The sequence below is a fragment of the Panthera onca genome, chromosome X (assembly GCF_046562875.1).
Source record: "Panthera onca isolate mPanOnc1 chromosome X, mPanOnc1 haplotype 2, whole genome shotgun sequence".
NCBI classification, from domain to species: domain Eukaryota; kingdom Metazoa; phylum Chordata; class Mammalia; order Carnivora; family Felidae; genus Panthera; species Panthera onca.
Genome location: NC_138357.1, coordinates 76,811,361 through 76,955,539, shown reverse-complemented (window position 1 = coordinate 76,955,539; position 144,179 = coordinate 76,811,361). Strand labels below are relative to the sequence as shown.

The following is a 144,179-nucleotide window of genomic DNA, read 5'->3' as shown; positions in this document are numbered from 1 at the left end:
ATAATATTGTCTTATAATTTTTTTGTATTTCTGTGGTGTTAGCTGTTATTCCTTCTTTATAATTTTTGATGTTATTTATTTGGTCCTTACTCTTTTCCTTTTGTTAAGTCTGGCTTGAAGGTTGTCAATTTTATTAATTTCTTCTAAGAACCATCTCCTGGCTTCATTGAATGTATTTTGTTTTAGTTTCTATATCATTTATTTCTGTTCTAGGCTTTATTATTTGCTTCCTTCTGCTGGCCTTAGGCTTTTGTTGTTGTTGTTATTTTTCTAGCTCCTTTGGTTGCTAGGTTGTTTACTTGAAGATTTTCTTGCTTCTTGATGAAGGTCTGTATTGCTGTATGCGCTATATGCTTCCCTCTTATTACACTTTTGATGCCTCCCAAAGGTTTTGGACCACTGTGTTCTTATTTTCATTTGTTTCCATGTATTTTTTTTTACTTCTTCTTTGATTTCCTGGTTGACTCATTTATTGTTTAGTAGCACGTTATAACCTCCATGTATTTGTGGTCTTTCCTGAGTTTTTCTTATTGCTGACTACTGGTTTCAGAGCATTGCAGTCATTAAAGGTGCCTGGTATGACTTCAATCATTTTCTATTTGTTTTGATCCATTTTGTGATGTAATATGTGATCTATTCTTGAGAATGTTCCATGTGCAGTTGAAAGGTATGTGCATTATACTGTTTTAGGATGGAATGTTCTGAATATATCTGTTACATCCATCTGGTGCAGGGTGTCATTCAAAGCTATTTATTTTTCTTGTTGATTTTGTTTAGAGGATCTGTCCACTGATGTTAGTGGGGTGTTAAAGTCCCCTACTATTATTGTATTGTTATCAATTTGTTCCTTTATCTTTATTATTAACTGTTTTATATATATGGGTGTCTCTATGTTGAGTGCATAAATATTTAAGTGTTAGATCTTCTTGGTGGATTATCCCTTTTATGATTATCTAATGCCTTTCTTTGTGTCTTGTTACAGTCTTTGTTTTAAAATCCAGTTTTTCTCATATAAGTATTACTACTCTCGCTTTCTTTTGACATTCATTTGTATGATAAGCTTTTTCTCCATCCCCTACTTTCCATTGGCAGGTGTCTACGTCTAAAATGAGTCTCTTTTTGGCAGTATATCAATGAGTTTCCTTTTTTATCCATTCTATCACCCTACATCTTTTGATTGAAATTTTTAGTTCATTTGCATTCAAGGTAATCATTGATAGATATGTATTTAGTTCCATTTTATTACTTGTTTTGCCCTTGTTTCTGGAGATGTTCTCTGACCCTTTCTTGTCTTTATCACTTTTGGTCTTTCCTTTGCACTCAAAGAATTTCCTTTAATATTTCTTTCAGGGCTGGCTTAATGTTCTCAAACTCCTTCAGTTTTTTTTCTTTGTTTGTTTGTTTGTTTGGTCTAGGAAACTCTTTATCTCTTCCATTATTCTGAATAATAGCCTTGCTGGATAGAATATTCTTGCCTGAAGATTTTCCGTTTTAAGACTTCAAATATATCATTCCCTTCCTTTCTTGGTTGCCAAATTTCTCATGAGAAATATCTGAAGCCTTTTGGGTTTTCCCTTGTAATTTAATGACTTCTTTGTCTTGCTTATTTTAGGACTTTTTCTTTATCAGTGTATTATTACAAATTTAATTACAATACGTTTTGATGTTGGCTTGCTTTCTTTGATTTTTTTATACTAATATTCAGGTATTCCAGCATTTTTTTAATTTTATTTTTTACTTTCCAAAAGTTACACCCAAATTAGTTAGCATATAGTGCAACAATGATTACAGGAGTAGATTCCTTAGTGCCCCTTACCCATTCAGCCCATCCCCCCTCCCACAACCCCTCCAGAAATCCTCAGTTTGTTCTCCATATTTATAAGTCTCTTCTGTTTTGTCCCCCTCCCTGTTTTTATATTATTTTTGTTTCCCTTCCCTTATGTTCATCTGTTTTGTCTCTTAAAGTCCTCATATGAGGGAAGTAATATGATTTTTGTCTGTCTCTGACTGACTTTGATTGTAGTTCTTTGTGTCTACTGGATCTGGATGTCCCTTGCCTTCCCCAGATTAGGGAAGTTTTCAGCTATTGTTTCTTCAAATAAATTTTCTGCTCCCTTTACCTTCTTCTTCTAATAATTCTATAATATGTATGTTATTATGGTTGATGGAATCACTTAGTTCTCTAAATCTGTTCTCATGTTTCATAATTCTTCCTACTCTCTTTTGTTCAGCTTCATTACTTTTCATTATTCTGACATCTAGGTCATTCATTTATTCCTCTGCTTTCTAGCCTGCTGCTCATTGCATCAAGCTTTTTTCCAATCTTGTTTATTGTAATTTTCATCTCTGAATCTTTTTTAACTCTTTTATCTGTGGTAATGATCTCACTATTGTCTATTTTTTTTTCTCAAGCCCAGTGACTATCTTTATGATTGTTGCTTTCAATTCTCCAACAGGAATGTGACCTAAATCTCTTTCATTTAGATCTATGGCCATGGTCTTATCTTATTCTTTCATTTTGGATAAATCCCTCCATCTTCACAGTTTAAGTCTCTGCCTTTGTCTCTGTGCTAGAAAAGCCAATTATGTCTACTGCTCCTGAAAGTAGTGGCCTTATAAAGAGGCCATGTAGTGCCCAGGGCCTGGTACTTCAAGGAGTGTCTCTGGTGTGTGCTACATGTGCTATGCTGTTGTGGTTTGGCTGTTCTATCTTTCATGCCAGTAATCTGTAGAAGCTTTCCTTGGCTGCTGTGGACGTTTGTCCCATGTCCTGAGTATGGAGATTTTTAAGTAGTTATGCTTTGGTCTGCTTGTGAAATGAGATCTGACACCACCTGCACGAGAATTAAGGACCTGCAGAACTCTGGTTGGGAGATGTAGTGTGAATAGGGGTTTGTGCTGGTCCTCTGGGGGAGTAGGGGGACCCACTGTACTGAGACTGAAGCAAGCTTGAGCAAGAAGGGCAGCCTTGCCAGAGTGCGGGGGGATGGAGCCTGGTTATGCAAGTTAGACAATCAGTGTCCATGCTGTGCTGCTTCCTAAAGGTGGCTCTGTGTTCATGTTGCTGTATAGGGGGAAGGAAATGGCACCAGCCAGCTTTTTTCCTAGATAAGCATCTCCTTTTACACTGCCTATCAGAGACGTGCTACAAGAATAAAGAATAATCTCCCCTTGTGTGGCTTAAGCATTATTCATGTCACTATGCCCATCCTGTCTGCCCCTGAGCTGTTTGCCTGTCTTCACTAAAGGAGCATTGAAGTGGCCTCCGGTCTCTCTCCTATCTAAGCCCACTGACCTTTAAAACTCCAGGCTTTAAATCCTGCTGTTTGCAAGAATTCACAAAATTCATTCCTTCTTGTTTTTCAAGCAAATGGCTTTGAAGAAACTTTCTTTTGGGTTCTCCTGTTTTCTCTCTCTTGCCCTTCACAACAATGGCTCCCTCCCCTTGCAGCACCCTGATCTGTTTCTCCCCTAAACCTAGTACCTGCATTTCCTACCTTCTCCAATGTGGCCTCTTTTTTCCCTTTAGTTGTGAGTTTATTTTTTGTCAGTCTTCAGACTTATTTCTGAGGTAATTAGGATGATTTGATAGTTATCTAGTTGTTACATGGGATAAGTTGAGACTAGGGTCCTCCTACCTAGTCACTCACCTTCTTCCTTAAATGGAATTTTCTTACTTTCATTTTGAGATTGTTCATTGAGAATATATTGAAATAAAATTAATTTTTGTATAGAGATCTTGTATCATACAATATTATTGAATTTGTTTATTACTTGTATTAATTAATTTATTAATTCTAATAAATTGTTAGTTCCTTTGATTTTTTTACATAAAACATATCATCTGCAAATGGAAATAGTTTTACTTCTTCCTATTCAGCTGGGTGCTTTTGTTTCTTTTCTTTGACTTCAATAACTTCAATAATGATGTTGAATGGAATTTTCAAGAGTATTCATACTTCCTTTTTTCCTGGTCTTGGGGGAAAGTTTTCAGTTTATTTTTTTTTAATCTGAAATTTATTGTCAAATTGGTTTCCATACAACACCCAGTGCTCATCCCAACAGGTGCCCTCCTCAGTGCCCATCACCCACCCTCCCCTCCCTCCTGCCTCCCATCAACCCTCAGTTTATTCTCAGTTTTTAAGAGTCTTTTATGTTTTGGCTATCTCCCTCTCTAATTTTTTTTTTCCGTTTATCACCCTTAAGTAGGATATTAGCATGATTTTTTCATAGTTCCCTTTTATGAAGTTGAAAAAGATTCCTTCTATTCTTAGTTTGTTGTTTGATTTTATTATGAAAAGATGTTTATTTTATCAGATGTTTTTTCTACATATATTAAGATTATCTTATGATTTTTGTCCTTTATTTTATCAAGATGGTGTATTACAGTATTGCTTTTCATAACTTAAACATTACATTCCTCAGGTGATTCACATTTGATCATAGTGTGTAATTATTTTTTGTGTGTTCTTGGACTCATTTTTCCAGTATTTTATTGATGATTTTTGCATCTGTATTCATAAGGGATATTGATTTGTAGTTTTCTTTTTGTGTGGTATCTTTTTCTGATTTGGTTTCATGCTAATACTGCTCTTTGAAGAGGTTTTAGACATTTGGTAGTGTTTACCAGTAAAACAATCTGAGTTAGGTTTTTTAATGGGATGCTTATTATTCTTATTGTTACTTATATTATTACTATTTTACTTGTTATATATATATTTCAGATTTTCTATTTCTTCATGAGTTAGTTTTAGTAGTTATATTTTTCTAGGAATTTATTAATTTTATCTGAGTTATTTTATTTTTGCCATACAATTATTTACAGCATTTCTTTTTTAAATTTAACTCAATTTTAATTCCAGTATAGTTAACAGTTTATATTAGTTTCAGGTGTACAATACAGTCATTCAACAATTCCATACATTACCTTGTGCTCATCACAACATATATACTCCTTAATCCCTATCACCTATTTCACTCATTCTTGCACCAACCTCCTATATGGTAACCATCAGTTTGTTCTCAATTGTTACCAGTTCATTTATTGGCTTATCTCATCTCTCCTTCTTTCATTTTTTTCTCTTATTCATGTTTTGTTTCTTAAATTCCACATATGAGTGAAATCATATAGTATTTGCCTTTCTCTGACTGGCTTATTTCACTTAGCATTATACTATTTACTTCTATCCATTTACTTCTATAATGGAATATATATATATATATATATATAACATCTTCTTTATTCATTCAATAAGTCAATGGACACCTGGGCTGTTTCCATAATTTGGTTATTATAGATAATGCTGCAATAAGCTTAAGGGTGCATGTATCCCTTTTGAATTTGTGGGGTCTTTTTTTTGTAATTTTTGGGTAAATACCCACTAGTGCAATTTCTCAATCATGGGGTAGTTCTATTTTGAACTTTTTGGGGAACCTCAATATTGTTTCTCTGAGTGGCTGCACCAGTGGCTGTTTTCCCATCAACAGTGCAAAGAGGGTTCCTTTTTCTCCACACCCTCACCAACACTTGGTGTTCCTTGTGTTTTTTATTTTAGCCATTCTGACAGTGTGAAGTGACATCTTATTGTAGTTTTAACTTGCATTTCACTGATGATGAGTGATGTTGAAGATCTTTTCATATGTCTTTTGTTTATCTGTATGTCTTCTTTGGAGAAATTTCACTTCATGTCTTCTGCCCATTTCATAATTTGATTATTTGTTTTTTTAGGTATTGAACTGTAAAAGGTCTTTATGTATTTTGGATACCAACACTTCATCAGATATGTAATTTGTACATTATCCTCTTGTATTCAGTAGGTTGCCTTTCAGATTTTTTGATTGTTTCTTTCACTGTGTTGAAGTTGTTTTTTTTTCCCCAAAAGTTTATTTTTGCTTTTATTTCCCTTGCCTCAGGAGACATATCTAGTAAAATGTTGCTATGGTTAATGTCAAAGACTTAGTGCCTGTGTTCTCTTCTAGGATTTTTTATGGCTTCAGGTCTGATATTTTGGTCTTTAATTCATTTTGAGTTTGTTTTTGTGTATGGTATAAGAAAGTGGTCCAGTTTCATTCTTTTGCACATAGCTGACCAGTTTTCCCAATACCATTACTTAAAGAGACTGTATTTTCCCCACAGTATTGTCTTTCCTCATTTGTCAAAGATTAATTGACCTTATAGCTGTGGGTTTATTTCTGGATTCCTATTCTGTTCCAATGATCTTTATGTCTATTTCTGTGCCAGTACCATAGTGTCTTGATTACTCCAGCTTTGTATTATAACTTGAAGTCTGGAATTATAACTCCTCCAGCTTTGCCTTTCTTCTTCAAGATTGCTTTGACTATTATGGGTTTTCTGTGGTTCCATACAAATTTTAGAATTTTTGTTCTAGTTCTGTGAAAAATGCTTTGGCATTAAATGTGTAGACTATCTTGGGTAGGATAGACATTTTAACAATGTGTTTTTTTTTTCCTGATCCATGATCATGGAATGTGTTTCTAAAACATTTTTTCAGTGTTTATTTATTTTTGAGAGAGAGACAGAGTGTGAGTGGGGGAGGAGCAGAGAGAGAGGGGAACACAGAATCTGAAGCAGGCTCTAGGCTCTGAGCTGTTAGCACAGAGCCTGACGCGGGGCTCAAACACACAATCATGACCTAAGCTGAAGTCAGACGCTTACCAACTGAGCCACCCAGGTGCCCCACATGGAATGTGTTTCTAATTCATGGTTTCATCTTCAATGTGTTTTGTTAGTGTTTTATAGCTCTCAGAGTACAGTTCAGGCACCTCTTTGGTCAGGTTTATTTGTATGTATCTTATTGTTTTGACTCCTTATAAATAGGACTGTATTCTTGATTTCTCTTTCTGTCACTTCATCATTAGTGTATAGAAATGCAACAGATTTCTGAACATTGATTTTTTTTATCCTGTGACTTTACTGACTTCATTTATCAGTTCTAGATTTTTTTTGGTGGATTCTTTAGGTTTTTCTATATATAGTATCATGTCATATGCAAAAACTGAAAGTTTTACCTCGTCCTTACCAATTTGGATGCCTTTTATTTCTTTTTGTTATCTAACTGATGTGGCTAGGACTTCCAGAAACTGTGATGAATAAAAGTGGTTAGAGTGGACCTTTGTCTTGTCCCTGACCTTAGAGGGAAGTTCTCAGTTTTTTCCTCATTGAGTATGATGTTTACTGTGGGTTTTTCATCTATGGCCTTTATTATGTTGAAGTATGTTCCCTTTAAACCTACTTTGTAAAGGGATTTTTATCATGAATGGATGTTGTACTTTGTCAACTGCTTTTTCTGCATCTATCAAAAGGATCATATTGTTTTTATACTTTGTGTTATTGATGTGATGTATCATGTTGATTGATTTGTAAATATTGAATCAGCCTGCATACTGGGAATAAATTCCACTTGATTGTGGTTAATGACTTTTTAAATGTGCTGCTGGATTCTGTTTTCTAGCATTTTGTTGCAGATTTTTGCATCTATGTTCATTAAAGGTATTAGTCTGTAGTTCTATTTTTAGTCGTGTCTTTTTCTAGTTTTGGTATCAGGGAAATGTTGGCCTCATAGAATGAATTTGTAAGTTTTTCTTACACTTCTGTTTTTTTGGTATAGTTTGAGAAGAGGCATTAACTTTTCTTTATTTTCCTTTTTTTTTAATTTAAATTTTAGGTAGTTAACATTTAGTGCAATATTGGCTTCAAGAGTAGAATTCAGTGATTCATCACTTATGTACAACACCTGGTGTTGGTCACAACAAATACCCTCCATAGTACCTATCACTCATCTAGCCCATCCCACACTCACCTCCCTCTATCAAGTTCATAATTTGTTATTTCTCATTAAAAATCTCTTATGGTTCGTTTTCCTCTCTTCTCTTTTTTCTCCTCTTTCCATGTGCTCATCTGTTTTGTTTCTTAAATTCTACATATGAATAAAAACGTATGGTGTTTTTCTCTAATTGATGTATTTCACTTAGCATAATACAGTCTAGCTCCATCCATGTCATTGCAAATGGCCAGATTTCATTCTTCTTAATGGCTGAATAGTAGTCCATTAGATAGAGAAATACAGAGATAGAAATAGAGATAGAGATAGAGATAGAGAAAGATATATAGATATCACATCTTCTTTATCAATTTATTTGTCAATGGACTTTGGGGCTATGCCCATAGATTAACGGTTGTTAATAATGCTGCTATAAACATTGGGGTGCATGTACCTCTTCAAATCTGTTTTTTGTATTCTTTGAGTAAATATCTAATAGTGTAATTGCTGGATTGTAGGGTAGTTTTATGTTTAGTTTTTTGAAGAACCTCCATACTGTTCTCCAGAGTGGCTGCATCAGTTTGCATTCCCACCAGCAGTGCAAGAGGGTTCCCTTTTCTCTACATCCTCACCAACACCTGTTGTTTCCTCAGTTGCTAATTCAGCCATTCTGATGGCTGATGATGAGTGATGTTGAGCATATTTTCATGTGTCTGTTAGGCATCTGGATATCTTCATTGAAAAAGTGTCTATTCATCTCCTCTGCACATTTCCTAACTGGGTTAGTTTTTTTGGGGTGTTGAGTTTGATACATTTTTTTATAGATATTGGATATTAATCCTTTATCTGATGTGTAATTTTCAAATATACTCTCCCATTACATAGGCTACTTTTCAGTTTTCTTGATAGTTTCCTTAGCTTTGCAGAAGCTTTTTATCTTGATTAAGTCCCAATAGTAAATGTTTGCTTTTGTTTCCCTTGCCTTTGGCAACGTGTTTAGTATGAAGGTGCTCTGGCCAAGGTCAAAGAGGTTGCTGCCTGCATTGTCCTGTAGGATTTTGATGTTTTCCTGTCTCACATTTAGGTCTTTTATCCATTTTGAATTTTTTTGTGTGTATGGTATAAGAAAGTGGCCCAGTTTCATTCTTCCGCATACTAGTGTTCAGTCTTCCCAGCACCATTTGCTAAAGAGACTGTCTTTTTTCCATTGGATACTTTTCCTCCTTTGTCAAGGATTAGATGCCATACATTTGTGGTTCCATTTATGGTTTTATATTCTGTTCCATTGATCTATGTGTCTGTTTTTGTGCCAGCACCATAGTATCTTGGTGACTACAGCTTTGTAATATAGCTTGAAATCCAGAATCATGATGCTTCTAGTTTTGTTTTTCCTTTTCAGGATTGCATTGACTATTTGAGGTCTTTTGTGGTTCCACACAAATTTAAGATCACTATCAAACACTTTTTCTGCATCTGTTGATATTATTATGTAATTTTCCCTTCCATTATGTTAATGTGGTACATCACACTTATTGATTTGCATATGTCAAACCATCCTGACATTTCAGGGATAAATCCCTCTTGAACATGTATATGATCCTTTTAATGTAATATTTATTTCAGTTTGCTAGTACTTTTTAAAGAATTTTTGCATCTATTTTCATCAGGGATATTGGCCTGTAATTTCCTTGTCTAGCTTTGGTATCTGAGTAATTCTGCATTATAAAATGTGTTTAGAATTGTTCCTTTGTCTCCCATTTTTGGGAAGAGTTTGAGAAGGATTGGCATTGATTGTTTTTTAAATGTTTGATAGAAGCCATCAGTGAAGCCATCTGGTCCTGGACTTTTCTTTGTTGGCAGAGTTATTATTATTATTATTATTACTATTTCAACCTTTTTACTCATTATTGGTCTGTTCAGGTTTTCTATTTCTTCATGATTAATTTTGGTGGTTGTAGGTTTCTAGAAATTTTTTCATTTTTCTAGGTTATCCAATTTTTGAGATGTTATTATTTTTTAATGTTTATTTATTTTTGAGAGAAAGAGAGAGAGAGAGACAGAGACAGAGTGTGAGAGGGGGAGGGGCAAAGAGAGGGAGACATAAAATCCAAAACAGGCTCCAGGCTCTGAGCTGCCAGCACAGAGCCTGACAAAGGGCTGGGACTCACAAGCCACAAGATCATTATCTGAGCTGAAGTTGGATGCTTAAATGACTGAGCCACCCAGGCACCCTGAGATGTTATTCTCATGATCATTGTATGTCTGTGGTATCAGTTGTAATGTCTCCTCTCTCATTGATGCTTTTCTTTATTTGAGGCTTTCTCTTTATTTGAGGCTTTCTCTTGGTTCTATGTAAGCATTTGTCAAAATGTTTAACTTTTCAGAATACCAACTATTATTTTCACTGATGTTTTCTATCATCTTTCTAGTCTCTATTTTATTTATTTCTGCTTTAATCTACATTATTTTCTCCCTTCTGCTAACATTGAGCTCAGTTTATTTTTCTCATTTGTTGATGTGTAAAGTTAGCTTGTTTATTTGAGATCTTTCTTTTTTCATTTAGCTATATAAATTTTCCTTTATCATTGATTTTGCTGCATCCTTTAAGTTTTGGTATGTTGTGTTTCCATATTTTTTTGTGTGTGTCCGATACTTTCTGATTTTTTCTTTTGATTTCTTTTTTGGCTCATTAGGTTTTAAAGAGTATACTGTTTAGTTTTCACATATTTGTGAATTTTCCAATTTGCTTCCTGTAATTCATTTCTCATTTCATACTATTGTGGTCATAAAAAATACTTAATATCATTTAAATCTTTTGAAACTTGTTGATATTTCTTTTGTGACCAACATGTGACCTATCTTTGAAAATGGTCCATGTGTGCTTGAGAAAAAAATTGTATTTTGGTTCTGTTAGATGGAATGTTATATATGTGTCCGTTAGGTCCATTTGGTCTACAGTATAATTAAAATCCAGTGTTTTCTTATTGATTTTCTATATGTATAATCTATTCAGTGTTGAAAGCACATTTTTGAAACCCCCTGTTGTAACAGTATTTTTGCTTATTTCTTCCTTCTATTCTGTTTATATTTATTTAAATACTTAAGTTCTTGAAAGTTGTGTCCACATATGTAGAAAATACTTAAATCCTGTTGATGAATTGACCCCTTTTTCACTATATAGTAATCTTTTGTGTTTCTTATGGCTGATTTTGACTATATATGTATATAATCTTGGTATAGCCACTTCTGCTCTCTGTTGGTTTCCATTTGCATAGAATATCTTTTTATTTCCCTTTACTTGCCACCTATATGTGTCTATAAGTGAATCTCTTACAAACAGCATGTTACATCTTGTGAAATCCATTCAGCCATTCTATGTCTTTAGATTGGCTAACTTAATCTATTTACATTTAAAGTAATTTTTGATAGGTAGGAATTTATTATTGACATTTTGATTATTATTTCCCATTTTGTAGTTCATGTTTTCCTTGCTTGGGGTCTTTAGAGCTTCATGTACCTGAATGTCCATATCCCTCTCAAGATTTAGAATCTTTTTAGCTAGGGACACTTGGGTGACTCATTTGGTTAAGCATTTGTGAGATTAAGCCCCATGTCAGTGTCTGAAGTGACAGCATGGAGCCTGCTTGTGATTCTCCCTCTCTCTCTCTCGGCCCCTCCCCAGCTTGCTCTCTCTCTCTTTCCCTCAAAAATAAGTAAATAAACTTTAAAGAAAAGAATCTTTTAAATTATTATTTCTTTAAAAATCTTTTTTAATATTTGTTTATTTTGGGGAGACAGAGACACAGAGTGCAATCAGGGGAGGGGCAGAGACAGAGGGAGACAGAGGATCTGAAGCAGGCTCCAGACTCTGAGCTGTCAGCACAGAGCCTGTTGTGGGGCTCAAACCCACAAAGAGATCATGACTTGGGCTGAAGTTGGACGCTTAAACAACTGAGCCACCCAGGATCCCCATACACTATTATTTCTTTAAATAAGGTGTCTGTTCCTTTCTTTCTTCTCCTGGAACTCTTAATATTTGAATGTTAATTCACTTGATGTTGTCCCATAATTTATGTAGGCTTTCTTCATTTTTTCTCATTCTTTTTGTTCCTCTAACTGGGTAATTTTAAGTGACCTGTCTTTGAGTTTTCAGATCCTTCTGCATGATTGAGTCTGTGGTTGAAGATTTCTATTAAAATTTTCAGTACCATTATTTTATTCCTCACCTCTAGGATTTCTGCTTAGCTCTTTGTTACAATTTATATTTCCTTATTAAGCTCCTTTTTGTTGATGCATTGTTTTCCTCATTTCATTTAGTTGTCTGTGTTGTCTGGCATTTCAATGAGTTTCTTTAAGATGATTATTTTTATTTCTTTGTCAGGCAATTCATAGATTCTATTTCTTCGGTGTCAATTACTGGAGACTTTTCTTCCTTACATGGTGTCATATTTGTCTGCCTCTTCATGATTCATGCATTTATGTGTGCATTTGGATAAATAGACATATCTTATGGTCTTAACAGACTGGATTTGGAAAGCTAAGGACATTTTCTTGTTGTTTTCCTGGGTTGATGTAATTACCTCCAGAATTGTAATCAAGTTGGGTTGGAGCTGGGTCATGTGGCTATTGCTGCATCTGCAGTGACGTCCCCATTTGGTGGGCTTGTTACCAGAGAGGCTTGGATGGCTGGGAATTGATTCTGTCTTGACCTTGGATAGATTAAGATGGCCTCCAGGATACTGTTCAGTAAGTCTGACCATGGATAAAAGTCCACTTTAAGATCCACAGCTTAGTCCATAATAGGCCTGTTACCAGGTGCATGGATGTGTTTGTCTCCTGCCAGATCAGATCCGTGACAGAATTCCTACGGTTCCTAGGTTACTGGGTGAATCTCTGGACAGACAGGACTAGACTGTGACTGATAGGGGCTTCAATTGAGTCCCAGGGCTACTTTTGTGTCCACAGCCAAGGCTGAGGTCTGCAGACCTGGCCCCAGGAACCAACGGGTGTGTCTCCCATTTTCCTGGGCAGGCAGAAGTGATCCCAGACTGTTCTTGGTAGGGACATTTACAGGATCTACAGTTGGAGTATAGTGTATGTGTTCTGGTGGGTTACTGAGAAGGCAGGACTGATCATGGACTATAGCTCAGAGGGGCTGAATCTGAATCATAAGGTTGTTTCAGGATCTGCTGTTGGACCCTGTTTGATTGGCCTCTCTCCATGGATACTAATAGGCATGTCTCCTAGTGGTTCCCTGGGCCAAAAGGACTGTTTACAAACTATGGCAGGGAGTGCCTGGAGCTGAGTCATAAGGTAGTTTCAGCATCTGCTATCAGACTGAAATTGGCTGGCCTGTCTCTAGGGTTACCAATGAGTACATCTTCCAGCAGAAGCCTTGCCAAGTAGGAGTACTCCTTGACCATAGCTGGGAGGAGTCAGGGCCAAGTTACAAGCTGTTTCATTATCTCTAGGGGTGCAGACAGACATATCTCCCACCAGGTCCATAGGCTGTCAGGATTGCTTCCAGATTTTAGCTGGGAGTGGCTGCAACCAAGTTTTATGGTAATTTGGAGGCACAGCTGCCTACAGACTGCTTCTGGGAGGGACTAGAACTCAGTTACAGAGTTGTTTCCGAATCTACAGTTGGACTGAGTTTTGGAGGCTTGCTTCCAAGGGCTTCCAGCTCATGGCTGAGATGGGCTAAGGTCAAGTCACAGGCCACTTCAGGATCCACAACCAGGACCAAGATCTGGGTCTATTACTTGAAACATGGACAGGTATGACTTCTCCTGGGTCCCTTGGCATATGGTACTGGTGACAGGACCAAGGTTAAACAAGGCTGTAGTTGAATCTAAAGGGATACAGAACTGTTGCTATCTTTGTAGCTGGGACCATGGTTGTAGATTCAACTACTTGGGTATGGACCTGCCATCTCAAAAAGGGCCTCATTGATATTAGACTACAACAAGTTTCCACAATCTCCCATCTGGATCTCAAAGCTCCCACAAAAAGACTTTTGTTCATAAATGGCTGTCAGATTATTGTTGCTGAGGTGGGAAACAAGCAGGGGACTTCCTTTTCCACCATCTTACTGACATCACCTGGGCCATCCATTCTTGCTTCTTTGTATTTCTCTTAATTTCTTGTTGAAAACTGAACAATTAAAAAAATGTAATGTAGCAAGTTTGGAAATCGGATTACCTCCTTTCTCATAGGGTTTGATGTAATTGTCATTTAGTGACTTCTGAAATAATTCTGTAAAGATTGTATTTTATGGTGTGTGTGTGTGTGTGTAACCACTAAGGTCTCTGCTTGGAATAGCTTAGTTTTCAGCTAATGGTTCCACAAAAATTTTCTTAAATGCCTTGAACCAATAAATTACTTTCCCTTTGCCAAGAGATTTTGTGTGCATGTTGGGATACACATTCAACACTCTAGAGTGCATTTCATAACTGCTTCAACCTTTATTTACTTTTGTGCAGAGCCTTAAAGTTAGCCAGAGATGAAAGATGTGGGCCTTTTGGGGTCTTTCTTGAACACATGTACAACCCTGCACATACACATAGCCTTGTAAATCCTCAGAAATGTGTGGAGCTTTTCAATATCCCCTATGGACACCTAGTTCTAAGCTTTTCCTTCTAAGTTTTTTGGTCAGCTTTTTTGTTTGCCCCAACTGTTATTATGACCTAAAAAAAAGCTGTAATGTTAAACAATCATTTCTAGGTTTTTTTGTTTTTTGATAAACATCTCTGTAGCAAAAATCTGTTCACCATGCCCAAGGTTTAAGTCAGGTCAAAAAAAAACAAATACTGTGAGTCAAGTGTTCCAAGAAACTGCCAGAAAGATCAGATAATGATAATTCTATGGGGATGGGACTTGGAGGAGCTATAAACTCATTCTGATCCTTCTATTTGCTTCTAGATTGCTGTTTCTCATGGCTACTGTGGTTGTGAAGTTGTTGGCTCATCAAGGCCACCATGAATATGGGGAGAGGAAGTGGCAATAGGGAAAATTTAAATGCCACAACGTTCTGTTATTACCAAGGTTCAGCCAGTTATTTGTTGTTTTGTGTTTTGTCTTTGTTTTTTGTTTTAGAATAAACACTCCTTGGATTATTTCAAGACTTTGTTTAATTTCCAGAATTCTGGAAAAGTTGATTTAACATTTTTTGTTAGTGTTCTTATTGCTTTTATTGGAAATCAGAATTTGGAGGACCTTTCTCTACCTTTCTTTTTGACATCACCCAAAACTACTACTTAATGTTATGTAACTTGCAAAAGATTTCATGCCATAAAAGTAATTACACGAACTTTTGGACATTTGTAAAGATTTTGTCATATACTGTTTTCACTATTTGTAATCTTGACTGTATAAAAAAGTGCTTTACAAATACATATATATATATATATATATATATACTCAATATTTATATAAAGTTAAATGATCTTTATAACTTTGATAAACTGAACATGACTGCAGGCATCTATGAGTGTGTCAAAGGCAAGAACAGTACAAAGATGAAGCATTTTAATAAAATATTTATTGAAAATATAGCACATATGTAGCAATATTCAAAGTGTTGGGATTAGGGAACCAGAAATACAATGACTGTGAATGATTCTTGACTTTTGTGGAACTCACAGTCTAGAGGCAGAATTGTAACAATGAGGGAGGAAGAGAAATTGGAAAGGTAGAGGGGAGAGAATCCTGAATGTGAAAAGCATTACTCATTGGTCTTGACCACTCTATGATGTATTTCATCTCTATGTCCATTCATATGCTATTCCATCAACCCAGTGAGTCTTCCACCATTTTTTTTTTTACCTTTTCCCTGATGAATACTCAATGCAAGCTCAAATTTTATTTCCCTTGCCTCAGATATCAGAACTACTTATTCTCTCCTTATCATTTGTAAACAACTTTATGAGAGCATATTATATTGTTCTATAACCATTTATTTACATGTTTGTCTTACCTACTAGAATGTAAGCACCTTATTGGGACAATGTAATATTTGTTTTATATCCCTCAGTAACCAGAGCAGTACTGGACACATAGTATGCAGATAAAAAGTAAAACAAAAAAATTATAACTTCCTAACTTCAAATATCTGAATTGGCAAGTTGACTTTATAATATGAAAAAACAGCTTTTGGTTATTTTTCTAATGGCAATGTCTGGATAAGATAGGAACACGAGCCCAAGAGAAATACTACTCTGACATTATATTTCAACAGTATAGTTGACAGTGAGGCAACATACCATATTTAAGGATATGAAAATAGGTGAGATGGATGACTAATATAGAACTTTACAGCTTATAAACAGCTTTCAAATCTGTTTTGCATTTAATCTTTACAAAACCTTATGAAATAGGTACCCTCATCTTTCTCATTTTACAAGTGAGTAAACTGGTTCAGAAACATAATATAATTTGCCCAAGATCACAACTGATCTTAGTACAGTTGGTACAATCACTTATTTTTTCCTGACTTTCATTCTACTCCTGTCATTGCTGTTTTTCATTAAGTGTTTTATACCTCTTTGCTATAACCAAGAGTAACAATATCTTACATTTATACAAATATAAATTTATGACATGCTTTAAACATCCATCTTCTTGTTTGATCCATACCATTCCTCTCAGCAGACAGATAAGAATGTCCACATTTTCCAGGTTAGAAAACATACTCATAGGTGAGATGACTATATAATGTCACACACACACACACACACACACACACACACACACACATTCAAGAAGGAGCTTGGTATGATGACAGAGTAGAAGGACATGGTTACAACTGGGTATCATCCACATCCAAGTAAATAAACCAGAGTGTGATGTGAAGACTGGCAGAACAAACTCCACAACTAAATATAGAAGAGAAGCTGCACCTTAAAGGTTAGAAAGGCCAGAAAGATGGAGAGAGGCTGTCTACAGGAAGGAGGGAGTTGCATGTGCAGAGAAAGCAGAGAAACAGGCTCTTGCACAGGGAGTGCACACAGGGAATACTAACCCCCATACAGATTGGCTTTGAAAAATCAGAAGTGCAGAATTCCATTAGTTTGTGTAACGAGTGGAACTTGGAACCTGGATCTTTAGAAGTCAGCTGACTTAGTGATAGCTAGGTAGCCACTCTTAAAGAGACAGCCTGCACAGAGATGCAACATAAAAACAGAAGCTTACACAACGCTAAGGGTAAATGGGAGATAATTTTTTTCATACTGATTTTGGAGCATTTGGAGGACTACTTTGAAACTGAGGGAGATAGCAGACATCATTTTACTCCCACAAAATAGACACAGAGCAACCTGTGGGAGGTGAGGCTACAGAGACAACTGTAGCCTTGATGTAGTGCTCAGGGCAAATCTTGTTAAAGCTGTGTGTGTGTGCTGCCCAATAACCAGATGCAGTTGTCACCCACACCTGCCAAACCACAGTGAAGCACCCAGCCATGCACCACCAGCCACTGTTGTATGCCACACTCAGAAACCTGGAGCACAGCTGTTGATGTGAACCATGTCCAGACATTGGGTACATACCTGCTGAGGCACTCCACACTCAGCTGCCATGCTGCACACAGCCATGTGGCACCAACAGCCCCACACATTGTGCCCAGCTGTGCCTTGCAGTTGTCAAGTGGTACACCCGGGCTCAATCCACAGACAACCCTGGCATGTAGCTCTTGGCTGCTGCAGCACTTCAGAGTGTCCAGAATAAGACTAGAATCCCAATGCAAATTTTGCTAGCTCCACTGCCCCACTCTCAATTTCCCCAGTAGGAATGCCACTTCAGAAATGGCCTGCTTGGGTCCCACTAATATTACAGAAACAAACACAGCCCACAATGAAGTCAGTGCAGACAACTACACTGAAATGAAAGCTTGACTCAGACACAAGACAAGGGCACACACAACACACACAGGATACTCTCCTAAAGTGCCAAGTTCTGGTGAACAGGGGACAGTGCAGTGCAGGGCACTTCAAGACCTCCTCTTCAAAAAGTCACTACTTTCAAGAGCATAAGACATAGGTGACTTTCTTAACACACAAAACAAACACAGAGAAACAGAAAAAATGAGGAGACAGAGAAATTTATCCCAAATAAAAGAGCAGGACAAAGTGATAGCCAAAGATCTAAGAGGAACAGATATAAGTAACATGCCTGATAGAGAATTTAAAACAATGCTCATAAGGATACTCACTGGATTTGAGAACAGAGTAGAAAACATGAGTGAGGTCCTTAACACAGATCTCATGTGAGAAACAAGCTTGATGGAAAGAAATCAGAAACAAGCTTGAAGGAAATAGTGGCAAGATAGAAGAAGCAGAGGAACAAATTAGTGACCTACAAGACAGGGTAATGGAAACTAAGTTGAGCAAAAGAGAAAAAAATAATTATGCAAAATGAGAGTAGACTTAGGGAACTCAATGATTCCATAAGATGTAATAACATTTGTATTATAGGCGTCCCAGAAGAAGAAGAAGAAAAAGGAGAGAGAAAAGGGGCAGAAAATTTATTTCAAGAAAGAATAGCTGAAACTTGCCTAAACTGGGGAAGAAAACAGATATCAGATCAAGTATGCACAGAGAACTCCCATCAAAATCAACAAAAGCAGACACACAATAAAACATACTGTCTTAGTGATATAGTGATAAAGAAAAATCCCAAAAGTATTGAGACAAATGAAGTCAGTAAATTACAAGGAAAAAGTCATAATGCCAACAGATTTTTCAACAGAAATTTGGCAAGCCACAAGGGGGGGAGGGGTGTAGCATGATATATTCAAAGTGATGAATGGGGAAAAAATCTGCATCTAGAAATACTCTATCCAGGAAGGAAACCATTCAAAATAGAAGGAGAGATCAAGAGTTTCCCAGATAAGCCAAAGCTGAGGCATTTGTGACCATTAAACCAGCCCTGCCAGAAATATTAAAGGGTACTATGAATGTAAAGGAGACACCAAAAATGACAGTATAAAGGTAAGAAATGCAGAAGTGGTAAAATAAATGTTTCTGTAAAAAATCAGTCAAGGAATTCACAAAATAAAATGATAAAAAAAGATATAATATATAATGACATATACCTAAAACATGGAGAGGAGAGAAGAAGAAAGGATTCAAACTTAAATGACCACCAACTTAATACAGACAACTATATTCAGAAAAGGATATATACAAATCTAATGGTAACCATATACCAAAAACCACTAATCAATGTGCAAAGATTAAGAGAAAGAATCTAAACATGTCACTAAAGAAAATCAGCAAAACAAGAAAGATAAGAAAGGATCAGAGAAAATATTTACAAAAACCACACAGAACAAGAAACAAAATGGCAATAAATACATATCTATCAATTACTTTAAAGGGCGCCTGGGTGGCCTTTGGTTGAGCATCCATCTCTTGACCTTGGCTCAGTTTATGGGTTCGAACCCCACGTTGGGCTCTGCGCTGATGGTGTGGATCCTGTTTAGAATTCTCTCTCTCTCCCCCCTCTCTCTCTGCCCCTTCCTTCTAGCTTGCTCTCTGAAAATAAATAAACTTAAAAAAATACTTTAAATGTAAATGGATTAAATGCTCCAATCAAAAGACATAGGGTGAGAGAATGGATAAAAACATGCCTATTTATGCCGCCTACAAGAGATTCAGTTTAGACCTAAAAGCACCTGCACATTGAGAATGAGGGGTTGAAAAATGTCTATCATGCAGATGGGTGTCAAAAGAAAGCCAGAGTAGTAAGACTCATATAAATCAAAATAGACTTGAAATAAAAAGTGTAACAAGAGACAAAGAAGTACACTATATAATAATATAGTGGACAATCCAACAAGAAGATATAACAATTTTAATTATATATGCACTCAACATAGGAGTGCCCAAATGCATAAAACAGTTAATAACAAACATAAAGAAACTAATGGATAATAATACAATAATAGTAGGAGATTTTAACACCCCATTTACATCAATGGATAGATTATGTTAACAGAAAATCAACAAAGAAACAATGGCTTTGAATGGCACACTGGCAACTGAATTTGACAGAAACATTCAGAACATTCCATCATAAAACAGAAGAATACACAATCTTTTCAAGTGCACACAGAACATTCTCCAGAATAGATCACATTTTTCCCCACGAAACAAATTTCAACAAATTTAAGAAGAGCAAAGTAATACCATGCATTTTTTCTGACCCCAAAACTATGAAACTAGAAATAAACAACAAAAATTCTGAAAAGAGCATAAATATATGGAGTTTAAATAACATACTACTAAATAATGAGTAAACCAGGAATTAAAAGAAGAAATTAAAAAAAATCCATGGAAGAAAAGACACAAAAAGATGCTCAATATCATCCATAATCAGGGAAATGCAAATCAAAACTATAATGGGTTCTCTATGCTGTTCCATTGATCTATGTGTCTGTTTTTGTGCCAGTACCGTACTATCTTGATGATTACAGCTTTGTAATATAGCTTAAAGTTCAAAATTGTGAGCCTTCAGCTTTTGTTTTCTTTTTCATCATTTATTTAGCTATTCAGGGTCTTTTCTGGTTGCATACAAATTTTGGGATTGTTTGTTCTACCTCTGTGAAGAATGCTGGTGATGATAGGGATTTTGATAGGGATTGCATTTAATGTGTGGATTGGCTTGGGTAGTATAGATATTTTAATGGTATTTCTTCTTTAAATCCATGAGCATGGAATGTTTTTCCATTTCTTTTTAACTTGTTCAATTTTTTTCATAAGCTTTCTACAGTTTTCAAAGTACAGATCTTTTCCCTCTTTCATTAGGTTTATTCCTAGGTATCTTATGGCTTTGGTCCGATGGTAAATGGGATTGACTCCTTGATTTCTCTTTCTGCCATTTCATCATTGCGGAAATGCAACCAATTTCTGTATGTTGATTTTATATCCCAAGACTGCTGAATTCATGCATCAGATCTTGCAGTTTTTTGGCAGAGTCCTCCAGGTTTTCCATGTAGAGTATCATGTAATCCATGAAGAGTGAAAGTTTGACTTCTTCCTTGCTGATTTTGATGCCTTTTTAAAAATCTTTTTGTTGTCTGAGTTTTTAGGCTAGGACTTCCAGTACTTTGTTGAATAATAGTGATGAGAATGTACATCCTTGTCATGCTCCCGACCTTAAGGGGAAATCTCTCAATTTTTCCCCATTGAAGATATTAGCTATGGGCCTTTCATATACGGCTTTTATGATGTTGAAGTATGTTCCTTCTATATCTACTTTTTTTTTTTTATCAAGAAAGGATGCTGTATTCTGTCAAATGCTTTTTCTGTACATATTGAAAGGATCATATTGTTCTCATCCTTTTTTTATTAATATGTTCTCTCACATTGATTTGTGAATATTGAATCAGACATGCAGCCAAGGAATAAATCCCACTTGATCATAATAAAAATTCTTTTAATGTACTGTTGAGTTCAATTTGCTAGTATCCTGTTGAGAATTTTTGCACCCAGGTTTATCAGGGATATTGGCCTATTATTCTCCTTTTTATTTGATTCTTTGTCTGGTTTTGAAATCAAGATAATGCTGGCTTAATAGAATGAGTTTGGAAGCTTTCCTTCCATTTCTATTTTTTGAAACAGTTTGAGAAGAATAGGTATTAACTCTTCTGGTAGAATTTCCCTGGGAAGCCACCTGGCCCAAGGGTTTTATTTGTTGGGAGATTTTTTGATAACTAATTCAATTTCTTTGCTGGTTATGGGCATATTCAAATTTCCTATTTCTTCCTATTTGAGTTTTGGTCGTGAGTGTCTAGGAATTTACCCATTTCTTCCAGAATGGCCAGTTTGTTTGCATATAATTTTTCATAGTATTGTATAATAATTATTTGTATTACTGTGGTGTTGGTTGTGATCTCTCCTCTTTCATTCATTATTTTACCTATTTGGATATTTTGATGGCCAGCTCTTAGTTTCTTTGACCTGTTCTACTGTTTCTTTTGTTCCTGTATTGTTTATTTCTTCACTAAGCTTTATTATTTTCCTTCTTCTGCTGGCTTTTGGCTTTACTTGCTGCCACTTTTCTAGCTCCCTTAGGCATAAGGCTAAGTTGTGTATTTGGAACCTTTCTTGCATCTTGAGATAGGCCTGAATAACAATTTACTTTCTTCTTAGCACTCTGTTTGTTGCATCCCAAAGTGTTTAGACTATCAAGTTTTCATTTTAATTGACTTGCATGTATTTTTTAAATTTCTTAATTTCCTGGTTAAAGAATTCCTTCTTTAGTAGGATGTTCTTTAACCTCCAATGTTTCGAGGGATTTCCATATTTTTATTATGGTTGATAACAAGTTTCATAGCATTGTGATCTGAAAATACACATGGTATGATTTCAATATATTTGTACCTGTCGAGGGTTGACTTGAAATCCATTATGTGATCTATTCTGGATAATGTTCCATGTGAACTTGAGAAGAATATGTATTCTGTTTCTTTAAGATGAAATGTTCTGAATATATCTGTTCAGTCTATCGGGTCCAGTGTATCATTCAGAGCCTTTTTTCCTTGATGATTTTCTTCGTAGATGATCTGTCCATTGTTGTAAGTGAAGTATTAAAGTCTCCTACTGTAATGGTATTATTATCAATGAGTTTCTTTGTGTTTGTTATTATTTGATTTATATTTTGAGTGTTCAAGTTGGGGGCATAAATATTTACAACTGTTAGATCTTCTTAAGGGTTAGACTGCTTAAATACATAATAATGCTTTTATCTATCTCTTATTACAGTCTGTGTTTTAAAATCTAGTTTGTCTGATATAAGTATAGCCACCCCAGCTTTCTTTTGACCTCCATTAGCATGAAAGATCCTTCTCCATCCCCTCATTTTCAATCTGCAAGTGTCCTTAGGTATAAAATGAGTCCAAGGTAGGCAGCATATAGATCAATATTGTTTTTTTATCCATTCTGATGCCCTGTGTCTTTGATTGGAGCATTTAGTCCATTTACATTCAGAGTGATTATTGAAAGATATGCATTTAGTGCCATTGTGTTATCTGTATTGGTGTTTTTGGTGATGTTCTCTGGTCCTTTATAGTCTTTGCTGTTTTGGTCTTCTTTTGTTCCCTCTCCGAGAGCCCCCCCCCCAAAAAAAAATTTCTTTAGTTTTTTGTTTGTTTGTTTGTATGGGAAAGTCCTTATCTCTCCTTCTACTCTGAATGACAGCCTTGTTTGGGTAATGGATTATTGGCTACATATTTTTCCTATTAAGCACATTGAATATTTCCTACCACTCTCTTCTGACCTGCACGTTTCAGTGGACAGGTCTGCTACTAACCCTATGCATATACCCTTGTAGGTTAAGGTAATTTTGTTCCTAGCTTCTTTAAGAATTCTCTCTTTATCTTTGTGTTTGGCAAGTTTCACTATGATATGTCATGGTGTTGACCTGTTTTTGTTTATTTTGAGAGGAGTTCTCTGTGCCTTTTGGACTTGGATGTTTGTTTCCTTCCCCAGATCAGGGAAGTTCTCAGCTGTTTGTTTTTTTTTTCAAATAAATTCCCTGCCCTCTTTTCTCCCTACTTTTCTTCTGAGACTTCTATGATATGTATATTGTTTAGTTTCATGGAATCACTTAGTTCTCTGATACTCCCCTTGTGATCAGCTAATTTCTTTTCCCTCTTTTTTCCAGCTTCATTATTTCCTATATATTATCTTTTATTTCATCTATTCTCTCTTCTGCTTCTTCAATCCTTGATGTCATTGTATCTATCTATTTTGCATTTCAGTTATAGCATTTTTATTTCAGCCTGAAGTTTTTAGGTCTTTGATTTCTGCAACAAGTGTTTCTATGGTGTCTTGTATGTTTTTTAAAGCCCAGATAGTAGTCATATGACTGCTGGTCTAAGTTATTGTTCAAATATCCTCTGTCATTTTGGCTATGTTTCTTTCTTTTATATGTTTGAAAAGCTTGCTGTGTTTCCTGAACCTGAGAGTACTGCTATATTAAAAAAAAGGCCATACACTCTCCAGGGCCTGGCACTCCAGGAAGTATTTCTGGTATATGCTTGGTTACTCTGTTATTGAATTTTGGCTGCTTTTTCCCACTGGTCAGTCCTCTGCACAACTCCTCCTTGCTTGCAATGGTGGAGTGTTTGGACCTTTGTCTAGGTGTGTTTTGATTTGTTTGTTGAAGAAACCTTGGAAAAAGAGATAGTGGGAAGCCTGATCCCAAAAAAGAGTAAAAGAAAGGGCACAAAATTAAACCAATCAAACAGAGAATAAAAAAAACTATAAGGATGAGAGGTGCCTGGGTGGCTCAGTTGGTTGAGCATTCGACTTTGGCCAGGTCATGATCTCATGGTTCATGAGTTCAAACCCTGCATCAGGCTCTGTGCTGACAGCTCAGATCCTGGACCCTGCTTCAGACTTCCTCTCTCTCTCTGCTCCTCCCCCACTCACGCTCAGTCTCTCTATATATAAAAAATAAATAAATATTTTAAAAATTAAAAAAAAAAACTATAAGGCTGATTCCAAAGAAAAAGGAAAAAAATAGAAAAAAAAGGAGAAAAACAGAAGGAATACAAAAATAATTTAAAAAGCCTGATCCCCCCAAAAAAACGAGAATAATAAATGAAAAAAATTAAGGAGCTATGAGCTTGATTCCAAAAGAAAAACAGAAAAAGAAGGAAAAAAGGAAAACAAAGTTGTCTGTGAGTTGTCTGTTGTTCTCTGGGGTCTGGTGGCTGTGCTAGTCTTGAGGAGAAGCTGGCTGCATTGGCTCAGATTCTGTCTTGTCCCTGTAAATAGGTAGTTGCCAGGCACAGAGGGGCAAGATTTAGCATAAGTGGGCCCTGCCTCCACTGAGGATCACTGTTTACTCTCTGAGGTCTCACCATGGTGGTCTTGAGAGGGAAAATGGTACCATTACAGTGTCTTATCCTCAGGCCAGGTATCTCAATCCCTGCTGTTCAGGCAGCCCTCAGAGAATAGCTGTGGAAGTCAGCTATCCCTGAACCAAAACTCTCCTGGGTTTTTTATTTGGCACACAGCTAGGATTCAAAACCCAAAGTTCTAAAGTTCCAGGCACAATGTGAATATGCTTCCCTCCTCCAGAATCGAGCCTCTCCACCCTGCTGATGGAAGGCTTTTGCTTCACCCCTCAGAGTTTTGTGTCCTTGGGTAGGCAATAAACCTTCTTCCAAATGTACTCCAAGAAGAGGACTATTCTCTCCTAAGTGCATCCTGAAGATCGCTACACCACGCTATGCAGTCTGGGGCTATCTCTCTCCTCCCCAGGAGTGTGTGTCACAGCTCTGCTCAGAGTTTGAACTACAAAATTTGTTTGCAAAAAAGAACTGTAATACGTAGTACTTCTCACTTCCAAGTCTGTGGTCCAGAGAGGTTTTCCTCTTGTGCTAACTCGATACCACATTGTCTCAACTCATCTCTCTTTTCCTCCCTTTTGTCTCTCCATGGAAAAGTTCCCTCTACTGTGTAGCACTACTGTTTTTATTTTCTTCTCCTCCAATTCACATCCATATACCTCGTACCTGCCAAGGTGTCTCCTTCCAACTGTGGAGATCCTTCTGCCACTCTGCAGACCTATTTCCTGGGTGTTCCAAGTAATCTGACCTCAATTCAGTTGAGTTTGAGGGATGAGGAAGTCACAGTCCCTCTACCTCTATGCCATATTAACTCCTGAAACAGCAAAAGCAGTTATAAATGGAAGGCCATAGGAAGATAGGCCTACCTCAAGATGCAAGAACAATTTCACACAACCTAACCTTGCACCTAAAGGGTCTAGAAAAATAAACAACGTAGGAAGCCTGAAACCAGCAGAAAGAGGGAAATAAAGATTAGATTATAAATAAATAATATAGAAACTAAGAAGATCAAATGAAGATCAATGAAACCAGGAGCTGGTTTTTACTGAAAAAATCAATAAAATGGATAAACCTCTACCCAGACTCATCAAGGAAAAAAAAAAAAAGAGAAAGGACTCAAATAAATACAATCACAAATGGGAGACGATAAATAACAACCAACATCACAGAAATACAAATGAGTGTGAGAAGATTATAAAAAAAAACCCTATATGCCAACAAATTGGAAAACCAAGAGGAAATGGATAAACTCCTAGAAACATATAAACCACCAAAGCTGAAACAGGGAGAATATCAAACTTGAACAGACTGATAACCAGAATAAAAATTTAATCAGTAATCACAGAATTCCAAAAACATAAAAGTGCAGGACCAAATGGCTTCGTGGGCAAATTCTTCCAAACATTTTAAGACTTAATATTTATTCTTCTCAAACTATTCCAAAAATTAGAAAAGGAACTAAAACTTCCAAATTCATTCTATGAAGCCAGCCAGTATCTTGGTACCAAACCAGAGAGAGAGACCTCTACTAAATAGAACTACAGGTCAATATATTTGATAAACATAAATGCAAAAATCATCTACAAAATACTAGCAAACCAAATACCCACATGAATTTCAACTGATCTTTCTTTAGACCTTCTTTATATAGAAAGAAGAAATAGTATGTAACCCAAAATTTCCTTTTCTTTCTCTAAGGTTGATCATTGGAAATGCTTTTTTATATGCACGATTAAATACAGTATTAATTAAGGTTCCAGTTCCTAGTGTGTTTTTAGTTCATTTGGACACTGGGTTGTGTAGAGCAGAATGCTATACATGTGCTGTGGCTGTCTTTCCTAATGAAGTGAGTGGAGGTACAAGATCGCAGAATAATGAGCCTTAGTTCAAAAGCTAAGAGTAATGGGTCTTGAAATCAAATTGTGTATCTATTATGTTTGAAATCCAGGAGGGATAAATGGATAATGAATGTCGGGAAACTGTTACTTTTCTATAAACATTTTGTCTAAAGCTCCAACATCTGATGTGGGGACAAGGGACAAGAATTGAAGCCACTGAAATATGCATAGCTTTGAAATGAAATTGAAAATTTTGAATAGCTCAGTTGTGCTTAGCTCTGGCCATGACAATTTTTGCTGTACCAAGCATCATATCCATTGAATATCAAAAAATTTGTAAAGAAAAAAACGATATTGTTTCAGAGGTGTCTAAGGACAGGCTGACAAATATGTTCTCATTGCTTGAGGAAAATCTCATTTTTACCAGCCACAGAAAATACATTTTTTTAAATTCTTATTTCTTTGCTGAGTATTACAACCTGTGATCCATCCAAGAGCACATAAACAAGTGGGTGTAACTGGAGGTTGAAGAAGCAGTACAACAAGTCTTTGTCTCCTTTATGATATAATTGCTGTATGAAATTGATTTAATATAAAGGAAAATGGGAAGATTTGTATTTTAAATTTTCTCACATTGCTTTCATGTGAACTTTTTTCATTTTGAGATTCAGTAAATGTTTCTAACTTCTTTCCCTCCCAAGCATTAAGATATATCACACTTCAGACATAATAGGAAGATGGCGGCGTAAGAGGACGCTGGGCACACTGCGCGTCATGCTGATCACTTAGATTCCACCTACACCTGCCTAAATAACCCAGAAAACTGCCAGAAGACTAGCAGAATGGAGTCTCCGGAGCCAAGCGCAGACGAGAGGCCCACGGAAGAGGGTAGGAAGGGCGGAAAGGCACCGTGCGCTACAGGACTGGCGGGAGGGAGCTGGGGAGGAGGGGTGGCCTGCCGGCCAAGCAGAGCCCCCGAGTCTGGCTTGCAAAAGCAGAGGGGACAGAGTGTGTTCTGACAACAAGCGGGACTTGACATCTGGAAGGTTATAAGCTAACATCTCTGCTCGGAGAATGGAAGGGCTGGAGGAAAATGGGAGGGAGAGTTGTTGAGCCCTGGATGACAGAGCTCAGCTTGGCGGGGAACAAAGGTGCTCGCCAGCGCCATCTCCCTCAACCATCCCCCAGACAAAATCACAAAAGGAACCAATTCCTGCCAGGGAACTTGCTTGCACCACGCAAACACCCCTCACTGTGCTTCTGAGAATCCATCCTTCCGGCGGGTCTGACTCCTCCCGGTGCTGCAGGGCCCCTCCCGAAGTGGATCTCTGAAGGAAAAGTGAGATAAGCCTACCCTTCCAGCCCCTGTGCACCTTGCCGATCCACCACAGCTAATACGCCAGATCCCTAGCACCACAAGTCTGGCAGTGTGCAAGTAGCCCAGGCGGGCCACGCCACCCCACAGTGAATCCCGCCCCTAGGAGAGGGGAAGAGAAGGCACACACCAGTCTGACTGTGGCCCCAGCGGTGGGCTGAGGGCAGACATCAGATCTGACTGCAGCCCCGTCCACCAATGCAAGTTATTCAAGACAGCACAGGGGAAGTGTCCCCCAGTCCCGCACCACTCCAGGGACTATCCAAAATGATGAAACGGAAGAATTCCCCTCAAAAAAACGTCCAGGAAATAACAACAGCTAACGAACTGATCAAAAAGGATTTAAACAATATAACAGAAAGTGAATTTAGAAAAATAGTCATAAAATTAATCGCTGGGCTTGAAAACAGTATAAAGGACAGCAGAGAATCTGTTGCTAAAGAGATCAAGGGAGTAAGGAATAGACAGGAGAAGCTAAAAAATGCTATCAATGAGATGCAACATAAAAGGGAGACAACCACGGCTCGGATTGAAGAGGCAGAGGAGAGAATAGGTGAACTAGAAGATAAAATTATGGAAAAAGAAGAAGCTAAGAAAAAAAGAGAGATAAAAAAAAATCCAGGAGTATGAGGGGAAAATTAGAGAACTAAGTGATGCACTAAAGAGAAATAATCGATGCATAATTGGTATTCCAGAGGAAGAAGAGAGAGGGAAAGGTGCTGAAGGGGTACTTGAAGAAATCATAGCTGAGAACGTCCCAGATCTGGGGAAGGCAAAAGGCATTGAAATCCAAGAGGCACAGAGAACTCCCTTCAGACATAACTTGAATCAATCTTCTGCAGACATATCATAGTGAAACTGGCAAAATACAAGGATAAAGAGAAAATTCTGAAAGCAGTTGGTGATAAGCGTGCTCTAACATATAAAGGGAGACTTATAAGACTCGTGACAGATCTCTCTACTGAAACTTGGCAGGCCAGAAAGGAATGGCAGGAGATCTTCAATGTGATGAACAGAAAAATATATGCAGCTGAAAATCCTTTATCCAGCAAGTCTGTCGTTCAGAATAGAAGGAGAGATAAAGGTCTTCCCAAACAAAAACAGAAGGAACTCATCACCACTAAACCAGCCTTTCAAGAGATCCTAAGGGGGATCCTGTGAGACAAAGTACCGGAGACATCGCTAGAAGCATGAAACCTATGGACATCACAATGACTCTAAACCCATATCTTTCAATAATAACACTGAATTTAAATGGACTAAATGTGCCAACCAAAAGACATAGGGTATCAGAATGGATTAAAAAACAAGACTCATCTATTTGCTGTCTACAAGAGACTCATTTTAGACCTGAGGACACCTTCAGATTGAGAGTGAGGGAATGGTGAACTATTTATCATGCCACTAGAATTCAAAAGAAAGCTGGAGTAGTCATACTTCTATCAGACAAACTAGACTTTAAATTAAAGGCTGTAACAAGAGATGAAGAAGGGCATTATATAATAATCACAGGGCCTATCCATCAGGAAGAGCTAACAATTATAAATGTCTATGCGCCAAAAAAAGGAGCCCCCAAATATATAAAACAATTACTCATAAACATAAGCAATATTATTGATAAGAATGTGGTAATTGCAGGGGACTTTAACACTCCACTTACAGAAATGGATAGATCATCTAGACACACGGTAAATAAAGAAACAAGGGCCCTGAATGAGACTTTGGATCAGATGGACTTGACAGTTCTATTTAGAACTCTGCATCCGAAAGCAACAGAATATACTTTCTTCTCGAGTGCACATGGAACATTCTCCAAGATAGATCATATACTGGGTCACAAAACAGCCCTTCATAAGTTTACAAGAATTGAAATTATACCATGCATACTTTCAGACCACAATGCTATGAAGCTTGAAATCAACCACAGGAAAAAGTCTGGAAAACCTCCAAAAGCATGGAGGTTAAAGAACACCCTACTAATGAATGAGTGGGTCAACCAGGCAATTAGAGAAGAAATTAAAAAATATATGGAAACAAACGAAAATGAAAATACAACAATCCAAACGCTTTGGGACACAGCGAAGGCAGTCCTGAGAGGAAAATACATGGCAATCCAGGCCTATCTCAAGAAACAAGAAAAATCCCAAATACAAAATCTAACAGCACACCTAAAGGAAATAGAAGCAGAACAGCAAAGGCAGCCTAAACCCAGCAGAAGAAGAGAAATAATAAAGATCAGAGCAGAAATAAACAATATAGAATCTAAAAAAATGGTAGAGCAGATCAATGAAACCAAGAGTTGGTTTTTTGAAAAAATAAACAAAATTGTCAAACCTCTAGCCAGGCTTCTCAAAAAGAAAAGGGAGATGACCCAAACAGATAAAATCATGAATGAAAATGGAATGATTACAACCAATCCCTCAGAGATACAAACAATTATCAGGGAATACTATGAAAAATTATATGCCAACAAACTGGACAACCTGGAAGCAATGGACAAATTCCTAAACACCCACACGCTCCCAAAACTCAATCAGGAGGAAATAGAAAGGTTGAACAGACCCATAACCAGCGAAGAAATTGAATCGGTTATCAAAAATCTCCCAACAAATAAGAGTCCAGGACCAGATGGCTTCCCAGGGGAATTCTACCAGACGTTTAAAGCAGAGATAATACCTATCCTTCACAAGGTATTCAAAAAATAGAAAGGGAAGGAAAACTTCCAGACTCATTCTATGAAGCCAGTATTACTTTGATTCCTAAACCAGACAGAGACCCAGTAAAAAAAGAGAACTACAGGCCAATATCCCTGATGAATGTGGATGCAAAAATTCTCAGTAAGATACTAGCAAATCGAATTCAACAGGACATAAAAAGAATTATTCACCATGATCAAGTGGGATTCATTCCTGGGATGCAGGGCTGGTTCAACATTTGCAAAATGATCAATGTGATACATCATACTGATAAAAGAAAAGATAAGAACCATATGATCCTGTCAATCGATGCAGAAAAGGCATTTGCCAAAATTCAGCAAACTTTCTTAATAAAAACCCTCGAGAAAGTTGGGATAGAAGGAACATACTTAAAGATCATAAAAGCCATTTATGAAAAGCCCACAGCTAACATCATCCTCAATGGGGAAAAACTGAGAGCTTTTTCCCTGAGATCAGGAACACAACAGGGATGTCCACTCTCACCACTGTTGTTTCACATAGTGTTGGAAGTTCTAGCATCAGCCATCAGACAACAAAAGGAAATCAAAGGCATCAAAATTGGCAAAGATGAAGTCAAGCTTTCACTTTTTGCAGATGACATGATATTATACATGGAAAATCCGATAGACTCCACCAAAAGTCTGCTAGAACTGATACATGAATTTAGCAAAGTTGCAGAATACAAAATCAATGTACAGAAATCAGTTGCATTCTTATACACTAACAATGAAGCAACAGAAAGACAAATAAAGAAACTGATCCCATTCACAATTGCACCAAGAAGCATAAAATACCTACGAATAAATCTAACTAAAGATGTAAAAGATCTGTATGCTGAAAACTATAGAAAGCTTATGAAGGAAATTGAAGAAGATATAAAGAAATGGAAAGACATTCCCTGCTCATGGATTGGAAGAATAAATATTGTCAAAATGTCAATACTACCCAAAGCTATCTACACATTCAATGCAATCCCAATCAAAATTACACCAGCATTCTTCTCAAAACTAGAACAAGCAATCCTAAAATTCATGTGGAACCACAAAAGGCCCCGAATAGCCAAAGTAATTTTGAAGAAGAAGACCAAAGCAGGAGGCATCACAATCCCAGACTTTAGCCTCTACTACAAAGCTGTCATCATCAAGACAGCATGGGATTGGCACAAAAACAGACACATAGACCAATGGAATAGAATAGAAGCCCCAGGACTAGACCCATAAACGTATGGCCAAGTAATCTTTGACAAAGCAGGAAAGAACATCCAATGGAAAAAAGACAGTCTCTTTAACAAATGCTGCTGGGAGAACTGGACAGCAACATGCAGAAGATTGAAACTAGACCACTTTCTCACACCATGCACAAAATAAACTCAAAATGGATAAAGGACCTGAATGTGAGACAGGAAACCGTTAAAACCCTAGAGGAGAAAGCAGGAAAAGACCTCTCTGACCTCAGCCGTAGCAATTTCTTACTTGACACATCCCTAAAGGCAATAGAATTGAAAGTAAAAATGAACTACTGGGACCTTATGAAGATAAAAAGTTTCTGCACAGCAAAGGAAACAACCAACAAAACCAAAAGGCAACCAACGGAATGGGAAAAGATATTTGCAAATGACACATTGGACAAAAGGCTAGTATCCAAAATCTATAAAGAGCTCACCAAACTCCACACCCGAAAAACAAATAACCCAGTGAAGAAATGGGCAGAAACATGAATAGACACTTCTCTAAAGAAGACATCCGGATGGCCAACAGGCACATGAAAAGATGCTCAACGTCGCTCCTCATCAGGGAAATACAAATCAAAACCACACTCAGATATCACCTCACGCCAGTCAGAGTGGCCAAAATGAACAAATCAGGAGACTACAGATGCTGGAGAGGATGTGGAGAAACGGGAACCCTCTTGCACTGTTGGTGGGAATGTAAATTGGTGCAGCCACTCTGGAAAGCAGTGTGGAGGTACCTCAGAAAATTAAAAATAAACCTACCCTATGACCCAGCAATAGCACTACCCAAGGGATACAGGAGTACTGATGCATAGGGGCACTTGTACCCCAATGTTTATAGCAGCACTTTCAACAATAGCCAAATTGTGGAAAGAGCCTAAATGTCCATCAACTGATGAATGGATAAAGAAATTGTGGTTTATATACCCAATGGAATACTACTTGGCAATGAGAAAGAATGAAATATGGCCCTTTGTAGCAACATGGATGGAACTGGAGAGTGTGATGCTAAGTGAAATAAGCCATACAGAGAAAGACAGAGACCATATGTTTTCACTCTTATGTGGATCCTGAGAAACTTAACAGAAACCCATGGGGGAGGGGAAGGAAAAAAAAAGAGGTTAGAGTGGGAGAGAGCCAAAGCATAAGAGACTGTTAAAAACTGAGAACAAACTGAGGGTTGATGGGGGTGGGAGGGAGGGGAGGGTGGGTGATGGGTATTGAGGAGGGAACCTTTTGGGATGAGCACTGGGTGTTGTATGGAAACCAATTTGACAATAAATTTCATATATTGAAAAAAATAAAAATAAAATAAAATGCAAAAAAAAAACCAAATAATAAAGGAGTTATTCCATTTAGCATAATACCCTCCAGTTTCATTCACATTGTTGCAAATGGCAGGATTTCATTCTTATTGCCAAGTAGTATTCCATTGTATATATAAGCCACATCTTCTTTATCTATTAATCAGTTGATGGACATTTGGGCTATTTCCATAATTCGGCTATTGTTGAAAGTGTTGCTATAAACATTGGGTTTACAAGTGCCCCTATGGATCAGCACTCCTGTATCCTTTGGATAAATTCCTAATAGTGCTATTGCTGGGTAATAAGGTATTTCTATTTTTGATTTTTTGAGGAAACTTCACACTGTTTTCCAGAGAGGCTGCGCCAGTTTGCATTCCCACCCACTCATATATGGAACTTGAGAAACTTAACAGAAGACCATGGGGGAATGAAAAGGGAAAAATAGTTTTAAACAGAAAGGGAGGAAAGCCATAAGAAACTCTTAAATACAGAGAACGAACTGAGGATTGATTGGGGGTGGGGGAGAGGGGAAAATGGGTGATAGGCATTGAGGAGGGCACTTGTTGGGATGAGCACTGGGTGTTGTACCTAAGTGATTAATCACGGGAATCTATCCCCAAAACCAAGAGCACACTGTACACTGTATATTAGCTAACTTGACAATAAATTATATTAAAAAAATAATAATAAAGTGGCTTATCCACATGCAGATCATTTAGAATTTAATATTTTCTTCTTGACTTGGCTATTGCTTGGACAGCTCTGTCCTACATGGCTATTGAGCCTTTTTGCACATTTCCAGTGGTTTTGGCTCTGTAGACATGGCAAGATGTTTCTGTCTCCATACATGGTGTTGTTTGGAAGATTTTTGAAAAGATGGAGTTTGTAGTACAACTTGAAGATTTATCTTGGGAAATTGCTTTACCTGAATGCAATAGAAATAAACTTTATTTCGTAATAAAAAGATGGGAAGGAGGAGATGAATGAAGAAAGTAGAGTAGCAGACTGAATGGGAAGAAGACTTTTTTTTTCTTCTTGGTAATTCCTTGAGGTCAATGTTGGCAATTTTTGTCTGCATATATTTGTCTACTCTTTTTAGATTCAAATGCAACTTTGCAGTCATTTGCTTAATCATATTTTTAAGTAAACTATAGGCAAACTCTGTACTTGTAACACGTTGTTATCTGGTGTCAAAGTTCTTGACTTCTTAAAACAAACTATATCCAGTCCTATAAGTTCATCTGACTAATAAGATTTTCAGAAGTACGTCATTCTTTAATAAATTCATTTGTAAATTTTTCAATTAATAACAATAAAAAATAATCTTTTCAACACCTTTAATAAGTAGCAGCTAGAACCTTATCTTTGAAACTTTTTCCCTACTTACTTTCATTTTGGGGCAAAAGTAACCATTTTCCTTTAGCCATCCTCAATGCTTTCATTTATAACTCCTCACCAGTAATATTAGGCATTAGGTGTTGACAAAGGTACAATGTCATATTAATGTTTATACATTTATAATTTTAAAAACTCTTTCCTGCCAAGAAAATTGTTACTCTTTCCTCTAAGTTTCAACTGATAACTCCTTATATTAACATTTATTCACTTATCACAGTTTGTAAGTATAAATTATGTAATTATTTTATTATTATCTATCTCCACTTCCCACCATCACCACTGTAAGAACATTGAGATCAGGATCCATGTCGTTTTTTTTTTTATATCCCCAGCTCCTGTTTCCTGGCACATAGTCAACACTAAGTGAATGTTTATTAATTATTAGTCAGAAAATTACTTCAAATATTATATACTTCTTGAATTTTTTCCTAATCACTATAACCATCACCCCTATCTCTGACCCCACTGACAGAATTTAACATTTCCTCCTTTGTATGTCAATGGAAATTTTCAAGTAACTTGAAAGATCAGCCATGTATTCTGGTTTCCCTTGGATATACCTAATTTATGCCTAATGTTCTGACATAATTATTAGTAATGTTCTTTTTATTCTCAAAAGTATCCCAGTGATCATATTCTATAGAATTGTTTTTAACACTTCCTAGAGCCATGTATAGCCAATCTTTATTAACTTACGAGTTCTTTGAGGACAGGATAAATTCTGTTTTTTTGTTTTGTTTTTTTCCTAGACCCAGGGCTTATTTCAGTGTCTGGCACTCAATGACTGTTCTTTTGAATGAAAAACATTATTTACATCTTTGCCTCAAGAAGTTTCTGTTGTTCAAGAAAACAAACAAACAAACAAAAAAAAAACACATGACACCACACATGCACAGGTTTAAGGACAATCAATATTTTCTTAAAAATCTTCTTGCTTAAGACTTTGAAAGGTAAATCAAATTTATGTTTGCTAAGTCATTTATTTCTCTTCTGCTTTATGTTATTTGAGTAGAAAATTTTCATAATAAAAACTAGTAATTGCAGTGAGGATTTTTTGTGCTGTGAGATTTTCCTTGAGCTTAAATTTGCTATTGTATATGTACATGAACTTGGTAAATGTGCTCACATCAATGTTAACTTGGACAAAGCAAAATATAAGATAATAGAAAAGGGGGGGGAAATTCTATAGTTCATTAGCTAGGAATAGTCAAACTGATCTATAGGTACCTCTCATTTGCCAATAAAATATACAGTTGGTCTTATAAACAGTTGTTTTTAAGTGACTTTTGAGATTTAAATAAATGCAAGGTGAAAATCTCAATGTCCTATGTGGTGAAAATCTCAATGTCTTATGTGCACTAGAAATTATTTTGAAGAGAATAAGATATAAATCAGATAATAAAGTGGAATTTTAAAGGAAATAGACTTCAAAGTTCAAATAACAGATTAATGGAGAAGTGAAAGTGAAATGGATGTCTATGTATTGGCTAATTCATTAAGGGAAATTTTTGAAGACACAAGAGGTAGTGTAATTATTATAGAAGTCACATGCTGCCTGAATGTCAGTTCTGAGATGGCAATTCTGTGTGCATATAAAATTTCCAAATGTGACTTTCCTAAAGCAAACATGCAGCTATCCGTATTATTCTTAGATAGAACTATTAGTGCCTTCTTCCTGTTTGTATAAACAGTACTAAAGTGTAACTAAAGTGTAATCCTAGTACTTTGGTTACATAAGTAGTCTTGTTTTAGATTAGTGAACTGCTGCTATCTGAAGAGCTTGTCAGTGCTCACACATCTACTACCTTGCCTTATTGACAGCCTCCCTTATAACAACAGCAACAACAAAAATCCTTTGATGGTGTCTGTTGCACCCTTTACATATATTGAGAACCTACTGTGTTCTGTTCACTTTTCTAAGCACTTTCCTTACTCATCTTACATAATCTTTACCCTGTGAGGTATCAGTATTCTCATTCTATATATGAGGAAACCAAAGCTCAGACTGAGAAAAAAACACCTTGCCTAAGTTAGAACTCAAACTTGTGGGGACAATTGAGGTAGGTGAGAGGAGGAATTCAGAAATAAAATTGTCCTTAATTCTCTTCGGTAACAGATATTATTTTAAAATGTTTTGGTTTATTGTGCAAACTGACTTTTTACAATACAATAAATACAATTACAATAAATTAAATAGGCTGCAGATACAATTCATAAGTGTACACAGACCCTTTAAAAAAATCTGGAATGCATCTACCTACTTATCACCTTTTACCTACTTCAATTTCTTGAAAGCAATTTTAATGGTTTTCTAGTCTCCCTAGTAGATAGAGTCTCTGATCTGTTGCAATGAATGGTGCTAGAGATGTTGTGCTTTTCAGGAATGGAACTGCACTTTAGCAAGAGGGATCTGGTGTGAAACCTGGAAAACTTATCTCTCAGAAAGGAGAAGAGAGAGTCCTTTTAAGGATGTATATATTCCTGCACCTTGTTGAAAGGCCATGTTTTCCTTTCACAAAGTTGTGATAATAAGTTAACTTTAGTGTGATTTATTTTGTGTGTGAATGGGGGGTGATTATAGCACAATTGCTACCATTGAAATTTTTATGCCTAGAATTGTTAAAGCATTAGAGTATATTTTTTTGTTATAAGGTGAGTCCAATCATTTGAAGTACAAAAACAAAATGTCATACAGTGTGTAGTTTCTTAAAAAGAAACCTGTGCATTCTTAAATGCCTTTCCAGAATGTTACTAAACATGATTGTGGTATGTGTGTTTATTTGTAGGGACTGGTAACATCTGAACATACCAAACCAAACAGGCAAAGTCTTTCACCATCACTACCACCACATTTTACTACAAAGGAATATAACTGTATGTGGATTCCAAACAGGCTAAAAGAAAAAGAGCTGATTAGACTTCAGACTGCCCACTGAATGGGGATGACGGCCACAGCTGCAGTGGAGACATCAAAAATGGAGAAGAGTTCCTCCAAGGAAGAGAAACAACAATCTAAGCAGGACAGGATGGAGCAGAGCAATGCTGATTCTGAAGAGTGGATGAACTCTGAGAGTGAACCTGAACAGATGAGCCTTAAGAACAGTAACAATGGCAATAGCTACGGATCTGGGGATGCTCAGTTGAAAAAAAAGGATATTCCTTCCAAGCCACACCGTCAGCTCTATAGATCACCCTGCTTAGATCATCCAAGCTTCTCCCAGAGCAGCATTCTACAGGATAGGAAGCTTGACTTGGAAAAAGAATACCAAGCCAAGATGGATTTTGCTCTAAAGCTGGGCTATGCAGAGGCACAGATTCAATCAGTATTGAACAAGCTGGGCCCAGAATCACTTATTAATGATGTATTGGCAGAGCTCGTCAGGCTTGGGAACAAAGGCGATTCAGAAGGGCAGGCCAGTTTGAGTTTGTTAGTACCTAGGGGTCCCAGCTCTAGAGAGATTGCAAGCCCTGAACTGTCTCTTGAAGATGAAATAGACAACAGTGAAAATTTGAGGCCAGTTGTCATAGATGGAAGTAATGTGGCAATGAGGTAAGCGTATTATATTTTCAATCTTTAAAAACAAAACAAAACAAAACAAAACATCCCTGAGCTCATAAAAATCATCTCCCTTTGCAAAGCACTATGGGAGGCTCTTGGCTGTTGTCTACAGCTTATGCTCCTGTAGGTGGAGAGAGGCTAAAATGATCTTGCCTTGGCCTTTTCTCTCTCCCTTGGAATTGTTGCCATTTGTGTTCAGGTACTCTGAAAGAAGCTGAGACATCAGTGATGCTTCAGTAGAGACATCATTCAGCCTTTGTTCCTCCTGGGGTACCTTCTCCCACCTCTGTATGCCTAGACCAATCATCCTGAGAATGCTGTTTTTATAATTTCACTTGGGAGCTTACAGCGACTCCCAATTGCGATTCTACCAAATTTGGATCCCTTTGCCTGGCTTTTTGATATGACATTTCTCTCCTCCCATTTGGTTGTAGCTCTCACACCTACTGTATTTACATCAGTCTTTTGAATAGTCTCCATGTAAATTATGATGACTTCTACACTGCTGCTTGTGTTCATGTCATTCCCAAACCTAGGAATAACCTCGTCCTTATCTTCATACCTATCAAGATGCACTGCCTTCACTGACACCATCATGGCTTTTTTAATCCCAATGATTATCTCTGAGCTATAATAACTATGATAGGTTGAGTAATATCCCCCTAAAGATGTCCACATCCTAATCCCTGGAATCTGTGAATAGGTTATTTTACATGGTAAAAGGAACTTTGCAGGTATGATTAAGTTAAGAATTTGAGATAGGTAAGATTATCCTGGGTTATCAAGGTGGACTCACTGTAATTACAAAGGTCGTTATAAAAGGAAGGGAGGCAACAGGATAAGAATGAATTGTAGGAGGGATGCCTGGGTGGTTCAGTCAGTTAATCGTCCAACTTTTGCTTAGGTTATCATCTCATGTTTAGTGGGTTCAAGCCCCGCATCAGGCTCTGTCCTGACATCTCAGAGCCTGGAGTCTGCTTTGGATTCTGTATCTCCCTCTCTTTCTGCCCCTCCCTGGCTCACTCTCACTCTCTCTCTCTCTCTCTTTCAAAAATAAGCATCAAAAAATTTAAATAAAGAAAATCTTTTTTTAATGGGTAGTAGGAGATGCAATGACATTAACAAGAGGATGGGTGATGTAAGAAAGAGGCCATGAGCCAAGGAATGTGGGAAGCCTCCAGAAACTGAAAACGGCAAGGAAAGAAATTCTCTCCTGAAGAAACAACATACCCTTGTCAACATTTTGATTTTAGAATTCTGACCTCTTGAACTAAACACAAATAAATTGGTGTTATTTTAAGACACTTAATATATGGTAATTTGTTATAGCAGCAATAGGAAAGTAATACATAACCAAGAGTACCTTCATACTTTATTCCATATTTTCTCACATAATTTTTTAACTCATGTCAGAGATCTTTAGGAATTCCTTCTTTTTTCTTTTTCAAAAGCATAAATGAACTATTTAGACTTCATCAAAATAAAAACCTTTTTCTGTTTCTAAAATGAATTGCCATTCAGCTCTGGCTTAAAAATTCCCGATAATCAGGAGCCTGTTTCCTATGAGTCTATCATTCCTTGATGAACTCAATGGAGTCTTAGACTGTACACAATCAGAACAAAAGTAAGAAGCCTTAGACTAGAAAGATTTTCATTTGATTATCCAAATCTCTTTGAGGACAGGGGCCTTATTTTATGCTTCCCTTGTTTTCCCCACAGTATGTAGCACACTATTGGATGCTCCTATAGAGATACAAAAGGAGCAGGAATAGGACAAGTCTTATCAACGATACCATTATTGTATGTAAGAGTTACTTAGCAGGCTATCTTGATGTATATTTTAGTATATAGTTCTATTTAATCCTCACAGCAACTTTATTTTACAGATAAGAAAACCAGAGCTCAGCAAGGTTAAATGGCTTTCTTGAGGTCATTTGATAAAGCTAGTAAGTAGCAAAGTGAGAATTTGAACTTAAGTCCTCTGGCTTCAAATAAATGAAATGAAACTAAATTTTAAAAATATATGTTTTTTTTAAAAAAAATATGTGTTTAAAAATGTGTTTTTTTCTTTTTTTCAAGTTTTTATTTAAATTCAAGTTAGTTAGCATAGAGTGTAGTACTAGTTTCAGATGTAGAGTTTAGTGATTCATCACTTACATACAACACCCAGTGTTCATCACTGCAAGTGCCAGGTAGTTTTGCATATGTAATTTAATCCACGCTAAAACGTCTACAAGAACAGACTAATTTGGTTATTTTTTGCACATGAGGAGACTCAGGTTCAGAGAGGTTGAGTAACTGCCTAAGGTTATACAAGTAATGAATGACAATGTTTGCATTAAAACCTGAATCTGACTTCAATGTTTTTTTGACAATAAAATGCAATAATATGTGACTATTAGTGTTATTAAGAATATTTGATATTTCTTCTGGTAGCAGGAAATACACTTACACATTTCCTTTTTCAAACTTTTAATCATGACAGCTTCATCACAAGGTGGGTAAAGCAAGCAAGACATCTCCCCTGTTTTACTGAAGGAAAACTAGAAGCATAGTCACAAGAAAGTTAAATGGCTTGTACACAATACTAAAGTAATCAGAATGATGCAAAAGGCCAGTGAAAAGCAGAGGGTGATTTCTATGTCCAAATGCCAATGGTCACTCTGATCTCCTAATAGGCATAAACTAGAGTAATTTTTGAAGGTAAGAGGCATGGGATCTGCCAAACTCAATATCTTACCAGACTAGACCACCCCAAACACCTTAGATTGGACTGGTTTTCCAAGGTCTACACTTCTTTAAGTATTTTGTGTTTTGGATGTGGAGATGATAAGAACCCAAGATTTCGTTGAAGACTTTGGCTTCATGGTGATATAAGACCTTCCTTATCTTTCGACTTGAAGGATTACTGATTATAAAAGACACTGTAGTATTGTTCTTGTGCTTTTTAAGGAATACTGACGAGATTAATTGTCAAGTTAATTCTTTTCAGCATATCTAGTCTATGCCAGTAGCAAACTAATACTGATAGGAAGATGAGATTTTGTCTTTTGTTGGAGTTGCTTTGCAAAGTTAAAGAAGTCTTACAATTTAAATAAAGAAAAAAGAGAAAAAGCAGCACTCAACCATATTTTTAGGAGTATATAAACATAGTGTATAGTAGACCCAATAATTTTCTAAAATTGTCAGCTGTGCCCTTGTTAGCATCTCTTTCCTTTTCTGACTAGGTTAGTTACTGATGAGTCCCATTTATTCTGCAGTCACATTTCACATAGTCAAAGTTCAGTGCCATAGTCTGCTTATGAATTTGTTAGTGCTATTAATTTAAATTTGGTTTAGTTCCCCATTGCTTAGCTGTAACTTTACCATGAGATTTATACTTCTTAAACTACATATTAACATCTATTGTTCTTCAGCATATTGTATGAGCCTGCATTGAAATCATGATGTTTTGCTTGTCATCTAACATTAACATTTACAGTAGTGGTGTACCTGTGATTCACACACTGGTGAATAGCATATATCAATATGCTAAGATCCTAAAATATATGTTCATTCTGAGAGCTGCCTCCTTTGGGAAGAAAAATCTATTTCAGAGGAATTAAGTAATGTCAAATGCAAATGCCACCATATTCTTTAAGTTTGAGAGAAACCCAAATACTTAAACCCTACAAAAAGAGCAGAAGGAGATGCCAGTGACGAATCTGCTAGGCAGAATTTGGCTTGGAATCTGGATCAAATACGTATCTAAACCAGTTTACAAAACAAAGTGAGATATACTGTCACCAAGACACTTGGTGACTTGCAGATCTATACTGTTAGATTACGTTTAGATAGGCTTTTAGGTCTTACTTTTTAAATTGCAAAATAATACTTTGTGGTTTTAGGCTATAACAGGTGATTTTACAAGAATCATTCTATGTTACACTATTTTTTTTCATTTATGCATTTCTCAAATATTTATTGAGCACTAAACTTTGTGTACTGGGCCCTTATGTAGGACATCACTGCCACCTTCATAAATGTTGAAATTGGATTCTGATTCCTACTGGACATTTGGTACACTTCCTGGAATGCTCCAATGGAGTATTTTCAACGGCATGCTGTAGAAATTTTACATTTTTTAACATGATAACTCTCAGTATGTTAAAAATTTATATCAGAATACAGATGTATCAAAATATTAATAATATTTGTCTCTGGAAGGTAGTAAAACAATAAAAATGTAAAGAAAAATTTATATTTTTTTGCATTTTCCACATTTTACATTATAAATATATATTACTCTTAAAATGAGGAAAGATATTTAATTGAATAATTGACATATTAATTGTATTACTTTCATATGTACAACATAATGATTTGATACTTACATTGAGAAGTGATCACCACAATAAGCCTAATTACCATCTGTCATCCTACAAAGTTGTTACAATATTATTCACTATATTCTTTATGCTATACATTATATTCTCATGTCTTATTTATTTTATAACTGGAATATGTAACTGTTAATCCCCTTCACTTCTTTTGTCCATCCCCTACCCGCCCACCCTTCTAGAAACTATCAGTTTGTTCTATCAGCCAGTTTCTATTTTTTTATTTGTTCATTTGTTATGTTTCTTTAGATTTTGCATATAAGTGAGACCATATGGTATTTATCTTTCTCTGTCTTACTTATTTCATTTATCATAATACTTTCTGGTTCATCCATGTTGTCACAAATAGCAAGATTTAACTCTTTTAAGGCTGGGTTATATTCCAGTCTCTCTCTCTCTCTCTCTCTCTCTCTCTCTCTGTCTCTCTCTGTCTCTATGTGTGTGTGTGTATCACATCTTTATGCATTCCTCTTTTGATGGACACTTAGGTTACTTCCATGTCTTGCTTGTTGTAAATAATGCTGCAATGAACATAGGGGTACACATGTCTTTTTGAATTAGTGTTTTCATTTTCTTTGGGTAAATACCCAGACATAGAATTACTGGATTGTACAGTATTTCTTTTTTTCTCTTTTCTTTTCTTTAAGTTTTTTATTTCTTTCTTTCTTTCTTTCTTTATTTATTTATTTGAGAGAGAAAGTGACAGCACGGATAGGGGAAGGGCAGAGAGAGAGGAAGAAAGAGAAAATCTCAAGCAGGCTCAATGTTATCAGCCAGGAGCCTGAGGCAGAGCTCCATCTTACCAACCACGAGATGATGAGCTGACCCATAATGCAGAGTCAGACACTAAACTTACTGAGCAAACCAGGCACTTTGGATTTTATGGTATTTCTAATTTTAATTTTTTGAGAAACTGCCCTATTGTTATCTATAGTAGTTGCCCCAATTTACATTTCTACAAATAGTGCACAAGTTTTTTTCTTCTCTACATCTTTATCAACACTTGATATTTCTTGTCATTTAGACACTAGCCACTCTAACTGGTGTGAAGTGATATTTCATTGTGGTTTTTATTTGCATATCCTTGATGACCAGTGATGTAGAGCATTTTTTTTTTTAGGCGTCTGTTGGCCATCTGGATATTGTTCAAAAAATGTCTATTCAGGTCATTTTGTAATCAAATTATTTGTTGTTTTTTTTTGGCATTGAGTTCTACGAGTTTTTTTTTTATATATATTTTGGACATTAACCACTTATTACATATATCATTTGCAAATATCTTCTTCCATTCAGTATGTTACACTTTTATTTTGTTGACAGTTTCCTTCACTGTGGAATAATTGGGGTTTTTTTTCAGTTTGATGCAGTCCCAATTATTTCTTTTTGCGTTATTTCTCTTACTTAATAAGACAGATCTATAAGTGTATAGCTAAAGCCTATCAAGATTTAACTGCCAATGTTTTCCTTCAGAAATTTAATGGATTCAGGTCTTTTATTTACATCATTAATCAATTATTTTATTTTATTTTATTTAGTTTTATTTTATATTATTTTATTATTTTACAATTTTATTTTTTTCACTGTTTATTATTTTGTTTTTTTATTTTTTATTTTTTTTTATTTAACATATGAAATTTATTGTCAAATTGGTTTCCATACAACACCCAGTACTTATCCCAAAAGGTGCCCTCCTCAATACCCATCACCCACCCTCCCCTCCCTCCCACCCCCCATCAACCCTCAGGTTGTTCTCAGTTTTTAACAGTCTCTTATGCTTTGGCTCTCTCCCACTCTAACCTCTTTTTTTTTTCCTTCCCCTCCCCCAAGGGTTTCTGTTAAGTTTCTCAGGATCCACATAAGAGTGAAACCATATGTTATCTGTCTTTCTCTGTATGGCTTATTTCACTTAGCATCACACTCTCCAGTTCCATCCACGTTGCTACAAAGGCCATATTTCATTTTTTCTCATTGCCACGTAGTACTCCACTGTGTATATAAACCACAATGTCTTTATTCATTCATCAGTGGATGGACATTTAGGCTCTTTCCATAATTTGGCTATTGTTGAGAGTGCTGCTATAAACATTGGGGTACAAGTGCCCCTATACATCAGTACTCCTGTATCCCTTGGGTAAATTCCTAGCAGTGCTATTGCTGGGTCATAGGGTAGGTCTATTTTTAATTTTCTGAGGAACCTCCACACTGCTTTCCAGAGCGGCTGCACCAATTTGCATTCCCACCAACAGTGCAAGAGGGTTCCCGTTTCTCCACATCCTCTCCAGCATCTATAGTCTCCTGATTTGTTCATTTTGGCCACTCTGACTGGCATGAGGTGATATCTGAGTGTGGTTTTGATTTGTATTTCCCTGATGAGGAGCGACGTTGAACATCTTTTCATGGGCCTGTTGACCATCCGGATGTCTTCTTTAGAGAAGTGTCTTTTCATGTTTTCTGCCCATTTCTTCACTGGGTTATTTGTTTTTCGGGTGTGGAGTTTGGTGAGCGCTTTATAGATTTTGGATACTAGCCCTTTGTCCGATATGTCATTTGCAAATATCTTTTCCCATTCCGTTGGTTGCCTTTTAGTTTTGTTAGTTGTTTCCTTTGCTGTGCAGAAGCTTTTTATCTTCATAAGGTCCCAGTAATTCACTTTTGCTTTTAATTCCCTTGCCTTTGGGGATGTGTCGAGTAAGACATTGCTACGGCTGAGGTCAGAGAGGTCTTTTCCTGCTTTCTCCTCTAGAGTTTGGATAGTTTCCTGTCTCACATTCAGGTCCTTTATCCATTTTGAGTTTATTTTTGTGAATGGTGTGAGAAAGTGGTCTAGTTTCAACCTTCTGCATGTTGCTGTCCAGTTCTCCCAGCACCATTTGTTAAAGGGACTTTTTTCCATGGGATGTTCTTTCCAGCTTTGTCAAAGATGAGTTGGCCATCCTTTTGTGGGTCTAGTTCTGGGGTTTCTATTCTATTCCATTGGTCTATGTGTCTGTTGTTGTGCCAATCCCATGCTGTCTTGATGATGACAGCTTTGTAGTAGAGGCTAAAGTCTGGGATTGTGATGCCTCCTGCTTTGGTCTTCTTCTTCAAAATTACTTTGGCTATTCGGGGCCTTTTGTGGTTCCATATGAATTTTAGGATTGCTTGTTCTAGTTTCGAGAAGAATGCTGGTGCAATTTTGATTGGGATTGCATTGAATGTGTAGATAGATTTGGGTAGTATTGACATTTTGACAATATTTATTCTTCCAATCCATGAGCAGGGAATGTCTTTCCATTTCTTTATATCTTCTTCAATTTCTTTCATAAGCTTTCTATAGTTTTCAGCATACAGATCTTTTACATCTTTGGTTAGATTTATTCCTAGGTATTTTATGCTTCTTGGTGCAATTGTGAATGGGATCAGTTTCTTTATTTGTCTTTCTGTTGCTTCATTGTTAGTGTCTAAGAATGCAACGGATTTCTGTACATTGATTTTGTATCCTGCAACTTTGCTGAATTCATGTATCAGTTCTAGCAGACTTTTGGTGGAGTCTATCGGATTTTCCATGTATAATATCATGTCATCTGCAAAAAGCGACAGCTTGACTTCATCTTTGCCAATTTGGATGCCTTTGATTTCCTTTTGTTGTCTGATTGCTGATGCTAGAACTTCCAGCACTATATTAAACAACAGCGGTGAGAGTGGGCATCCCTGTCATGTTCCTGATCTCAGGGAAAAAGCTCTCAGTTTTTCCCCGTTGAGGATGTTGTTAATTGTGGGCTTTTCATAAATGGCTTTTATGATCTTTAAGTATGTTCCTTCTATCCCGACTTTCTCAAGGGTTTTTATTAAGAAAGAGTGCTGGATTTTGTCAAAGGCCTTTTCTGCATTGATTGACAGGATCATATGGTTCTTCTCTTTTTTTTTTTTTTTTTGGTTAATGTGATGTATCACGTTGATTGATTTGCGAATGTTGAACCAGCCCTGCATCCCAGGAATGAATCCCACTTGATCATGGTGAATAATTCTTTTAATATGCCGTTCAATTTGATTTGCTAGTATCTTATTGAGAATTTTTGCATCCATATTCATCAGGGATATTGGCCTGTAGTTCTCTTTTTTTACTGGGTCTCTGTCTGGTTTAGGAATCAAAGTAATTCTGGCTTCATAGAAGGAGTCTGGAAGTTTTCCTTCCCTTTCTATTTATTGGAATAGCTTAAGAAGGATAGGTATTATCTCTACTTTAAACGTCTGGTAGGACTCCCCTGGGAAGCCATCTGGTCCTGGACTCTTATTTGTTGGGAGATTTTTGATAACCGATTCAATTTCTTCGCTGGTTATGGGTCTGTTCAAGCTTTCTATTTCCTCCTGATTGAGTTTTGGAAGAGTGTGGGTGTTTAGGAATTTGTCCATTTCTTCAAAGTTGTCCAATTTGTTGGCATATAATTTTTCATAGTATTCCCTGATAATTGTTTGTATCTCTGAGGGATTGGTTGTAATCATTCAATTTTCATTCATGATTTTATCTATTTGGGCCATCTCCCTATTCTTTTTGAGAAGCCTGGCTAGAGGTTTGTCAATTTTGTTTATTTTTTCAAAAAACCAACTCTTGGTTTCGTTGATCTGCTCTACCATTTTTTTAGACTCTATATTGTTTATTTCTGCTCTGATCTTTATTATTTCTCTTCTTCTGCTGGGTTTAGGCTGTCTTTGCTGTTCTGCTTCTATTTCCTTTAGGTGTGCTGTTAGATTTTGTATTTGGGATTTTTCTTGTTTCCTGAGATAGGCCTGGATTGCCATGTATTTTCCTCTCAGGACTGCCTTTGCTGCATCTCAAAGTGTTTGGATTGCTGTATTTTCATTTTCGTTTGTTTCCATATATTTTTTAATTTCTTCTCTAATTGCCTGGTTGACCCACTCATTCGTTAGTAGGGTGTTCTTTAACCTCCATGCTTTTGGAGGTTTTCCAGACTTTTTCCTGTGGTTGATTTCAAGCTTCATAGCATTGTGGTCTGAAAGCATGCATGGTATAATTTCAATTCTTGTAAACTTATGAAGGGCTGTTTTGTGACCCAGTATATGATCTATCTTGGAGAATGGTCCATGTGCACTTGAGAAGAAAGTATATTCTGTTGCTTTGGGATGCAGAGTTCTAAATATATCTGTCAAGTCCATCTGACCCAATGTATCATTCAGGGCCCTTGTTTCTTTATTGACCGTGTGTCTAGATGATCTATCCATTTCTGTAAGTGGGGTGTTAAAGTCCCCTGCAATGACCACATTCTTATCAATAAGGTTGCTTATGTTTATGAGTAATTGTTTTATATATTTGGGGGCTCCAGTATTCGGCGCATAGACATTTATAATTGTTAGCTCTTCCTGATGGATAGGACCTGTAATTATTATATAATGCCCTTCTTCTTCTCTTGTTACAGCCTTTAGTTTAAAGTCTAGTTTGTCTGATAAAAGTATGGCTACTCCAGCTTTCTTTTGGCTTCCAGTAGCATGATAAATAGTTCTCCATCCCCTCACTCTCAATCTAAAGGTGTCCTCAGATCTAAAATGAGTCTCTTGTAGACAGCAAATAGATGGGTCTTGTTTTTTTATCCATTCTGATACCCTATGTCTTTTGGTTGGCGCATTTAGTACATTTACATTCAGTGTTATTATAGAAAGATGCGGGTTTAGAGTCATTTTGATGTCTGTATGTTTTATGCTTGTAGTGATGTCTCTGGTACTTTGTCTCACAGGATCCCCCTTAGGATGTCTTGTAGGGCTGGTTTAGTAGTGACAAATTCCTTCAGTTTTTGTTTGTTTGGGAAGACCTTTATCTTTCCTTCTATTGTAAATGACAGAGTTGCTGGTTAAAGGATTCTCGGCTGCATATTTTTTTCTGTTCAACACTTTGAAGATGTTGTGCCAATCCTTTCTGGCCTGCCAAGTTTCAAAAGAGAGATCAGTCACGAGTCTTATAGGTCTCCCTTTTTATGTGAGGGCACGTTTATCCCTTGCTGCTTTCAGAATTTTCTCTTTATCCTTGTATTTTGCCAGTTTCACTATGATATGTCTGCAGAAGATCGATTCAAGTTACGTCTGAAGGGAGTTCTCTGTGCCTCTTGGATTTCAATGCCTTTTGCCTTCCCCAGTTCAGGGAAGTTCTCAGCTATTATGTCTTCAAGTACCCCTCCAGCACCTTTCCCTCTCTCTTCCTCCCCTGGGATACCAAGTATGCGTATATTATTTCTTTTTAGTGTATCACTTAGTTCTCTAATTTTCCCCTCATACTCCTGGGTTTTTTTATCTCTCTTTCTCTCAGCTTCCTCTTTTTCCATAACTTTATCTTCTAGTTCACCTATTCTGTCTTCTGCCTCTTCAATCTGAGCTGTCGTCGTTTCCATTTTGTTTTGCATTTCATTTAAAGCGCTTTTCAGCTCCTCGTGACTGTTCCTTAGTCCCTTGATCTCTGTAGCAAGAGATTCTCTGCTGTCCTCTATACTGTTTTCAAGCCCAGCAATTAATTTTATGGCTATTATTCTAAATTCACTTTCTGTATATTATTTAAATCCTTTTTGATCAGTTCATTAGCTGTTGTTATTTCCTGGAGATTCTTCTGAGGGGAATTCTTCCGTTTGGTCATTTTGGATAGTCCCTGGAGTGGTGAGGACCTGCAGGGCACTTTCCCTGTGCTGTGGTGTGTAACTGGAGTTGGTGGGCGGGGCCACAGTCCGACCTGATGTCTGCCCCCAGCCCACCGCTTTAGCCACAGACTGGTGTGTGCCTTCTCTTCCCCTCTCCTAGGGGTGGGATTCACTGTGGGGTGGCGTGGCCCGTCTGGGCTACTTGCATACTGCCAGGCTTGTGGTGCTGGGGATCTGGTGTATTAGCTGGGGTGGGTAGGCAAGGTGCACGGGGGCAGGAGGGGCAGGCTTAGCTCGCTTCTCCTTAGGTGATCCACTTCAGGAGGGGCCCTGTGGCAGTGGGAGGGAGTCTGATCCGCTGCCAGAGGTTAGGCTCAGCAGAAGCACAGAGTTGGGTGTTTGCGCAGAGCTAGCAAGTTCCCTGGCAGGAACTGGTTCCCTTTGGGATTTTGGTTGGGGGATGGGCGGGGGAGATGGCGCTGGTGAGCGCCTTTGTTCCCCACCAAACTGAGCTCTGTCGTCTGGGGATTCAGCAGCTCTCCCTCCCTTTTTCCTCCAGCCTTCCCGCTTTCTGAGCAGAGCTGTTAACTTATGACCTCCTAGAGGCTAAGTCGTGCTTGCTGTCGGAACACAGTCCCTCAGGCCCCTCCACTTTTGCCAGCCAGACTCGGGGGCTCTGCTTGGCCGGCAAGCCACCCCTCCACCCCGACTCCCTCCCGCCAGTCCGTGGAACGTGCACTGCCTCGCCACCCTTCCTACCCTCTTCCGTGGGCCTCTCATCTGCGCTTGGCTCCAGAGACTCTGTTCTGCTAATCCTCTGGCGGTTTTCTGGGTTATTTAGGCAGGTGTAGGTGGAATCTAAGTGATCAGCAGGATGCGCGTTGAGCCCAGCGTCCTCCTATGCCACCATCTTCCCTCTCTCCTCTTTTTTATTTTTTTTAATTCCCGTATAGTTAACACACAGTGTTATATTAATTTCAAGTGTACAATATAGTGATTCAACAATTGCATGCATCACCTATTGCTCATCAGGACAAGTGCATCTGATAATCCCCATCACCTATTTCACCACCCCCCCACCTTCCCTCTGGTAACCATCTGTTCTTTATAGTTAAGAGTTTGTTTCTTGGTTTGTATAACTTTCTTTTTATTCCATTGTTCTTTTTTTTGTTTCTTAACTTTCACATTTAAGTGAAATCATGGTATTTGTCTTTCTCTGACTTATTTCACTTAGCATTAAACTCTTTAGGACTGGGGAAGATGGCGGCATAGGAGGACACTGGGCTCACCGCATCTTGCTGATCACTTAGATTCCACCCACATCTGCCTAAATACCCCAGAAGGCTAGCAGGACGGACTCTCCAGAGCCAAGCCTAGACAAGAGGCTCACAGAAGAGTGTAGGAAGGGCATAGAGGTGGTGCATGCTACACGGACTGGAGGCAGGGAGCTGGGGCAGTGCAGGGGTAGCCCACCCGGCAAGGCAGAGCCCCTGAGTCTGGCTTACAAAATCAGAGGGGCCGGACTGCACGAGTTCTGATAGCCAGAGGGACTTAACATCTGGAATATTATAAGTCAATAGCTCTGCTCAAAAAGCGGGAGGGCTAGAGGACAACAGGAAGGAGAGTTGTTGAGCCCAGGAAGACAGAGCTCACCTTGGCGGGGAACAAAGGCACTGGGAAACACCATCTCCCTCGCCCATCCCCCAGCTAAAATCCCAAAGGGAACCAGTTCCCGTCACAGAAATTGCTTGCACCTCACAAACACCCAATGCTCTGCTTCTGTGGACCCATCCATCTGATGGCTCTGCCTCCCTCCCAGTGCCACAGGGCGCCTCCAGAAGCTGACCACCAAAGCCAAAGTGATCTAACCCTACCCATTCAGCCCCTGTGCACCTTGCAGATCCACCCCGGCCAATACGCCAGATTCCATCCAAGCAGAACCACAAGCTTGGCAGTGTGCAAGTAGCCCAGACAGGGACCACACCACTCCACAGTGAGTCCTGTCCCTGGGAGAGGGGAAGATAAGGTACACATCAGTCTGTGGCCCCAGCAGTGGGCTGGGGACAGATATCAGGTCTGACTGCGGCCCCACCCACCAATGCAAGTTACTCCAGACAGCACAGAGGAAGAGTCCTACAGTTCAGCACCACTCCAGGGACTATCCAAAATGACAAAATGGAAGAATTCTCCTCAAAAGAAACTCCAGAAAGTAACGAGAGCTAATGAACTGATCAAAAACGATTTAAGCAATGTAACAGAAAATTAATTTAAAATAATAGCCATAAAATTAATCACTGGGCTTGAAACAAGTATAGAGGACAGCCAAGAATCTATTGCTACAGAGATCAAGGGACTAAGAAACAGTCAGGAGGAGCTAAAAAATGTTATAAATGAGCTGCAAAATCAAAAGGAGACGACCACAGCTCGGATTCAAGAGGCAGAGGAGAGAATAGGTGAATTAGAAGATAAAATTATGGAAAAAGAGGAAGCTGAGAAAAAGAGAGATAAAAAATTCCAGGAATAAGAGTAGAGAATTAGAGAACTAAGTGATGCGATAAAACGTAATAATATATGCATAATTGGGATTCCAGAGGAGGAAGAGAGAGAGAAAGGGTCTGAAGGTGTACTTGAAGAAATCATAGCTGAGAACTTCCCAGATCTGGAGAAGGAAAAAGGCATTGAAATAAAAGAAGCACAAGAACTCCCTTCAGATGTAACTTGAATCGATCTGCACGACATATCATAGTGAAAGTGGCAAAATACAAGGATAAAGAGAAAATTCTGAAAGCAGCCAGGGCTAAACATGCTCTAACATATAAAGGTAAACCGATAAGACTAGTGACGGATCTATCTACTGAAACATGGCAGGCCAGAAAGGAATGGCAGGAAATCTTCAATGTGATGAACAGAATAAATATGCAGCCAAGAATCCTTTATCCAGCAAATCTGTCATTTAGAATAGAAGGAGAGATAAAGGTCTTCCCAAAAAACACAAACTGAAGGAATTGATCACCACGAAATCAGCCCTACAAGAGATCCTAAGGGGGATCCTGTGAGACAAAGTACAAGAGACATCAGTACAAGCATGAAACCTACAGATATCACAAGGACTCTAAACCCATGTCTTTCTATAATAACACTGAACGTAAATGGACTAAATGCTCCAACCAAAAGACATAGGGTATCAGAATGGATAAAAAAACAAGACCATCTGTTTTCTGTCTACATGAGACTCATTTTAGACCTGAGGACACCTTCAGATTGAGAGTGAGGGGATGGAGAACTATCTATCATGCCACTGGAAGTCAAAAGAAAGCTGGAGTAGCTATACTTATAACAGACAAACTGGACTTTAAATTAAAGGCTGTAACAAGAGATGAAGAACAGCATTATGTAATAATTACAGGGTCTATCCACTGGGAAGAACTAACAATTATAAATGTCTATGTGCCGAATACGGGAGCCCACAAATATATAAAACAATTAATCACAAATATAAGCAACCTTATTGATAAGAATGTGGTAATTTGAGGGGACTTTAATACTCCACTTACAACAATGGATAGATCATCTAGACACAGGAGCAATAAAGAAACAAGGGACCTGATTGATATACTGGATCAGATGGACTTGACAGATGTATTTATTTATTTATTTATTTATTTATTTATTTATTTTTAATATATGAAATTTATTGTCAAATTGGTTTCCATACAACACCCAGTGCTCACCCCAAAATGTACCCTCCTCAGTACCCATCACCCACACTCCCCTCCTTCCCACCCCCCATCAACCCTCAGTTTGTTCTCAGTTTTTAACAGTCTCTTATGCTTTGGATCTCTCCCACTCTAACCTCTTTTTTTTTTTTTCCTTCCCCTCCCCCATGGGTTTCTGTTAAGTTTCTCAGGATCCACATAAGAGTGAAACCATATGGTATCTGTCTTTCTCTGTATGGCTTATTTCACTTACCATCACACTCTCCAGTTCCATCCATGGTGCTACAAAGGGCCATATTTCATTCTTTCTCATTGCCACGTAGTATCCCATTGTGTATATAAACCACAATTTCTTTATCCATTCATCAGTTGATGGACATTTAGGCTCTTTCCATAATTTGGCTATTGTTGAGAGTGCTGCTATAAATATATATTTAGAACTCTGCATCCCAAAGGAACAGAATATACTTTCTTCTCGAGAGCACATGGAACATTCTCCAAGATAGATCACATACTGGGTCACAAAACAGCCCTTCATAAGTATACAAGAATTGAAATCATACCATGCACACTTTCAGACCACAATGCTATGAAGCTTGAAATCAACCACAGGAAAAAGTCTGGAAAACCTCCAAAAGCATGGAGGTTAAAGAACACCCTACTAAAGAATGAATGGGTCAACCAGGCAATTAGAGAAGAAATTTTAAAAAAAATGGAAACAAATGAAAATGAAAATACAACAATCTAAATGCTTTTGTATGCAGCGAAGGCAGTCCTGAGAGGAAAATACATTGCAATCCAGGCCTATCTCAAGAAACAAACAAAAAAAAAAAAAAATCAAAATACAAAATCTAACAGCACACCTAAAGGAAATAGAAGCAGAACAGCAAAGACAGCCTAAATCCAGCAGAAGAAGAGAAACAATAAAGATCAGAGCAGAAATAAACAATATAGAATCTAAAAAAACTGTAGAGCAGATCATCGAAACCAAGAGTTGTTTTTTTGAAAAAATAAACAAAATTGATAAACCTCTAACCAGGCTTCTCAAAAAGAAAAGGGAGATGACCCAAATAGACAAAATCATGAATGAAAATTGAATGATTACAACCAATCCCTCAAAAATACAACCAATTATCAGGGAATACTATGAAAAATTATATGCCAACAAACTGGACAGCCTGAATGAAATGGACAAATTCCTAAACACCCACACATTTCCAAAACTCAAACAGGAAGAAATAGAAAGGTTGAGCAGACCCATAACCAGTGAAGAAATTGAATCAGTTTTCAAAAACCTCCCAACAAATAAGAGTCCAGGACCAGATGGCTTCCCAGGGGAGTTCTACCAGACAGTTAAAGCAGAGATAATACCTATCCTTCTCAAGTTATTCCAAAAAATAGAAAGGGAAGGAAAACTTCCAGACTCATTCTGTGAAGCCAGCATTAATTTGATTCCTAAACCAGAGACCCATTAAAAAAGAGAACTACAGGCCAATATCCCTGATGAAAATGGATGCAAAAATTCTCAATAAGAGACTAGTAAATCGAATTGAACAGGACATAAAAAAAATTATTCACCATGATCAAGTGGGATTCATTCCTGGAATGCAGGGCTAGTTCAACATTCACAAATCAATCAATGTGATACATCACATTAATAAAAGAAAAGATACGAACCTGTCAATCAATGTAGAAAAAGGATTTGACAAAATTCAGCATGCTTTCTTAATAAAACCTTTGATAAAGCCAGTATAGAAGGAACATACTTAAAGATCATAAAAGCCATTTATGAAAATCCCACTGCTAATATCATCCTCAATGGGGAAAAATTGAGAGCTTTCCCCCTGAGATCAGGAACATGACAGGGATGTCCACTCTCACCACTGTTGTTTAACACAGAGTTGGAAGTGCTAGCATCAGCAATCAGACAACAGAAGGAAATCAAAGGCATCAAAATTGGCAAAGAGGAAGTCAAGGTCACTTTTTGCACATGACATGTTATTATACACGGAAAACCCTATAGAGGCCACCAGAAGTCTGCTAGGACTGATACATGAATTCAGCAAAGTCACAGGATACATAATTAATGAACCGGAATCAGTTGCATTCTTATACACTAATAATGAAGCAATAGAAAGACAAATAAAGAAACTGATTCCATTCAAAATTGCACCAAGAAGCATAAAATACCTAGGAATAAACCTAACCAAAGATGTAAAAGATCTGTATGCTGAAAACTATAGAAAGCTGATGAAGGAAATTGAAGAAGATATAAAGAAATGGAAAAACAGTCTGTGCTCTTGGATTTGAAGAATAAATATTGTTAAAATGTCAATACTACCCAAAGCAATCTACACATTCAATGTAATCCTAATCAAAATGGCACCAGCTTTCTTCTCAAAGCTAGAACAAGCAACCATAAAATTTTTATGGAACCACAAAAGACCCCGAATAGCCAAAGTAATTTTGAAGAAGAAGACCAAAGCAGGAGGCATCACAATCCCAGACTTTAGCCTCTACTACAAAGCTGTAACCACCAAGACAGCATGGTATTGGCACAAAAACAGACACATAGACCAATGGAATAGAATAGAAACCCCAGAACTAGACCCACAAAAGGATGGCCAACTAATATTTGACAAAGCATGAAAGAATAGCCAATGGAAAAAAGACAGTCTTGTTAACAAATGGTGCTGGGAGAACTGGACAGCAACATGCAGAAGAATGAAACTAGACAATTTTCTTACACCATTCACAAAAATAAACTCAAAATGGATAAAGGACCTGAATGTGAGACAGGAAATCATTAAAACCCTAGAGTAGAAAGCAGGAAAAAAACCTCTCTGACCTCAGCTGCAGCAAGTTTTTACTTGACACATCCCAAAGGCAAGGGAATTAAAAGCAAAAATGAACTACTGGGACCGAATGAAGATAAAAAGCTTCTACAGAGCAAAGGAAACAATCCACAAAACTAAAAGGCAACCAACGGAATGGGAAAAGATATTTGCAAATGACACATCAGACAAAGGGCTAGGATCCAAAATCTATAAAGAGCTCACCGATCTCCATACCTGAAAAACAAATAATCCAGTGAAGACATGGGCAGAAGAAGTGAATAGACACTTCTCTAAAGAAGACATCCAGATGGCCAACAGGCACATGAAAAGATGCTCAACGTCGCTCCTCATTAGGGAAATACAAATCAAAACCACGCTCAGATACCACCTCACGCCAGTCAGAGTGGCTAAAATGAACAAACCAGGAGACTATAGATGCTGGCGAGGATGTGGAGAAACGGGAACCCTCTTGCACTGTTGGTGGGAATGCAAACTGGTGCAGCCACTCTGGAAAACATTGTGGAAGTTCCTCAAAAAATTAAAAACAGACCTACCCTATGACCCAGCAATAGCACTGCTAGGAATTTACCCAAGGGATACAGGAGTACTGATGCATAAAGGTACTTGTACCTCAACGTTTTTAGCAGCACTTTCAACAATAGCCAAATTATGGAAAGAGCCTAAATGTCCATCAACTGATGAATGGATAAAGACATTGTGGTTTATATACCAATGGAATACTACATGGCAATGAGAAAGAATGAAATATGGCCCTTTGTAGCAACATGGATGGAACTGGAGTGTGTTATGCTAAGTGAAATAAGTCATACAGAGAAAGATACCATATGTTTTCACTCTTTTGTGGATCCTGAGAAACTTAACAGAAAACCATGGGGTAGGGGAAGGAAAAAAAGGCGTTAGAGAGGGAGGGAGCCAAACCATAAGAGACTCTTAAAAACTGAGAACAAACTGAGGGTTGATGGGGGGTGGGAGGGAGAGGAGGGTGGGTGATGGGTATTGAGGAGGACACCTTTTGGAATGAGCACTGGGTGTTGCATGGAAACCAATTTGACAATAAATTTCATATTAAATAAAAGCTCTCTAGCTCAGCCATCTCCTTGCAAATGGCAGGATTTTATTCTTTCTTATAAAGAATAATATTTCATTTTTTAAATATATTACTTCTAGTTTATTAATTCATTTCTTGGTAGACACTTGGGCTGCTTCCATAATTTGACTATTATAAATAATGTTACAATGAACATCGAGGTGTATGTATCCCTTTGTACTAGTGTTTTGTTTTGTTTTTTATTTGGATAAATACCCAGCAGTGTGATTACCACTTTGTAGGGTAGTTCTTTTTTGAACTTTTTGAGGAAACTCCATACTGTTTTAAGTGTGTATACTTGTGTGCATTCACATCAACAGTGCAAGAGAGTTCTTTTTTTCCACATCCTTGCCAACAATTGGTGTTCATGTTTTTAATTTTAGCCATTCTGAGGGATGAGAGGTGATCTGTCACTGTAGTTATGATTTGCATTTCCCTGATAATGAGTGATGTTGATTGTCTTTTCATATGTGTGTTGGCCATCTGTATGCCTTCTATGGAGAAATGTGTGCTCAATTCTTCTGCCAATTTTTAATTGGATTGTTCATTTTTTGAAGGGTGTTGTGTTTTATACATTCTTTCTATATTTTTGATATTAACCTTTTATTGGATCTATTGCATTTCAATACATTAAAATGAAGCAGGAGAAAGAGAAATTAAAGGGAAAAATCCCATTTACAATTGCACCAGAATTATAAGATACCTAGGAATAAACTTAACAAAAAAGGTGAAAGGCCTTTACTATGAAAAAAAGTAAAACATTCTTGAAAGAAATTGAAAATGACAAAAAGAAATGGAAAACCATTCCATGATCATGGATATATAGAAAAAATATATTGATATATGATATATAGATATGATATATAGAATGATATATAGATATGATATATAGATATATGATATATAGAAAAAATACTAACCAAAGCATTCTACACATTTAGTACAATCTGTATCAAAATAAAAACAGCGTTTTTCCAAGAGGGAAAACAAGCAATCCTAAAATTTGTATGGAACCACAAAAGACACCAAATAGCCAAAACAACCTTGAAAAAGGGAAGCAAAGCTGGAAGAATCACAATTCCAGACATTAAGTTATATTGGAAAACTAGTGATCAAGACAGTGTGGTACTGGCCAAAAATAGACACATATATCAAAGGAACAGAACAGAAAATCCAGAAATAAACCCACAATTATATGGTAAATTAATCTTTGACAAAGGAGGAAACAATATACAATAGGAAAAAGATAGTCTCTTCAACAAATGATGTTCAGAAAACTGGTCAGCTACATGCAAAAGAATGAAACTGGACCATTTTATTACACCATACACAAAAATAAATTCAAAATAGATTAAAGAACTAAATGTAAGACCTGAATCCATAAAAATCATACAAAAGAGCATAGGCAATAAAGTCTCTGACATCGACTGTTACAACATTTTTCTGGCTATGTCTCCTGAGGCAAGGGAAATAAAAGCAAAATAAAAGGGCACCTGGGTGGCTCATTCAGTTGGGCGTTCAACTTAGGCACAGGTCATGATCTCACAGTTCAAGGGTTTGAACCCCACATCAGGTTTTGTGCTGACAGCTTAGAACCTGGAGCCTGCTTTAGATTCTGTGTGTGTCTCTCTCTGTTCCTTCCCTGCTCATTGTTGTCTCTGCCTCCCTCGAAATAAATAAATAAATAAACAGACAGACATTTTTAAAGCAAAATTAAATATCAGGACTACATCAAAATAAAAAGCTTCTGCATTAATCCAGTTTTAATTTATTCTGGCGCAAGGTGTAACAAAGTCATCCAGTTTTATTATTTTGCATGTAGCTATTCAGTTTTCCCAGAATCACTTATTGAAGCAACTGTCTTCTGCATTGTATATTTATGCCTCCTTTGTCATAGATTAATTGAGCATATAGAGTGGGTTTATTTCTACTGTTTTTTTTTTTGTTTTTGTTTAGTTTCAAGTGCAGGATTTAGCGTTTCATAACTTATATACAACACCCAGTGCTCATCATAAGTGCCCTCCTTAATACCCTTCACCTGTTTAACCCATCCCACCATCCACCTCCCCTTCAGTAACCCTCAATTTGTTCTCTATAGTTAATAGTCTGTTTCCTGGTTTGAATCTTTTTTCCCTATGTTCATCTGTTTTGTCTCAAAAATTCCACTTGTAAGTGGTATCATATGGTATTTGTCTTTCTCTGACTGACTTATTTCATTAGCATAATACTCTCTAGTTCCATCTACGTCTTTGCAAATGGCAAGATTTCATTCTTTCTTATGCCTCAGTAATATTCCATTGTAAATTGTATTTTTGTATCTGCTGAGTAAATACCTACCAGTGCATGTGCTGTGTCATAGGGTTGTTCTGCTTTTAACTTTTGGAGAAACCTCCATACTGTTGTCCATAGTGTCTGCATCAGTTTGCATTCACACCAACAGTGTAAAAGAGTTCCCCTTTCCTTGCATCTTCGCCAACACCAGTTTTCTCCTGTGGTATTAATTTTAACCATTCCTACAGGTGGGGGGGGGGTGATATCTCATTGTAGTTTTGATTTGTATCTCCCTGCTGATGAGTGATGTTGAGCATTTTTTCATGTGTCTGTTAGCCATCTGTATATCTTCTTTGGAAAAATGTCTATTCATGTCGTCTGCCCATTTTTCAACTGGATTATTTGTTTTTATGGTGTTGAGTTTGATAAGTTCTTTGTATATTTTGGATACTCTTTTCCAGATATGTCATTTCCAAATATCTTTTCTGATTCCAAAGGCTGTCTCTTAGTTTTGTTGATTGTTTCCTTCGCTGTGCAGAAGATTTTTATCTTGATGAGGTCCCAATAGCTTATTTTCACTTTTGTTTCCCTTGCTTCCAGGGACATCTATTAAGAAGTTACCACAAACAATGTCAATGTGATTACTGCCTGTGTACACCTCTAGGATTGTGATGGTTTACTTTTTCACATTTAGGTCTTTCATCCATTTTGAAGTTGTTTTTGTGTATGGTTTCATTTGTTTTTCATGCTTCCATCCAGTTTCCCCAGCACCATTTGTTGAGGAGAGTTTTTTTCCCCCCATTGGATATTCTTTCTTGCTTTGTTGAAGATGAGTTGACCATAGAGTTGTAGGTACATTTCTGGGTTTTCTATTCTTTTGTATTCATCTATGCGTCCGTTTTTGTGCCAGTGCCATACTGTCTTGATCATTTTGTAATGTAACTTGAAGTCAGGAATTGTGGTGTGCCCAGCTTTTATTTTCTTTTTCAAGATTGCTTTGGCTCTTCAGGGTCTTTCGTGGTTCCATACAAATTTAAGGATTGTTTCTTCTAGCTCTGTGAAAAATTCTGGTGGTATTCTGATAGGGATTTTACTAGATTTGTAGATTACTTTGGGTATTATAGATATTTTAACAATACTTTATCTTCCAATCCATGAGAATGGAATGGTTTTCCATTTCTTTGTGTCATCTTTACATTTTTCATCAGTGTTTTATTGTTTTTAGAGTGAAGGTCTTTTACCTGTTTGGTTAGGTTTATTCCGAGGTATCTTATGGGTTTTGGTGCAATTGTAAATGGGACTGATTCCTTGATTTCTTTTTCTGCTGCTTAATTATTGGTTTATAGACATGCAACACATATCTGTACATTGATTTTGTATCCTGCAACTTTACTGAATTCATGTATCAGTTATAGAGATTTTTGTGGAGTCTTTTGGGTTTTCTTTATAGTGTCATATCATCTGCAAATAGTAAGAAAGCTTGACTTCTTCCTTACCAATTTGGATTTTATTTATTTATTTATTTATTTATTTATTTATCTGATGGATGAAGCTAAGACTTCCAGTACTATGTTAAATATTAATGGGTAGAGTGGACATCCTTGTCTTCTTCCTGACTGTAGAGGAAAAGCTCTCACTTTTTCCCCATTGAGGATGATATTAGCTATGGTCCTTTCACATATGGCCTTATGATGTTGTGGCATATTCCCTCTATCCCTACTTTGTTGAGGGTTTTTTTTTTTTATCATGCATGGATGTTGTACATTGTCAAATGCTTTTCCTGCATCTATTGAGAGGATCACATGTTTCTTATATTTTCTTTTATTAATGTGGTATGTCATGTTGGCTGATTTGTGAATATTGAACCACCATTGCAGTCTAGGAATAAATCCCACTTTATCATGGTGGATGACTAATTTAAAGTACCATTGGATTAAATTTTCTAGTATTTTGTTGAGAATTTTTGCATCCATGTTCATCAGGGATATTGGCCTGTAGTTCCCTTTTTTAGTGGAGTTTTTGGAATCAGAGTGATACCTCATAGAATGAATTTGGAAGTTTTCTATTCCTTTTTTGAATAGTTTCAGAAGAATAGGTATTATCTTTTCTTTAGATGTTTGGTAGACTTTCTCTAGGAAGCCATCTGGCCTTGCACATTTGGGTTTTGAAGGATATTTAAAAATGTTTATTAATTTTAAGAGTGAGGGAGCATGAGTGCAGGAGGGGCAGAGAGAGAGGGGGACAGAGGATCCAAAGTGGGCACTGCCCTAACAAGAGAGAGACCAATTCGGGGCTCAAACTCACAAACCGTGAGATCATGACCTGAGCTGAAGTTGGATGCTCAAATGACTGAGTCACCCAGGCGCCCCTGTTTGTAGGGAGATTTTTGATTGCTGATTCAATTTCTTTGCTTGTTATCAGTTTGTTCTAGTTTTCTATATCTTACTGTTTCCGTTTTGGTAATTTGTATGTTTGTAGGAATTTATCCATTTCTTCCAGATTGCCCAATTTGTTGGCATACAGTTTTTCTTTTCTTTTAAAAATGTATTTATTTTTGAGAGAGAGAGAGCAGGGGAGGGTCAGAGAGAGGGAGACAGAGGATCGAAGTGGGTTCTGTGAAGACAGCAGACAGCCTGATGAGGGGCCTGAACTCACAAACCATGAGATCATGACCTGAGCTGAAGTCGAATGCTTAACTGACTGAGTCACCCAGGCGGCCTATGTTGGCATATAGTTTTTAATAATATGTTTTTAATGTTTTATTGAATGTGGTTTGCTAATATTTGGGGGAGGTATATAGTCCTCCTACTATGCTGTCTTCTCAGCTCTCCTCCTATGTGGGTTTATTTCTGGGCTTTCTATTCCATTCTATGTGTCTAGTTTTGTGCCAATACCATATGATTTGATTGCTGTTATTTGAAGTAGAGTTTGAAATCTGGGATTGTTATACCTCCAGTCCTGTTCTTTTTCAAGATTACCTTGCCTATTCAGGGTCTTTTGTGTTTCATACAAATTTGATAACTTGTTCTAGTTCTGTGAAAAATGCTGTTGGTATTGCATTGCATTTGTAGATTGTTTGGGGCAGTATGGATATTTTAACAATATTAATTTTTCCAATCCATAAGAACAATAATCTTTCCATTAATTTGTGTCACCTTTAATTTCTTTCACCAGTGTTTGAAAGTTTCCAAAGTGCAAGTCTTTCATTTGGTTAGGTTTATTCTTACGTATTTTATTCTTTTTTGATAAAATTGTAAATGAGGTTGTTTCATACTTCCCGTAGTTTGTTATTGGTGTATAGACATACAAAAGATTTTTGTGTATTGATTTTGTATCCTGCAGCTTTTCTGCATTCATTTTATCAATTCTAATTGTTTTTGGTGGAATCTTTAGAGTTTTCTTAGTATCGTGTCATCTGCAAATAGTGACACTGTTACTTCTTCCTTACCAATCGAATGCCTCTTATTTCTTTTTCTTGCTTAATTTCTCCCTATAGGACACCAAAACTATGTTGAATAAAAGTGGTGAGAGTGGACATCCTTGTTTTCATTCTGATCTTAGAGGAAAATTCATTTTTTTAATATTGAGCATGATGTTAGCTGTGGACTTTTCATATATGGCCTTTATTATGTTGAGGTACATTCCCTCTATATCCACTTTTTAAAGGTTTTTTTTTTATCATAAATAGGTGATAAATTTAATCAAATGCTTTTTTGCATCTATTGAGATGATCATATAATTTTTATCCCTTATTAATATGGTGTGTCAGTTGATCAATTTGTGGTATTGAATCATCCTTGAATCCCTGGAATAAATCCCACAACACTATGATATATTATCCTTTTAATGTTTTGTCAAATTGGTTTCCTAATATTTTGTTGAATATTTTTGCATCTACTCTCATCAAGGATATTTATTTCTAATTATTTTGAAGTATATGCTGCTGAATTTGATTTGCTAATATCTTATGGAGAATTTTTGCATCCATATTCATCAGGGATATTGGCCTGTAGTTCTCTTTTTTTACTGGATCTCTGTCTGGTGTAGGAATCAAAGTATATTTGCCTGTTGTTCATACAATGGTAGGCTATCCTCACAGAATGAGTTTGAAACCATCTCCTCCTCTTCAATTTTTTTGGACTAGTTTGAGAAAAATGCATATTGACTTTTTAAATGTTTGATACAATTCACCTATGAATCCATCTTGTCCTAGACTTTGCTTGTTGGGAGTATTTTGATTATTGATTGAGTTTCATTACTAGTAATTGGTCTCCTCAGATTTTGTATTTCTTCCTCTTTCAGTCCTGGAAGATTTAATGTTTTTAGGAATGTTTTTCATTATGGTTTACACACAATATTAAATTAGTTTTAGATGCACAACATAGTTATATGACAATTTTATGCATTATGCTATGCTCACCATTAATGTAGCTACTATCTGATACCATACAAAGTTATTAAAATATCATTGACTATATTTCTTTTAAGTTTTTGTTTACATTCCAGTTAGTTCACATACAAGGTGATATTAGTTTCAGGTGTACAGTATAGTGATTCAACACTTCCATACAACACCCAGTGCTCATCACAACAAGTGCACTCCTTAATCGCCATCTCCTATTTAACCCATCCTCCAACCCACCTCCCCTCCAGTAACCATCACTTTGTTCTCTATAATTAATAGTATTTTTCTCAATTTGCATCTTTAACTTTTTTTCTACACTCATTTGTTTGTTTCCTAAATTATACATATAATGAAATCATAGGTATTTGCCTTTCTCTGACTTATTTCATTTAGCATAACACTCTCTAGCTCCATCCACATCATTGCAAATGGCAAAATTTCATTCTTTTTTATGGTTGAGTAATATTCCATTGTGTGTCTGTGTGTATCACATCTTTTTTTTCTTTTTTTCTTAAATATAATTTATTGTCAGATTGGTTTCCATACAACAACCAGTGCTCATCCCAACAGGTGCCCTCCTCAATGCCCATCACCCACTTTCCCCTCTCCCCCACCCCATTCAACCCTCAGTTTGTTCTCAGTATTTAAGAGTTTCTTATGGTTTGCCTCCCTCCCTCTCTGTAACTTTTTTTATCCATTTATTAGTCAATGGAAACTCAAATGTTTCCATAATCTGGCTATTGCAGAAAATGCTACTATAAACATAAGGATGCATACATCCCTTTGAATGACTATTTTTGTATCCTTTCAATAAATAGCTTGTAGTGCAATTACTGGATTGTAGGGTAGTTCAATTTTTAACTTTTTGAGGACTCTCCATACTGTGTTCCAGAGTAACTGATAATCCTCAATGGGGGAAAACTGATAGCTTTTCTTCTATGATCAGGAACAAGACAGGGATGTCCACTGTTACTAAATATACCACTGGAAGACCTAGCCACAGCAATCAGGCAACAAAAGGAAATAGAAAGCATCCAAATTGACAAGGAAGAAGTAAATTTTTCACTACTTGCACTAAATAGAAAATCTGAAAGACTCCACCAAAAAAAAAAAAAAACCAGCTAGAAGTGATAAACAAATTCAGTAAATTCGCAGGATACAAAATTGATGTACAGAAATCTGTTGCATTTCTGTATACCAATAATTAAGAAGCATAAAGAGAAATCAAGGAGTCAATCCAATTTACAATTCTACCCCAAACCATAAGATACCTAGGAGTAAACCTAACCAAAGAGGTGAAAGACCTATATTCTGAAAATTATTCTGAAGACGGTCCATGCTCATGTATTGGAATAATAAATATTGTGAAAACTGTCTGTACTAGACAAAGCAATCTACACATTTAATGCAATCCTGGTCAACATACCAATGGCACAGAACTAGAACAAAGTATCGTAAAATTTCTCTTGAACCACAAAAGACTCCAAATAACCAAAGCAAACTTGAAAAAGAAAAGCAAGCTGAAGGAATCACAATTTCAGACTTCAAGTTATATGCAATGCTGCAGTGATCAAAACAGTAGGGTTCTGGTACAAAAACAGACATATTAATCAATAGAACAGATCAGAAAACCCTAAAAGGAATCCACAACTATATGATCAGTTAATTTTGAGAAAGCAAGAAGGAATATCCAGTGGGGGGCGGGGAACACTCTTTTCAACAGTGTTTGGAAAACTGGATGACAACATGCAAAAGAATGAAACTACACTTTCTTACGCCAAACACAAAAATAAATTCGAACTGGATGAAAGATCTAAATGTGAGACTTGAAACCATTAAAATCCTAGAGAAGACAGGATTTTTTTTACATTTATTTATTTTGAGAGACAGCACACATAAGTGAGTGAGGGAGGGGTGAGAGAGAGGGAGAGAGAGAATCCCTTGCAGGTTCCATGCTGTCAGCACAAAGCCTGACGAAGGGCTAAATCCCATGAATCGTGAGATCCTGAACTGCACAAAAATCAACAGACACTTAACCCACTGAGCCACCCAAGTGCCCCAACAGTAAACTCTTTGACATAAGCCGTGGCAACTTCTTTCTAGATGTCTTCTGAACCAAGGGAAACAAAAGCAAAAATAAACTATTGGGACTTTATGAAAATAAAAGTTTCTGCATATCAAAGGAACAGTCAACAAAATTAAAAGGCAACCTAAGGAATGGGAGAAGATATTTGAAAATGACATATCTGATAAAGTGTTAGCATTCAAAATACATAAGAATTTATAAAACTCAACACCAAAAATACATAAGAATTTATAAAACTCAACACCAAAAAAATGAATAATCTAATTTAAAAATTAGCAGAAGAAATGAATAGACATTTTTCTAAGGAAGATATACAGGTGGCCACCAGACATATGAAAAGATGCTGAACATCACTCATCATCAGAGAAATACAAATGAAAACTACAATAAGATATCACTTCACACCTGTCAAAATGGCTAAATTTAAGAACACAACAAACAAATGTTGTCAAGATGTGGAGAAAGGGGAGCCCTCTTGCACTGCCAGTGGGAATGCAAACTAGTGAAGCCACTCTGGTCTGTATTTATTATAGTGTGCTTTTTATTCCCATGACTTATTCATTTCATAACTGGAAGCCTGTATCTCCTACTCTCCTACTCCCCCTAACCCATGTTGCCCAGCACCCCACCTTATCCCATCTGGAAATAGTCAGTTGGTTTTCTGTATTTAAAGGTCTAATTCTTCCTTTTCTTTGCTTATTCATTTAATTGGTTTTTAGATTCCACATATGAATAAAATCATGTGGTATTTCTCTTTCCTTGTTTGACTTATTTCACTTACCCATCTATGTTGTCACAGATGGCATGAACTTAACCTTTTTTTAATAGTTTTATAATATTATCCATCATATATATGTGTCTCTATATGTCATCCTTATCCAATCATCTATCAATGGACATGAGTAGCTTCCATATCTTGACTACTGTAAGTGGTGCTGCAACAAACAAACATAGGAGTGTGTATATATATATATATATATATATATATATATATATATATTCACAGTGGATATTTCAACTTACACTCCAACCAACAGTATACAAAGGTTCCTTTTTCTCCACATCCTTTCCAACGTTTGTTATATCTTGTCTTTTTTATTCTAGCCATTTTGACAGGCATATGGTGATATCTTTTTGTGGTTTTGATTTGCCTTTCCCTGATTACTAATGATGTTGAGCATCTTTTCATGTGTCTATTGGCCATCTGTATGTCTTTTTTGGAAAAAAATGTCTACTTTGGTCCACAGTTCATTTTTAAAACTCAGATTGTTGGTTTATTTGCTGTCTAGCTGTGTAAGTTCTTTATATAGCTTGGATATTAACCCCTTATTGAAAATATCATTTGCAAATATCATCTCCAATTCACTAGGTTCCCTTTTTGTTTTTTGATCATTTCCAGGCTGTGAAGAAGTCTTTTATTTTGAAGTAATCCCAATAGTTTATTTTTGCTTTCATTCCCCTTGCCTGAAGAGGTATATCTAGAAAAATGTTGACAGATGATGTCTGAATAATTATTACCTGTGTTTTCTTCTAACATTTTTAGGTTTTAGGTTTTTAATCCCTTTTGAGTTTATTTTGTGTGCAGTGTTAGAAACTGGTCCAATTTCATTCTTTTACATGTAGCTGTCCAGTTTTCCCAGTATCATTTATTGAAAAGACTATCTTTTCCCCATTGTATATTCTTACCTCTTTTTTTCATAGATTATTTGACCATATAAGTGTGGGTTTATTTATGGGCTCTTTATTCTCTTCATAGATTTATGTGTCTCGTTTTGTGCCAGTACTATACTGTTTTGATTACTACAGCTTTGTAATATATCTTGAAATCTAGAGTTGTGATACCTCCAGCGTGTTTTGTTCTCAAAATTACTCTGGCTATTGAGGGCCTTTTGTGTTTCCATAAAATTTTAATATTATTCTTCTAGTTTTCTGAAAAGTGTGGTTGGTATTTTGATAGGAATTGCATTGAATTCATAGGTTTCTTTGTGTATTGTGGATGTTTTAACAATATTCATTATTCCAATCCATAAACATGAAATGTCCTTCCATTTCCATGGAATGTCCTTCCATTACTTTATGTCATCTTCAATTTCTTTCATCAATGTTTTATAGTTTTCCAAGAATGGATCTTTGTCCATTCTTACTTAAGCTTACTCCTAGGTTAGGCTTACTCCTAGGTACTTTATTGGTGCTATTGTCAATGGAGTTATTTGTAAAGTTTCTCTTTCTTCTACTTTGTTATTAGTGTATACAAACACTACCAATTTCTGTGTATTAATTTTGTATCCTGTAACTTTACTAATTCATTTAGTACTTCTAGTAGTTTTTTGGTGGAGTCTTAAAAATTTTCTACGTATAGTACCATGTCAGCTGAAAATGGTGAAAGTTCAACATCTTTATCAATATTGAAGCCTTTTACTTCTGTTCATTGTCTGATTGATGTGGCTAGGACTTCTAATACTCTATTGAATAAAAGTGGCAAGAGTGGAAATCCTTGTCTTATTCCTGATCTTAGAGATAAAGCTCACAGTTGTTTTTTTTTTTTATCATTGAGTATATTAGCTGTGGGTTTCCTGTATATGGCATTTCTTATGTTGAGGTATGTTCTCTGTACACCACTTCGCTAAGAGTTTTTGTGATGAATGGATGTTGAATTTTGTCTAATGTTTCTTCTCCTCCCACTGATATGATTATATGATTTTTAACCTTAATTTTGTTTATGTGGTGTATCATGTTGACTGATTTGCATCTTCACAATGAATCCCACTTGATGGTTGTGAATGATGTTTTTAATGTTTCATTGAATGTGGTTTGCTAATATTTTGGGGAGGTATTTTGCATCTATGTTCATCAGGAATATTAACCTATAGTTTTCTTTTTTGTGATATCTTTGTCTTGTTTTGGTATCAGGGTAATGCTGGCCTCATAGAATCTACTTGGAAGCTTTCCTTTCTCTTCTATTTTTTGGAATAGTTTGAGAATAGATATTAACTGTTTTTCTTTTTTTTATGTTTGGTAGAATTCACCTGTAAATCGATCTGGTCCTGAACTTTTATATATATATACTTATATATATATATATATATATATATATATATATATATATATATTACTGGTTCAATTTTTTTACCAGCAATCGGTCTATTCAGATTTTTTCTTTCTTCCTTGTTGAGTTTTGGAAGATTGTATTTTTCCATAAATGTACCTTTTTTAGCCAGATTATACAATTTGTTGACACGTAATTTTTTGTAGCATTCTATTCTAATCCTTTTTTATATCTGTGATGTCAGTTGTTACTTCTCTCTCATTTCTGTTTTCATTTTGGGGGGTACTTTTTTTCTTGGTGAGTCTGGCGAAGGGTTAATCAATTTAGTTTGTTTTTTAAAAAAAGCTCTTGGATACACTGCGTTTATTTTTTATTTTATTTAATTTTTTAAATTACAAATATTAAATTTTATTTTTTAATTTATTTTAATATGAAATTTGTTAAATAAATGCCCATCACCCACCTTTCCCTCCCTCCCACCCCCCATCAAGCCTCAGATTTTTCTGTTTTTAAGAGTCTCTTATAGTTTGGCTCCCTCCCTCTCTAACTTTTTTTTCCTTCCCCTCCCCCATGGTCTTCTGTTAAGTTTCTCAATATCCATATAAGAGTGAAAACATATGGCATCTGTCTTTTTCTGTATGACTTATTTCACTGAGCATAACACTCTCCAGTTCCATCCACGTTGCTACAAAAGGCCATATTTCATTTTTCTCATTGTCAAGTAGTATTCCATTGTGTACATAGACCACATCTTCTTTATCCATTCATCAGTTGATGGACATTTAGGCTCTTTCCATAATTTGGCTATTGTTGAAAGTGCTGCTATAAACTTTGGGGTACAAGTGCCCCTATGCATCAGTACTCCTGTATCCCTTGGGTAAATTCCTAGCAGTGCTATTGCTGGGTCATAGGGTAGATCTATTTTTAATTTTTTGAGGAACCTCCACACTATTTTCCAGAGCGGTTGCACCAGTTTACATTCCCACCAACAGTGCAAGAGGGTTCCCGTTTCTCTACATCCTCGCCAGCATCTATAGTCTCCTGGTTTGTTCATTTTAGCCACTGTGTGAGGTGGTGTGAGGTGGTATCTGAGTGTGGTTTTGATTTGTATTTCCCAGATGAGGAACGACGTTGAACATCTTTTCATGTGCCTGTTGGCCATCCGGATGTCTTCTTTAGAGAAGTGTCTATTCATGTTTTCTGCCCATTTCTTCACTGGATTATTTGTTGTTCGGGTGTGGAGATTGGTGAGTTCTTTATAGATTTTGGATACTAGCCCTTTGTCCGATATGTCATTTGCAAATATCTTTTCCCATTCTGTTGGTTGTCTTTTCGTTTTGTTGATTGTTTCCTTAGCGGTGCAGAAGCTTTTTATCTTCATGAGGTCTCAATAGTTCATCTTTGCTTTTAATTCCCTTGCCTTTGGAGAATCATTTCCAGGCTGTGTCAAGTAAGAAATTGCTGCGGCTGAGGTCAGAGAGGTTTTTTCCTGCTTTCTCCTCTAGGGTTTTGATGGTTTCCTGTCTCATATTCAGGTCCTTTATCCATTTTGAGTTTATTTTTGTGAATGGTGTAAGAAAGTGGTCTAGTTTCATTCTTCTGCATGTTGCTGTCCGGTTCTCCCAGCACCATTTGTTAACAAGACTGTCTTTTTTCCATTGGCTATTCTTTCATGCTTTGTCAAAGATTAGTTGGTCATACATTTGTAGTTCCAATTCTGAGTTCTCTATTCTGTTCCTTAGATCTATGTGTCTGTTTCCGGGCCAGCACCATACTATCTCGATGACTAGAGCTTTGTAATGTAGCTTGAAGTCTGGAATCATGATGCTTCCAGCTTTGCTTTTTTTTTCCAAGATTGTTTTGACTATTTGGGGTCTTTTGTTATTTCATACAAAATTTAGGCTTGTTTATTTTACCTCTGTGAAAATACTGGTGGTATTTTGATAGGGATTGTGCTAAATTTGTACATTACATTACTTTGGGTAGTAAAACAATATTTGTTCTTCTAATTCATGAGCATGGAACTTTTTTTCCATTTCTTTGTGTCCTCTTCAATTTGTTTCATAAGTGTTCTATTGTTTTCAGTGTACAGATCTTTTATCTCTTTGGTTAGGTTTATTCCTAGGTTAGGTGCCTTATGATTTTTGTGCAATTATAAGTGGGATCTATTCCTTGATTTCTCCTTCTGCTGCTTTATTATTGACGTATCAAATGTAATCGATTTCTGTATGTTAATTTTATATCCAGTGTCTTTGCTAAATTCATGTATTTTAGGTTTTCTACATCGAAGATCATTTCATCTGCAAATAGTGAAATTTTCAATCCTTACTTGCTGATTTTGATGCCTTTTATTTCTTTTTGCTGTCCAATGGCTGAAGCTAAGACTTTCAGTTAAATGGTAATGAAAAGATTGGACATCCCTGTCTTGTTCCTGATCATAGAGGAAAAGATCTCAGTTTTTCCCCATCAAGAATGATATTAGCTGTGGGTGTTACCTATATGGCCTTTATGATGTTGTGGTATGTTCCACCTATCCTTACTTTGTTGACAGTTTTTATCAATAATGGATGCTGATGGGGCACCTGGGTGGCTCAGTCGGTTTAGCCTCCGACTTCAGCTCAGGTCATGATCTCATGGTCTGTGAGTTCAAGCCCTGTGTCGGGTGCTATGCTGACAGCTTGGAGCCTGGAGCCTACTTCAGATTCTGTGTCTCCCTCCCTCTTTGCCCCTCCCCAACTTGCACTCTGTCTCTCTCAAAAATAAAAATTAAAAAATTAAAACAAAAGAATTCGTGCTGTATTTTGTCAAATGCTTTTTCTGCATCTATTGAAGGATCACATAGTTCTTATATTTTCTTTTGTTGATGTGGTGTTCATGTTGATTGATTTACAAATACTGAACCACCCCTGAAGCCCAGGAATAAATCTCAATTGATCATGGTGAGTAAGTCTATTAATGTACTGTTGGATTTGATTTGCTAGTAATTTGTTGAGAATATTTGCATCCATGTTCATCAAGGATATTGGCCTGTATTTCAACTTTTTAGTAAAATCTTTGGGTTTGGAATGTAGGTTATGCTGGCCTCATAGAATGAGTTTGGAAGTTTTTCTTCCATTCCTATTGTTGGAATAGTTTGAGAAGAATAGACATTAACTCTTCTTTAAATGTCTGGTAGAATTTCTCTGGAAAGCTATATGGCCCCGGACTTTTGTTTGCTGGGAGATTTTTTTATTACTGAATCTATTTCTTTGCTGGTTATGGGTCTGTTCAAACTTTCTATTTCTTCCTTTTTCAGTTTTGGTTATTTGCATGTTTCCAGGAATGTATCAATTTCTTTCAGATTACCCAGTTTGTTGGCATATATTTTTTATAACATTCTCTTATGATTGTTTGTATTTCTATGGTATTGGTTGTGGTCTCTACTCTTTTATTCATAAATTTAGTTAATTGTGTTCTTTCTCTTTTCTTTTTGATAAATATAACTAGGGGTTATCAATTTTGTTAATTCTTTTAAAGAACAAGCTCTTACTTTCATTGGTATGTTCTACTGTTTGTTTTTTAGTTTCTATATCATTTTCTTTCTGCTGTCATCTTTACTATTTCCATTCTTTTGCTGGCTTTAGGCTTTTTTTCTGTTCCTTTTCTAGCTTCCTTGGTGTAGGGGTAGGTTGTTTATTTGAGACTTTTCTTGCTTCTTGAGATAGGCTTGTATTTTAATATGCTTCCCTCGTAGGACTGACTTTACTGTATTCCAAAGGTTTTGGATTGTTGTGTTCTCATTTTCACTTGATTCTATGTATTTTTTTAAATTTCTTTGTAATTTCCTGGTTAAACAATTCATTCTTTAGTAAGATGTACTTTAATCTCTACGTATTTGTGGTCTTTCTAAATATGTTCTAGTGGTTGACTTCAAGTTTTATACCGTTGTGTTTGAAAAAGATATTTTGTATGATCTCAATCTTTTTTATACTTGTTTAGGCCTGATATGTGACCCAGTATATTATTTATTATGGTGAATGTTCCATGTACTCTTGAAAAGAATATGTATTCTTTTTCAGGATGAAATGTTTTGAATATATCTGTTAAGTCTATCTGGTCCAGTGTGTCATTCAATGCCATTGTTTCCTGTTGATTTCCTGCTTAGATGATCTATCCATTGTTGAAAGTGGGGTATTAAAGTCCCCTACTATTATGATATTATTATCGATGAGTCTCTTTATGTTTGTTATTAATTGAGTCATATATATGAGTGTCCCAAGTTCGGAGCATAAATATTTACACTTGTTAGATCTTCCTGATGGATAGGTCTCTTAATTATGATATAATGCCCTTCTTCATCTTTTGTTACAGTACTTGGTTTAAAATATAGTTTGTGTGATATAAATTTGGCTACTCCATCTTTCTTTTGACTTTCATTAGCATGATAGGTGGTTCTCAATGCCCTCACTTTCAATCTGCAGGTGGCTTGAGTTCTAAAATGAGTCTCTTGTAGTCAGCATATAGATGGCTCTTTTTTTAATCCATTCTGATATCCTATATCTTTGGATTGGAGTATTTAGTCCATTTAATTTCAGAATGATTATTGATAGATACAAATTTAGTGCCATTGTGTTACCAGTTAGGTTAGTGTTTCTGGTGATCTTGGTTCCTTTCCAATCTTTGCTGCCTATGGTCTTTCTTTCCACTCAAGAGTCCCTTGTAATATTTCCTGCTGGGCTGGTTTATTGATGATGAACTCCTTTAGTTTTTGTTTGTCTAAGAATCTCTTTATATCACCTTGTATGCTGAATGACAGCTTTGCTGGATAAAGTATTCTTGGGTGCATATTTTTCCCAATTCAGCATGTTGAATATATCTTACCACTTCCTTTTGGCTTGCCACGTTTCTCTGGATGGATCTTCTGTGAACCTGATTTGTCTTCCCTTGTAGACTAAGGACTTCTTTTGCTTGTTTCAGAATTCTTTTTTTTTTTTTTTTTTTTTTTTTTGGTCTGTGTATTTTGTGAGTTTGACTCCAATATACCTTGGTGTGTGTTAGCTTTTATTTAACTTAATGGGAGTTCTCTTTGCCTCTTGGATTTTGATTTCTGTGTACTTCCCCAGATTAAGGAAGTTTACAGCTATAATTTGTTCAAATTAATCTTCTGCTTTTTTTTCCCTCTCTTCTTCTTCTGAGACTCCTGTGATATAAATGTTATTGCATTTTAAGGAGTTCCCGAGTTCTCTAAGTCTACATTTGTGAACCAATACCTTTCTTTTCCTCTTTTTTTCAGCTTCTTTATTTTTTATAATTTTAATGTCTATATCACTGATTCATTCCTCTGCTTCATTGATCCTTGTTGACATTGCAGTCAGTCAGTTTTACATCTCAGTTATAACATTTTTTTAAAATTTTTGCCTGGCTAGTTGTTAGTTCTTTTATCTCTGCAGTAAGGGGTAATGATTTTCTAATGTCTTCTATGCTTTTCTCAAGCTCAGGTAGTATCTTATGGTTGTTGTTTTAAATTCTGGTTCAGTTATCTTACTTATACCTGTTTTGATTAATTCCCTGGCAACTAATTTTTCCTGTTCTTTCTTTTGGGGTGAATTCCTCTGTCTTGTCATTTTGTCTAGGTCACTGTGTTTTGGGGTTATTGTTACGAAAGACTGTGATATTTCCACTCCTAAGTAATGTCCATATTATTAAGAGTTCCTATACTCTTTTGGGCCTGGTACTTCATGAGGTATTTTAGAGTGTACACTGCTGTTTTATTTTGACTGCTTCTTCTCTCTGGTCATTCCTCTGCAGTGTCTGCTTGTTTTCAGTTGGAGGTGTTTGGTAAGTTCACTTGTATTCTTTTTCAGGATGAAATGTTTTGAATATATCTGTTAAGTCTGTGTGGTAAGTTCTAACTAGGCTTTTTTGGTTGGTTTGTTAAAAGAAGAAAGACCTTATTTCCCCTAGAGCTGAAGTTTTGCAGCACTCTATGATCAGTAGACTTGGTACATGCAAGGGATTTGTGGCTTGTCTTCTGGGGAAGGGGCCTGCTGTGCTGATTCTCAGGAAGATTTGCTCTAGTGGAGATACAGCTACAAGACACAAGGCGGTGGAATTCAATGCAAGTAGCTCTAACTTCTACTGGGGAGTGCTGTGTTGATCACTGGTGTCTGTAAATGTTGATGGCCAGGAGGAGAAAATGACATCACTCCACTCTATCCTCCCTGGAGTGGAGATGGCATCAGTCACTCTTCAGGAAGCCCTCACAGAAGAGTAAACAACCTTCTTTCTTTTGTTCCTGGCTTCTGTCATATCCCTGTCCTTACCTTGTCTGTGTCTAAGCTGTCTGTCTGCCAGGCATTCTGTAATCCTGTGCTTTATGTCAGACATACAGTTGGGTTTCAAAACTCCAAATTTTAGGATCCCAGCACAGTGCAAACCTGTGCTGATCCTCTGGGGAAGGGTCTTGCCACACTGTGGCCAGTGCCAGTTTGTCCCAGACAAGCCATCACACAACTGCACAGTGATTTGGTGTTTATGATAAAGTATAGCAAAAAGCTGGAACCAATGTTTTCTGCCTTCAGCGGGTGTCTTTGTTCCTATGCTAGTGAGCAGGGCAGCACATTGGCATCCACTTGCAATTTTGTCCCCAGAGAGGCCATGCCACCACTTCCAAATGCACTCCAAGAAGGGGAACTCTTTGTCCCATGTGACCCTGGGGATCCTCAGACCATGCTGTCTATTCCCAGGCCTCTGCTCTCCTTCCCCACAGGAACACCACTAAGCCCACCAGGCATGATGTCAGCAATGGCACAGACTTCTAAAACTTCAGATTTTGAGCTCCACTGCTTATAAAAACTTGTGGTAGTCTACCCCTCTCCTTTTCCCATTCAATGGTTTTGTGGAAACGTTTTTCTTTTTAATACCCTGTGCACTTCTCTCTCTCTCTCTCTCTCTCTCTCTCTCTCTCTCTCTCTCTCTCTCTCCTTTCTGTGATCAGAGCTCCCTCCCATTTGCAGAACCTGCAATTCTTTTCTCCCCCAAATCAACTCTCTGCAGCTCCTACCTTCCACTATATGACTGTTTTTCTCCCCATAGATGTGCAGTTTGTTCTCTCAGTCCTCAGATTTATTTATTGTGTATTCAGAATGATTTGATATTTATCTAGCTGTGTTCAAGGGATGAGGCAAGCTTAGGGTCCTTGTACTCCTTAGTCATCTTGACTTCTAGCTTAATGTCTAATAGGTCATTCAAAGACACTGTTTTCTTATTGTTTTTATACCTGGGTGATCGATCCATTGATGTAAGTGGGATGCTGAAGTCCTTCACTGCTATTCTGTCTTAATTTCCATTAATCTTTGCTTTATGTATTTAGGCAATCCAGTGTATAGATACTTATAATCGTTATATCCTTTTGTTGGATTGATGCCTTTTTCATTATGTATTACCTCTTTTGTCCCTTATTACGTTGCTTGTTTTAAAGTCTATATCAGCGGATTTTTCAGCAGAATCTTTGTAGGCCAGAAGGAAGTAGCATGATACATTCTAAGTACTGAAAGGGAAAAACTCTGCAGCCAAGGATATCCTCTCCAGAAAGCCTATCATTTAAAATAGAAGAAGAGATAAAGAGTTTCTCAAACAAAAACTAAAGGAATTTGTGACCATTAAACCAGCCCTACAAGAAATGTTAGAGGGAACACTTTGAGTGGAAAGGAAAGACCATAAGTGAGCATATGAAAAGCAGGAATCACAAAAACAGTAAAAATAACTATTTGTGTAAAAATCAGTCAAGGGATTCACAAAATAAAAGTGTAAAATATGACACCATATACCAAAAAACATGGGGGTGTGAAGAATTAAAGTAAAATGAAGTAAAAATAGTCTATTTTCTCTGATTTAGGTGTTGCTACTCCAGTTTTTTTTTTCTTCTTTCATTTGCATCGTAAATGTTTTCCATCCCTTCACTTTCAGTCTGTATGTGTCTTTAGCTCTGAGATGAGTGTCCTGCAGGCAGAATATATACTGGTCTCAGCTTTAAATTTTTAAAACATATTTTTCCACCCTATTTTTTCTTTTTAAAATACAAAACCGTGGCTTTAATGACATTAAAAAGCAGAAGCATCTATAGACACATTGCATAGACACTAGCTCACATATACACACACCACCTCATACACTCAAAGAATGTACAGAAAATCTGTATTAACATACAACAGTTTTGTAATAGTTAGAGAAAAAGGAAACTTTTTTTCTCTTTGGCTAAAATAAACAGAGATATCACAAATACATGTAATGATTTCCAATATACTAAGCACTTAGTATATATTCTCTTATTCTCACAGGAAAAAAAAAAGCTTTAAAGAAAATATTGTTATCCCACTTTTAAGTGAGAAACTGAGACAAATAAATCTTTAATTACTTGTCCCAATCAAACCCATAGCTATTTTATTTAAGTCACAAGAATACAGTCTTTCATTTGATTATGGCCCGTTAACTCCTGATTTCTTTCCTTTTTAAAATAGATATAGCTGCAAGTCTTTTTATCCTATCCTTTCATGTTTTTCAACCAGTTCTTTCCAGATCCACCCTAATACCTCTGCAATATACCATTGAGTCTCAGTAAAATAATACATATTTATAAATACTTAAAATAGAAAAAAATAATTATTACTTATAAAGTCATGATGCTTTCTAAATAAAGTATAAATAGAAGAGGGAACTTTGCTAAACATTGGCTGCTGCCAAGACTACAAATAACGGGCTGTCAGCTAAAGGGTTGGAACTTTTTCCATTAATTCCTCAATATACATTTTGTTAAACTTCTTATATAAATTACAGTAAGTTAAGATACAGTGTAATATTAGTTTTAGGTGTGCAGTTTAGTAATTCAATACTTACATAAAACACCCAGTGCTCATCACAACAACTGGAATCCTTAATTCCCATCACCTATTTAACCCCCCACCCCCACCTCCCACCTGGTAACTATCAGATTATTCTCTATAGTTAAGAGTCTGTCTCTTGGTTTGCCTTTCTTTTTTTCCCCTCTGCTCATTTATTTTCTTTCTTAAATTCCACATATTTGTAAAATCATATGGTATCTACTTTTCTCTGACTTATGGATTTTGCTTACCCTAATACTCTCTAGTCCCATCCATGTCCTTGAAAATAACAAGATTTCCATTCTTTTTTTATGGCATTATATATATATATATATATATATATATATATATATATATATATCACATCTTCTTTACTCATTCATTAGTCAATGGACACTTGGGCCACTTACATTATTTGGCAATTATAGACAATGCTACTATAAACATCTAGGTGCATGTATCCCTTTGAATTAGTAATTTTGTATTTTTTTGGGTAAATACTTAGTGCAAATGCTGGATTGTAGGTTAGTTCTATTTATAACTTTTTGAGGAACCTCCATATGTTTTACAGAGTGGCTGCACCAGTTTGCACTCTGCAGTTGATTTTTGGTTGCACTATTCCTTCAGGCCAGTTGTCTGCAGAGGTTCTCCTTGCCCGCAGTGGACAGTATTTGGTCCTTGAGCAGAATATAGTGAGCTTCTACTAGGTGTGCTCTGGTCTGCTTCTTAAATGAGACCTAATATTACTTCCACCATAATTGAAGCCCTACAGACTCTATGGGCAGGGGTTTCTGATCGTCTTCTGGTGAAAGAACCTTCTGTGCTTGGAATAAGGCAAGCTTGACTGAGAAGAGTAGTCCCCTCAGAGTGCAGAGGTGTGGAACTTGGAGTAAGCAAGTTAGGAAGCTTATTTTGGCTCTTCACTGCTTCCCAAAGATGGCTCTGTGTTAAGCTGAGGGTTTGAGGGTGAGAAATGGCACCAGCCAGTTCTATTGTCCCTGGAGAGGTGTCTCTGTGAATGCTGCTTCACAGGGAAGCACTTTGAGAAGAGCGAATAATGTCCCTGCTGTGCGCCCAGTTTTTTTCAGATCACTTTTTCCATGTTGTCTGCCTTTTCAATAGGAGCAGCACAGTGCCCTCTAGGCTCTCAGCCAAAACTGATGACCTTTAAAACTCCAGGCTTTAGAAATGTGTCCTGGGCAGTGGTTTGTGCTAGTGTTATGTGGAGGAGCCTGCCAAGCTGGGACTGAGGGAAGCTTGACTGAGAAGGGCAGTCCTTCTAGAGCACAGGGGGTGAGGCTAGGTCTGAGCAAGTTAGGCAACCAGTGTTGGCACTGTGCTCTTTCCTCTACATGGCTGTGTTTATGCTGAGGAGTGGGGGAGGGAAATGGTGCTGGCTAGCTCCTTTGTTCCCAGAGAGGCCTCTCCTTGAATGCGCCTCTCAAGGATGTGCTCCAAGATGATCCACAAATCTCCCTGCTGTGTGCCCCATTCTTCAGATTGCTGTTTCCATGCTGCCTACCACTGGTTGTTTTCCTTGCCTTCTTTCAAGGAGCAGCATGATGTCCTCAGGGTTCTATCCCAACCAAGCCCACCTTTAAAACTCCAGTCTTTAAGCACCACTGGTTGCAAAAACTCACAAAAATCAGCCCCTCTTATTTTCCCAGTCAACGTCTTTGGGGAAATGTCCTCCTTGTGCATTTCCTTGTGTGCTCCACTCTCTCTCACCTTTCTCTGCAACTACTGCTCCTCCCCTCTGCAGTGCCTGTGATACCTTTCTCCCCTAAACCCCATCTGCACTTATCTTCTTTGATGTGGCCTTTTCTCTCCCTTTAGTTGTGGAGTTTGTTCTGTCAGTCTTCAGATTGATTACTGGAGTATTTATAAAGGATGAGGCTCTTCCTTGGGTGGAGATTTTAGTATTATCATAAGGTGAAGGAAATTTTAGGTCATTCCAGAGGTCACTCCATTGTCCATCTGCACAGGCATGAGTCTGGTTTAGTTCAAATAGTCTGAGTGGTCTGGGCCCATGGGAGGTCTTGTCAGGTCAGTGGACAGCATCTGGAGGTAGTTTTGGGATTCATTTGCCTGAGTCAGGAGAAAAGCCAGAAAGAAGAGCTTAGGGTAAAACGTAAAACAAAGGTTAGTGAGTACAAGTAGTTGGGCAGTAAGGACCAGATCTTGGGGGTCTAGCTGGTGATACCTCTTGCCTCACTATGTTTTTTGATTGGAGTATTTAAACCATTTACATCTAACATAATTATTGATAAGTATATACTTATTGCAATTTTATTTGTTTTCTGGCTGTTTTTGTAGTTCTTTGCTGTTCATTTCTTCTCCTGCTCTCTTTCTGTGTGGTAACTTTCTATAGTGTTATGTTTGGCTTCCTTTCTCTTTACTTTTTGTGTATCTATTATCGGTTTTGGATTTGTGCTTACCATGAAGTTCATATATAACATCTTAAGTATATAGTAGACTATATTAAGTTGATGGTCATTTCAGTTCAAACACATTCCAAAAAAAAAAAAAAAACACTTTCTTTCTTATCTTTTACTCCCTCCTCCATGTTTTATGCTTTTTAATGTATATACTTTATGTATATACATCTTTTTATTCATAATTTTCTTGTGTCTGATTATGGCCATTTATTCTCCATTTAAAGAAGTTCCTTTAATATTTCTTGTGAGGATTGGTTTAGTGATAATAAACTCCTTTATCTTATGTTTGTCTGGGAACTCTTTATCTCTCCTTGAAATATGAATGATAAGCCTGCTGGGTACAATATTCTTGGTGTTAAGTTTGTTTTTTTTTTCTTTTCAGCACTGTTTCCATTTCCCTCTTTCATGTCACTGATCCGTTCTTCTGCACCCACTAATTGGGTGCTTTCCATTTCCCTATCTTTCATGTCACTATTCAGTTCTTCTGCACCCACTAATATACTGTTGATTTTATCTATGTTTTTTTTTTTTAATTTCAGTCATTGTATTCTTCAACTCTGGTTCCTTTTAATATTTTTATGTCTTTTTTGAATGTCTCACTGATTCTTCCACTCTTCTCTCCAGCCTCAGTAAGCGTCTTTACAATCATTACTTTAAATTATTTATCAGGTATATTGTTTACCTCCATTTATTTTAGTTCTTTTTTTTTCTGAGGTTTTGTCTTATTCTTTCTTTTGAAGCTTCTTATTCTGTCTTCCCATTTTGCTCGACTTTTTTTGTTTATTTTTATGGATTAAGCAGAACAGCCACTTTTTTAGGAGAAGGAATCTTCTTGTGTATGGTTGTCCCCTATGTAGTATATGTGTGCTTAGGGAATTTTGCTGACTGGCTGAAGCCATGGCTGGCATGGGTTGGAGGTCCTGCAGTTCTCCACATTATGGGCACCTTGGAAGGACAGCTAAAGATGAAGCAAGTGTAGATCAGTGCAGTTCCCGGCCTTTTTAAGGACTAGGTGTCCTGCCAGTAGAGCTAAGGCTAAAGTGGGTGTAAACTGGAGTGTCCCAGAAATCTCCTCATAGAGGGTGCCTTGGAAAGCTCCTGGTGCTAAGATTAGGTGCAGACTGGGAGGTCCCATGGCTCGCCATGCAGCAAGTGTCCTGGCTGTACAGCTAAAGCTGAAGTGGGTGCAGGTCAGGAGATCCCAGGGCTTTCTGTGAAGGTCTCCTGGAAGGACAGGTCAAGCTTAAATGAGTGCAAGCTGGGGTGTCCTGGAATGGTCTGTACAGAAGATGTATTGGTGGGGTGGCTTGTGCAGAAGTGGTGTGAAGGCCAGGGGGTTCCTGAGCTCTATGCACAGGGGATGCTCTGACAGGATAGCTGAAGCTAAAATGGGTGCAAGCTGAGAGGACCTGGAGCTCTTTGCCCAGAAGCCATATTGGCAGAATAACTGAAGCTGAAGTGGATATAACCTGGGGTGTTGCAGGACCATCTGCATAGAGGGTGCCCTGAAAGGGTGGCTGGCTGGAGCCAAAGCAGGGTACAGGCTAAGACGTCCTAGGGCACTCCACACAAAGTTAACCCTGGCAGGACAGCTAAGGCTAAAGTGGATGCAGGCCAGTGTGGTCCCTGGACTCTTCCACACATGAGCCCTGACAGGAGAGTTGAAGCTGAACTGATTTCAAGCTGGATTATTCTAGAACTTTCCACACTGAGGGGAACCTGGTAAGACATCTAAAGCTGAATTGGGTGCAAACTGGGGTGTGCCAAGGTGCTCAGTGCAGTGGGCACCCTACCCAGGCAACTGGAGCAAAGACCAGTGTGGGAATGAGTACTTCAAGGTGTTCTGAGCAGCAGATATCCTAGTGGGCTGGGTAAAACTGATGCAAGCATGGGTGTTCTGGGTTTTTTTTTTCACTCAGAAGGCACACTGGCAGGGGAGCAGACATCACTCAGGAGGTTCCATAGCACTCTGTATCAAGCATGCCCTAGAAACCTATCTGAAGCCAAAGTGATGTGTGTCTGGAGTGTTCTGGAGTGCTTTGCACCTGTGGCCACCTTGGTGGGATGGTTAAGGCTGGTGTGGGGGCTCCTAGCTATGGTTTAGTGAGGCAGCAAGCCAGCTGTGGAGACCAGACCTTGCTTTTATCTGTTGTTTTAAGGTGGAGGGGGAGTATAAATCCTGTCATTCTCCCATTCTTCTGATTCAGAGAGCATATCCTCAGCTCCTTTGGCCTTTTAAACTGTACTTTTTTTTTTTTTCTGTGCCCCAGAGCTATCAGTACTGATGTAGGCTTGCAGACCTGGGGGCCACTGAGGCGACAAACTGCTGTGCACGTGGATTCTGCTCCAGTTTGCATTTTCAAGGTGGAGAGGGAACTAAACTATGTTGTTCTCCAGTTCTTTATACCTAGAGCCCACAGCTCTTCTGCCATCTGGCAGAGTTCTGGTGCTGTCTCTTATATGATAGTTGCTTTTTTAAATCACAGCTTTTATTCTGTATCCAAGGACAGAGGAACCTTTCTCTTTCCCTTAGTACTATCCCTTTTCTCTGCTGTTTGCATTGTCGGGGGTGGTAGTTCTTTTTGTTACCATGTCTTCATCTCCCTTTCTCTTCTCTTTCGACATTCTGTCTTTGGTTGCACAGAGGCTGTTCAGGAATTGTTCTATAAATAGGTGTACTTTGGTGTGTTCTATGGAGGGGATGAATTCGGGGTCTTCGGATATTGGACCAAAATCCTATTTCTAAGAATTTACCCATTTCTTCTAAGTTGTTTAATATGTTGATATATAATTTTTTCATAGTGAAAAATATTTTATTTATTTTTATTATTGTTGATATGCAATATTACATTGCTTTCAGGTGTACATCATAGTGACTGGACAATTCAATGCTCACCACAAGTATAGTTACCATCTGTCTCCATACAGTTCTATAACAATACCATTCACTGTATTCCCTATACTATACCTTTCATCCCCATGACTTATTTATTCTATAACTGGAAGCTTGTACATTCCATTCCCTTCACCCATTTTGCCCACTCCCCCTCTGGCAGTCACCAGTTTGTTCTCTGTATTTTTATGGGTCTATTTCTGCTTTCTGTATTTATTTGTTTTGCTTTTTAGATTCCACATGTAAGTAAAATTATATAACGTTTGTCTTTCTCTGTCTGACTTATTTAGTGAAAATATTTTTTACACAAAGAAATTGGCAGCATAAAACATAAAATTGTCATATTCAACATAAAATATTACTCTTGTACTTATTTCTGGTTTTAGACTGTGTTTGGAAAGACACACTTTATAGCACTGCCAACCTAGGTGAAATGAAATCTATACCCTTCCTCCAAATTCCCCCTCTAATGGCAATTCTGACGATTTTCCTGAGTTCATGTTATTCTTATATTTACCAGCACTATAGCAGTGGGAAAAATAATATCTGGAAATCTTCCCTATCTGCCTGTTTCATGCTGGATCCATCCAATATTAACCCTTTAAGATCCATAGGCTTGCCCAATTTATCCATTGTTCAACTTTTAGAAACAGTGTGGTAGCTATTTCTAAGGCTACCTTGGAGTGTATTGGCATTTAAATATATTTTCTTTCCTTTTTTTTTTTGTTTTTCTTAAGTGTTTTGACTTTTAGTAGTGTTTGCTTTATGGTACATACTAAAGAATAAAACATGATTAAAATGTGTTTGGAAATATTAATGAAAGAATTTAATATTTTTTATCATGTGCCTCAAGAGTGATTAAGACAGTGGGAAGTCCAGCCATGTATGTATTAGTGGGCCTCTGAGATTATGTATGAATTTACCCAAAGGGAATAGTATAATTGGACCTAATTTCTCTTGTAGTTCAGTGATCACCAGTGAGCAAGTAAGAAATATAAAGAGAGAAACCCCATTATATTGTCTTAATTAACCTTTTAGAAAAATGATAATTCATTGCTGATGAGTCTTAACAGGCAATATCCACTTTATTGTACTAGAATTGGTACATGTAATGTAATGTATGCCAATTTGTTTTGCCATCCAAGTTGTTTAATAACTATAATTTAGTGTGGTTTATATATATGTCAGAACATCAGACTCCATGCTAAGAAATTAGAATTTTCCACAGGCAAACAAGGCATAAATTTAGTACACTATGAATTTTTAATATAATGACAATAAATATATCTTTTCCCAATTTATATGTTAATTTTCCCTCTTCAAATTACCAATCAAATAAATTTATGTTTGACTTTTTTAAGTTTTTACAATGTTTACACCTACAAATAATTATAATAAAATATCTTCTGTTTTTAAATCATGTTCTATTATAAAAGCAATACTTAATTTTTTTGAAAAAAATTTGGATTAAGAAATAAAGCACTTATAATCCTCTCACACAGAATGACTCTTTTTATTAATAGTTTGATGTGTCTATTTCCTAGCATTTTTTCTAAACTTATATATAGACTTTCTTCTACAAAATTGGGATTACATTATATATACTCTGTATCTTTTTTCTTCCCTGTAGTATTATATTGTGAGAATTTCTCAAATCTTAACATTTTCAAGAGTGTGGGTTTTATTAACATATTATATTTAATTAAATGTGACAACTATTTTTGGTCAGCATTTATGTGTGTATCATTTTTGCTGTCAATGTTATTTTTAAGGTAATATATGTGCCTAAAACTCATCTCCAACTAATCTTACATATGACCTTTATCTAAACCTCTGGTTACACCTCTTCTTTCCTCTTCTGTTGTGAATATCTTAATCTTCTAAAATAAAGTGGTAGTAGAAACAGAAAGAGGAGAGAGAAAATTGAAATAGTGGTAGAAAGTAGCCACAAAGGTTGCTATAAATTGAGAGTCGTTATTAAACATTTGGGGCCTTGAAGAAAGGTGTAATAATAATGGAAATATTTTTAATAATTGAATAAAAAAGAACTTGATTTGATGTTTTTAAAAATACATCTTTGGCACCAACAAGAAATAAAATTTCTGTTGTTAATGTATTGTAAGCCTGTTTGGAGTATTTCCTTGCTACCTATTGTCAATCCTTTATCTTTTCATTCTCTATCTTCCTAAAGCCATGGGAATAAAGAAGAATTCTCCTGCAGAGGAATACAACTTGCTGTGGACTGGTTTCTAGACAAAGGCCATAAAGATATTACTGTATTTGTGCCTGCATGGAGAAAGGAACAATCCCGTCCTGATGCACCAATTACAGGTACTATTTCAAATAAGACATTTCTGCCCATCCAGAGGCAAAGATAGCAAGATATTTGGGGAAAAGATGATCCCAACTTAGGTAATTATTTTATAAGTTTATTAAGTATATTTAAAATATCTTATATTAAGTGTATTTTTATTTGAAATGTACATTTATTTTAATTTATATATTTAACTTCAAGTTAGTTAACAGAGTGTGGTAATGGTTTCAGGAGTAGAACCCAGTGATTCATGACTTATAAATAACACCCAGTGCTCTTGTCAAAAAGTGCTCTCCTAAATGCTCATCACCCATTTAGCCAATCCTCCCACCCTCCATCCCTCCAGCAATCCTCAGTTTGTTCTCTGTATTTAAGAGTGATATCTTTTATTGTTTGCCTCCCTGTTTTTACCTCATTTTTCCTTCCTTCCCCTATGTTCATTTGTTTTGTTTCTTAAAATCCACATAATGGTGAAATCATATGATATTTATCTTTCTCTTACTGACTTATATTTGGCTTAGCATAATAGACTCTAGTTCCATCCATGTTGTCGCAAATGGCAGGATTTCATTATTTTTAGTCACCAAATAATAAGCCTTTGTATAATATATATACCACATCCTTTTTATCCATTCATCAGTCGATGGACATTTGAGCTCTTTCCATAATTTGGCTATTGATGATAGTGCTGCCATAAACATTGGGGTGCATGTGCCACTTCGAATCAGGAGTTTTGATCATTTGGATAAATACCTACTATTGCAATTGATGGGTCGTAGGAGAGTTTTATTTTTATTTTTTTGAGCTACCTCCATATTATTTTCCAGAGTGACTGCACATGTTTGCATCCCCACCAACAGTGCAAAAGTGTTCCTTTTTCTCTGCATCCTCACCAACATCTATTGTTTCCTATGTTGTTAATTTTAACCAGTCTGACAGGTGTGAGGTGGTATCCCATTGTGGTTTTGATTTATATTTCCATTATGGTGAGTGATGTGGAGCATCTTTTTATGTGTCTGGTAGCCATCTGGATGTCTTCTTTGGAAATGTATCTGTTCATTTCTTCTGCTCACTTGTCACTGGATTATTTGTTTTTTGGGTGTTGAGTTTGATAAGTTCTTTATAGATTTTGGATAATAGTCCTTTATCAGAAAGGTCATTTGCAATTATCTTCTCCCATTCCAACAGTTGTCTTTAAGTTTTGTTGATTGTTTCCTTCACTGTGCAGATTTTTATCTTGATGAGGTCCCACTTGTTCATTTTTGCTTTTGTTTCCCTTGCCTTTGGTACATGTCTAGTAAGAAGTTGCTGTGGCTGAGGTCAAAGAGGTTGCTGGTTGTTTTCTTCTTTAGGATTTTGATGGTTTCCTGTCTCACATTTAGGTCTTTTATCTATTTTGAGTTTCTTTCTGTGCATGGTGTATGAAAGTGGTCCAGGTTCATTCTTATGCATGTTGCTGTCCAGTATTTCCAACACCATTTGCTGAAGAGACTGTCGTTTTATCCATTGGATATTCTTTCCTGCTTTGTCAAAGATTAGTTGGCCATACATTAATGGGTTCATTTCTGGGTTCTCTACTCTGTTCCATTGATCTGTCTTGTTTTGTGTCAGTACCGTACTGTCTTGATGATTACAGCTTTATGATACAGCTTGAAGACTGGAATTGTGATACCTCTAGCTTTGGTTTTTTCAAAATTACTTTGGCTATTTGGGGTATTTTCTGGTTCCATATAAATTTTAGAATTACTTGTTCTAGCTCTGTGAAGAATGCTCATTTTATTTTGATAGTGATTGTATTGAATGTGTGGATTAGTTTGGGTAGTTTAAACATTTTAACAATATTTGTTCTTCCAATTCGTGAGTATACAATGCTTTTTTTTTATTTATTTGTGTCTCTAATTTCTTTTATAAGATTTCTATAGTTTTCAGTGTACAGATACTTTACCTCTTTGGTTAAGTTTATTCCTAGGTATCTTATGGGTTTTGGTGCAGTTATAAATGAGATCACTGAAGAGTGAAATTTTGACTTCTTCCTTGCTGATTTGTATGCGTTTATTTCTTTTTGTAGTCTGATGGCTGAGGCTAAGACTGCCAGTACTATGTTGAACAGCGCTGAGAGTGGACATCTCTGTTGTGTTCCTGCCCTTAAAGGGAGAGCTCTCAGTTTTTCCCCATTGAGGATGGTATTAGCTGCGGGTCTTTTGTATATGGCCTTTATGATGTTGAGGTATGTTCCTTCTCTACCGACTTTCTTGAGGGCTTCTTCTTATCAGGAAAGGATGCCACATTTTGTCAAATGCTTTTTCTGCATCTGTTGAAGGATTATATGGTTCTTATCCTTTATTTTACTAATGTGGTGTATCATGTTGATTGATTTGTGAATATTGAACCAATCTTGCAGCCCAGGAATAAACCCCATTTGATCATGGTAAATATTTGTTTAATGTACTGTTGAATTCAATTTGCAGATATCTTGTTAGGATATTTGCATCCAGTTTTATTGGGGATATTGGCCTGTAATTCTCCTTATTAGTGCAGTTTTTGTCTGGTTTTGGAATCAACATAATGCTGACTTCATAGAACGAATTTGGAAGCTTTCTTTCCACTTTGTTTTTTTTTTTTGGAATTGTTTGAGAAGAATGGGTATTAACTCTGCTTTAAATGTCTGGTAGAATTCCCCCTGGGAAGCCATCTGGCCCAGGACTCTAGTTTGATGGGAGATTTTGATAACTAATTCAATTTCTTGGTGGTTATTGGCTTGCTCAAATTTTCTATTTCTTTCTCTTTCAGTTTTGGTAGTGTGTGAGTTTCTAGGAATTGTCCATTTCTTCCAGATTGCCCAATATGTTGTCATATAATTTTTCATAGAATTTGCTTATAATTGTTTGCATTTCTGCAGTGTTGGTGGTGATGTATCTTCTTAATTCATGATTTTATCTATTTTGGTCCTTTCCCTTTTCTTTTTGGAATTATGGCTAGTGATTTATCAATTTTGCTTATTCTTTCAAAGAAAGAGCCCTAATTTTCATTTGTATGTTCTGTTTGTTGTTGTTGTGTTGTTTCAATATCATTGATTTCTGCTCTAATCTTTATTATTTCCCTCCTTCTGCCTGTTTTAGGCTTTATTTGCTGCTCCTTTCAAGCTCCTTTAGGTGTAAGGTTAGATTTTTTTTTGAGAAAGATTATCTTTCTTGCTTCTCAAGAGAGTCCTGAATTGCTATATACTTTTCTCTTCAGCCTGGTTATGCTACATCCCAAAGGTTTTGTATTGTCATGTTTTCATTTTCATTTGCTTACATATATTTTTAAATTTCTTATTTAATTTCCTGGTTGATCCATTCATTCTTTAGTACAATGTCCTTTGACCTCCATGTATTCGAGAGCTTTCCAAATATTGTGTGTGTGTGTGTGTGTGTGTGGTTGACTTCAAGTTTCAAAGCATTGTGATTAGAAATTATGCATGTTTAGGGGCGCCTGGGTGGCTCAGTCAGTTAAGTGTCCAACTTTGGCTCCAGTCATAACCTCACAGTTTGTGAGTTCAAGCCACATGTCAGGCTCTGTGTTGTCAGCTCAGAGCCTGGAGCCTGCTTCAGATTCTGTGTCTCCTTCTCTCTCTGTCCCTCCCCCACTTGTGCTCTGTGTCTCTCAAAAATACATAAATGTAAACAGTTTTTTTTAAAAAAATTATGCATGTTTAGGACAGCAACATTCAGAAGAATGAAACTTGACCACTTTCTTACACCATACAAAAAAATAAACTCAAAATGGATGAAGGACCTGAATGTGAGACAGGAAACCATCAAAACCCTAGAGGAGAAAGCAGGAAAAAAACCTTTCTGACCTCAGCTGCAGCAATTTCTTACTCGACACATCCCCAAAGGCAAGGGAATTAAAAGCAAAAATGAACTACTGGGACCCCATCAAGATAAAAAGCTTCTGCACCACAAAGGAAACAACCAACAAAACTAAAAGGCAACCGACGGAATGGGAAAAGATATTTGCAAATGACATGTCGGATAAAGGGCTAGTATCCAAAACCTATAAAGAACTCACCAAATTCCACAACTGAAAAACAATCGAGTGAAGAAATAGGCAGAAGACATGAATAGACACTTTTCCAAAGAAGCTATCCAGATGGCCAACAGACACATGAAAAGATGCTCAACGTCACTCCTCATCAAGGAAATACAAATCAAAACTACAATGAGATATCACCTCACTCCTGTCAGAGTGGCTAAAATGAACAAATCAGCAGACTACAGATGCTGGCAAGGATATGGAGAAATGGGAACCCCGTTGCACTGCTGGTGGGAATGCAAACTGGTGCAGCTGCTCTGGAAAACAGTGTGGAGGTTCCTCAAAAAAATTAAAAATAGAACTACCCTATGACCCAGCAATAGCACCACTAGGAATCTACCCATCAGGAGTGCTGATGCATAGAGGCACATGTACCCCAATGTTTATAGCAGCACTTTCAACAATAGCCAGTTTATGGAAAGAGCCTAAATGTCCATCAACTGACGAATGAATAAAGAAGATGTGGTTTATATATACAATGGAATACTACTTAGGAACGAGAAAGGGTGAAATCTGGCCATTTGCAGCAACGTGGATGGAACTGGGGGGTATTATGCTAAGTGAAACAAGCCAGGCAGAGAAAGACAGATACCGTATATCTTCACTCATATGTTAAGACTATGGGGGAAGGGAAGGGAAAAAAAAAAGTTACAGAGAGGGAGGGAGGCAAACCATAAGAGACTCTTTTTTTTTTTTTTTTTTTTTTAATTTTTTTTTCAACGTTTTTTATTTATTTTTTTTGGGACAGAGAGAGACAGAGCATGAACGGGGGAGGGGCAGAGAGAGAGGGAGACACAGAATCGGAAACAGGCTCCAGGCTCCGAGCCATCAGCCCAGAGCCTGACGCGGGGCTCGAACTCACGGACCGTGAGATCGTGACCTGGCTGAAGTCGGACGCTTAACCGACTGCGCCACCCAGGCGCCCCAGAGACTCTTAAGGACTGAGAACAAACTAAGGGTAGATGGGGGTTGGGGGAGAGAGGAAAGTGGGTGATGGGCAGAGAGGAGGGCACTGGTTGGGATGAGCACGGGGTGTTGTATGGAAACCAATTCTACAATAAATTATATTAAAAAAAGAAAAAAGAAATTATGCATGTTTTGGTCCTGAACTTTTTGTACTTGTTGAAAGCTGATTTGTGACCCATTATGTAATCTATTCTGGAGAATGTTCCATGTGCAGTCAAGAAGAATGTGTATTAAGCTGCTTTAGGATGAATCATTCTGAATATACGTGTTAAGTCCATCTGGTCCAGGTCGTCATTCAAAGCCATCGTTTCCTTATTTTCCTTTTTTTTTTTTTTTTTTTTTTTTAATTTTCTGCTTAGATGATCTGTCCATTGTTCTAAGTGGGGTATTAAAGTCCCCTATCTTTATGGTATTATTATCAATGAGTTTTGTTATGTTTGTTATTATTTGATATATATTTTTGGGTCCTTCCATGTTGAGGGGCATAAATATTTACAATTTTTAGCTCTTCTTAAGGGATTAACCCCTTAATTATGCTATAATGCCCTCTTCATCTCTTGTTACAGTCTTTGTTTTAAAATCTAATTTTTCTGATATAAGTATGGCTACTATGGCTTTCTTTTGACCTCCATTAGCAAGACAGATGGTTTTCCATGCCCTCATATTCAATATGCAGTTGTGTTTAGGTCTACAATAAGTCTCTTGTAGTCAGCAAATAGATGGATCTTGTGTGTGTGTGTGTGTGTATGTGTGTGTGTGTGTGTGTTTTAATCCATTCTAATACTCTATGTCTTTTGATTGGAGTATTTAGTCCATTTACATTCAGAGTGATTATTAAAAGATACGAATTTAGTGCCATTATATTTTGTGTAAAGTTGGTGTTTCTGGTGATGTTCTCTGGTCCTTTGTAGTCTTTGTTGCTTTGTTCTTTTTCTCCACTCGGAGTCCCCCTTAAAATTTCTTGCAGGGCTGGTTTAGTGGTCACAAATTCCTTTAAACTCCTTTAGTTTTTGTTTGTCTGGGAAAATCTTTATCTTTCCTTGTATTCTGAATGACAGCCTTGCTGGATAAAAAATTCTTGGCTGCATATTTTTCCCATTCAGACCATTGAATATTTTCTTCCTCTATCATCTGACCTGCCAATTTTCAGTGGACATATCTGCTGCTAACCTTATGTGTTTACCCTTGTAAGCTAATGACCTTTAGTCTCTAGCTGCTTTCAGAATTCTCTCTTTATCTTTGTTCTTTGCACATGTCACTATGTTATCTCATGTTGTTGACCTGTTTTTGTTGATTTTGACCTCTTGGACTTGGATGCCTGTTTACTTCCCCACTTAGGTTAAGTTTTCAACTATAATTTGTTCAAATAAACCTTCTTCCCCTTTTTCCCATTCTTCTTCTTCTGGGACTCCTATGATACATATATTGTTTCATGTTATGGAATCACTATGTTCTCTAAGTCTCTTCTTGTGATCTAATATTTTCAACTGACTCTTCTTTTCAGCTTCATTTTTCCCATAATTTTATCTTCTATATTACCTATTCACTCCTCTGCTTCTTCAATCCTTGTTGTGACTGTATGCAGTTGGTTTTGCATCTTAGTTATATCATGTTGTATTTCAACCTGACTAGTTTTTAAGTCTTTGACCTCTGCAGCAAGGGTTTGTGTGGTGTCTTCTCTGTTTTTGTTTTTTTCAAGCCCAGCTAGTAGTCTTATGACTGTTGTTCTAAACTCTTGTTCAGATATTTTGCTTATATCAGTTTTGAGCAAGTCCCTGGCTGTAATTTCTTCTTGATGTTTCTTTTTGGGGAAAATTCCTGTCTTGTAATTTTTGCTAAGTTTCTGCCTTTGCATGTTTTAAAGTCTTGTTATGCTTACTGCACCTGTGAGTACTACTATATTAAAAAGGGCCACACACTGTCCAGGGCCTGGCATCTCAGGTAGTGTTTCTGATGTGTGCTATGTGCATTCTGCTATTGTGTTTTGGCTGCTCTTCTCACTGGTCAGTCCTCTGCAGACTCCTCCTTGGTTGCATTGGGTTGTGTTTGGACCTTTAAGTAGGTGTGCTTTGATTTTTTTATTAAAATAAGCCTGGGAAAAAAGGAAATAAGAGAAAACAAAACATGATCCCCAGAAAAGATAAAAGGAAAGGAAACAACAACAACAAAAAAAAAACCCATAGTATCCAAATCTATAGGGCTGATTCCAGCAAAAAGAATGAAAAATGAGAAAAAAATAAAAGAGAAACAAAGACAAGAAAAGCCTGATCCAAAACCAGAGAAAATGAAAACAAACAAACAAACAAACAAAAAAAAAACCTAGGAGCCTGATTCCAAAAGAAAAAAAGGGGAAAGAAGAAAACAAAACAAAACAAAACAACAACAACAATAATAATAACAACAAAACTAAGCCTGGTCTTATTCCCACCAGAACTTCAGGTGTTTTTTTGTTGTTGTTGTTTTTTTTTTTAAGTATTCGATTTTGAGTATATTTGGTGCATGTGCAGTGCTGTTTGTGCTGGTCTTCTGGAGAAGAGGCCTGATGCATTGGCTCAGAGTCAGTCTTGCCCCATAAATAGGCAGTTGTCAGGCATAAGGGGAGTGGGGTTTTGTGTAAATGGGTCTTGCCTCCAACTGGGCCTGCTTTGTTGCTCTCTGAAATCCCACTGTGTTGGTGTTGGGGAGAAAATTGTGCTACCCTAATCTTTTGTCATGGAACAGGGGACCTCACCCACCCCCCTCTTCAGGAAGTCCTCACAAAATAGCGAGGGCAGTCAGCTGGCCCTGCACCACAACTCTGCTGCGTTTTTTTCTTTGGCACACATCACTGGGATTCAAAACCTGAAGTCTTAAGGGACCAGGCACCATATGGATCTGCCACCCTCCTCCAGAGTACAGCCTCTCCACGCTGTGTCTGAAGTCCTTTGTCCATGAAAAACAGTCTCATGCCTGCACAGTGTGCACAGTCTATGGTGCAGAACCGACAAAAGCAGCAAAGGTTATATTACCTCTGGGTGTCCTTCTTTCTCTTGCTAATAAAAGGCCTTTTGCTGATGCTTACAGGGTCTTTTGTCCTTGGGGAGGCACTATACCCTCTTTCAAAAGTACTCAAGGAAGGGGAGTGTTCTCTCACAATGAGCCCTGGAGATCCCAACACCATGCTATGCCCACTGGGCCCAGCTCCCTCCTCTCCAGGAGTATGCACCACAGCTCAGCTCTGGAGAAATTTGTGCTCTTCCAAAACCTCAGAGTTTGAGCTCCAAATGCTGTTTGCAAAAAACAAAAACAAAAACAAAAACAAAACAAACAAAACCAATCTGGGACACTCAGTACTTCTCACTCCTCAGTGAATGGTCTGGAGAGGGTTTCCTCTTGTGCAAACTTGATGCCACACTTTCTCAACCCCTCTCTCTTTGTCTCCTTTTTGTCTCTACAGGGAAAAGGTTCCCTTCCCTCTGCAGCACCATTTTTCTATCCCCCAATTCAGTTCCACACACCTTGCATCTGCTATGCTATCTCCCTCCAACTGTGGAGCTCCATCTGCCATTCTGCAAAATTGATTTTCTGGGTGTTCCAATTGATCTGACCTCAATACAGCTGTTATTGAGGGATGGGGAAAGCCTCATATTAAGTATATTTTTAAACATATTTTTTCCTGATCCAAATAAAACTGTTATTGCTTTGTTGCATATGGCAGTTAAATTGAGACAACTTGAATTCAGTAAGGAATAAAGCATACAGTATTAAAAAAAAAGTGCTTTTTTACTTGACCATAGACTTCAGGCTAAAGAAGCGTGAATATGGTTATGTGTGAGTGACTGAATTTTCCAAAGAACTGAAGAAACCATAGTAGGGTATGGATCACATGCTGTACCAAAGAAGTGATTGTGAGATTTGCAAATTACAGGGTAAAATATATAGGGAGAATAGTTAGAGCCAAATTAGCCATGAGGCACAGAAGGCCCAGTGTTGAAGACCCATGATACTTTTAGTGTTTTAATTTGAAGCACAGGTAATATGGCAGAGTAGAAAGACCCTGAGCTCATGCCATCCCTCATTTGCAACTAGATATCACTCATAACTATGTCAATAAACGAGAGAGTGATACGAAGACTGGCAGAACAATGTCCACAACTAAATTTACAGGAGACACATTAGAGAGGTTAGGAAGGGCAGAAATGGTACCTTAGTTGGGAGCAGCCTGCAGGAAGGAGGGAACTGTGCTTGCAGAGAGGGGAAAGCACCAGGGAACCCACACAGGGAAGATAAATTACAATAACATCTAGCCTTAAATATCAGAGGGGCTGAATTCTGTAAGTTTGTATAACCAGCAGCACATGGAGCCTAATGTTTAAAGTCAGATGACTCAGCAATAGGCTAGCTGAGAGGGAAAGTGGTACCCTAGTCCCCACCCTAAAAGAGAAAACAGCCCATGAACAGGAAACATAGAAATAAGAGCTTACAAAACAGGAGGAAGATATGTTTATACTGATTTTGGAGCATGTTGGGGAACTTCTCTGGTAACAAGAGAGATGAGAGTCACCATTTTCCTCCCCGAACCCCCAGAATAAACACAGTGCTACTTGTGGGACATGGGGCTACACAGGCACCTGCATCTTTGACCCAGAGTTCAGGGTAAATTTTGTTAAAGCTGTATGTGTACCCTGCCCAACTACCAGGTGGACAGTTGCCACCATGCACCCTGCCAAGCCACAGTGAAGCACCAGCCATGCACGGCTAGCTATTGTCACATGCAACATCCAGACACTTGGGACACAGCTATTGATGTGTATCATATCCAGACACTGGGGGCATACCTGCTGAAGTATCCCACAATCAGTTGACTTGCTGCACCCAGCCATGTGATGCCAGCCACCATCACACACTGTCCCCAGTTGTGCCTAGCAGTTGTCATGTGGTACAGCCGGTATCACACCCCAGACAATCCCACATGCAGACTTCAGGTGCTGCGGTGCTCTGGAGTATCCAGCAAAAAACTAGAGTCCCACTGCAAAATTTGCTAACACTGCTCCACATTCTCAATTTCCCTAGTAGGGATGCCATCTCAGAAATGGCCTGCCTGGGTCCCATTAATATTACAGAGAGCAAACGCAGCCCACAACTGAGAGAATCAGTGCAGACAACTGCACTGAAAAGAAAAGTTGACTCAGACACAAGAGTAAGGCATACACAACACATACAGGTTACTCTCCTAAAGTGCCAAGCTCTGGTGAACAGGGGACACTGCACTGCAGGGCACTCCAGGACCTCCTCTTCAAAAAGTCACTACTTTCCTTTTTTTTTTTTTTAATTTTTTTAACGCTTATTTATTTTTGAGACAGAGAGAGAGCATGAACGGGGGAGGGTCAGAGAGAGAGAGGGATACACAGAATCTGAAACAGGCTCCAGGCTCTGAACTGTCAGCACAGAGCCCGACGCGGGGCTTGAACTCACGAACCACAAGATCATGACCTGAGCCGAAGTCAGAAGCTTAACCGACTGAGCCACCCAGGAGTCCCAAAAAGTCACTACTTTCAAGAGCACAAGACATTGATGACTTTCTTAACACACAAAAACAGACACAGAGAGGCAGACAAAATGAGGAGACAGAGAAATTTATCCCAAATGAAACAGCAGGACATGGCTACCGCCAGAAATCTAAAAGGAACAGACATATGTAACATACCTGATGGAGAATTTAAAATAATGCTCATAAGGATACTTACTGGATTTGAGAAAAGAGTGGAAAACATGAGTGAGATCCTTAACACAGAGATAAGGAATAACATAGCAGTGATAAAGGGCTCAATAAACAAAATGAGAAATCAGCTTGATGGAAAGAATGGCAAGATGAAAGAAGCAGAGGAATAAATTAGTGACCTACAAGAAAAAGTAATGGAAACTAATTAAGTTGAACAAAGGAGAAAAAAACAATTACGCAAAATGAGAATAGACTTAGGGAACTCAGTGATTCCACCAGATGTAGTAACATTTGTATTATAGGAGTCCCAGAAGAAGAAGAAGAAGGAGAGAGAAAAGGGGGCAGAAAATTTATTTCAAGAAAAAATAGCTGAAAACTTGCCTAAATTGGTGAAGGAAGCAGATATCTAGATCCAGGATGCACAGAGAACTCCCATCAAAATCAAAAAAGCAGACACACACTAAGACATATTGTTTGCAAAATATAATGATAAACAAAAAAAATCCTAAAATTGTCAAGACAAATGAAGTCAGTATATTACAAGGAAAAGCCATAAGGCCAGCAGGAGATTTTTTAACAGAAACTTGGCAAGACAGAAGGGGGTAGCATGATATATTCAAAGTGCTGATGGGAAAAAAATCTGCAGCCAAAAATACTCTATCAAGCAAGGCAATCATTCAAAATAGAAGGAGAGATCAAGAGTTTCCCAAATAAACCAAAACTAAGGAGTTTGTGACCATTAAACCAGTCCTTCAAGAAATATTAAAGGGTACTTTGAATGGGAAGGACACACACAAAATGACAGTATAAAAATAAAAAAAATGAAGAAGCAGTAAAAATAAACATTTATTTAAAAAATAGGTCAAGGAACTCACAAAATAAAATGATATATAAAATATAATGATACATACCTAAAACGTGGGAAGGAAAGGAGAAAGAATGAATTCAAACATAAATGCCCACCAACTTAATATAGACAGCTTTATGAAGACGAGGGTATATACAAACCCAATGGTAACCATATATCAAAAACACTAATAAATATGCAAAGAATTAAGAGAAAGAATCCAAATATATCACTAAAGAAAATCAGCAAAACATGAAAGATAAGAAAGGATCACAGAAAATATTCAGGGAAAAAACAAAACAAGTAACAAAATGGCAATAAATACATATCTATCAATAATTACTTTAAATGTAAATGGACTGAATGCTCCAATCAAAAAAATATATATAGGGTGACAGAATGGATAAAGAAAACAAGACCCATCTATATGCTGCCTACAAGAGATTCATTTTAGACTTAAAAAGCACCTGCAGAGGCGCGCCTGGGTGGCTCAGTTGGTTAAGCGTCCGACGTTGGCTCAGGTCGTGATCCCGCAGTCCATGAGTTCAAGCCCCACATCGGGCTCTGTGCTGACAGCTTAGAACCTGGAGACTGCTTCTGATTCTGTGTCTCCCTCTCTCTCTGACCCTCCCCCCGTTCATGTTCCGTCTCTCTCTGTCTCAAAAAGAAATAAACGTTAAAAAAAATTTTAAAAAAGCACCTGCAGATTGAAAATGAGGGGAAGGAGAAACATGTATCATGCAAATGGATGTAAAAAAAAAAAAAAAGCCTAATGCTTTTTAGCAAGCATTAGTAGCAAGACTAATGTAAGTCAAAATAGAGTTTAAAATAAAAAACTGTAGGGGCTCCTGGGTGGCTCAGTCAGTTAAGCGTCTGACTTTGGCTCAGGTCATAATCTCATGGTTTGTGGGTTTAAGCCCCACATCGGGATTTGTGCTGATAGGTCAGAACCTGGAGCCTGCTTTAGTTTCTGTGTCTCCCTCTCTCTCTCTGTCCCTCGCCTTCTCACTCTATGTCTCTCTCTTTCAAAAATAAACAAACATTTACAAAAAAGTTAAAATAAAAACTGTAACAAGAGACAAAGAAGGACAGTATATAATAATAAAGTGGGCAATCCCACAGGAAGATATAACAACTGACTGAAATATGCATATGTATATATACACACACACTCAACATAGGAGTCTCCAAGTACATAAAACAGTTAATAATAAACATAAATAAACTAATCTATAATAATGCAATAATAGTAGGGGACTTTAACACCCCATTTACATCAATGGATAGATCGTGTAAACAAAAAATCAACAAGGAAATGATGGCTTTGAATTACACACTGGCAACTGGATTTGACAGATACATTCATAACATTCCATCTGAAAGCAGCAGAATACACATTCATTTCAAGTGCACACAGATCATTCTCCAGAATAGATCACATTTTCACCTACAAAACAAATCTCAACAAGTTCAAGAAGAGCAAAGTAATACCATGCATCTTTTCTGACCACAAAGCTATGAAACTAGAAATCAATCACACACAAAAATCTGAAAAGAGTACAAATACATGGAGGTTAAAAAACACCCTACTAAGTAACGAATGAAACCAGGAATTAAAAGAAGTAAAAAAAAAAAAAAGTACATGGAACAAAAGACACGTAAAAAGATTCTCAACATCACTTATCATCAGGAAGTGCAAATCCAAACTACAATGGGATATCACCTCACACCTGTCAGAATGGCTAAAATCAACAACAGAAGAAAAAACAGGTGTTAGCAAGGATGTGGAGAAATCTTCTTACACTGTTGGTGGGAATGCAAACTGGTGCAGCCACTCTGGAAAACTGAATGGAGGTTCCTCAAAAAGTTAAAAAATAGAATCATCCTATGCATTGCACTACTAGGTATTTACCCAAAGAATACAAATATACTAATTCAAAAGGATACATGCATCCTGATGTTTATAGCAGCATTAACTAAAATAGCAAAATTATGGAAATAGTCCAAATGTCCATCAACTGATGAATGGATAAAGATGTGGTATATATATATATATATATATATATATATATATATATATGCAATGGAATATTATACAGCCATAAAAAACCATGAAATGTTGCTATTTGCAGTTACATGGATGGAGCTAGAGAGTACTATGCTAAGTGAAATAGGTCCGTGAGAATAAGACAAATACCATATGATTTCACTCATATGTGGTGTTTAAGAAACAAAACACATGATCAATGGAAAAAAAAAAGAGAGGGGCAAACCAAGAAACAGATTCTTAACTATAGAGAATAAACTTACGGCTACCAGAGTGGAAGTGGATGGGAAGATGTGTTAAATAGTTGCTTTGTATTAGGAGTGCACTTGTGATGAGCACTAGGTGATGTATGCAAGTGCTGAAGCACTAAATTGTACACCTGAAACTAATATCATACTGTTTGTAAACAAACCGAAATTTAAATAAAAAGTAAAAATAAAATAAAATAAAATATGAATTTATAGGATAAAAAAATAAAAATTATAACCACCAAAAACCAGTGGGATGCAGTAAAAGAGTTCAAAGAGGCAAGTCATAGCAATATAGGCCTACCTCAAGATGCAAGAACAATATCAAACAAATTAACCTTGTGCCTAAAGAGGCTAGAAAAAGAACAATAAAGGAAGCATGAAACCAGCAGAAAGAGGGAAATAAATAATATTTCTGATCATAACAGAAATAAATAATACAGAAACTAAGAAAATAGATCAATGAAACCAGAAGCTGTACTTTTGAAAAAGATCAATAAAGTGGACAAACCTCTGCCCAGACTCATCAGAGAGAGAGAGAGAGAGAGAGATGACTGAAATAAATACAATCACAAATTGGAGAGGAGAAATACCTACCAACACAACAGAAATACAAATGAGTATAAGAGAAGATTACAAAAAACCATATTCCAACAAATTGCACAACTTAGAAGAAATAGATAAATTCCTAGAAGCATATAAACTACCAAAGCTGAAACAGAAAAAAATAGAAAACTTGAACAGACTGATAACCAACAAAAAAAATTGAATCTGTAATCACAAAACTCCCAACAAACAAAAATGTCTTCACAGGTGAATTCCTCCAAGCATTTTAAGACTTAATTCTTATTCTTCTGAAACTATTACAAAAAATAGAAAAGTAACTAAAACTTCCAAATGCATTCTGTGATCAAAACCAGAAAAAGATACCACTAAAAATATAACTACAGGTCATATATTTGATGAACATAGATGCAAAAAATCCTGAACAAAATGCTAGCAAACCAAATTCAACAATATATTAAAATAATCATTCACCATGATCAAGTGGCATTTGTTCCTGGATTCAAGCATTGTGCATTACTTCCTTATCAATCAATGTAATACATCAATCAATAAAAGAAAGGATAAGAACCATATGATGTTTTCAGTAGACACAGAAAAAGCACTGGACAAAGTACAACATCCATTCATGATTTAAAAAAATACCCTCAACAAAGTAAGTTTAGAGTAAACATACCTCAACATAATAAAGGCCATCTATAATAAACCCATGGCTAGTAGCTTTTTCCATGGGTATGGATGGTCAGGAAACAAGACATGGATGTCCACACTCATCAACTTTATTCAACATAGTATTGGCTGTTCTAGCTTCACTAATAAAACAACAAAAAGATATAAAAGGCATCCAAACTGGCAAGGAAGAAGTAAAATTTTCACTATTTGCAGGGGACATGATAACCTATATAGAAAACCTGAAATACTACACCAAAAAAGTGTAGAACTGACAAAAAAATTAAGTAAAGTCGCAGGTTAGAAAATCAATGTATAGCAATCTGTTGCATTTCTATACACCAATAATGAAGCAGCACAAATAGAAATTAAGGAATCAATCCCATTTACAATTTTACCAAAAACGTAGGCAAATGACCTGTACCCTGAAAACTATAAAACATTGATGAAAGAAACTGAAGATGAAACAAAGTAATGGAAATATATTCCATGCACATGGATTAGAGGAACAAATATTGATAAAAAGCCTATATTACTCAAAGCAACCTATACATTTAATGTAATCCCTATCCAACATTTTTCACAGAACTACAAGAAGCAATCATAAAATTCATATGAAACCACAAAAAATCCTAAATAGCCAAAGCAATCTCAAAAAAAAAAGAAAAGCAAAGCTGGAGGCATCACAATTCCAGACTTCAAGTTATATTACAAAGCTGTAGTAATCAAAACAGTATGGCCCTGGCACAAAAATAGACACATAGATCAATAGAACAGAATAGAAAACCTAGAAATGAACCCTCAACTATATGGTCAAGTAATCTTTAACAAAGCACGAATGAATATCCAATGGAAAACACACAGTCTCTTCAACAAGTGGTGTTGGGAAAACTGGACAGCAACATGCAAAAGAATGAAACTGGACCACGTTCTTACACCAGACACAAAAGTAAATTGTAAGTGGATGAAAGACCTAAATATGAGACAGGAAATGATCAAAATCCTAGAGGAGAACACAAGCAGTAATCTCTTTGACATCAACCATAGCAACTTCTTACTAAATATGTTTCCTGAAGCAAGGGAAACAAAAGCAAAAATAAACTATTGGGATTCATCAAATATAAAGCTTATATACAGCAAAGGAAACAATCAAAAAAACTAAAAGAATTGAATGGGAGAAGATATTTGTAAATGACACATGTGATAATGGGTTACTATCCAAAATATATAAAGAACTTATAAAACTCAACACCCAAATAATGAATAATCCAGTTAACAAATGGACAGAAGACATGAATAGACATTTTTTTCCAAAGGATATATACAGATGGCTAACAGACACATGAGAAGATGCTCAGCATCTTTGATACAAATCAAAACTACAATGAGATATCACCTCACACCTGTCATAATGGCTAAAATCAACAACACAAAAAGAAATATGTGTTGGCAAGGATGTTTAGAAACGGGAAGTCTGTTGTACTGTTGGCAGAAATGCAAACTGGTGCAGCCACTCTGGAAAACAGTATGGAGGTTTCTCAAAAAGTTAAAAATAAAACTTCTCTACTATTCAGCAATTGCACTACTAGGTATTTACCAGAAGAATGCAAAAATACTAATTTAAATGGATATGTGCACTCTGCTGTTTATAGCAACATTACCTAGAATATCCAAATTATGGAAAGAGCCCAAATGTCCATTGATTGATGAATGGATAAAGAAGTGGTATAGGGTGTTGGGTGACTCAGTCAATTAAGTGTCAGACTCTTCATCTCAGCTCAGGTCTTGATCTCAAGGTCATGAGTTCAAACCCTATGTTAGCCTTGAAAAATAAAAGAGAAATTGGATGCATCACAATTCTGGTTTTCAAGTTACATTTCAAAGCTGTAGTATACAAAACAATATGGTACTGGCACAAAAATAGGCACATAGATCAATGGAACAGAATAGAAACCCCAGAAATAACCCCACAATTATGTGGTCAATTATTCTTTAGCAAAGTAGGAAAAAAATATTCAACTGGAAAAAGACAGTCTTTTAAACAAATGGTGTTGGGAATACTGCACAGCAAACTGCAAAAGAATGAAACTGCTCAAAATGGATTAAAGACCTAAATGAGAGACCTGACATCATAAAAATTCCAGCAGAGAACACAAGACAGTAAGATCTCTGGCATCAATAGTAACATTTTTCTAGATATGTTTCCTGAAGAAAGGGAAATAAAAGTGAAAATAAACTATTGGCACTTCATCAAGATAATAAGTTTCTGCACAGCAAAGGAAACAATAAACAAAACTAAAAGGCAATCTAAGGAATGGGAGAAAGTATTTGCAAATGACATATTTGATAAAGGACTAGTATCCAAAATATATAGAGTACTTACACAAATCAACACCCCAAGCCCAAACAGTCCAATTAAAATTGGGCATAAGAAATGAACAGAAATTTCTCCTCCAAAGAAGACATACAGATGACCAACAGACACATTAAAGATGCTCAATATCACTGATCATAAGGGAAATGCAAACCAAAACTGAAATGAAATATCACCTCACACCTATCAGAATGGCTAAAATCAACAACACAAGAAATAAATATTGGCAAGGTGTGGGGAAAAAGGAACCCTCTTGCGCTGTTGGTGGGAATGCAAACTCATGCAGCCACTGTGGAAAACAGTATTATGGAAGTTCCTCAAACAGTAAAAAATGGAACTACACTATGATCCAGTAATTGTGCTATTTATCAAAAAATACAAAAAAAAAATAATGCAAAGGGACACATGCACTCCTATGTTTATAGGAGCATTATTTATAGTAGCCAAGATATGGAAGCAGCCTTAGTGTCTATAGATTGATGAATGGATAAAGAAAATGTGGTGTATATATACAATGGAATATTATTCAGCCATAAGAAAGAATGAAATCTAGTACACCTGAAAGTGATATAACACTATATGTTAACTAACTGGAATTGAAATAAAAACTTAAATATAGGGGCATCTGGGAGTCTCTGTTGGTTAAGCTTCTGACTCTTGATTTCAGCTCAGGTCATTGTCTCATGGTTCCTGGGATTGATCAGACTCTGTGCTTACTGAGCAGAGCCTGCTTGGGATTTTCTCTCTGCTTGGGATTTCCCCCTCTCTCTGCCCCTCCTCTGCCTGTGTGGTCCCTCTCTCTGTCTCTCTCTCTCTCTCTCTGTCTCTCTCGCTCTCTCTCTCTCTCTCTCTCTATATATATATATACATACACATATATACGTATATATGTATACGTATATATACATATACGTATACATATATATATATACATATATATACATATATATATACACACACATATATATGTATATATATATGTGTGTATATATATATATGTATATATATGTATATATATACACATATATATATGTATATATGTATATATACATATACATATATGTATATATGTATATGTGTATATATATATGTATATATATACATATATATGTATATATATGTATATATATATGTGTATATATATATATATATAATCTTGCCATGTGTAATGGCATGGATGGAGCTAGACAGTATAATGCTAAGCGATTTAAGTCAATCAGAGAAAGACAAATACCATACAATTTCACTCATATGTGGAATTTAAGAAACAAAACAAATGAGCAAAGTTAAAAAAGAGAGATAGACAAACCAAAAAAATTTCCTATCTATAAAGAACACACTGATGGTTACCAAAGGGGAATTGTGTGGTGTGGATGGGTAAATAGGTGATGCGGATTAAGGAGTGCACTTGTCATGATGTGCATTGGGTGATGCATGGAATTATTGAATCACTATATTGTACACCTTAAATTAATATAACATTGTGTGTTGACTACACTGGAAAAAAAATTTAACAAAAATATGTTTTAATTTTATTTTCTTTTAATATTGAAGGAAACATTTAATATAACAACAATTAATTTATAATAATGTATCTAGATAATTTGTTTTTATACCAAAGCAGTTGTAAAGTGTAATTTTTAATATTTCTTTATGAAATAAGGACATTTCAAACTGAAAACTAAGGTCCACAAAAGTCAGGATGTGGTCCTAATGTTAGTTGGATTACTATACTCACCTACACTATATGAAGCTAACTCTTTATAGAATTTGAGAACATATAGACCCTAGTCCTCTATGTATCAGCTTTTGCATGATGTGCCAAATAAGAATGTCAGAATGGCTGTTAGAACTGTGTTGTGGAACTGTCTGCCAGCTTCTGAACAGGGTCACGACCTCTGCCTGAGAGTGGACCCTGCCATTGCTCAAGCCCAGCCTGTATGCTTTCTTTCCTCATCAATTAAGAGACCAAAAGGAAAGGGGGTCAGTACTCAACATGGTACAGCTTTGTTTCCACTTAGTTGTGGCTTTCCTTCAGGAAGAAGGGAAAAATGTAAGTCCCAAGGAGTGATGTTTTACCCTCCTCCTGGCAGACACATCCTCAGTATACTGCTCTGTTTTCTTCAACAGTCAAAAGCTGCTGCTTCAGCCAAAAGAAAAAACAAGCATAAGGAATGCTAGGATATCAGTGTTATTTCTCACTCTTCATGGTTGTTTTTGAAACTTAGGTGTCATTGAGTTCAGTTCCTTCACTTTATTAAAAACTGAAGTCCAAAGGAGAAGTCCAGATTGGTGCCATAGCCAGGAATAAAGGCCACTTTCTCTCTAAGAGCAAATAACATTCATCTATCTAGTACCAACTTTTGTATTTGTAATATGAGGATAATGCTGTTAGTTTCCAAAGATGGTTTCTACTCTGTGGCATATAATCTATATTTTGACAGATCAAGATATTCTACGTAAACTGGAGAAAGAAAAGATTCTTGTCTTCACACCATCCCGAAGGGTCCAGGGCAGGAGAGTTGTCTGTTATGATGACCGGTTCATAGTCAAATTGGCTTTTGATTCCGACGGCATCATTGTATCTAATGATAACTACCGAGACCTTCAAGTTGAAAAGCCAGAATGGAAGAAGTTTATAGAGGAGCGGTTGCTGATGTATTCTTTTGTGAATGACAAGTACGTTTCTTTTAGTAGGCCCTGAATGCTTAAATCCATGTTTCCACTAGGAATAGATTTTCATTTCAATAAACATTTACTGAACATTTACTGTGTACTGTGAATTCTGCTAATTGCCATGGGGATAAGAGGCTGAATAGGAAACAAGACTCACTTTTAAGAGGCTCAAAGTGTAGTGGAGAAGCGAAAGAGAACCACACATGTTGTGATAAGTAGTATGGTTAGAGTTTTTAAAATTGCTTTGTCTACATGAAATAATAGGAAAAAGCCTCAAACAGGACATAACGTTTGAGATGAAGTTTACATACAGAAGAAAGAGGATTGCTGGGCCCTACAGGTAAAAGGAATTTCATGAATAAAGCTATAAAGATGTGAAAGTAGGTTGCATGTGGGGGGAACCAGCAGGCATGCTCGTATGGTTGAAATGTATAGTCCACAGAAGAATGATACACTGGAAAAAATCATATTTTTGGTGTGTGTGTGTGTGTGTGTGTGTGTTCACGTGGGAATGAAGGGAAGAACTGCTGGCTTAGCAGGAGATAGACGTGAGGCAGAAAGGACAATTAGAAGGCCATGACAACAGTATAGGCAAGGAGTAATGAAGATCTGAACTCCTAAAAAAGGGTAATGGGGATAGAAAGGAAGACATTTATCTCTTGCTTGTTTGCTTTTAGATTTATGCCTCCAGATGATCCTTTAGGACGCCATGGCCCAAATCTTGAAAATTTCTTGAGAAAAAGACCTGTTGTTCCAGAGTACAAGAAGCAACCATGCCCTTATGGTGAGTACCTATGTGCATAACTGAGTTCTATACTAAAAGAAACATAAGGACTATGTGAATACTTACATCTCAAAGGTTTCCTTTCAAATGGAACATTGCAACTTGTCTATGTTCTGTGAGTTCAAGTCTGTGTCTAAGTATTCTCAGGCATTTAAAAAAACATCCATAAAAACTGATTAAAACACATAACTAGAATTGAAGGGAAAATTAGTTGCCGCTTGTTTAAATGATACATGTGTTCTAGCTGTCTCCATCTTGAGCAGTGTTGCTGGAGGCGGGGACGTGCAGAAACCCACATGGCCTACGGAAGCAGAAAAGGCAATGTCAAATTGGATTTGGCCTCAAAAAAGGATGTGTCTCTCAAGTAGGTGACTGCACTCTCTGTCAACTAATAATACCCTTTTCTTCAGATCTGTATTTTCCAGTTTTCTTCCAAACTTCATTTTCATTTGGTTTTTAAAAATATAGTTGTCTAGAGTGCTTTCATGATCTTATGCCAAGTCCTTCTGATACAAAGTTTGTGAGCCTAACAATGCAACATGGGCTGCTTGGTCTGAAGCTACTTTGGATGTTCACTCTTTTTGGATAATCATTTGTTTATGTGACATCTTGGTTTTTTTTCTCAATTAACATTTATTTAAATTATACAGTATTTTCTTGTTCATTAGCTTCATTTAATTTTTACAATGACCGTATAACACAGGCATAATTATGGACTTCTTTTACAGAAGAGTTAAAATGAGGCTCAGAAAGTAAAGTCACTTACCAAGGTCACATGTCTAGTAAACAACATAGCTGAAATTGAAACTCAGGCTGACTGGCTTCCAAGCCTGTGCTTTTTGCACTGCACTATGCTGCCTGCTGCTGCCCTACACTGCCTCAGCATGCAGGTTATGCCTAGGCAAAATTGTGAATAACAGGAAAATGAAGGCTATTCAACTGCTCAGTTCTTAGCTTTTACGTTGCAGTTTCCTCTCCAGGTTTCCACTTCTTCCTTCTTCCCTCACAGTGTGTGATGCCTCCTTGGTGTTGTGCTGCGTCTCATTTTTATGGACAGTTAACTTTCTTCTTAAGCCCAAATAGTAAAACTCTAACCTGAGTACCCAGTTTATTACAGCAGTTTCTGACATATTTGCACCAGTATGAGAGAGAGTCTTACCCCAAGACATTATTTTTCAGGCAAAAAATGCACTTATGGCCACAAGTGCAAATACTACCATCCGGAGCGGGCCAACCAACCACAGCGTTCGGTGGCTGATGAGCTCCGCATCAGTGCCAAACTGTCCACAGTGAAAACCGTGAGTGAAGGCACCCTGGCCAAGTGTAGCACAGGGCTGTCTAATGCCAAAGGTGAAATAACCTCCGAAGTCAAACGTGTGGCCCCCAAGCGCCAATCGGATCCCAGCATCCGGTCCGTGGCTGTGGAGCCTGAGGAATGGCTGTCCATTGCCCGTAAGCCTGAGGCCAGCTCTGTCCCCTCACTTGTGACTGCCCTAAGTGTCCCCACAATCCCACCCCCCAAAAGCCATGCGGTGGGTGCACTCAACACTCGTTCAGCCAGCAGCCCAGTGCCAGGATCCTCTCATCTCCCCCACCAGAAGGCCTCACTGGAACACATGGCTAGTATGCAGTACCCTCCAATCCTGGTTACCAACAGCCATGGGACACCTATTAGCTATGCTGACCAATACTCAAAGTTTGAGTCCCTGGGGGAGCACAGCTACTATTCAATGTTAGGCGACTTCTCCAAACTGAACATCAACAGCATGCATAATCGAGAGTACTACATGGCTGAAGTAGACCGAGGGGTGTATGCCCGGAGTCCCAACCTCTGTCCTGACAATCGTATGAGCCATACCAGGAACGACAACTACTCCTCTTACAACAACCTGTACTTGGCTGTAGCTGATGGCCATCCTGAAGGCAATTTAAAGCTGCATCGCTCAGTATCTCAGAACCGTCTTCAGCCTTTTCCTCATGGTTACCATGACGCCTTAACGCGAGTACAGAGCTATGGCCCAGAGGATTCTAAGCAAGCCCCCCACAAGCAGTCAGTTCCCCACTTAGTTCTACAAGCCCAGCACCCAGCAACTGGAGCATGTTCAAGCTGTCCTGGAGACTACCCCATGCCTCCTAATCTCCACCCTGGGGCAACCCCCCAGCCAGGACGTGCCCTGGTAATGACTCGGATGGACAGTATTTCTGACTCCCGCCTTTATGAAAGCAACCCAATGAGGCAAAGACGACCTCCCCTGTGCCGGGAACAACATGCCAGCTGGGACCCATTACCCTGTACAACCGACTCCTATGGTTATCATTCCTATCCCTTGAGTAACAGCCTCATGCAACCATGCTATGAGCCAGTCATGGTACGGAGCATGCCTGAAAAGATGGAACAGCTTTGGAGGAATCCTTGGGTTGGAATGTGCAATGATACCAGGGAGCATATGATCCCAGAGCACCAGTATCAGACTTATAAGAACCTTTGCAATATTTTCCCTTCAAACATCGTCCTTGCAGTGATGGAAAAGAATCCCCACACAGCAGATGCCCAGCAACTGGCAGCCTTGATTGTTTCTAAGCTTAGGGCTGCACGTTGACATGACACAGGACTTATTCCTTTATACATATATAAATATTCATACTAATAACGCATCAATGCTAAGATAAAAGTAACTAATAATTTTGTGTTGCGCTTTACAAGTTATAGTGTTTCTGTCATTTGAAGCTCAAAACAACCCTGTAAAGTAAATTTTACTAATCTTATTTTCTATAAAAAGAAACTGAATCTCATTGTGATTAAGTTACTTGCCAAGGTCACACTGCTAGCAAGTGACCAAATCAGGATTCACACTCAAGTCCTCTGACTCCAAGCCCCATGCTTTTTTGCTTGGCACCATGCAGATAATGGAGGACAAAACTCATGGGGAGAGGTCTAAAATCAAGAAACTCCCAAAGGATTCCATTATCAATGTTTTCTTAGTTGCACATTCTATATTACAAAGTATTGATAATATTTCTAATTTAGAGAGCAAGAGCATCTGGATCAAATCATATGTTGAATTAACCTTTTGGGATTTTTAATAGGATATTTAAAGCTTTTAAAAAGTAAATACATAATTTATTGCATGAATATCTGACCATTCAATATCTTTATTAACCAAGCTATAGGGTCACATCAAAGCTCTAGACCTATATTTCAAACCTATTGTTAGCAATTATATTGCATGCATAACTGTATGTATTTAGTTTGAGAAGTTTATGTATCCCCATATAACCTTTTATATAGTGATAATGAGAAGAAAAGCTCTGCACAGTCCTTAGTCTACAGCTGTATAGATCATGAATCTAACTTGATTTTATGTCACATTTCATAGTTTCAACTAGTTCTGAAAGTGAAATTACATGCCATATTTGAATATTGTTTTCTTAGGCACCAGAGAAAACTAACTGTATTTCCTTTGCACTTTCTACTTGTCAACACTGACAGTTCTTAGCTTTTAAGTCTCTTCACTTTAGCAAATTAAGGATCAGATTACAGCTTTCTTCTTCAGAGGAGCTGATGGACAAGCATAGCAGGTGTGTGCTAGACAAGCACAGAAGAGTTTGACAAGGATGAAGGGATTTACTACCAGACTCCACTTCCCTTTTCCAAGGAGAGATGGCCAAATTCATGCAGCATTAAATGATGAACACAAAAGCTGCACTCAAGGAGGGTCTAATGGATACCCTTTAAACTTATGACCTATGCAGTATTCAACATCACAGGATAAAATGTAATGGAGGACAGTGCACAGCCATGTAATCCACTTTCTTCTGCTGTCCACTCTTTGGGCAATAAGGTGGATCATTAGTGGAACAGAATTTCTTTAGGAAACAAAACCAGGGGATTTTCTCAGTGGAAAAAGGAAGCTTACAAAAGAGGATGCTACATCTCTGCTAACAGCTGGTTCAGTTATGCACTTTCCCTTAAAAATTCTTAAATGCATCACTAAAGACACAGGATTTTGGATTGAGCAGCACCATTTGCACAACTAGTATCTTTCTCAGGGTGGAAACCTTTGTAGCTAAATGCCTCTTGCATTTATTGTTTTTGGATTTTTTTTAAGCAGTACTAAATGAACCCCTTTTTAAATCCATTGTATACTTCAACATTTTGAACCATGACCTATTTCTTGAGCTGAAACTTGCTAATTTCTATGTTTTTTGTTTTTGTTTTTGTTTTTTTTTTTTCATGAGAGTTGAGGTGGCCTGGTTTTGGCCTTTTGTTTCTTCATGAGAAGGTGTGACTGCCTATAACTTTTCTTACCATGAAGCACTCCGCATGTGAGGCTGTAGTCAGGGTTGTTTCTGGTGGTTTGATAATGCTTGCATGCTGCTTTTTGGTTTTCTGTCACTGTCCTAGTTGATCAAAACTGCACCTCAGCCAGCATTTCTCTTCAGTTAACCACAACTTCATATTCACCTCCTATCCTCTCTGGTCTTTCCATTCCCCAGCATTTTGAGTGGTAAAAGTATTTTCTGTCAGGTAGAAAATAGTGACAGTTGCCACTGAAGTGCTTGCTATTTCACACAAATACCACTTCATTCCTTCAACTTCTTGGACCTTCTAAATTGGCCCCATGTCTAAATCAGGGTATTTGACACTCCTAGATGACTCTACTGCCTTTCTGCCAGTTAGTTCATCTTCCTAACAAAATCATCAATAGGATTACAGTATCCACTAGCTGCACAATTTATGGGGAAGCACAAGATTAATCTTGTCAGCTGCAATTTATCTTGAACATGTTCATGTTTAGTACTCAAAAACATTGTAACCTTCTCTCAACACAGGAAATACTTAAGGCAGTGTATGTACTTTTTATTTTCCAAAAGCAATTGTCATTTTTCTCATAAAATGTTTATGAACCAAAGTGGCTAAAAGCAATGCCTCAAATAACCAGAAATGACATTTTGTTGATACAAATTGTATCTCTTTTTTTCCTGATTGTATAAAAACAAATGTACAAAACTCATATTAAACTAAGTTCGATACTGACTTTTCATCATAATGTTTGTGGCACTGTGTGTCACAAGAAAGCAGCCTGGTCACGAGGGAGCGATTTCCAAGTAGTAGCTTATAGACAAAGACAATTTTTCAAGGCTTCTTTATTATTATGCACACAGCTATTATGTGTGCAGTTTCAAGCACTATATTGCATAAGTTTTCTTTAGCTTATTAAATTTAATATGTCCCTGCAAAAGGGATTTTGTGTAAAAAGTGTGTTAGTGAATAATCTGCAAGAATCTATAAATGGAGCTGTACAATTCTGAATGCATAAATCTAGTGTGGTTTTTAGTGAAGTTATTAGAGAACTTTTTTTTTATACCGAGGTCTGTATACTTCTTGACTTTTCCATTTTGTCTTTAATTATAAAACAACAAATACAAAGAAGAATTGGAACTTCCTCAGCTCTCTTGATAATAAAGTCAGGCTTCCTTCCTAGGGTTAAGCATATGTCCTTCAGAATACTTACCTCCAAACACTCAGCAGGGTTACTACACAGTGTTTTGTGTGATTTTCAAGGAACAGTGTATTTTGCAAGAGGTGCTTTGTACTTTTAAGTTTTTTCACTGAGTTACTGAACTCCTAGCAAGTTGGTGCCTGTTCAAACCTTAGATTTTGTAAATTTTGTGATTCTTTTTTTGTAATTTTGTTGTCATTTTTATTTCAATCTGAAGAAGTGTGATTCTGGAGTGGTATGGTCAATCCAGGCACCAGAGCCTTTTCAAAGGTAACATTACAGCCATTGCACTCTATCTTAAAGTACAAGGTATGGAAGGGAGAATGACAGATACCTTATGCAAAGGGTCTATAAAACTTTCCCTCTAATAATATAAATATAAAGTACACACACACACTGCTAGTTTTCAGAACACTTTGAAAACCCATTTTTTTCTATTTTAAAACAAATTATCTTTATATGGTAATTCAAACATTGATAACCATTAACCTTTGGCACTGAGCTTTCTTCTAACACAGAAGAGTTCATTTTGAGAGGCAGTTAGTTACTGTTCTATCTATGCTGTAAGTGTGGGACTTTGTACAAATGCCCTTTTTGAGGGCAAACAATTTCAATACACTTTTACTCTGTGAACCAGGTCTGACACTGCACAGGGAAAATAATGTTAAGCTATCCAAAGAGCCCTGCTCAGGTTTCCTCCTAACCCTTCTCTGCCTTCCCCTAATTTTCTTCTCCTCAGGTCTAACACTGAGGAGGGCATAGTCTTAAACTGAAGTGGCACTACAGTTAGTTCTCAATGGAAACCAAACCAGTTCATTTTGGGAAACGGCTTGCCTAAAGTAGTCGATGCCTTTGAAAAGACTTAGCATATTCAATGTCTATCATATTGTAGCTAGCTATATACATAGGCAGAGTGACTATTTCTAGTCCTGGTTTGTATATCACTGAGCTATAGTACTTTGCTTTATCCATTTGTGGGATTAAACAATACTGTTTAATGGTTGTAAACTTTTATAAAACCTCTTTGGGTTTTTTGTTTGACCCAAACATAATGTAAGTCTCAATGACAAAATACACAAAGCCAACCAGAGTTGAGTGGAAATATATCCTGTCCCCAGTTTTGTCTACCCCTGTAATGCAGGTGCAATGCTTTGCAATGTTCTCACTAGCATGAATGTGCTATACTCCTTAACAAGGTTTTAATTTGTTTCACCTATAATCATGATTGAAAATGCTGTATCATTGACAACAATGAACTGTAACCACACTTATTTTCTGCATAAACTATTTGTCTACTAACTACTAATGCCTGTGTTTCTTTAAGAACATCAACAACAAAAGCCATATTACACCTACCTATACACACTCTAGTTCACTTCTAAACTTAAATTTCTATCCTTAGGGAATTTAAATAAAAACTTGAAACTACAAAAAAAATTCTGTCCTTGGAACTTGCATCTTGAGATAAGCTGTAAGGAGAGGGATCTCTCTGAATGAGTTCATCTGAATTTTATCACAATAAGCATATGCCTTCTTCTATCTTTGTATAGTAACACAGCTCCAAGTGTTAATCATCTTGTGTTTCCCACAGGGCTGGACTGGGGCCAGGCCTCCACTCATGGGTCAGAACTAAGTGGAGGCCTCAGGGCCCAGGCTTAGTTTCTCCTCTGAATATTCTCAGGGCCACAAAAATACTCTGTTGGACATGAGTTAACATATCAGAGCTAGAAGCAGCCTGGCACCCTATACGTTACAGAGAAGTCACAGGTGGAATGCTCAGCTGCATCAACTCCATCAAGTTATAGGTGTGGGAACTGAGGCTGCAAGAACTGAAGAGATTTGACTAAGACTGAACAGGGAGTTAGTCACAAAGCCACTACTGGAACCACAGGCTTCATTGCTCCCAGGCCAATGAGCCCTTTATTACAGTGGTGTCTGCTCTTCCCTCAGGCTTTTTAGGAGTTTCCTACCCTCACCCCAACCTCCTTACCCCATGCACAATCCAGGCCAGTCCCATTCTAAAGGCAGAGATGACCACAGTTGCTGCAGGAGAGCCCAGCCTAAGCCTTTCGAAGGGGCTATTCATAAATCTGAGAATATTTCTTTTATCATCTTTTTGGGACTAGGAGTGTTCATCTCTCCTTGTCTTTTTCCTGCCTCCTTTCACATTTCTCAGGCATACATGTATTACGTTTTTAGAACCAAATAGCGACCTGGTCTATACTGGGCTAGGGAAGGACAGAGGAGGAGTACAGTTCCTGTCTTCTAGAACTTGCACTCATGTGAGGAAATGAGGCACACTTACAGAATATGTTAATAAATTAAGACTTTCTTGGAGAGCAGTGGCAGCCTGAGTGTTTGGGGAGTGGTAGAATTCCAAGAAGTGGCAATTCAGTATCCAATGCCTCTCCCTAGTAATAGGTGGGAAATAACTAGTTTGACCATTTCCTTCTCTAGCTCACCTCTCTGGCCTCAGGACCTATCATGTTCCAATTATCCTGGACTCTTCACTGGTGCCCCAACACGCCATACTCTTTCTTATCCCTTCCAAATTTTTACCTTACCTCTACTCTGATTTGCCTTTGAAGACTCACTGATAATGTTACCTCCTCTATTAAGCTGTCCCACCTCCTCCATCAAGCATTGTTAGTGCTTATCCAGTGGGATCTTGAACAATCCCTCTATCTTATCACTTGTTATTTTTCTAATTATGTTGGCATGCAGACTCCTCTACAAATAAGGCAGTTCTTTAGAAACAGAAACTGTGTTCTTCATCACCGATAAATTATCAGAAGGGGTGACTCTCAATTACTGTTGTTGAATTAACAGTATAATCTACATTTCCTTCCCTTGTTCCCCAGTTAAATGTGTACAGTCCAAAGCCTTTTTCTAATCCATCTCTGATCTCTAGTCAGAAAGAAAAGGTCCAAGAGCACTTGCTTCCTGGCTGGTCCTCCCTTACCCCTTTCCCTCACCTGACTCAACCTCTGACCCTATCGTCTAAAGCAGCCCTTCCCAGAGACCTGGCTTCACAAATCCTAGGTTTCAGGACTCCAGCAAATAATGGGCTTTGACTCTGGACCTGAACTAGAAATGAGCTCATATAATCTGTTTCTCATCTTTAGGTCAGTCTTTGAAAGCCAGGGGAAATCACTTTGTCCTAAGTTATACAGACCTGAGTCCTGGGTTCGAGGTCCACTAATCCTGGCATGAACCCACATGGCTCACACATACAAAGCATGGTACACTTTAAAGAGCAATTTCATATCTATTACCTTTTTTCTGATCCTTACAACAAACCTGTGAGGTAAATATTACCCTCCTACAGATGAAGAAGCTGGCATAAGTTACCCAAGGTTGCTCCCATGAGTGGTGGAATTCCCTGGAACCCAGGTCTTTAGGCAGATTTTTTTTGCTTTCTATTCCAGTGATCTCAAACTTCAGCATGCATCAGAATCATGTGGTGATTGTTAAACCAGATTTCTGCCCACCCTTAACCTTTCTGATTCAGGTCAGTAATGGGGTTCAATAATTTGCATTTCTAACAATTACCCAGATAATGCTGATGTTGTAAGAAACTTGGATCTATATACTATTAACTTGTTTTGTGCCCTTGGACAAATCCTTTCTTTTTGTCAGCCTCTGTGTCTCAATGCATAAAATTAGGTGTTAGACCAGCATGATTTCCAAATTTTTGGCAAAAATTATCTTACATACAATACCAATACATACATAATATATAAAATCCAGGCAGCTCCAGAGAAGTGGTAGAGGGTAACCACAAGTTTGCAACACCCATCTCCACATGGAGCAGGTGCTGAGCTACATCATAGAGTACATGTTCATAAATCTCTTGGCTATATGTGGCTTAGATGCTCTGGGATCCTTCAGCTCTGACATTCCACAATGCTGAAAGACAGCATTTACCATTGTGGCAGGGGTGGGAAGATTTGGAGGTAAACTGACTTTGTGTTAACCAGTGCAGGAGACTGCTCCACCCAATCCTAATGCTTGGGTCTACAAAAGATAGGAAATCTTAACCCTGTTGGGCTGTTGGACTGATGGACCCTTTGATAATCTTATTAGATCTGTGGGCCAGTTCTAGAAAAATGATTATATACACATACCCACAAAGATATTCTGGATACCCTTTTAAGAGATGTTGGGGACTTCACAGGGATCCTACCTCAAGTTAACATTTGACAGTGCTCTGGCATAACATTTCCACTAAATTCCTCCTTGGAATTTTCACAGCATAAGCCCTCTCCTTTTTTCATCATTCCTTAGCTCCAAGCTACCCCTTGGGCCAGCTTCTTGTCTGAAATGTTGCCTAGATCTGTCCCTTGCTTCCCCTTGTCTGGGCCCAACTTGGCCCCAGAGAGATGCACACTCTCTTGCTCAGCTATCACTCTCCCCAGAATTGATAATACCATAGCCAGACTTTACCTCAACCTCCACCCTAAAAAAAAAAAAAAAAACAAAGAACTTGTGGCACACCAGAGCTCCCTTAGGGCACTTAGCAGAACATCAGGTTATAATTGGCAACTTTTGTCTTTTCTCACAGGCAGAGGGCTCTGAGGGATGTGAACATGATTTATTCATCCCAGTGTCTTAGCAGCTCAGAGCCGACACAGTGTAGGCACTCGAGTGTCTGAGGGAATTGGGTGACCTCAGAGAAGGAGCTCTGGGTCACTCCATAAGATATTCTCTGTCTCCAATGCCTACTATAGTAAAGTCCACTCTATCTTTCTTGGCCAAAGGAATGGAAAAATAACAAAGGATTTTCTTTGGCTTTCATTTGCTGTTTAGTGCCCAGTGAGGGTAAGCAAGGAAATGAACCAGAAGCCTCCTAGGTAGCATCAGGAAGGCCTGGATCTTCCCACTGTCAGGGAGGTTCTGAGCAGATTCGCCTGATGCTGGCTGGGCTCTATAGACACCAATGCTTCTCTTATGGGGCCTAATGCTTCTAAGTAAGCTGGCCCCATGCTACAGGTCACAGAAATTAAAATGATTTGAATCAGGAAGAAAGTATGAGTGGGGCCTGGTTGTGAAAATGACTGGGGTAGTGGGCCCAAGGGGCAAAAGGACCAAGCTTCTGCTTAAAGTCCTGTTATGATCCCACATTCTCTGCCGCCCCCTAGAATAAAGGGAGAACTACACTGGTTTGTCCCAGCACACATCCCCTCATCTAACAAATATCAAAACTGTTTATTTTTTATTGTTTTTCAAAACAAAATTAAAAAAAAAAACAAAACAGTCAAAATTCCACTCTGATGGAAAGTTGAGCTGATACGGCTGATATGGACTGTCTTCCAGGTTGTTTCATGGAGCATCAAGTGCACTGGGGGAAGAGCAAGGGGACAAGAAGGGCAGGAGTGAGGGACAAAAGGGGCAGGGAATGAATGGGTTGTTGCGCCAGCAGGACTGAATAAACACTTTGCACCAGAATGGGTATCAGAAGAGCTGTAGGCCAGTTTTGAGTCCATGCAGCTGGCCCTGGCTCCAGAGAAGGCCCTCCAAGTTGCTGCTGCCGTTGCTACTGTTGCTGCAGTTGTCACTGCCCATGCCACAGCTCAAGCCAAGGGTGCTGTGGAGAGAGGGGGGAGGGGTCAGTCAGGGAAGGAGGCAGCTTTAGGCTCTAGAAGGGCTAAGGGTATTTGATGCATGTGTGTCTATGGAAAGGACCCACCCTCCTGCCTAGTTTTACAAAGAAGAGTATGGAACAAATCTGAAAAACTATTTCAGATGGCCCCAGGGATAGTTTTGCCTTCCCAATTGCCATCTCAATTGAGATGGAGGGAAGGAGTAGAACTTTTCAAATGAAACTTTATTCAGAGTCCCAGTATATAAACCAGATCAAAGCAGAACTATTTCAGTTGGGGTAGGAGGGAGGACCTGTAACCACCCCACCCCAGGAAGATATTGAAAGTGGCCACCTTAACAGGTCTTTTTCCAAGGCCCTACATCTTGGGGGCCCAGAGTACCCTGAGCTGGATCCCTCCCACGTCCAATAGCTGGTTAAGGCATCCAAGGCCAGGACTGGGCTACAGAGCTAGGCCCAGATCCCATCCCAGGACTGCAAGGTTACTCTAGGGAGAGGACTGCCTTCTCCCTCCCTGGTGCTGCTCAGAACACTCATTTCCCCTGCTTCCTGCAGATCAAAGGTCCTTCCAGGTAGATGAGGGTGACAGCTGAAAGCAAAGCCATCATCCTCCCCTCAGGCAGATCCATGGTTACACTACTGCAGCTGAAACCCTCAGAGATGATCTAGTCCCATCCCAGCCCATCGTCTACCATCTTACAGATAGGGGAACTGAGGCCCAGAGATGAAAAGGGACTTTCTCAAGGCCACACAGTCAAGTCAGGGGTGCAGCTGGGGTGGCATACTTGCTCCAGCAGAGGAAGCCTCCCTACTACAGGAGGTATGGGAGCTGGGCCCACTCCCCTTCCTTTTGGAATTAACAGCTCTACCTACCCACACTTGATACCATGGTGCTCATCAAGCCAGCATTATTCAAGGGGAGAGGAGGTCTTTCAGACATGTGGGCCCCACTCCCAACTATAGACTCTCTGGTTTTCCCAGCTGCCTCATCTCCTCTCTAAGAGGCCTGCTGTCCCCTGGCCTAGGACAGAGAGTCCATAGCACTGCCTTGGCCCTGGCCTGTTGCTGCGGCCCCTGGGTTCTATAGCTCTCTCCCTGAATGTCCAGAGGAAGAGGGGCTCATTTCCCAGGGAGTGGGCAGGCAGCACAGGGGAAGACCCACAGAGGTCTCTCTCTGGTGCTCATAGGATTCTCCCAGTCACAATGGCCCCGCATTCCAGAATGTACAAGCCCTCTGTCTGTTACCAGCAGACACACACACACACACACACACACACTGGATGCAATCTGAGATGGGTGCCAAGCCAGCTCTGTGAGGCTACCTCAATACCACCACCAACCTCGCCCCCCACCACCAACTAGGGACTGGGAGTCCTGGCAAATGCCCAGCCAGGGACTGGAGCTTATCCAACACTCACTTAGGCCCTGACTGGGGGAAGCTACCTTCCCCACCCATCTTGCTTTGTGTCTCTCCCTTCCTCCCTCCCTCCCTCCTGCAGGAGGCAGAGAAAGGGATAAGAATTCCTGCTGCCAGTGGCACTCACCCAGTCTTGCATGTTGGGGGTTCCAGCCGCTGCTCTAGCACAGGCTGGTCCAAAAGATACATGGTGTCATAATTTTCCAGCATAAGCTCTGCTGGGTCCTCAGTCTGACCTGGCATTAGGCCTAAGGGAAAGGTATCCCATCGTACATCTTCTGTGAAGCCAAGGGAGGAAGTAAAAGTGGGTTGATTAGATAGTTCTCAGAGTGGTGTACAGGCCTAACTACACAGTCTACCCACCCATTTCAATTAGCCTCTCAGCATGGGATTTCTGTGCATGTCCAGCCTCACTCCTGTCTGCATCATTTCTCATGAGCTCCTCTCTACCTTCACACTCCCCACCCCTTCCATACTAGGCTATTCACTCTTCATTGCCCTTATCCCCTCTATGTGTTCACACATACCCACACATGCCACCACAACCCACTCCCAAGTCCACACGTGCCATGCACACAACTAAAAACATATTTGTTCTCCCACCTCCCCAGATATGTCCCCAACATAGACATAGACAAGAACAACTTCTTCAGACCTAGCTGTATCACTGCCTCAACTTCTCACCTGCTCTGTACACACATATATTCTGGAGAGTCTGGATACTCCAGAATTCCCACACCTCATCCCCAAACCCAGATACCTCAAGAGTATGTGAAAGGCCTAGATTTCCTGCACATCTACACACAATCCCCACCCCCAACGTGTCTGAATGCCACATCATTTCTTAGTGGCCTTGCATTTAGATAGATACACACACACACACACACACACCCCACCTCAGAGTGTACTCTCTCTCAGAGGTATTATACTCCCCCTGCCCCTTTGCAAGGTCTTACTGCCCCCAGATATACACACACAGAACATCCCTTACCTAGGGAAGGGGTGTCTTATTGCATATCCCAGTCCCCACTGCCATCTAAGTATACACACTTAGGCATATAGACTGACCCTCCATTCAATGAGTGCTCCCAGTTTCACTCTGCCTCCTACACCTCTCATTCACAGGAATACAAGCCAGAAATCTTAATGTCTCTATATTCCCAAATATGTGTATGCCCACACAGAAGCAGCAATGGAAAGAGGGAGAATAAAAGACTTTAATATCCTGCCTTTCCACTTTCATAAACCACTCCCCTACCACCCCAAAGAAATTCCACTTTAGAACAAACCATATCAGGCACAACCGACCCCCTCTGTCCTACCACTTAAACACCCTCTACATAGTATTATAGTAAAGCCTCATCCCCACCCTTACAATGGTGCATCCAGTGTTTTCAAGCAAAGCCTTCATGAGCTCCTCCAAGTGGGTCCAATTTCAGGCCTTCTGCATCTCCTTGGTACCCTAAAAGTTCTCTGTAATAATGCCCTGGCATTCTGGACTAGCTTTTTATGTTATCCACAGAACCACACACCCTGACTCTTTTCCAGGAAGGAAGTTGTGCCTATCTTAATGCCCTGTGTTGCCCTATAAATACAAAGATGCCTTCGCACACAGGGACCACTTTCTCCATGTCTGTCACTGACCCGACCATCTTCCCTCCCCTCCCCATCAGCAGCATCCCCAACCCTGTCTACATCATGGCCCCTGCCTCTCTAGCCTGACATCTGTGTACATGTCCCTCAGTGACAACACAGACACACACAGGCTACCTCTGGATGGTTATCTCACTGCCTGTTCTCACACCTTTATACCCCTACCTCTCATTGCAGAGATACCCCTCCCTCACAGAGATACCTTCTGTCTCACTTAGGTCTCAGTGACCCTGCCTCTTCTTCCAAAAACATACATGACCATGTGTACATCTATGCACAGATTCATAGCATCCACTTCACAATGACTTCACAGTCCCTACTCTCTCTTTCTCACATACTCATACAATTCTGCCTATGTCAATGCCCCTCCCATTCAATATTTACAAAGATCCCAAACACGGCCCTCCTTGTACTAAGGAGTTCTCTGCCACCATGCCTTTCTATATGCAGCATGTTCAGGCAGGTAAACAGACGTAAACATGTTCCCCTACCCCTAGCACTCAGTGCCTTTATGCCCCAGACCTTCCACACATGTCCACATAAGAGCAAAGGCTCCACCTTTCCCCCTAAGTTCCTTCACTGTCTTCCCCATCTCTCCCTATTGTTCCCTAACATGCCTACCCTATGCCACACCCAGTCCCAGCTGTTTTCCTTCCCTCTTTCAGGTTCCATCATACTGACTGCCCTGCATCTACCCCTGCCTCCACGGTATATACATATACACATGCCCACACACACATATACACCAAAATGTTCTTTCCTTCAGGGTCTCCCTGCCTCAAGGTTCCTATCCCCTAACCTAAACAAAGGCACTCAAAACACATCCATTAGCAGGAACAGATTCATACACCCCCACTTTCTTATCACCTAATTCTTTCTTTCCCCCTCTAGGCTTTGTCCCATTAACTTGTATGCTCACCCCAAAGCCACACCACTCCTTATTTTCACTCTTCTGCTTTCCTTTCCACTTCCTCTAACTTAATACCTGTTTTCCTTCTCATATACACAGCAAAATTCTGTCTCATCACCACCCAGCCCTCATGTGTCCATACACATTCACATATAAATAGGAAGCATTATTTGTTTACCTGCTCCTGGATCACTGCATACAAAAAACAAATGCAGAATCATATATATCCACCCATCTCTCACTTTCTCCTCTGTGTTCTGCTGCTCAGTGCCCACACCCACACCATCCCCTCTGAATGTGTTCTCTGCATGAAGCATCCAGTAGCATGATAGCTCTTAGGGCCTGGAAGCTTATATACTGTCCTCAAGGGGAAGAAAGCCAGGTGCCACCCACACACCAGGCTGCCTCCCAGACCTGCCTCATACTGGCTAACTTCTGCTATTTTCCATCTCCTCTAGGGTGGAGGGAAGCCTCAAGAGCCAGCCAGAGAAGGAAGATTGGTGTGAGAGAAAGTGGGTACCAGGCTTCTTACCAGAGCTAATTTGCCATGCAGAGCCCTGTAAAGCTCCTGTTTTCTGGGCCAGGAGCCTGGAATTCTCAGCAGTGGAAGACTCCTCAGTAGAGAAAGGCTCCACCTCCATTCTCTCCTCCTCCTCCTCCTCCTCTTCATCATCATCATCTTCATCCTCCTCCTCATCCCACTTCTGGTCATCGTTTTCCTCTTCCTCCTCCTCCACCTGATTTTCCAATACCTCTTTCTCCTCTTCATTTTTCTGGAGATCATTAAGGCTGCCCTGCTCCTCCTGCTGCTGGGGTTCTTCAGATCCAAAGCTGGAACCAGCTGGTTTGAAGCTCCAATACAGGCTGTCCAGTGTATATGGAGACTTCCCAATGGGGGAGGCCTCTGAGCCCTCCTGTACTAGGCTGTTTTCTCCACTCTGGGTGTAAATGGAACAGATGCGCAGCAGCTTCTCCTGCTCCTCATCTGGAAGGACCTGTCCCATGGCTTTGAAGACACTGAGCAAAGGGAGGGGTGGGGTAAGAAAGATTCAAAATCTCAAGTCACTTTATACTCCAATACTACCTGGTTTGAAGTTGGTCTCTTGAGTTTCCAGACCTAGCTCTGAAAGGCAGTGCAGAAGAACATACAAAAACAGAAAGGGCCCAGGGACCCTGAACAAGCTCTGTGATTCATCTCTGTCGCTCACTTCAATCCTCAGTAAAATGAGGATGGCACTTGACTTATAGGGTTGTTGGGAAGAATAAATAAGATATTTCACATAGAATGCCTGGCATAGTGCCTAGCACACAGTGAGTGGGCATGTAATAAATGATAGCTATTAGTCTGTACTAAATGCTGTGTAAATACACAAACTAGGCAGTAGACCTACAGGGCTGGACATGGGAATGGCAGATCCCTCTCTTCCAATGGCTTAGCTGAGCAATTTGTCCTGAGCTTCAAAGATATGCCTGGAAGTGTGCTGAGCAACTTATACATGGAATACAAAATTTGATCCCTTTTCAGGAACAACTACAGCCCAACCTGGAATGGAGGAAAAGAAAAAAAGTCAGTGGTTGACAAGACAAAGCAAGATGTGGGGTGGGGAGGCCACATGAGCACTGCAGACCTTGGGCACTACAATAGCTGAAGAGAGGCAGAAAGCACAAGGAGGGCAGGAAAGATCAAGGGAGGGCTTTATACAGAGACAAAAGTGAGCACACTGTACTGGGTACACGTAGTGGGAGTAGCTTTGCTCCAGGGGAAGGGCTGTGCTGGGGAGCTGTGGGAGAAAAAGAAGACTGCAAAGGTTAAATGTGTATGTTGGGCACAGGGGGTCACCTGATGACTCTATGCACAGCTGATGGCTCCACCTCTGAAGATCACCATGGTGCCTGTGTAGAGGATGGCCATGTGGAAGATAGACTAGATGGGGAAGCCTGAGGACAGGGAGACCAGGGAGCGAGTGAGGGTTGACCTAGGGCACTGACTATGGAGATGAGGAGAGAAGCCATGAAAGACAGAGTAGGGTTTGGTGGCCGGATGGTAGGAGTTGGGCAAAGGGGAGTTAAAGATGATGATAGTGTGCACCAACAGACACAGAGCCAAAAGGAAGGAGAGCTCCTGGGGAGGAAGAGGATCAACATCCCTTGTACAGCCTCATATAGAACCAGGCACCTGGTCACTGCTGAAGGCATGGATGGAGTGGACAAATAGTTTCCTTCTAGGGGTATTTAGTTTGTGAACTGTGGGTCATTCATGGAGGTTGTCATATGCTTAGCAGGCTATTTGATCACATATGATCTCTGGTCACTGGGGGTAGGGCTGGGGACTAGTGACTCTACTGGGACACCCTTTCTGCATGGCTAATTTCATTACTCCAAGAGGACACTGGCTCAAACTGAAGTGATATCAGCTGGCGGGGAGAAGTTCTTAAAAAGTTTCCAGCCTTGGGGCACCTTGGTGGCTCAGTGGGTTAAGTATCTGCTTTTGGCTCAGGTCATGATCTCGCGGTTCATGGGTTTGAGCCCCACATCAGGCTCTCTGCTTTGCACACAGAGCCCACTTCAGATCCTCTATCCCCCTCTCTCTCTGCCCCTCCCCCACTTGTGCTCACGCTCTTGCTCTGTCTCCAAGAAAATAAAAATAAAAACTTTAAAAAGTTTCCAGCATTTTTGGATGAAAAGCCAGAGAGAAACTCACTGTGGTCCATTAGTATGATTAATAATGAATATTCCCAGGCACTTGATATTGGCAAGATGCTGTATCACCACTGTTTATCATTACCCACATGCTATCTCAAGCTGTCTAGTCTAACCACTGAAGTGTAGGGGTGATATCAATCTTAAAATGCATCTCTCTCCTCAGGTTTGCCTGGTCATAGGTCAGGTTGTAGAAAGAATGCAGATTTTGGACTCTGTCCCACCATCAACAAACTGTGTGACTTTTGGATAAGTTACTTCACTCCTCAGCGTCTCAATGTCTTTTTTACCAAATAAGAAGACTGTTGTGTCACATGATATTACTTCTACAAAAAGCACAGCACCATGTCTGACAGTTATTTGCCAGTGGTATCTTTTATTTTTTTCCTCTCAGGAAAACAAAGCCAAGTTCTGTATGTGCCTACTAATACATACTTTTGCAATTGTGCAATCTAATGGAACATTCATTGTAGAAAGAGACAGGAGTAAGGACAGGATATCTGGATTCTGGTCCCAGCTCTGACTTGCAGACTTACCACTGACTTGTAGCATAATAGCTAGGGTAATCCTGTGTCTCAATCTGTGTATTGGGTGATTAGGACTAGATTCACTGATTATCTTGGAAACGCAGAATCTGTGCACAAGGAGTCATACCCAAGTAAGTCGCAGTTACTGTTGGTATGTGTCGCATCCCTCTGGTATGCTTGGATTGGGAGAAGATCTCTGTGGTCCAGACTTCTCCAAGACCAGCAGCTTCCACTCTGCAGGCACTTAGGATTGGAAAGTACCTTAAAGGCCACCTATCCAAACCTCTGCATGCTGCTCTTTTCATTTCCTCCCCCCATTACATTCACATGGTCTTTCTAGACTTTGAAACTTTGTTTATTCTTTTTCCTGTTGGAATTTCTCAAATGCCCTCACTGTCATGCTTTCTTGAACCCTCCAAACTTTTTTGGTTCTCCTCCCAGTGTCCCACCCATCCATATCACTTCTCTTTAGAGCACACACATCTGTCAATTTAGCTGTTTGGTTCAGTTCCATCTCCTGGAGGTCTTGTCCTGGCTGACATTCTCTATAAAGCCACATTTTTTTTCTTGTAAGCTACCACTGTACCAATGCCATCAGGTTTCAAGAAAGACTTGCTCACTCAATGGAGGGATCAGGGGACTAAGAGGGTCTTGGCATCCAGACTCCCACTTCAATTAGTCCCCAGGCACAGAGTTAGCTCCCACCAAAGACAGCACTGCCGTCAATGAGACAGCAGAGTATAGTTTAGTTCAAGAATGTTTACTGAGGCCTATTTAGGACCTGGATCTATATGGTGTGTTAGGGCACAGATGGCTAATACAGAGCCCTTACCTTTGAAAAGCTTAAGTCTGATAAAGGGAAGGAAACACTATGGTAAGTAGAGATGGTAACACAAAATCTCAGATTTTGAAGTCAGCATGACAGCATATATAGTGAAGATAGGGAGCAGAAGAGGATTACTTCAGGATTGGGATGGGAATAAAATAACCAATTCTCTTTTGGTCTGTGGGCTATCCACGGGGACATGTCTGACACACAGTCAAATATAGGAGGGTGGATCTTGGGGGTAAGGCCAGGACTAGATAAAGAGATTTGGGCCTTGGTACTTTATAGGAACTAGGAAAACAGCACAGGCATTTTAAGAAGGGAGTGGTAAATAGCCATAATGCAGCAACAGACAAGAGTTCACTGGATTTGGTAATTTGGAGGTCTAAGCAGTTTTGGGAGTAAATGTCAAATTATAGCAGGTTGAGGAATAAGAGGGTAGTGAGGAAATCAAGACTATTGAGTATAGACTACTCTTTTGAGATGTTTTAATGGGGGAAGGAAGGAGTGATAAGCTGGTAATAACCCAACACAAGGATGCAGGGTCAAAGGAGATTTTCCTTGTGTTACTACTGTTTTAAGATGAAAAAAAAAAAAAACAAACCGAGGCATGTTCATAGGTTGAAAATTAAGAGTGACTAGAGCAAAGGAGAGGCAGGGGTAAGGGCCCAGAGACGCTGGCAGAGGTGGCTCCAGGGCATAGATGGAAGAGCAGGCTTTGAGATGGGACAAAGCCACCTCATCCCAAGATTAGCAAGATGGTTGAATGTAGCCGCAGATTAGTTCACGAGGACTGGACCTCAGGTTGAGGGGGCCTTCCTGGATGTTTTCCTGTGCTTGAGGAAGCTAGGGTGAAATGGGAGAGGGGGAGGGGCTTGAGGTCAGTGGTAAGGGTTTAGAAAAGTGGGGAAATGGGAGAGAAAGTGGGCAGACAACAAGTAAAAGAGAACAGTTCAGACAAGCTGAACTGAGGCCTGCCTGAGATTAAAAATCATACTACTGTAATGGCATCAATCCACAGTGATATGTGTTTTTTTCCAGCAGAGCTCAGCTACCCAGGCTGAGGAATAGGGGAAGCAGAGTGGGTCATATCAATCCCAGCTCAGGGGTTTGCAAGTCAGATACACCAAAGGATGGGCAGAGCAGAGGGTCCTGATCATGAGTGGTTGAAGCAATGAACAAAAGATAGGATGGAGGGGAAGCAAGGTTGAAGGAGAGAGGAAATGGAGGAATGGAGGTCTCGATGCAGGCAAAGGGCTAACATCATGGGATGCAAGGATGAGAAAATGTAGGTCAAGAGGTTATGGTCACTGAGAAGAATGTTGGGATGTCAGGTTTCAGAGGCAGAGGAGCTCTGAATGATGGAAATGGGTTGCTGAGTGTAGTGGAAAATGAAGGTCACTAGAGTTGAAGAGCTGAAGAGTATCAGATGAGACACTCAAATGAAACAGATATTGCTCCAGAAAGCAAGAAGATAATTGTGTGCTAAAGGCTTCCATGAATATGAGGGAAGTGGCTCAGGGTCAGAATATGAAAGAGAAAAGGAAAGGGAGACAACCACAGGTATTTACAGGAACCAGTGCAATATTCAGTTTGACTACAGCACCCAGGGTAGACTGGGTAAAGGGGAATACAGGAGGTATGGTTACCATGATAGGTTGGGACAGAATCTGAAAGATGTTTGAATGTCAGGCTAAGAAGCCTAGAGGATGGCAATAGGAAGCCACTGAAAATCAGTGAGCACCTATGAAAGGCACACAAATGAGAGGCATAACAAAGGAGAACAGCACTGGGCTCAGAGTCAGAAGACTGGGTTCAGTAATAAACAGCAGCTACCATTTATTGTGCACTTACTCTGTACAGGCCACTGTGCTAAGCACTCTGGGGTGGAAGGGGGCATAGATTATCTCATTCATTCTCATACTGGACTCAGTTCAGCCAGGTCTTAAGCTGTGTGACCTTAGGCAAGAATACCATGCCTCTCCCCTATCTGGGACTCAGATCTCCCACCTGTTAGTAGGAGGGGAATGGGATTCAGAGTCTTTTGCAAGAGCCCAGTCCAACTCTGCCACCCTAGGGCTGTGTGGCCCTGAGGCCAGGGCCTCACCCTCTTACCAGATGGAATTCAAGACACTTACAGCTGAAGGAGTTGGGAGCTAGCCCAGCAAGGTGAGCCCAAGCAGGACTCAACCACCCGGGGCCAGTCAAGGGAGGCAGAGCAGTTGAATAGCCTCCAGCTCCTTCTTGCTTCCCACTGGCTTGCAGAAAATCGGCGGGCATTCCGTCCTGACAGAGAAGAGAGGGTTTGAGGAGAAGGAAAAAGTAAGCCCCCCACCCAACCTTGTACTTTTAAAAGCTTGGCTCTGTCCCTCCCTATTCCCCTGACTCCCCACTCTATTCCTCCCAATTGCTCAAGCATTTAGGCCCTTGTGTCCCAGACCGAGTTTAGTTGGCCCTGAGAAAAAAAAGCTACAAGATTTGTCCACTGCTATTGTGGTGCCCTCCTGGGCAAGCCTAAACCTTTAACAAGAAATGTGTCAGCCTGGTGCTATTCAGCTGAGAGCTGAGAACAATGGCAGATGCTCCTGCCTGGGCTGTGTTAGGCCCTGAGACTAGGGCCAGACTCTCTCACCAGTCTTGGTGTTAGCCACAATCAGTTCAATGGTCCATCTGAGGATGTAGGTGGGCCGGATCCCACTGTCCCCCAAGGTTGGCAGCTCGGAGAACATCCTCTCTAGCAGGGCCTGCGTGAAGGTCTGGGAATGCAGACCCCTGAGCAGGGGCTGCCAGAATTGAGAAAACGGCTTTGGCACCAGGATGTCACTCAAGTCCATGTTCTCTGGTTTGTGAGGGATATAGGTTGATAAGGAAAGGGGAGGCAGGGGCCAATGGGAGACCGGGAAGGAGGAGAGGGAAAAAGGCAGGGAAGAAAGAAGAAAATGAGAGGGAGAGAGAAGGTGTAGAGGAAGGGGAAGAGAGAGAGGGAGGAGGGGGGCCCACCAACAACAGAGTTGCCACCAGAGAACAGAAAGAGAAGAGCAGAACAGCAAGGAGAGAAACCAGTTAGTATCTGGCAACCAACTGATTTAAAACAGAGTATTTAAAAAAAGCTCTGGTTCTAGCTTCAGCTTTGTCAATAACTCACTGTGTAACTTTGGGTCAGTACCTTCCCCTCTCTGGACCTCAGTCTGCCCATCTGTAACATGAGGATGTTGAACTAGATGACCTCACAAGGCCCTTCCAGTTCTGCTGTTCTAGCTCACTAGCAAGCGACTAAATCACAATTAACATAGCACAATAATAACATTAAGACTTATCCCATCCCATCCCATCCCATCCCATCCCATCCCATCCCATCCACCCCACCTAATTCCAGACCACCTAAGAGTAGCCCAGAAACTGAGTACCAGTGGGGCTACTTGTCCTGCTCATCTGAGACAGGCTTCCAGAGGCTATGGAATGGCAGGAAACAGCCTTTGCCTTCCAGTTCTGGGCCACCCAGCCACCAGTAAACACAGTACTCTAAGACTGAAGTAAGTCCCCAGGACCATACCTTCATAGTCTATCTGCAAAGCTGCCAACTGTTCAAATGTGGGGATAAGAAAGCCATCATCCAGAAAAGCATCCAACACAGCCTCCCTGAAGCAAGATGACAATTAAGCCAACTAAGCAGAGAGAAGACCCTCTTCTACCCCCCACCCACTCCCAAGGCACCTTATGCCTCTGACTCAGGTGGGCAAAGCAGCATGGGGGGAAGCGGGAAGCAAAGGTAACTGACAGTTGGATCTCATGCCTCAGCCTTCTGGGACAGAGGATGGGTCAGAGACTGGGATCAGTGGATTCTGAACAAACATTTACCAAGCACATGCTGATCTAATGCCCATAATGAGGGCAGTAGCAGCTGAACAAGCCTGAAAACACAGATGGAGAAAAGTCCCAGGCCCACAGAGAGTTAAATGCCTAAGGTCACAGAGTCAAGGGCTTTTAGACTTTAGCTACTACTCAGTCTTTTTGTTTCTCTTGACAGTCCTCCAATCTCTTATCCTTCCTCTTCTACATGGTTGCCCTCTTTCAGATCCTAGAAGCAGAAACTTTGGGGACTCAGTTGCTGGAGTAAACATAATCCTTAATCTCAGGGACCTCAAGAACCTAGAACTAAATTATAGAGGTTGAAAGTGTAGCTAAAAGTGAAACCAACAACAGCCAGCTGTATTCTCCTGAGCGAGCAGTTTCTCCAAGAGAGAGTCCCCTAGCTGACCAGGCCTAGAGGTAGAACATCAGTTCCCAAGGTGACTCAATGCCCAGAGGCATTGTCAGATCATGTTGTCATGCTCAGATCCCTCCCTCCACCAGGCTTGAGGTGGAAAGGGATATCCTTCCTTCCATCTCCCACCTCCTCAGGTCAGTATCCAGGAAGAGCACTTAAAGCAGCCAGCCAATTGCCTGCTCAGCATAACCAGGCAGACATTACAATACAGAGGTACAGGAATAGTTGTCACAACTGCTGGGTGGCCTGTGCTGAAGGGTGCCAAGAAACCTAGGGTGGGCAGACACTGATAAAACATCTTTGGAACTAGTAATATCCTGGGAATGAAGAAGACTCTCAGGGCAATCCCAACCTGCACTGCAGGCTCCCAGTCAGGCCCACCCTACCACATATACAACCTTTCTAATACTCTCTGTCCCATCCCAGATTTCTTCCAACTCCTCCTAGTTTGGAAGGCCTAGCAATGCTTTCATTGGTTCTTAGTGGAAGGTTCCCCAAAGTCCTTTCCAGGTGAATTTAGGTAGCAAGAGCCAAGAACCAGGTAGGAAAGGAATGGATAGACACTGTTTGCTCTGGATTGAACTGAGCAGTATTTTGAGGGTAGGGGGGAAAGAAGGCTCATGGCCACACTAAGCAGGGAAGGACTTACTCTTTCAAAGAGCCAGACCCTGGGAAGGCCTCTCCTTTGTTCCCCTAACCACAACTATTCAAGGGATTAATACTCCCTGATTGCAGTTCAAAAAGATCTGCAGTGCCCACCATATCTTTTACCTCAAAGTTGGACAAAGGCTAGACAGTGAAGTGGTAAAGAGATGAAAGGCTTTTCCTACTTGCCCAGAGCTCCACATGCCACTTGACACAGAGGAACAAAGCTGGCCAGGGGACTGATGACAGCAGACATTCCTGTCTCTGGTCATTTTAGTGATTCAGAGTAGGCAATCTCTACCTGGTAGCTGGGAGGGCCAAGGGAAGGGGGTCATGCAGAACACAGGTCACCCCACAGGGGATCAGGATTATCCCTAAGATTTCCTTATAGCAGAGGTTGGCAAGCTGGGATATGGAAACCTATTTCAGTGAGGCGGCTAGAGTAGGCAGCCCCTAATTATCTAGTTACACACCTGTTCTCACATGTAATGCCCTTGAGCTCTGCCAGGATGCATTCTACAGGTGGAGACAGGTTGTTCCATGCCTTAACAGCCTGAGGTAAATACCTAAATTTCTCAAGCACCTGCCAGCAAAGAGGTTACCATGAGAAAGGTGGTTCAGCCGGGCAACCCTCTCCCACCCTTCAAGGATCCCTTCCCATAGGACCTCTCAGTACCTCCCTTCAGGGGTAGGACCACAACTCCCTTACTGACCCCACAATTAAAATTATCCTGACCTTCAAATGCCAGACTTTATTTTCTTCTTCCACCTCCCTCCTCCTCTTGAATTTCCTGTGGCTCCCAATCACCAGACACCCCAATACTGAGATGTACAGTGGGGCATTTTGTTGGAATGGGGCCAGAGACAATTGGGCCCAGGAATTAGGGGAAGCAATAGGTTATGGAAGAAAGGGAATCAGATGACCAAGATTCGAATTCTGGTTCTATCGCTAACTACATATGTGACCTGGGGTCAGTCCCTTCACTAATCTGTGGTTTCAATTCCTTCATCTGTGAAAAGGGTCAAGCTGAATGGTTTCTAAGCTACCTCCCTTCCTGCTAAAATAGCAACCCTCAAGTTCACCTGATCTAGGAAAGTTCCTGGGTGCCATATGCTTATCAGCTGCAGTACTGCAGGACTATGCAACCACCTATGCCCAGTTGTTCCCTACCACCCAGTGGGGCAGATATCCACAAACTTCCATCATCTGCTCTCTTCCATCGGTGTGAAGGGTCAGCAAACTGGATTCTGCTTCTCTTGTTTCCTTCCTAGTTCCCCCCTTTCTCTTTCTGAGAAGTTCCCTCAAGCTCTGCCACTTTTCTTTCAAATTCCTTCTCAGGACTTCTCTCAGGAAGCTGGCAAGAAGGAAGAAATGGCTGGGGCAAATGAAAATACACAAAGTCAAGGGTGCTTTCTTACCTTAAACTGCTCCTCTTCGTATAATACCAGCAGTTCTCGGGCTCTTTCTGAAAACAGAGTATGAAAACAGATAGGGCAGCCCAGCCCTCTGTTCCTCATGGGACTCTGAGTCCTTCTCACCTTATTTCTTGAGTTGTAAATTTGGAACTAGAATTCTTGCCTCTCCTACTTCACAGGGTTCAAGAGAAATGGTATGTGACAGTAACTTTTTTAAGCTAAAACTCACTACAACCCCAGAGGATATGCTAAGCCAGGGAAATAACCAGTGTCAACCCTAAGTCTGAGTCTTCCAGACTCTTGAGCCCCTCTATACTGCCTCTGCCCCCCAAGGACACCTACCATATAGCTCTTTATGTCTCAGAGCCTTTTCCCAATGTGAATCAACCTCTTTGTTGCTTTCACTGTTTCCATCAACCCTGACATCCAGTTCTGCACCTTTCCCCTTATCCTTAGGCTCTGTTCTCTGTTCTGTGATGTCATCAACAACAATGTTTTTATCTTCCTCTTGGTCTTCTTCATCTGTCTCTTCCCTATCCTCCTCCAACTCCCAGGTTTCTCTCAGGCTATTCTCCAGTTGGCGGCACCAGTATGTCTTCTGGAGCCAATTCAGAACAAAATAACAGCCTAAACGAGGGGAGGAAGAAAGGAAGTGTCATATGACTAGCCATAGGCAAACAGCTCCTAGCAGGCCCCCAGCCTCATAAGCATTATGGGAAGACCCCAGGGAAGAGGCTTAACTCTAAGAAGGCACACATCTCAAATATCTAGAAGCAGCCATTCTTGCTCTGGGTTATCTCCCTGTTCTTTGCTTTCTCATGCTCACCAGCAACTTTCCTAGAAGAAACTAATACCAGTATTAGAGATGGGATGCCAAAAATAACATAGGGCTGGCAAGTGAAAGAATAGGGACCCAGACCCACTAGCTAGTTACATGGCCTTGGCTGAGTCTCTTCTCTTTTCTAGATCTCAGTTTCCCCAACATGACAGGGCTAGGCTGAATCAGTTAGGATAGGGTGTCTAAAGAACCTCTGGGTTCATGACATTTGATGGCTCACACCTCTCAGCCTGCCTTCCATTCCCCTCTTTAGGCAAAAAATTTAAGGGGATGCCAAAAATTAAAGTAATCAAGATATCAAAACAGGATCAGAATAGCATCCTGCCAAGCCATAGTGGAGTCTGAAGCAAAAGGAAAAATGAGTAATGGTAATCCTGTCTTTACTTAATTTTTTGACATTTTGTTCATTGTGGGTTTTTCCACATTAAAATGTTATTTAATTCAATTACTGAGCTTTTGACACCCACTTAAAGTTTGTGCCCAAAACAAGTGCTTCACTTGCCTCTCCCTAGTTCTGGCTCTGATACCAGTTAAAGACCCTCCTCCTTCTCCCTCTCCCCACAGTGCCACCCAGTCCAGGCTCCTGGACTTAACTATGATAGATATACTTCCTTAAGTCTCACCTCTGCGGCAGTCATTTATATGGGGCATTTTCTTATGAGTCAACTCATGGCGAAGTTCAACAATCCAATCCGGAATGTTTACCTGATTGTGAGGGAGGTGTGAGTACAGAAATCAGACAATATTAAAGTTGGAAGGGACCACAGAGATGAATTAGCCTGGCCTCCCTGCATTTGACAGAGAAATTGAGGTCTTGATGAGGTTCCAGTCTTAGTGGCAGAGCCAAGATTATAAACAAGGTCTCCTTATTCTTTTTACTCTGTGTAGATGATCTTGAAAATCAGGAAAGATATCTGCCTCCTCCAACCACCAATGACCCTCTTCCAATAAAGAGATTCCTATGAATGGGCATTAACAATCACCTCCAGCCTTCCTCTGCCTTGTCTGTATTAGTCTGAATCCTTGGGTACCCTTTATCCTTCCTCCCTCTCTCCCATACCCCTTTTCAGGAAGTTCTCTTGATGACTGAGAACCTGCCTGCCCTCTGGGCCTCTACACACCTCATATACTCACTCAGGACAGGAATGTCAGGCCTTTTCATGCTGCTTGGTTGGGTTTATCTCCTGCCTCAGACTGCCAGCTCCCAGAAGGCAGGCATTGTGACTGCCACCTCTTTCTTGTCCTCACCCGGTGGAGCATTCCAGTGCCTTAGCTTCACTGGCCTACTCCAAACAAGCTGGAAAAGCCAAGCCACTGAATATAGCAGCTATGAGCAAGGGAGCAAGTCTGCTACTTTCAAGCTGGAGGCTGAGGCTCTGGGGTTCTTGCTTGGCTTGGCTGGTAGTGGTGGGATGAGCTAGTCTGACTGCATGCCCACATCACCCCATGCCCCATTTAGTAAGGCAATTTTGTCATACACACCTCCTGAGCCAGGAACTTGAGAGGGAGCTTGACAAACTTTGTCTTCCTCTCGGAAATGAGATTCACAAACCTGGGGTTGGGGAAGAAATAAGTGGCATAGCCCAAGGAACTGTTTTACTCAAACCAGTGGGGCTTCAAAACACCTTGCTGAGTTACTGACACCTTGCATTTCTACAACCTTTCCAATAACTGTTCTGTCTTGTTCTTATGACTGGTATCAGCCAGCACAGGGATGTCTGCCCTGTACTGAAGCCATACAGATGAATAAGATACTGCTCTGGCCTTGAAGAGGTCAGTCTAGGATAAATATTCATGGCACGATATAACATACTATGCTAGATAATATTTTATAAATGCTAAAACAAAAGACTATCTACATCAAATGATATGGGGAGCCCACCTAAATGATGGATAAGATAAAAAGAACTAGGGAGGACCTCAATGCACACAAAGGAAATAGCAGGAGATGAACAGACTTCAACAGATGAGAAAATTCAGTGGCAGCCTTTTTCCTGATGTGTATGAAACAGCTAGAATCACTCTGAATTACTTTGTAAATCAGGAATTCCCCGCCCATGTGTCCACTTCAACTCAGCAACCTTTCAGTGTTCATGGACAAAAGGGGAACATGATGGTGCTAGGTATATATGAGGGAAGGGTTGAAAAGTCCACATTAAGTCATAGCCAAGGACATCAAACCAGAGAAGTTCGTCTGGGTAAAGGGTAAGAAAAAAAATTAAATTGTCAAAGCTGGAAGAGACTCACTGAGATCACTTGGTCTAAACCACCCCTACCCCACATTCCAGAAAAAGAAGGAAAGAAAAATGGAGGATAGAAGGCTCTCAGGAAAAAAAAAAAAAAAAAAAAAGAGGAATGTGTGTTGACAGGGTGTACCAAAAGCTGTCAAATCAAACCACAGCGTGACCCATAAAGAGGGACACATGGGGCTTTTTGTTTCAGGTAGCACGTAAAGCCAAGCTTTGCTTATCAAGTGCTACCCCCACCCCCATTCCTCTACCCACCCCGACTCCTACCCCTGTACATCTTACCTGACCAACGCCATGCCATAGAGCAGTCTAAGTTCATCAGTGCCCAAGCCACCAGTTACATCCATGAGCTTACAGCGTACCAGGTCAGCAGTAGAAGCCACTGCCAGGGGGAGTTCGTTGCCTAACCTAAAGGGCCACAATCCAGCACCATCACAAAGGTCCCTTACCCTGATCCACCCTCCCCCTCAGAACCTAGGTTGCTGTAAGTTATTCCAATTATATAACTGAACTATCTCAAGAGTGCATGACAGGACACAAATCAAGTGGGAAGGGGGAGGATAATGTCCCTAGGATCCAATAGTATACAGCGCATGAGAGGCTGGCTAGGGTATACAAAGGACACCTAACTGCTAGGCAATCAACCAAAAATTAAATGTGGACATACCTCTTTCTTTCACTCTACAACTTCAACTCATTCAGTTAGAGAAGACCTTATCCTTTGCTCCCCAATCTTACCAACTGGACTGAGGCGCCCCATTCAAACGTGGTTTTGTTAGCAAGCACCCCCACCCCAGCTCAATTCAACTCAGAAATACACCCTAGATTGTTAACCTACTCCTTAAACCCTGGCTCAGCAACGCTGGTCCCTACAGCACCATCCCCAAGATGGAAGAATGTAAGGGTTAAAGCTAGATTTAAGAAGAGGTGGCTGAGGCACACTCCCTTTCTTTCTTTCTGCAAACGGGATTAGTACCAAAACTTGGCTGCTTGACTTTCCCCCAGGCTCTTGGGAAAGGGGCAACGCCCAAACCACTCATAAGGACGTTAGACATTTAGGAGAAGATTGCAGAATAGGGCCTTTATAAGAATCCTACAAAGAAGAGTTGAGGCTCCACCAGCATGCAAGAGGGCTGAGCCTGCATCCTTACCTGCTTCTCCACACGGTGATGCGGTTCAGGGCGTACCGCTGCAATTTATGGTCGTCACAGAACAGATATACCATCACCTGATCCCACTCGGCCCTACTGAGCCAGGCGACCACGATGCGCTGGGCCCAAAGTGGTGACGACCCTTTCTCTTTGACGCACTTCCCGCACCACGCACTCCACACGCGATCCATCCCCTAAGGACCCACACCTGTCCAGGCCCCCGGATTCCCACCGGACACTGGCCTGCAGGCCCCCAGATTCCCACCGGACTGCAGGCCTTGTACTGGACCGAGTGGCTTTCAGTTCAACGTGCTACCCTCGCTCCAAACCACCGCCCTGCCAGCAGCCAATGGAAAAGCGTGACCCAGACGCAAGCCCGCCTTCCAGAGTTAACGTGGCAAATCGTAACACGAGGGCTGGAGCCAACCTCACCACAAATTGGGGGCACAGCCTCGCCAGCCGGAAGTGTTCTTTTCTCAAAGCAACCGTACCGGCTGCAACCGTTCAGCCTCAAGGTTCCGCTAATTTCCTGGTTGCTAATGAGCTTCAGTCCCAGACCCTGAGGACACGTCTAAACTTAGAGAGGAATTTTAGTTTGCGCCCTTTGGCAGGCAGGGGAAAGATCTTGGTCATTCTGTGTACTGGGATGCGTTTGTAAGTATGTTTTCATTACAATGAATCAGCACCTGACCCAGAAAAACACTATGGACACTGAAGCAAGACTACAGAGAAAATATTGAAATATTTAAAGTTGGGTTGAAAAATCTGCTTGGTTTTCTCATCTGTGCAGTGGGCTTAGGCTGGGTGATCTCTAGATTCTCGTCCATAGCTGGAAGTTTGTAGGATTTTACTCTGCCATCATTCCGCTGCTGTGTTGGTTTCAACATCCGCATAGGTATACTTAGTTTTTCTGCATAATTCCTTAGGATAATGGAGTTGCGGGGGGTGGGGGAGGGATTTTATGAAGCCCTTCTGACTTCACAGGATGGCTAAAATGTGTTCAGGGTTCTGCTCCAATCTTTCTCACAGAAGTTATTTTCCAATCTAACACTTGAGGGAGAACTACTGATATCAGTCTTAACAGCATCTCTGTGAGTAGCAACACAATCCAATCCGATCTCCATATGTGCTTTCTCCAGCCATTTTCTCCTAAGATGTGGTATTCTCACATGGTTCAGGATCTTGGCTGCTTACAGGCAAAGACAGGGAGATTGATTATATGGTTCCTTGAAATCTAATCCAGTCAGAGGAGCTGCCAAATCTAAATCGTTTGTGAACATTTTGGGGGTTTAGAGGCTAGTTTTGGATAGGGCTTTTCCATAAACACCCCTATCCTTCCCCTTTCATTCTCCATGAAGTTGATGGTCTCCCTATTTCATGTATTCCAAGAAAACTTGACCAAAGTACATAACAAGAGTACCATGTCTAATATGTGACAAATGAGGCTTGACACCTGTTGAGAATTAGGGATTTCTGGGTCAACAAGTGTGTTAAGTAGTGATAGCTTTGAGGAGGCACTATATTAGTTTCTTGTGGCTGCTTTCACACATTTCCACAAACTTGGTGGCTTAAAACAACAGAAATTCATTACCTCACAGTTCTGGAAGTCAGAAGTCCAAAATCAATATTATTTGGCTGAAATTGAGGTATTTTCAGGAACATAGTCCCTCTGGCTGCTTTAGGGGAGAATCCATTTCTTGTATTTTCCAGCTTCTGGTGTCTATTGGCATTCCTTGGCTTGTAGCCACATCACTCCAGTCTTCAAGGCCAGCATCTTCAAATGTCTCTCTGTTCTGTCTTCATTTCACCTTTTCTTTGTTTATGTAAGATCTCCTACTACCTCCCTCTACTATATGTGATCACATTCAGGGCCAATCTGGATAATCCAGGATAATATCCCAATTTCAAGATCTTTAATTTAGTTATATGTGCAATTAAAAATTTAAATTTATTTAACCATATAAAGTAGCATTGTTCCATTTTATTTGTTTATTTTACCATAGAAAGTAACAGTCACAGGTTCCAGGGATTAGCATGTGGCTGTCTTTTGTTTGGGAAGGTAGGTGCTTTTTGCAGCCTACCAGACGTACTATGGAATCCATCCTTGTCACATGTTCATGAATTCTAAAAATCCCCAGGCATGTGGTTCTGCAGGACACCTCCAGCTATACCAATGGACTTTAATTAAACAAGCTCTCTCCAAATCTAAGGCATTGTCTGTGAAATCTTAAGGCCTTAAAGAGGCCTTGGTCCTTTCTGAATCATGTACTACCCCCCCAACTGGTCTCCCTGCTTCCATCTCTTACACAGTAGTCTCATAAAATGGAACCTCATCTTGATAGAGTCATAAATTCCTGGATTGTTTTCCTGAAATAGTAAGCATTAAATGGCTCTTCAAAGGTTTTTACAATTTGGCTCAAACCTACCTCATGTCCAGTTATTCTTTGTAAAACATTGAAATTACAGCTGGTCTCTGAATATGCAAACCTCTTGTAAGCCTCTATTCCCTTCTCTATTATGTTAGCACTATCTGGAAAGCCTTCTTTTTTTCCCTCTTTCTGGCAAGCCACCATTCATCCTTTAAGATTCAGGATCATTTGTCAAATCCAGTTTTCTGAAGCAGAGTAAATCTGTCACGCCCTTCTCTGAACCCCCACACCACTTTGTACATCCTTCTACTGGAGGAAGGAAAAGAAAGGAACGCTTGCTGAATGCCTACCATGGACCAGGCCATATGCTAAATGCTTGAAAACATTGAACTTTGTCTGAGCCCTGGGCTCGAAAAAAGGAGCCACAGTTGAGAAACTCCCTCACCCTTTTGTGTTAAAAACAAACAAACAAAAACCAGCTAATTGTAAAAGGACCACATTGCACTGGCATATTTTGAGATGAGACCCTATCCATACTTCCTCATGACTCCCATAAGACTGGTGATGATTCCTTTGTTCACTTGCCTTTATAAAACTTTCTTTTCTTTGAGCAGTCTCCCTATGGCTATAGCCTGAATTCTGTGAAATTGGTTTTGTTCTTAATAGTTTACAGATGAGAAAACCAAAGCTCAGCTGCATGGCATAAGATGGTACCAGTAAGAAGGAAAAATGTGATTCCCTCCCAAGTCTGTGTGTCTTCAGCCTAGGCTCTTTTCACAGCTCTCAGACATGGGATGTGATTTACCTGTTTACAGGTCTGCTTCAGACCATGAAACCTTCAAAACCAGGTACGTCCAGGGCTCCAATTAATCTTAATCCTTGTTTGCTAAATGAATTCCTGAATAAACTGTGTAAATTCCCACTGAGATAGTGTTGAAGTGTTTCTAACTTTCTTTTTAACCTAAGCCTCTTTTTGATAAGTAGGAAAAATAAATGTGAAAGGCTGAAATTTTGAGCCAAAGGAGAATTTACATTTTAAGTGTATAAGATAGTGCTTTATCCTAAGGAATGGGGCCCTCTGAGGAATTTCAGGCCTGATGAGGAGGGATGGTTGTGAAGGGGGGGAGGGTAATATCCCTTCCAAAACCTCCAGCCTTCTAAAGTCTCAATTGGCAGAATGTCCTCAGAGAAGTAGATGACCCACTTGAGAATGGAAGCTCTTCATTGTCCACTGTGTTACATTTAGTATTCTACCTCAAGATCTGGTGCTGGGAGGTGTTAGCAAGAAAACATCTCAGGTTAATTGCTTGCTTCTGTTGTAGGATTCTCTCTAGAATCATAATATCCTCTCAATGGAGGAGGCCCCAGGGGTCATCTTATCCAGTCCCCTGACAAAGTAGATTGCATCTCAGTCACATGGGAACCTATGCCTTCTTAAGGATTTATTTTAGACACTAACAATGCTCATGTAGGACATTATTATTCGTGTCTAGCCTGCATGTTTGTGCTGCAGTAGCAATGTGCCTTCTTTCAGCTCTCTGCTGAAATGGCAGACAATATTATGGATTCAAAGCTCCCACGCAACCATTAGTCTACCTGAAGAAGGCCTCTGTTTTAATGCTCAGATTATGTATTCTTTCCTAACAAAGCCAGACATTCCTCTATTATTAGCATAGAAGGTTAGATTGCAGCAGTGCACACTGGCTGAGAGAGGGTATTACCACCTTTAGGGGTCTATCATCATTTCTCTAAGGCTTTCTTTCAAACATTTCTGGATTCAGACAAATTGTGAGATGTATTTTACTTCATGACTCATTTCACACATACATATATATAACTGAAATAAAGTTTCCACAAAAGAGTATTTAACCTTACTACATGAAATTCTAGTTTATTCAGTTTCATTTTATAGTTTATTTACTATCATGTAAGGGGTTCATGGACATATACTGTCAATACCTGAGAATCAAAACCTTCTATTCCCACACTTAGACTGGACATTGAAAACTAAAACTACACCTTATTGTCTAAACAAATATGACTTTGCTATTCTATTGTCTTCATTAGCTTGACTTTTCTTTTCCAGGGCTCCCCTGCTCAGGCAAATGTTTTATTACAGGAGCATCCTAAAAAAATCCAACAACTAACTCTTGAGTTGAAAGCATCAACAGGGAGTTTAAAATCCCCTGAGTCTTTTAATCTCTCACTTCTAAATCCTTGTCTTGTTGTTTCCATCAATCCTGGACTGTTATGTTATGCTCATTACCTAATTCTAATCAAGTCCTAGCATTAAAAGACCTACCTTGGGGCGCCTGGGTGGCTCAGTTGATTGAGGTTCCAATTTCAGCTCAGATCATGATCTCATGGCTCGTGAGTTTGAGCCCCGAGTCAGGCTCTATGCTGACAGCTCACAGCCTGGAGTTTGCTTCGGATTCTGTGTCTCCCTCTCTCTCTACCCACCCCCCAAACTCGTGCTCTGTCTCTCTCTCAAAAATAAATAAACATTAAATAAAAGACCTACCTTAAACCAAACTTCCAGTTCTCAAGTTCTAATTTTGCCTTCCCTCCCTCTGAGACATCTCTGCCAAAGCTTTGCATAGGTGGTGTTCTTCTTCACCCTAGTAAGGAATAAACTCAGCGTGGTCTTGTCAACAGTCTGTGTTGGTAATATTTAGGAAGCCACCTTTTGACATACTACATGATGCAAATACAACATGGGGTTTATTGGGGGAAAACTTACAACTAGGCTGAGAAGTGGATGAGCACACACAGTCTCCTGATTTCTCCTTGCTCCTTGGCATATGGCAGTCACAGAAGTGTGCATTAAGGCCAGCAAAGAGGGGCCTACTTGGACAGTAGGCTATCTGTGCAACTATGAGCATTTCAGGCTAGCACAAGCTGTGCTTCCACCTTGGGAAAAGGAGCTAAGGCGACACCTAGTTTCTCTAAGTAACAAGAAATGTATCAATGATCTCCCAGATCAGTAACAATGCTAAGGAGTATGCATGCCCAGGGCCAAGGTCTACATACTAAGGGCCCTAGGAAGAGCCTTTCCTGCCAAGAACACTGACAGCAGCCAGAGGCCTTGTTTTCCCCCAGCTAGCTCAGTATAGCACATCCAGCTCTCAACTGAGCTACTGAAAAGGGGAAGAAGTGAGGCTCCAGGACTATCCAGACTCGTCTCACGTCAATTATCTGGAAGTGATTCCACAAATGACTACTGGGTTGCAACCTGCAGTTTAAAAAGCACTGTTCTAATATTTGGGTAAGTAATATGTTCATTATATTGACTGTGGCCATGATTTTATGAGTATATACATATACCAAACTTGTCAAATTTTATACTTTAATACAGTTTATTGTATGAAAATTATACCCCATTAAAGCTAATAAAAGGAGTAGATAACAGTAGAAGGTATATATGCAACAAGGTTGGTCATATGTTGATAATTGGTAAAGCTACTTTTGCCTGTGTTTGGAAATCTCCTGCATAATTTTTAAATGCATTTTACCACACAGATATGAAAACAAAACAAAACTTCAAAAACAAAGAACCTGTGCTAAGGATCTGAACCATATCTGTACAGTTCTTATAAGGAATGTGGAGAGTGAAAGTTGCTTCAAGGCTCCAACAGACACAAATTTCTTTATGACCTTCTGTTACCTTTGTGAAAAAAAATTCTAATATCCTAAGGGCATAGGAGAAATATGGAGACTAAGTGCAATTCATGTATTCAGTAATTCATCAAAGAAATATTAATTGAGCACCCATATGTAGCAGGTATTCTACTAGGGGATGCATCACTGGACAAAATTAAAGTCCTGGTCCTTATGGAGCCTACATTCTAGTGGAAGGAAAATGACAACTTATAAGAAAACAAGTACTGTGTAATATGATTTCAGATAATGATAAGAGCTATGGAAAAGAAAGTAGGTACAGGCTAAGACAAGGAGTCCAGGGAATACCTCTAAAGGATGGGTTAAGGCTAGAGTTGGTATTGAAATACAGGAAAGGGAGACAGGGGAAGGAATAAGAAAAAGAGGATTAGATACTAGAAATCAAGACTATTTACTAGATATTGGAGGAAAAGTGCTAAAGATAAGGGAGCTATCACTCAAGTGAAAGGTGTCAAAGCCCCTCCCCTTAACCCCACTAATAGAAGGGCACAAATACAGGGAATCTGGGCTGGTGCTGTTAGAATAGAAACAACACAGTGGTTGCTGGTTGGTTACCTGTCTCTCACTTTTCATTTGTCCAGTGATCCAGCTGTGCCATATGTTGCTCAGCATTTGATTTTGTATTAGGTTGGAAAGCCAGAGCTTGGGGTTGGGCATCAAGGAGCTGAGAATTGTTAAATCCTGATCCTTACTGACCAGGGTTGGGAGACTGCTTCACTTGGGGAAGTGGATCCTCAATACTACTACCATGCCTTATTATCACCTTGCCACCTCCCCACTTTGTGTTGGTTTAATTATATTCTTCCAAACAAGTTTACATTTACAGAATACATGAATTGTCATTCTACATACATTTGACCATATAAATATTAAGGATATTTTTGAATTATATACATCTGACCATATAAATATTAGGGATATTTTGAACAGTCTTTTTTTGTGGGAATCCTCCTTCCCATTATTCTCATAATTCACCTTGATGCTATTATATATCTTTCCCTGCACATAACCAAATATTCTTATGCACATATTGTTTGTTTTCCAAAATGAGATCATATCATAAAGACTTTCCTGCATATTTCATTCAGCAATATCTCATTAAAGCCCCTTCAAGTCATCTGATATAGCTGAAATTGTTTATTTTCAATGACTGGGTGATAATCCCTGTCAGAAACATACTGTAGTTTTTTCAACTGTTCCTTATTGCTGAGCATTCACTTTGTTGCCAACTTTTTGCCACTAAGAACTATGATGAAATAATATTTTTGTACAGATTTGCTGGAGAGGTATTGTTGCCATACATAACTCATAGGGTTATACTTGGTGGCCTTGCCAAGAAGGATAAACAGGCTCTTCAATTTTTTTTAAACTCTTATTTGTACTGTTTGCCAATTTCTGTGGTTTAAACACTTTCATTCTAGGCAATTTCAAGCTACCAATGTGAAATCATTGAACACACTGTTGGGAAGAGATGCAGACAATTGGCTTCAGCCTATAAGAACCAGCTCCAGAACAGCACTTTGAGGACTAATAGAAAATGTGGTATTATATTCCTATTTTTTATTTGTTAATTTCTTTTCATGGGAGAAAGAGGAACACTTACTGGCAGGTCCACACTGCAAAACTCTGTAGGCACTATTCACATCTACATGAAAGATGGTATCCAGAGTTTTGCAAAGCATAACTGTTCTTGGTGACCCTACTTCCTAGTACCCCTAAAATGATAACATTAGCCTCCTTTTAAGGCTAGCATAATGGTACAAGGCAGAAGAAGTTCTAAAGTTCAGAATGTAGCAGAATCACCTGGAATACTGGTTAAAACTAAAATTACTGGGCTTTACACTGAGTCTCCGACTCTGTAGGTCTGGAGTGGGGCCTGATATTTTGCATTTCTAAGTTCCCAAAATGGTGGTGACATTGTCGACTTAGGGACCACCTTTTAAGGACTGCTGATATAGAATAAACTAAATGTTTTCTCTGTGAGCAGGAAATACATGGCTGGGCCACTTAACTAGAATGCTTGCCTTAGGGAGTAAGGGCTCAGGGTAGAGTGGAGTCCCAAACTCTGATGCCTATTGGGGCTTAGCCGGCAACAGAAGTATATGTAGTGGCTAGCTGGGGTGTAGAAAATGTTATGTTTAGGATAAATTTATTGGTTTTGAGGTTTAGGATCCTTAGAAAGGACAAACTAACCAAAGTCAAGGACACTGATGGAGTAAGAGCTAGGCACTGAGGCTAGGAGATGGGGTCGAAAAGAGCAGCCCAGGACCACAGTGTAAAAGATATATTAAAAGAGGAAGAGGGACAGTCTCTATCCCTCTTTCTTTCTAATACTCCCTACTTTCACACTTTAATATCTGCTTCAGGATCCTCAAATTCCAGGGTATTAATAGAGACTGTTGGGTGAGAATTAAAGGTACAGAGGTGTGAGAAGGTGTATTG

General features: G+C 38.8%; 2 protein-coding genes across 5 annotated transcripts; one reads left to right on the top strand and one right to left on the bottom strand.

The window, feature by feature from the left end:
* Window positions 1-37,297: 37,297 nt before the first annotated feature.
* Window positions 37,298-110,149, top strand: ZC3H12B (zinc finger CCCH-type containing 12B). Its single transcript, XM_081792529.1, has 5 exons — window positions 37,298-38,055; window positions 84,910-85,049; window positions 104,970-105,204; window positions 105,879-105,985; window positions 107,165-110,149. The coding sequence occupies exons 1-5, from the start codon at window positions 37,442-37,444 to the stop codon at window positions 108,583-108,585; spliced, it is 2,517 nt and encodes an 838-aa protein (XP_081648655.1). The 5' UTR covers window positions 37,298-37,441; the 3' UTR covers window positions 108,586-110,149.
* A 2,537-nt stretch (window positions 110,150-112,686) lies between these two features.
* On the bottom strand, window positions 112,687-136,077 carry LAS1L (LAS1 like ribosome biogenesis factor). Of its 4 annotated transcripts, none has more exons than XM_081793311.1 (14): window positions 135,691-136,070; window positions 134,822-134,947; window positions 133,773-133,842; window positions 132,914-132,995; window positions 131,891-132,079; window positions 131,456-131,502; window positions 130,510-130,619; window positions 128,678-128,763; window positions 128,270-128,320; window positions 127,757-127,963; window positions 127,263-127,410; window positions 121,604-122,088; window positions 118,636-118,786; window positions 112,687-117,076 (listed from the first exon to the last, which is right to left on the bottom strand). In XM_081793311.1, exons 1-14 carry the CDS (start codon window positions 135,879-135,881, stop codon window positions 116,944-116,946), a joined length of 2,076 nt encoding a protein of 691 aa, XP_081649437.1. In that variant the 5' UTR covers window positions 135,882-136,070; the 3' UTR covers window positions 112,687-116,943. The 4 variants fall into 4 exon arrangements, with proteins under 4 accessions (XP_081649437.1, XP_081649435.1, XP_081649436.1 ...); XM_081793309.1 differs by having other exon boundaries at window positions 131,795-132,079; window positions 135,691-136,067; XM_081793310.1 differs by lacking the exon at window positions 128,270-128,320 and having other exon boundaries at window positions 131,795-132,079; window positions 135,691-136,064.
* Between the last annotated feature and the right edge of the window lie 8,102 nt (window positions 136,078-144,179).

Coding starts and splice junctions, on each gene's coding strand:
- ZC3H12B (XM_081792529.1), top strand. CDS start 37,442: ATGGGGATGACGGCCACAGCTGCAGTGGAGACATCAAAAATGGAGAAG. Junction 105,205..105,878: donor TATTCTTTTGTGAATGACAA/GTACGTTTCTTT, acceptor GTTTGCTTTTAG/ATTTATGCCTCCAGATGATC. Junction 105,986..107,164: donor GAAGCAACCATGCCCTTATG/GTGAGTACCTAT, acceptor ATTATTTTTCAG/GCAAAAAATGCACTTATGGC.
- LAS1L (XM_081793309.1), bottom strand. CDS start 135,881: ATGGATCGCGTGTGGAGTGCGTGGTGCGGGAAGTGCGTCAAAGAGAAA. Junction 132,996..133,772: donor TCAAGTTCCTGGCTCAGGAG/GTGTGTATGACA, acceptor CCTCACAATCAG/GTAAACATTCCGGATTGGAT. Junction 122,089..127,262: donor AGCTCCCAACTCCTTCAGCT/GTAAGTGTCTTG, acceptor CCCTTTGCTCAG/TGTCTTCAAAGCCATGGGAC.